This window comes from Oncorhynchus clarkii, chromosome 24, assembly GCF_045791955.1.
Source record: "Oncorhynchus clarkii lewisi isolate Uvic-CL-2024 chromosome 24, UVic_Ocla_1.0, whole genome shotgun sequence".
Lineage (NCBI taxonomy): Eukaryota > Metazoa > Chordata > Actinopteri > Salmoniformes > Salmonidae > Oncorhynchus > Oncorhynchus clarkii.
In genome coordinates, this window is record NC_092170.1 from 33,913,766 (window position 1) to 34,057,944 (window position 144,179).

Genomic DNA, 144,179 nt, shown 5'->3' on the forward strand with positions numbered 1-144,179 from the left:
TATCAGAGGGTCACATCTCTGTTCCCATTCCAGCCCAATGCCTTCTCTCTGTTCGACGTTCTGATATCCATCCCTGATAAAGGAAAACTAGAGATGCTCCTGCTTGAGCAGAGCGTGTCGGCAAGGGAGAGGCCCATGAAGACATTCTCATATTCCCAGAGTGCATCAGAGAGAGGAACGCTACTGTGGGAACACTACGGAATCATGCACCGCATCATAGATAGAGGAGGGGATGGGAGCAGAGGGGATGGGAGGAGAGGGGAGAGTAGGGAGGGGAGGGAAGGGGATGGGAGGGGGAGAAGGGGAAAGGAAAGTATGGGAAAGGAGAGGAGAGGAGGGAAAAGGAGAGGAAAGGAGGGGAAAGGAGAGGAGGGTAGAATAGGGGCAAGGAGAGGGGAGGAGGGGAAAGAAGAGGAGAGGAGGGAGGGGAGGAAAATGAGAGGAGGGGAGGGAGGGGAGGAAAATGAGAGGAGAGGAGGGGGAAGGAGAGGAGGGGAAAGGAGAGGAGGTAAGGAAAGGAGAGGAGAGGAGAGGAGAGGAGAGGAGAGGAGAGGAGAGGAGAGGAGAGGAGAGGAGAGGAGAGGAGAGGAGAGGAGAGGAGAGGTGAGCAGAGGAGAGGAGAGGAAAGGGGAGGATGGGAAAGGAGAGGAGGTAAGGAAAGGAGAGGAGGGGAAAGGAGAGGAGAGGAGAGGAGAGGAGAGGAAAGGAGAAGAGGGGAAAGGAGAGGAAATGAGAGGCGAGCAGAGGGGAGGAGAGGAGAAGGAGAGGAAGGAGAGGAGAGGAGAGGAGAGGAGAGGAGAGGAGAGGAATGGAGAGGAGAGGAATGGAAAGGAGAGGAGGGGAGAGGAAAGGAGAAGAGGGGAAAGGAGAGGAATTGAAAGGAGAGGAAAGGAGAGGAGAGGAGAGGAAAGGAGAGGAGAGGAAAGGAAAGGAGAGGAGAGGAAAGGAGAGGAGGGGAAATGAGAGGAGATGAGACGAAGGGAGAGGAGGGGAAAGGAGAGGAGAGGAAGGGAGAGGAGGGGAAAGGAGAGGAGAGGAGATGAAGGGAGAGGAGGGGAAAGGAGAGGAATTGAGAGGAGAGGAGGGGAAAGGAGAGGAGAGGAAAGGAAAGGAGGGTCAGAGCAGAGGGGTGGAGGGGAAAGGAGATGAGGTAAAAAGGAGAGGAGAGGAGGAGAATGAGAAGAGAGGGGAGCAGATGGAAGGAGGAGAAAGGAGAGGAGGGGAGTGGAAAGGAGAGGAGGGGAAAGGAGGGGAAAGGAGAGGAGAGGAGATTAAATGAGAGGGGGGAAATGAGAGGAGAGGAAAGGAGAGGAGAGGGGAGCAGATGGGAGGAGGAGAAAGAAGAGGAGGGGAGTGGAAAGGAGAGGAGGGGAAGGAGAGGAGAGGGGAAAGGAGAAGAGAGTAGGGGAAAGGAGAGGAGAGGAGGGGAAATGAGGGGAGAGGAAGGGAAAGGAGAGGCGAGACCAGATGAATATGGAGCGAAAGAGGGAGTAGGTGTAGAGGATAGGGAGGAGACAGATCAACATTGAGAGAATAATGTCCTTGCTTCAGACAGATAATGATGAACAAGCTATGCAATGCTGTCCTTAGAATAACAACCTTCTCCATAGATTCCCATGGTGGAGGGAATGGGAGAGGGCTTAGAGAGAGAGGGGGCACATAGTACGATCATGACAGCTAATAAAAGGGAGAGAGGTAAGAAAAGGGCAGTGAGAAAAGACAAAGGGAAGAATGAAAAAGACCAGAAGAATGAAAAAGACAAGCATGAAACATCAAAAAGAGAATAAACAAGCTGGTACTTGTTCAGCATCCAAGGTCGCTTTTGTCAACTTCTGTTAAAGGAATAGTTATATCCAAACCTCCCATTAACAGCTTAATAATCCTTCAAATCAAACCAGCATTTATTTATACAGCACAAGCATGGAACGCTTCTCTCTTTCTTCTCTATTCATCCTCCCCTCTCTCTCCTCTTTTCTCTCCTAGTTTCTCTATCCCTCTCTCTCTCCTCTTTTCTCTCCTAGTTTCTCTATCCCTCTCTCTCTCCCCTCTCCTAGTTTCTCTATCCCTCTCTCTCTCCTCTCTCCTCTCCTAGTTTCTCTATCCCTCTCTCTCTCCTCTTTTCTCTCCTAGTTTCTCTATCCCTCTCTCTCTCCTCTTTTCTCTCCTAGTTTCTCTATCCCTCTCTCTCTCCTCTTTTCTCTCCTAGTTTCTCTATCCCTCTCTCTCTCCTCTCTCCTCTCCTAGTTTCTCTATCCCTCTCTCTCTCCTCTCTCCTCTCCTAGTTTCTCTATCCCTCTCTCTCTCCTCTCCTAGTTTCTCTATCCCTCTCTCTCTCCTCTCTCCTCTCCTAGTTTCTCTGTCCCTCTCTCTCTCCTCTCTCCTCTCCTAGTTTCTCTATCCCTCTCTCTCTCCTCTCTCCTCTCCTAGTTTCTCTATCCCTCTCTCTCTCCTCTCCTAGTTTCTCTATCCCTCTCTCTCTCCTCTCTCGTCTCCTAGTTTCTCTATCCCTCTCTCTCTCCTCTTTTCTCTCCTAGTTTCTCTATCCCTCTCTCTCTCCTCTTTTCTCTCCTAGTTTCTCTCTCCCTCTCTCTCTCCTCTCTCCTCTCCTAGTTTCTCTATCCCTCTCTCTCTCCTCTTTTCTCTCCTAGTTTCTCTATCCCTCTCTCTCTCCTCTCTCCTCTCCTAGTTTCTCTATCCCTCTCGGTCTCCTCTTTTCTCTCCTAGTTTCTCTATCCCTCTCTCTCTCCTCTCTCCTCTCCTAGTTTCTCTATCCCTCTCTCTCTCCTCTCTCCTCTCCTAGTTTCTCTATCCCTCTCTCTCTCCTCTCTCCTCTCCTAGTTTCTCTACCCTCTCTCTCTCCTCTCCTAGTTTATCTATCCCTCTCTCTCTCCTCTCTCCTCTCCTAGTTTCTCTATCCCTCTCTCTCTCTCCTCTTTTCTCTCCTAGTTTCTCTATCCCTCTCTCTCTCCTCTCTCCTCTCCTAGTTTCTCTATCCCTCTCTCTCTCCTCTCTCCTCTCCTAGTTTCTCTATCCCTCTCTCTCTCCTCTCTCCTCTCCTAGTTTCTCTATCCCTCTCTCTCTCCTCTCTCCTCTCCTAGTTTCTCTATCCCTCTCTCTCTCCTCTCTCCTCTCCTAGTTTCTCTATCCCTCTCTATCTCCTCTTTTCTCTCCTAGTTTCTCTATCCCTCTCTCTCTCCTCTTTTCTCTCCTAGTTTCTCTATCCCTCTCTCTCTCCTCTCTCCTCTCCTAGTTTCTCTATCCCTCTCTCTCTCCTCTTTTCTCTCCTAGTTTCTCTATCCCTCTCTCTCTCCTCTCTCCTCTCCTAGTTTCTCTATCCCTCTCTCTCTCCTCTCTCCTCTCCTAGTTTCTCTATCCCTCTCTCTCTCTCCTCTCTCCTCTCCTAGTTTCTCTATCCCTCTCTCTCTCCTCTCCTAGTTTCTCTATCCCTCTCGGTCTCATCCGTCTTTACCCTACTCACTTTCTTTATCTCTCTCTATCTGGTTATCCCTCCCTCTGCCCTCCCTCCCTCTGCCCTCCCTCCCTCCCTCTGCCCTCCCTCCCTCCCTCCCTCCCTCCCTCCCTCCCTCCCTCCCTCCCTCCCTCCCTCCCTCCCTCCCTCCCTCCCTCTCCCTCCCTCTGCCCTCCCTCCCTCCCTCCCTCCCTCCCTCTCTCTGCCCTCCCTCCCTCCCTCCCTCTGCCCTCCCTCCCTCCCTCTGCCCTCCCTCCCTCCCTCTGCCCTCCCTCCCTCCCTCCCTCCCTCTCTCTGCCCTCCCTCCCTCCCTCCCTCCCTCCCTCCCTGCATAGAGGCAGTGTAGTCTTTTATAAGAAGTGTAATATTAAATAAACACTTAGTGTGGTTCTCCTGCTGACCTTGCTCCACTGACTCCATTAGAACATTGACCTTCAGAGGAGTAACTCACCTGAACTGGCCCGGGACTGAACATGCTCACACTTTATTTGGAAAGTCTGAATTTTCATGCTCTAAAGATGGTCAGACTATCAACAGACTATCTGTTGATAAGCAACTGCTTACAAAGGTTACGGTTAGGTTTAGAATAAGGGTTAGGGTTAAAGTTAAGGCTAGGGTAAGTGTTACGTTTGGGGTTAGGATAAGGGTTAGGGTAAGTGTTACGTTTGGGGTTAGGATAAGGGTTAGGGTAAGTGTTACGTTTGGGGTTAGGATAAGGGTTAGGGTAAGTGTTACGTTTGGGTTTAGGATAAGGGTTAGGGTAAGTGTTACGTTTGGGGTTAGGATAAGGGTTAGGGTAAGTGTTACGTTTGGGGTTAGGATAAGGGTTAGGGTAAGTGTTACGTTTGGGTTTAGGATAAGGGTTAGGGTAAGTGTTACGTTTGGGGTTAGGATAAGGGTTAGGGTAAGTGTTACGTTTGGGTTTAGGATAAGGGTTAGGGTAAGTGTTACGTTTGGGGTTAGGATAAGGGTTAGGGTAAGTGTTACGTTTGGGGTTAGGATAAGGGTTAGGGTAAGTGTTAAGGTTAGGGTTAGGGTTAGAACTAGAGCTAGAGTTAGTAGATAGTTAGTTGAAATGTTACTGATAGTCTGTAGAGCATCTACAGATTGACTGTCTAAAATAAAGTGTTACCCTCTCACATCCACACAAACCCTCATGCACACAGTCCAATCAGGTCACGTCTCTCTTTTGCCTCAAGCCCTCCCCTACCACCACAGCTAATCTTCTTTCATCTGACAGTAAGCCCAGGGATGAGGGGATGAGAGGATGAGGGGATGGGGTGACGGGAATAGGGGATGAGGGGATGGGAGGTGACGGGATGAGGGGATGAGGGGATGGGGAGGTGGGGGGATGAGGGGATGAGGGGATGAGGAGGTGACGGGATGAGGGGATAGGAGGTGACGGGATGAGGGGATGAGGGGATGGTGGGGGGATGAGGGGATGGGGGGGTGGGGGGATGAGGGGATGGGAAAGGGGACGATAAGGGAGAAGAGAAGAAAGACAGAAAGGATCTGTGCTCTTTGACCTCTGACCCACGGTCTCACAGCTCTCCGTGGAGAATGGTTGTCTGAAAGCCACAATGCCCGTCTGTGTTGCTAGACAATCCACAAAGACTCACATGCACACACATGTATTTACACAGACAGACAGACACACACACACCCCTACTCTACAGTACTATACTCGGAGCTCCATAAGAGATGTGAGGAACCCCCAAAATCCCCTCTCCGTGTCTGAGAATACTTTAATTCACCCCAATACCAGGCGAACACTACACGACTTTCAAAATGCTAACATCTCTGAGCCTCTCACATTATAAAACAGTCTTTCCTGTAGTTAGTTGTCTTGGCAACGTAGTGATGCTCACACTAAACCATGTGGCACAGACGGGAGGTCACACAATGCAACATTCTTCACGTGGTCGTGAGGATTCTCCATACCACACTAAAACAATGACACGATTAGATTATTAATGTAGCTAGAACGAGCTGTGGCTCAAAGCAGCCTTATAAACATTTCCAGTCAGACACTCACACTTTGTCATACAGTGTTGAAATATCTAGCCAACAGTTTGAATTGAATAATATTGCCTGCGAACTTCAGAGCTCTAACAATTTCCCTTTGGCTTCGGTTTTGTGTAAAACCATGAGGTGGGACAGGCTGCCCGGCCAAACTGAGCAATTAGGGGAGAAGGGCCTTGGTCAGGGAGGTGACCAAGAACCCGATGGTCACTCTGACAGAGCTCCAGAGTTCCTCTGTGGGGATGGGAGAACCCATACATACCATACATACCTCTACAAAGTCATGTCGCATATTCTTGACTCTGTCAGAGTTTCTCTCAAATGGCACCTTGTAAAGTTGTTTCATCGTCACTCGGTGCCGTTGGAGGATGCGTTGTATGGTCGACAGGCTTACAGCATTGATGTTGTTCCAGTTTTTTCCAACTGCTTACACACAAAATCTTTTCATGTCACACGATTTTTGAAACCTCTCACTCAAAGTGCAAAACTACACACCAAATATCCAAAACCATAAGCTATTTCTCAGCCTTTGACTCAGTTGTCAATTGCATAAAACACTTTTTTCAAAACACTACACACAATTCTCTACCTAAAACACAAAAATCTAACAGGAAGTGACTTGCTTTCCTTTTCCAAACACAACCAATCAAAATGCTACACTTATTCACCAGGTCACACACACTCCTCACATGTGCAAACACTAATGGCTTAACTGATCAATAACCAATCACTGCTTTACTGTAGTATAGGCCTATAAATAGGTCAAAGGTCAGATTACCTGTTTTGAACAATGGATGCCAACAAGGGACAGAGAGCAAGAGGAGTAGGAGGGAGAGGAAGAGGAAGAAGAGGGCAAAGAAGAGAAGGAAGGCAAGCCATCTCTAATGAGATTAGGGCAACACTTGTTGATCATGTGATCAACCACGGTTTGACCATGAGAGAGGCTGGACTGAGAGTCCAGACCAACTTGAGTCGATTTACAGTGGCGTCCATAATTCGAACCTTCAGAAATGAGAACAGGTATGCAACTATCGAATGACTATTTTAGCATTACAGTAATGTACTGTAAAATACGTATGACTGCATAGTATTGCATAAACATTTGTAACTCTAAGCCATCCATTTACTGCACTGCATTGAATGAATGAGGTTGGTTATCATGCTGTGCTACATTGTTTTGTACATTGTTTACAGTTCCTATGCTGAACACATACTGTGTTTGAATTCTGTACAGAGTGGAAAGGCAAAGACATCATGGAGGACGAGGACGCTTGTTTACAGATGTACAAGAGACTGCAATTATAAATATGGTTTTGGCCAACAATGCAATTAGGATTCGAGAGATAAGAGAGCATATCTTGAAGAATGACACCATATTTAACAACATCAATGCTGTCAGCCTGTCGACCATACAACGCATCCTCCAACGGCACCGAGTGACGATGAAACAACTTTACAAGGTGCCATTTGAGAGAAACTCTGACAGAGTCAAGAATATGCGACATGACTTTGTAGAGGTATGTATGCAACACCACTTCCAGTACTTCAGACCATATTTACTCATCTGTATATCCTTTTGTCTGTTACAGAGAGTATTGGAGCTGGATGCCCATGTAATTTGCCATGAATTTATTTATGTGGATGAGGTTGGCTTCAACCAACCTCACCAAAACCAGGCGCCGCGGAAGAAATGTAATAGGACAGAGGGCAATTACCAATGTCCCTGGACAGCGTGGGGGTAATATAACTATGTGTGCTGCCATCACTCAAAACGGGGTCCTCCATCACAATGCCACACTGGGTCCGTACCACACCGGCCATATGCTCACTTTTCTGGATGCAATTTACACAATGCTTGTCCCTGATCCAGATCAGGAGCCTGCTAGATTTGTGGTTTTATGGGACAATGTTAGTTTTCACCAGGTTGTTCTGGTCCAAAACTGGTTTGCCACCCATCCACAATTTGTAGTTTTGTACCTACCCCCATATTCACCTTTTCTAAATCCCAAAGAGGAATTCTTCTCAGCCTGGCGCTGGAATGTGTATGATCGCAAACCCTATACCCGCATGCCGCTTCTCCAGGCAATGGAGGACGCATGTGGAGACATAGAGGCTGCCTCTGTCCAAGGTTGGATACGCCATGCTAGGAGATACTTCCCTCGATGTTTGGCAAGAGAAAACGTATCTTGTGATGTGGACGAAGTATTGTGGTCAGACCCAGGCCGGAGAAGAGATGAAGCGTAGCTTAGCACTGGTGACTGCCCCCCCCCACCACCAATTCCTGGACTGCCCCCCCAACAGTGTTTTTATGGTATTTCCAAAAATGTACTATTATGAAAGCAGTGTTTGCCATTTGATGCAAATGCTTCATTCTGACATGTGTTTATGGCATTTTGAATGCAGTGTTACATTTTGAATGCGGTGTTACATTTTGAATGCAGTGTTACATTTTGAATGCAGTGTTACATTTTGAATGCAGTGTTACATTTTGAATGCAGTGTTACATTTTGAATGCAGTGTTACATTTTGAAGGCATTTTGAATGCAGTGTTACATTTTGAATGCAGTGTTACATTTTGAATGCAGTGTTACATTTTGAATGCAGTGTTACATTTTGAAGGAATTTTGAATGCAGTGTTACATTTTGAATGCAGTGTTACATTTTGAATGCAGTGTTACATTTTGAATGCAGTGTTACATTTTGAATGCAGTGTTACATTTTGAAGGCATTTTGAATGCAGTGTTACATTTTGAATGCAGTGTTACATTTTGAATGCAGTGTTACATTTTGAATGCAGTGTTACATTTTGAAGGCATTTTGAATGCAGTGTTACATTTTGAATGCAGTGTTACATTTTGAATGCAGTGTTACATTTTGAAGGCATTTTGAATGCAGTGTTACATTTTGAATGTAGTGTTACATTTTGAATGCAGTGTTACATTTTGAAGGCATTTTGAATGCAGTGTTACATTTTGAATGCAGTGTTACATTTTGAAGGCATTTTGAATGCAGTGTTACATTTTGAATGCAGTGTTACATTTTGAATGCAGTGTTACATTTTGAATGCAGTGTTACATTTTGAAGGCATTTTGAATGCAGTGTTACATTTTGAATGCAGTGTTACATTTTGAATGCGGTGTTACATTTTGAATGCAGTGTTACATTTTGAATGCAGTGTTACATTTTGAATGCAGTGTTACATTTTGAATGCAGTGTTACATTTTGAATGCAGTGTTACATTTTGAATGCAGTGTTACATTTTGAATGCAGTGTTACATTTTGAATGCAGTGTTACATTTTGAATGCAGTGTTACATTTTGAAGGCATTTTGAATGCAGTGTTACATTTTTAATGCAGTGTTACATTTTGAATGCAGTGTTACATTTTGAATGCGGTGTTACATTTTGAATGCGGTGTTACATTTTGAATGCAGTGTTACATTTTGAATGCAGTGTTACATTTCGAATGCAGTGTTACATTTTGAATGCAGTGTTACATTTTGAATGCAGTGTTACATTTTGAAGGCATTTTGAATGCAGTGTTACATTTTGAATGCAGTGTTACATTTTGAATGCAGTGTTACATTTTGAAGGCATTTTGCATTTTGTGTGTGCAGTTTGGGGAATTGTGTGTAGAGTTTTGAAAAAAGGAGACAGTTTTGAAAATGTGTGTAAGCAGTTGGAAAAAACTGTAAATATGGTGTCATTCTTCAAGATATGCTCTCTTATCTCTCGAATCCTAATTGCATTGTTGGCCAAAACCATATTTATAATTGCAGTCTCTTGTACATCTGTAAACAAGCGTCCTCGTCCTCCATGATGTCTTTGCCTTTCCACTCTGTACAGAATTCAAACACAGTATGTGTTCAGCATAGGAACTGTAAACAATGTACAAAACAATGTAGCACAGCATGATAACCAACCTCATTCATTCAATGCAGTGCAGTAAATGGATGGCTTAGAGTTACAAATGTTTATGCAATACTATGCAGTCATACGTATTTTACAGTACATTACTGTAATGCTAAAATAGTCATTCGATAGTTGCATACCTGTTCTCATTTCTGAAGGTTCGAATTATGGACGCCACTGTAAATCGACTCAAGTTGGGCTGGACTCTCAGTCCAGCCTCTCTCATGGTCAAACCGTGGTTGATCACATGATCAACAAGTGTTGCCCTAATCTCATCAGATGGCTCTCCTTCCTTCTCTTCTTTGCCCTCTTCTTCCTCTTCCTCTCCCTCCTACTCCTCTTGCTCTCTGTCCATTGTTGGCATCCATTGTTCAAAACAGGTCATCTGACCTTTGACCTATTTATAGGCCTATACTACAGTAAAGCAGTGATTGGTTAGTGATCAGTTAAGCTATTAGTGTTTGCACATGTGAGGAGTGTGTGTGTGACCTGGTGAATAAGTGTAGCATTTTGATTGGCTGTGTTTGGAAAAGGAAAGCAAGTCACTTCCTGTTAGATTTTTGTGTTTTAGGTAGAGAATTGTGTGTAGTGTTTTGAAAAAAGTGTTTTATGCAATTGACAACTGAGTCAAAGGCTGAGAAATAGCTTATGGTTTTGGATATTTGGTGTGTAGTTTTGCACTTTGAGTGAGAGGTTTCAAAAATCGTGTGACATGAAAAGATTTTGTGTGTAAGCAGTTGGAAAAAAACGGTAATACCACACTCCTCAGATCTCACCTCAACATGACTCTGGGAGTATCTCCACATATCTCACTGACACATTCACACACAAAATAATAATTAGAATAATATATGTCATTTAGCAGATGCTTTTATCCATGCATGCATACATGTTATGTATGGATTGTCCCAGGAATCAAACCCACTACCCTGGTGTTACAAGCGCCATGCTCTACCAACTGGGCTACAAAGGACAAAACACATCCACAAGCTCACATGCAGATATGTACACTCTGGTGTGTGTTTATCTAGTTTTATTAATCATTGTATAGTTTGTACCTTAATGTTTATGATGTGTGTGTGTGTGTGTGTGTGTGTGTGTGTGTGTGTGTGTGTGTGTGTGTGTGTGTGTGTGTGTGTGTGTGCGTGTGTGTGTGTGTGTGTGTGTGTGTGTGTGTGTGTGTGTGTGTGTTTATAGATTTATACTTTTAGATAATATCTGAGTGTTTGTTTTTAAAGATACTATATTACTTATGGGAATGTTGGGAAATGAAATAGTTAATGCTTTCTCAGCATTGTGGCAAGTTCACCCCATGAAGATAAAGTATCTGTGAATGGTGTTGGCACTGTAAGAACAAACCTGGGGGGAGAGAGAGAGAGAGAGAGAGAGAGAGAGAGAGAGAGAGAGAGAGAGAGAGAGAGAGAGAGAGAGAGAGAGAAAGAAAGAAAGAAAGAAAGAAAGAAAGAAAGAGTGAGAGAAGAGAGTGAGAGAGAGAGAAGGGGGAGAGAGAGAGAAGGAAAAGGAACATAAAATTCAACATACCAATTAGGATCTGGCTAAAAATACTTGAATCAGTCATAGAACCCATTGCCCTTTATGGTTGTGAGGTCTGGGGTCCGCTCACCAACCAAGATGTCACAAAATGGGAAAAACACCAAATTGAGACTCTGTATGCAGAATTCTGCAAAAGATATCCTCTGTGTACAAGGTAGAACACCAAATAATGCATGCAGAGCAGAATTAGGCCGATACCCACTAATTATCCAAATCCAGAAAAGAGACGTTAAATTCCACAACCACCTAAAAGGAAGCTATTCCCAAACCTAAATAACATAACCTACAGAGAGATGAACCTGGAGAAGAGTCCCCTAAGCAAGCTGGTCCTGGGCCTCGGTTCACAAACACAAACACACCCCACAGAGCCCCAGGACAGCAACACAATTTGACCCAAAAACAAAAAGATAATTACTTGACACATTGGAAAGAATTTACAAAAAAACAGAGCAAACAAGAATGCAATTTTGCCCTAAACAGAGAGTACACAGTGGCAGAATACCTGACCACTGTGACTGACCAAAACTTAAAGGAAAGCTTTGACTATGTACAGACTCCGTGAGCGTAGCCTTGCTATTGAGAAAGGCCGCCATAGGCAGACATGGCTCTCAAGAGAAGACAGGCTATATGCACACTGCCCACAAAATGAGGTGGAAACTGAGCTGCACTTCCTAACCTCCTGCCCAATGTATGACCACATTAGAGACACATATTTCCCTCAGATTACACAGATCCACACAGAATTTGAAAGCAATTTTGATAAACTCCCATATCTACTGTATTTCTTTTCCCTTGTGTACTTTAACCATTTGTACATTGTTACAACACTGTAAATATACATAACATATTTATTGTTTTGAAACTTCTGTATGTGTAATGTTTACTGTTAATTTTTATAGTTTATTTCACTTTGTATATTATCTACCTCACTTGCTTTGGCAATGTTAACACGTTTCCCATGCCAATAACGCTCCTTGAATCGAAATGAATTGAATTGAGAGACACACAGAGAGAGAGAGAGAGAGAGAGAGAGAGAGAGAGAGAGAGAGAGAGAGAGAGAGAGAGACAGGGAGAGAGAGAGATGGAGAGAGACAGAAAGAGAGAGTAAGAGAGAAAGAAAGGCTGCCGTAGGCTATGTGCTCACTGCCCACAAAATGAGGTGGAAACTGAGCTGCACTTCCTAACCTCCTGCCAAATGTATGACCACATTAGAGACACATATTTCCCACAGATTACACAGATCCACAAAGAATTAAAAAACAAATCCAATGTTGCTTTAGACACTATAAACTCCCATATGTATTAAGTGAAATACCAGGGTGAAACACTAGGGTGAAATACTACGGTGAAATACTACGGTGAAATACCAGTGTGAAACACTAGGGTGAAGTACCAGTGTGAAACACTAGGGTGAAGTACCAGTGTGAAGTACCAGTGTGAAGTTCCAGTGTGAAATACCAGGGTGAAATACCAGGGTGAAATACCAGGGTGAAATACCAGTGTGAAACACTAGGGTGAAGTACCAGTGTGAAATACCAGTGTGAAGTTCCAGTGTGAAATACCAGGGTGAAATACCAGGGTGAAATACCAGGGTGAAATACCAGGGTGAAACACTAGGGTGAAGTACCAGTGTGAAGTACCAGTGTGAAGTTCCAGTGTGAAATACCAGGGTGAAATACCAGTGTGAAATACCAGGGTGAAATACCAGGGTGAAATACCAGTGTGAAATACCAGGGTGAAATACAAGCGGCAAGATTTGTGACCTGTTGCCACAAGAATAATATGCCATTTTCTGGAACTTTTGTGAGTGAAATGTTTACTGTAATTTTACTGTAATTTTTAAGAATATATACATAAAGTAAGCAGAGAGAATAATACAGGAATGCACAATTTATAGTCCAATATTTACACATGTATTGGGGAAGGGGGCAAGTGTTTAAATTGTGGAATTATAATAAGAGTCTGGTAGCAGCAATTGTGGTGTGTGTGTGTGTGTGTGCGTGTGCGTGTGCGTGTGCGTGTGTGTGTGTGTGTGTGTGTGTGTGTGTGTGTGCGTGTGTGTGTGTGTGTGTGAGTGAGTGCATGTGTGCTAAGGTGTGGAGAATCAGAGCAGGTGGTCAGTCCAGTTCAAGTGTTCAGCAGTCTGATGCTTTGTATACAGAAACTGTTTATGAGCCTGTTGGTGTCAGACTTCATGCTCCAATACCGTCTGCCCAACAGTAAGGGCTGGGCTGTGTGAGGTCCTTGATGATGCTGGAGGCCTGCCTCAGGCACCATTTAGATGATGTGTCCTGGGTGGGTGGGAACACGGTCCCAGTGATGTACTGGGCCGTCTTCAAACACCTGCTGGAGGGCCTTGGGGCGGCGTGCCGAATTTCTTCAATCGCCTTAGGAAGTAGAGACGCTGTTGCACCCTCTTGTTGGTCCATGTCAAGTCTTCAGCTTACATCTGTATACTTCTGACTCTTCTTTGGACACTGTGTTAACTAACCTCCAGACGAGCTTCAATGCCATACAACTCTCCTTCCGTGGCCTCCAACTGCTCTTAAATGCAAGTAAAACTAAATGCATGCTCTTCAACCGATTGCTGCCCACACCCACCTTCCTGTCAAGCATCACTACTCTGGATGGTTCTGACTTAGAATATGTGGACAACTACAAATACCTAAGTGTCTGGTTAGACTGTAAACTCTCCTTCCAGACTCACATTAAGCATCTTCAATCCAAAATTAAATCTAGAATTGCCTTCCTATTTTGCAACAAAGCATTCTTCACTCATGCTGCCAAACATGCCCTCGTAAAACTGACCATCCTACCGATCCTCGACTTCTACGATGTAATTTACAAAATAGCCTCTAACACTCTACTCAGCAAATTGGATGCAGTCTATCACAGTGCCATCCGTATTGTCACTAAAGCCCCATATACTACCCACCACTGCGACCTGTATGCTCTCGTTGGTTGGCCCTCGCTTCATATTCGTTGCCAAACCCACTGGCTCCAGGTCATCTATAAGTCTTTGCTAGGTAAAGCCCCAGCCTTATCTCAGCTCACTGGTCACCATAGCAGCACCCACCCGTAGCACGCGCTCCAGCAGGTATATTTCACTGGTCACCCCCAAAGCCAATTCCTCCTTTGGCCGCCTTTCCTTCCAGTTCTCTGCTGCCAATGACTGGAACGAATTGCAAAAATCACTGAAGCTGGAGACTCATATCTCCCTGATGAACTTTAAGCACCAGCTGTCAGAGCAGCTCACAGATCACTGCACCTGTACATAGCCCATCTGTAAATAGCCCATCCAACTACCTCATCTCCATACTGTTATTTATTTTCTTCTCCTTTTCACCCCAGTATCTCTACTTGCACATTCCTCTTCTGCACATCTATCACTCCAGTGTTTAATTGCTAAATTGTAATTACTTTGCCACTATGGCCTATGTATTGCCTTACCTCCGTTATCTTACCTCATTAGCTCACACTGTATATAGATTTTTTTCTATTGTGTTATTGACTGTACGTTTGTTTTATTCCATGTGTAACTGTGTTGTTGATTGTGTCGGACTGCTTTGCTTTATCTTGGCCAGGCCGCAGTTGTAAATGAGAACTTGTTCTCAACTAGCCTACCTGGTTAAATAAAGGATAAATAAATAAATAAAATAAAGTGGATGTAGAGGAACTTAAAACTGCTGACTCTCTCCATTGCAGTCTCATTGATGTGGATCGGGGCATGTTCTGTCCTCTGCTTCCTGAAGTCAACAATCATCTCCTTTGTTTTGCTGACATTGAGGGAGAGACTGTTGTCTTGTCACAATACAAAGTCTCCTGTAGTATCTACAAAACAAGAAAATAACAAGGCCTCAATATAATATAGGCATTACGGAAATATCTGCAGATGTCAGCACAGCCTTCAGTAGCCTGAATAGGCTACACTTTGCAAAATAATATTATATGAATTTCATGCTATCACAGGTAAATGAGTGAAAAGTTTAGATGTAATAATGCTGTATAATAGCCTGGAACTCTTTTAGACGTGCTTGCATTTGCTCAGTGAAATTATGAAATGAAGAACATTGTCAGACATGGTTTCCACTTATTCGACAGGCGCTTCAACAAGTGAATTCATGTCAGAGTTCTTCCCGGGACAAGTTTTGCCCAGAGGGCATACTTTATTAGTGTCAGTGTGCAATGCTGTCAGTGACTCTTCTCCTCCTGTTCATTTCGTCTCCAGTCAAGTTTCTTTCTCGCTGAAAATTCCCTTCCTGGCTCCTTCTCACTCTCTCTGTGTGTGTGTATGTGTGTCTGACTGTGATCTCCCACGTTCTTTTTTTCCGCTAAAATGTTCCTTCTGGTCTATTTCCTCGTCCCGGATCACGGAAGAGGGACAACCCTCCTCTACTGAAGTCTGCCCCTCTGAAGATTCACACACAAGTGTGTGTGTAGAGAGCTACGGCGAGAGACACACAATCTTAGCCTCGAAGTTCAGTTGTTGGAACGCATTTCCAGCTCGCTCTGATATCAGAGAAGCTAAAGGAATGTGGACTATTTCTCGTGGAATTACCCGTGAGGATTAACTCGCGATAAGAAATCGGCGCCCGTGCTTGTGTTTGACCGTGGACGGGAGTATATGTCTGAGGTATATGAACCTGCTCGGTGTTCTGTAGCCGCAGAGCTCATGCATGGTGAGTTTGAGACAGGCAGTTTGCTCCAGTCCAACTTCACAGTGAAAAGCAAATCGGGAGAAATGATGCGAACAGCACGAAAGTTTTAAGCAAACTTTTACTTGAGTCTCTAGAGAAAACACGAGTAGGTAATTGGTCTCTTTTCAGAACAGTAAATTGTCCTTCCACGTTTGGGAATTCAAACGCCACGGACAGAATGAACATCTCTGGGCGCGTGGTACTTGCGCTGTTGCTCGCCCTGCTGGTGGGCTTTACCGGGGGCACACAAGCCCAAGTAGTGTCCGCCAAGGTGATGCGGTCGTCAAACGTGAGGCGAGATGGTGAGTCTCAGTTTTTGATTTGTGTAAGTCAATTTTGTGTGAATGTACAGTAACAAGTGTTTCAACAACAAAGCAACTGGTGTTTTGGACAAACTGTCTGTAGCCTATAATGGGGTGGTAATATAATTACTCTCAGTAATGATTTGAGTTCTGATCACAGTGGATTTATAGTTGCAGTTGTTTGTTTACAGATGGCATTGAAAGAGGTCCTAATGAACAATGTTGGTTAATTAGGCCTAGACACATCAGACTTCTACAATGTATTCTAAAATATCCACATTAACAATACTCAATTGAATTATAAAACAATTAAAGGTGAATATAGAACTATAGAAGTTTAATGTAATCTTGATTAGACAGTCCATGTCATAAGTGGCCTGTCAGGAGAAGCCTAGATGTTGTTTCATCTAGTGGTGTGTATGTCTTAATCCGTGGTGACAAATGACCTGGCTACTCATGGGAAGTCAGCTTTTTGTGTTGACCTGTTCAAATGACCTAGACACACTATTGTTACTTTGTCTGAGAGAGAGACAGAGGGGAGAGCGGAGGTGATCGAGAGTGGAGGTGATCGAGAGCAGAGGAACGAAGGCAGATGAGAGGGAATGAAAGTGACAGCTGCATGGGGCTATGGAAAGAATAGGGGGAAAGACAAACCGAAAGGGCGAGAGACCCCATTTAAGATATAGGGCACAGGCAGCAGGAGGAGAAGAGAGAGTACCAGTTGAGTTTTGTAGAACAAGGTTGTAGAACCACAGTAACATTGTCCTCAGTGTTCTAGAACCACAGTAACACAGTAACATTGTCCTCAGTGTTGTAAAACCACAGTAACGCAGTAACATTGTCCTCAGTGTTGTAGAACCACAGTAACATTGTCCTCAGTGTTCTAGAACCACAGTAACACAGTAACATTGTTCTCAATGTTGTAAAACCACAGTAACGCAGTAACATTGTCCTCAGTGTTGTAGAACCACAGTAACATTGTCCTCAGTGTTGTAAAACCACAGTAACGCAGTAACATTGTCCTCAGTGTTGTAAAACCACAGTAACATTGTCCTCAGTGTTGTAAAACCACAGTAACATTGTTCTCAATGTTGTAAAACCACAGTAACGCAGTAACACAGTAACATTGTCCTCAGTGTTGTAAAACCACAGTAACATTGTCCTCAGTGTTGTAAAACCACAGTAACGCAGTAACATTGTCCTCAGTGTTCTGTTCTTTTCTCACCTGTGGTCATAGCAACCTTGTTGACCTGGTCGTCCTCAGTGTTGTAGAACCACAGTAACATTGTCCTCAGTGTTGTAAAACCACAGTAACATTGTCCTCAGTGTTGTAAAACCACAGTAACATTGTCCTCAGTGTTGTAAAACCACAGTAACATTGTTCTCAATGTTGTAAAACCACAGTAACGCAGTAACATTGTCCTCAGTGTTCTGTTCTTTTCTCACCTGTGGTCATAGCAACCTTGTTGACCTGGTCGTCCTCAGTGTTGTAAAACCACAGTAACATTGTCCTCAGTGTTGTAAAACCACAGTAACATTGTTCTCAGTGTTGTAAAACCACAGTAACACAGTAACATTGTCCTCAGTGTTGTAAAACCACAGTAACACAGTAACATTGTCCTCAGTGTTCTGTTCTTTTCTCACCTGTGGTCATAGCAACCTTGTTGACCTGGTCGTCCTCAGTGTTGTAGAACCACAGTAACATTGTCCTCAGTGTTGTAAAACCACAGTAACACAGTAACATTGTCCTCAGTGTTGTAAAACCACAGTAACATTGTCCTCAGTGTTGTAGAACCACAGTAACATTGTCCTCAGTGTTGTAGAACAACAGTAACATTGTTCTCAGTGTTGTAAAACCACAGTAACATTGTACTCAGTGTTCTACAACCACAGTAACATTGTTCTCAGTGTTGTAGAACCACAGTAACATTGTACTCAGTGTTCTACAACCACAGTAACATTGTACTCAGTGTTCTACAACCACAGTAACATTGTACTCAGTGTTGTAGAACCACAGTAACATTGTCCTCAGTGTTGTAGAACCACAGTAACATTGTCCTCAGTGTTGTAGAACCACAGTAACACAGTAACATTGTCCTCAGTGTTGTAGAACAACAGTAACATTGTCCTCAGTGTTGTAGAACCACAGTAACATTGTCCTCAGTGTTCTACAACTACAGTAACATTGTTCTCAGTGTTGTAGAACAACAGTAACATTGTTCTCAGTGTTGTAGAACCACAGTAACATTGTCCCCAGTGTTGTAGAACCACAGTAACATTGTTCTCAGTGTAGTAGAACCACAGTAACATTGTCCTCAGTGTTCTACAACCACAGTAACATTGTTCTCAGTGTTGTAGAACAACAGTAACATTGTTCTCAGTGTTGTAGAACCACAGTAACATTGTCCTCAGTGTTGTAGAACCACAGTAACATTGTCCTCAGTGTTGTAGAACCACAGCAACACTAACAACCCACAGGTGTCATTTAGTTTAGCCTGGAGACTACAGCCACATCCACAGCAGAATGCCTACATTATAACAGTCTGTCTCTCTAATTCACACACAGCTGCCTGCTATCAGCCTCTTTCTGGGCAGAGAAAGAGGAAAATACCACAGTAACACTTACACCTCTGTGCCATGCTCTAGGCCCTGTTCGTCTCGCACTCCTCCTGTGTGTGTGTGTGTGTGTGTGTGTGTGTGTACGCTCCGTATGCCGTATCAACTAAGAGTCTCAGCGGGAGAGGCCCATCCTAATGGATTGGGTAATTTGGGTCTGTATGCAGATTGTTGATCTGATCTCCAGTGTTTGGATCCTTTCAATACTCCAACCTCCCTTTACTTCTTACAGGTGTGTGTGTGGACACATTAGCAACATTCATCAAAATTGTTAAAAGGTGATGAAAACAATTGTAACAAATGCAACAGTTGGACAATGAAGATCCTCCAAACTGTTTGATAAAAAATAAAATAATAATAATAATAATAATAATATATATGTGTGTGTATATATGTGTGTGTGTACACGTACGTACATATACATACAGTTGAAGTTGGAAGTTCACATACACCTTAGCCAAATACATTTAAACTACATTTTTCACAATTCCTGACATTTAATCCTAGTAAAAATTCCCTGTCTTAGGTCAGATAGGATCACCACTTTATTTTAAGAATGTGTTATATTAGGATAATAGTAGAGAGAATTATTTCATCACATTCCCAGTGGGTCAGAAGTTTACATACACTCAATTTGTATTTAGTAGCATTACCTTTAAATTGTTTAACTTGGGTCAAATATTTTGGGTAGCCTTTCACGAGCTTCCCACAATAAGTTGTGTGAATATAGGCCCAGAACCTCCTGACAAAGCTGGTGTAACTGAGTCAGGTTTGTAGGCCTGCTTGCTTGCACACGCTTTTTCAGTGCTGCCCACAAACCTTCTATAGGATTGAAGTCAGGGCTTTGTGATGGCCACTCCAATACCTTGACTTTGTTGTCCTTAAGCCATTTTGCCACAACTTTGGAAGTATGCTTGGGGTCATTGTCCATTTGGAGGACCCATTTGCGATCAATCTTTAAACTTCCTGACTGATGTCTTGAGATGTTGCTTCAATATATCCACACAATTTTCAAGCCTCATGATGCCATCTATTTTGTGAAGTGCACCAGTCCCTCCTGCAGCAAAGCACCACCACAACATGATGCTGCCACCCCCATGCTTCATGGTTGGAATGGTGTTCTTCGGTTTGCAAGCATCCCCCCTTTTTCCTTCCAACATAATGATGGTCATTATGGCCAAACAGTATTATTTTTGTTTCATCAGACTAGAGGACATTTCTCCAAAAAGTACGATCTTTGTCCCCATGTGCAGTTCCAAACCGTAGTCTGGCTTTTTTATGGCAGTTTTGGGGCAGTGGCTTCTTCCTTGCTGAGCGACCTTTCAGGTTATGTCGATATAGCACTCGTTTTACTTTGGATATAGATACTTTTGTACCTGTTTCCTCCAGCATCTTCACATGGGCCTTTGCTGTTGTTCTGGGATTGATTTGCACTTTTCACACCAAAGTATGTTCATCTCTAGGAGACAGAACGCGTCTCCTTCCTGAGCATTATGGCGGCTGCGTGGTCCCATGGTGTTTATACTTGCATACTATTGTTTGTACAGATGAACGTGGTACCTTCAGGCATTTGGAAATTGCTCCCAAGGATGAACTAGACTTGTGGAGGTCTACAATTTTTTTTTCTGAGTTTTGGCTGATTTCTTTTGATTTTTCCATAATGTCAAGCAAAGAGGCACTGAGTTTGAAGGTAGGCCTTGAAATACATCCACAGGTACACCTCCAATTGACTCAAACTATGTCAATTAGCCTATCAGAAGCTTCTAAAGTCATGACATAATTTTCTGGAATTTTCCAAGCTGTTTAAAGGCACAGTCAACTTATAGTATGTAAACTTCTGACCCACTGGAATTGTGATACTGTGAATTGTAAGTTAAATAATCTGTCTGTAAACAATTGTTGGAAAAATGACTTGTGTCATGCACAAGTAGTTTTGCATAGTTCCACAAGTATGTCAGTAGCAGGATACTCTCAGATTGAAAATCAACAGGCTTGGCTGTAAATAACACCTATCTATACATACATACACACACACACACCTGTCTACATACTTTACATTGTTTGCAAGATCAGACATAATACCACTGTATCCCAGTGTTCATTTTTGGAAGTTGCTTTAATTTCATCTATATTAAATGTCTGTCAGGCTCGTTGATATGATTGGTCCAAGGCACAGCGTGTATAGGGTTCCACATGTTTTAATTCATCGAAACTCACCAACAAAACAATAAACAACAAACGAGACGTAACGACTGGAGTGCTCACAGGCACTACACAAAAACAAGATCCCACACACTAAGGTGGGAAAAAAGGCTGCCAAAGTATGATCCCCAATCAGAGACAACGATAGACAGCTAGCTGCCTCTGATTGGGAACCATACCCGGTCAACAAATAAATAGAAAAACTAGAATGCCCACCCAAATCACACCCCGACCTAACCAAATAGAGAAATAAAAAGGCTCTTTAAGGTCAGGGCGTGACAGTACCCCCCCCCCCCCCCCCAAAGTTGCGGACTCCGGCCGCAAAACCTGACTCCATGGGGGAGGGTCTGGGTGGGCATCTAGCCTCTGTGGTGGCTCCGGTTCGGGACGTAGACCCCGCTCCGCTCGCTGATCCCTCCGCTTCCGTGGAACCGGACCGTGGATCTTCGCCGGAGGTTCCGGACCGTGGATTGTCGTCTGGGACTCCGGACCGTAGATTGTCGTCGGGGACTCCGGACCGTAAGATTGTCGTCGGGGACTCCGGACCGTAAGATTGTCGTCGGGGACTCCGGACCGTAAGATTGTCGTCGGGGACTCCGGACCGTAAGATTGTCATCGGGGACTCCGGACCGTAAGATTGTCGTCGGGGACTCCGGACCGTAAGATTGTCGTCGGGGACTCCGGACCGTAAGATTGTCGTCGGGGACTCCGGACCGTAAGATTGTCGTCGGGGACTCCGGACCGTAAGATTGTCGTCGGGGACTCCGGACCGTAAGATTGTCGTCGGGGACTCCGGACCGTAAGATTGTCGTCGGGGACTCCGGACCGTAAGATCGACGTCGGGGACTCCGGACCGTAAGATCGACGTCGGGGACTCCGGACCGTAAGATTGTCGTCGGGGACTCCGGACCGTAAGATCGTCGTCGGGGACTCCTGAACCTTCACAGGAGGCTCTAAGCTGGGAACCCCCACTGGAGGCTCTAGGCTGCAGACCATCACTGGAGGCTCTGGACCGCCGACCGTCGCTAGAGGCTCTGGACCGTCGCTGGAGGTTCTGGACCGGCGCTGGAGGCTCTGGACCGTCACTGGAGGCTCTGGACCGTCACTGGAGGCTCTGGACCGTCACTGGAGGCTCTGGACCGCCGACCGTCACTGGAGGCTCTGGACCGCCGACCGTCACTGGAGGCTCTGGACCGCCGACCGTCACTGGAGGCTCTGAACCGCCGACCGTCGCTGGAGGCTCTGGACCGTCACTGGAGGCTCTGGACCGTCGCTGGAGGCTCTGGACCGTCGCTGGAGGCTCTGGACCGTCGCTGGAGGCTCTGGACCGTCGCTGGAGGCTCTGGACCGCCGACCGTCACTGGAGGCTCTGAAATGCCGACCGTCGCTGGAGGCTCTGGACCGTCGCTGGAGGCTCTGGACCGTCGCTGGAGGCTCTGGACCGTCGCTGGAGGCTCTGAACCGCCGACCGTCACTGGAGGCTCTGGACCGCCGACCGTCACTGGAGGCTCTGGACCGTCACTGAAGGCTCTGGACCGTCACTGGAGGTTCTGGACCGTCACTGGAGGCTCTGAACCGCCGACCGTCACTGGAGGCTCTGGACCGCCAACCGTCACTGGATGCTCTGGACCGCCGACCGTCACTGGAGGCTCTGGACCGTCGCTGGAGGCTCTGGACTATCGCTGGAGGCTCTGGACCGTCACTGGAGGCTGTGGACCGTCGCTGGAGGCTCTGGACCGTCGCTGGAGGCTCTGGACCGCCGACCGTTGCTGGAGGCTCCAGCGAACCATACCCGGCCAACAAAGAAATATAAAAACTAGAATGCCCACCCAAATCACACCCCGACCTAACCAAATAGAGAAATAAAAACGCTCTCTAAGGTCAGGGCGTGACAATGTCTACTACTTTTTAAATTCCACAAGAACTTACCACCAGTCAAAATAAAGTAGTCTGTCTTGTGGTGTCGAGACGATGTGTTAAATGTCTGACGCAGCTTTAGCGTTCTTATCGATGCAACGGAAATATAATGTATTCCATTGAGCCCAATTCAGCCATTCCCGGGGTGTGTCTGACAGGGTTCTGCAGGAATAACGTTACCTGGCATAACTTTACCTGGCAAAACGTTACCTGGCATAGCGTTACCTGGCAAAACGTTACCTGGCATAGCGTTACCTGGAACAACGTTACCTGGGATAGCGTTACCTGGCATAACGTTACCTTGCATAACGTTACCTGGCATAGCGTTACCTGGCATAGCGTTACCTGGCATAGCGTTACCTGGCATAACGTTACCTGGCATAACGTTACCTGGCATAGCGTTACCTGGCATAACGTTACCTGGCATAACGTTACCTGAAAAAAGTATGAAAGAGTCGCAAGAGTAAAATGAAACCGATCAATCTTTTGAGATTTAAGTGTCAAGCGAATTTTTCAAACACAGTTAATAGATGTCTGAAAAACACAGATCCTTAGGTGGGTACAGTGCTGTCTTGGGACTTCAGGTTGACACAGACCCCTCATCATTGAACTAACACATCATTTGGTATAGTGTGTGTGTGTGTGTGATTTTGGTTGGCAAGCTCTGTCACACGGCGCATTCAGGAATTCCCACCAAGGTTTCTCCTGTGTTTGTTTAGCGTTGTATTCACACTCCCCTCCTCACCATAAGTGTGTGTGCTTGGCAAACAATATTTGGCCTTTGTGTTCAAAACAACCCATCACCTTCACTGAGGAGACAGCAGAAAACACACAGAGAGAGAGAGACACACACACACACACAGAGACATACACACAGAGATAGAGAGACATATATACTCACACACACAGAGAGACATACACAGAGAGAGAGAGAGAGAGAGAGACATATATACACACACAGAGAGAGACATCACACAGAGAGACATACACACAGAGAGAGAGAGAGAGATACACACAGAGAGAGAGACATGTACACACACACACACACAGAGAGAGACATGTACACACACACACACACACAGACATGTACACACACACACACACACACACACACACACACACACACACACAGAGAGACCTGTACACACACACACACAGAGAGAGACATATACACACACACAGAGAGAGAGAGACATATATACACACACACAGAGAGAGAGAGACATATATACACACACAGAGAGAGAGAGACATATATATATACACACACACACAGAGAGACATACACACACAGAGAGAGAGAGAGACATACACAGAGAGAGAGAGACATACACACACACACACACACAAAGACATGCACAGAGAGAGAGAGAGAGAGAGAGAGAGAGAGAGAGAGAGAGAGGCGCGCACACACAGAGGGACACACATGCAGACAGAGAGAGGCGCACACCCACACAAAACCACACACATACACTCACTGACAAACTCCCAACCTCCTCATGAAAACAAAGTGTTTTTAATTTATTAAAGACACCATATAGGAAAGAGGCCCACCTCTCTTATCTCACTCTCTGGTCTACACCATTGCATATCGCTCTGTACGTCCCCACCTTTAATATGTCTGATTCCTTCCTCAATCTCTCCATCTTTCTTTCTCTTCTTTAATCAAAGGCTGCTTCCGCTGCGGGTCTCAGAGCAAATCTAATATGGCAAAGAGTGTTTGCAAGTAACACACACACACACTGACAACAGTCTGTTTAGACATCAGTCTGCTGAAGAATGAAAGGCTTTTCCTGAATGTAAGGGAGGGTGGATGGAATGGAACTCAGTTAGGCCGTGTCCTCTGGCCATTGGTGATCTCAGTGGATTTCTCTAGGGCCCTGTAAAATCATATCTAGGGCCCTGTAAAATCATATCTAGGGCCCTGTTAAACCATATCTAGGGCCCTGTTAAATCATATCTAGGGCCCTGTAAAATCATATCTAGGGCCCTGTAAAATCATATCTAGGGCCCTGTAAAATCATATCTAGGACCCTGTAAAATCATATCTAGGGCCCTGTAAAATCATATCTAGGGCCCTGTTAAACCTTATCTAGGGCCCTGTAAAATCATATATAGGGCCCTGTTAAATCATATCTAGGGCCCTGTAAAATCATATCTAGGGCCCCTCTTTTTTTTCAGCACTGAGCATATTTCTGGTCTGCTGAGCCCAAACTTGAACGTTGTGAAAATTCTGTGCAACTTCCAACACACACTGTGAACATTATGTTATTCTTCAACTGCGCTGTTGGTTAAGGGTTTATCAGTTAGCATTTCACGGTAAAGTCTACACTTGTTGTATTCGGCGCATGTGACAAACAGTTTGAGTTGAACATAGGCTGTTACAGTTTTAACAGTGGCTAAGTAGGCTGCTGTAGTAGGCTGCTGTGGCTATTTGATCATAATCTAGATCATAGCCTACCAGAGTGGCCTACCATCAAAAACAGTGCAGAAAATGCATCCAATAATGGAAATAGCTGTTCTATCATTCATTCTACAGTAGCAGCCAATGTGTGGTTTTCAATGAAGCCTTCATGCAGGGCTTTATCCTGCTCATCCGTTTGTCCTTCAGACAAGGAGGCGACTGAACATGTTGTTTGATGCAAGAAACCACTTTACAAAATAAAATGCATTATTATTCCCATAGCATTATTACAGAGAATCAGACAAATTATGCTACCCACTTAGATTATTCAAGCCTGTCTCAAAATACAACACTGCCCCTTTAAGACCAAAACAGGCTCTTCCTGACTCCTCTTTTTTCAAGGATGTCTAGAAATGTACAGGTTTTGTGCTCAATCACTCCCCTGCTGCTGACTACAAATGATCTGGAACCTAATAACTCACTAACTAGCAAATAATATGAACAAAATGTGCACATGTGACTACATGTCTCTCTCGCTTTGATCTCAACAAGCTCACCTACTCACCACCACTCATGCTGTACATGCTGTAAACACAGTCCAGTTCAATGTAAATGGCACAGAACCATATATGGCAATGGTCTATTTGCATATCGACCTACTGCAGCTCTGATTGGTTATGCCACACTGGTCTGTGTAGAGTACAGGCTGAGTAGTGCGTGTCAATGCAATAGAATCCTACACCGATGTGTTCTGCCAACAACATCTCTTTCATAATTTGCTTTGTTTCGGTATGCTTCATTGCAAGTGGCTAATATTGCCTTGATTCAATCACAATTGCCACAGTAAAGGAAAACGTTGACAGTGTTAACAGAGAAAACTCTGGAACAGTGGTCACCAACCTTATCGGAGTCAAAATGCTGAGATCTACCACTCTGATTTTTTATTAGCATGACTTAAACAACGTAATCCTATGCAACATTAACCAATCAAAAACAGTTCTGTAGCAATGAGGTTTGTGCTGTAAGCTATAGGCCCAATACATTATCACCACATATTGGCTTTGCTTGAATTTACCTGCCAATGCATTGTTGTTCAGGCCATTTCGAAATTTGAGCTAGGCTATATGATCACACCAGTAATAGATCTGTTGTTGTATTACTTGTGAGGCACAGCTGAGTGAGCATACATTTAAATAATTAGCTTTTTATTTTACTGGGCTGATGGTGCCTCCATATGATGGTCAGTCTCAGCGGAGGGAGAGAGCAGCAGATTGAGGGTCCGTCTCTCAACATCCTTCCTCTCTCCCTTTCCTCCACTGACACTGACCAAAAAGGGACACCGTCATCCAGCTGATGGCAAAACTAGAGTCGCACCGCATTATTTCTGCCTCATGCACAAATTCATGTTGTTACTCATATCGACTAGGAATGCCTTGGAGATCGACCAGTCGATTGCGATCGACCGATTTGGTGAGCACTGCTCTAGAAAGTTGAGTGAATTTCAATCTCTGCTTCTCTGGGGGCTGATACTTCAGTCTCGGGTGGACTACTGCATGCACGCACACGCACAGCTTCGAGGGAACATTGTCTAAGGTCCTATAAAATGATATATAGGGCAGCAGAGGCTCCTCAGAGGAAGAGGAGGACCATCCTCAGTGAATTCCATAGAGGTCTCAATCCTTTTCAGATAAAACTATAAACTATACCAACTATATTCACACGTCACCAAATAATGGATCAAAACACACTGTTTTGCAGTGAAGGTCTATAGTAGCCTCAGCAGCACCGTAGGGTAGGGTAGCACCGTAGAGTAGGGTAGCACCGTAGGGTAGATAGGACCGTAGGGTGGCACGGTGGTGTAGGGTAGCGTAGCACCATAGGGTAGACTGTAGAGTAGGGTAGCAGGGTAGGGTAGCATCGTAGGGTTGCAGCACTCTGTAGGGTAGCACTGTGGTGTAGTGTAGCAGCACTTTGTAGGGTAGCAACGTGTGGTAGCAGCACTCTGTAGGGTAGCACTGTGGTGTAGGGTAGCAGCACACTGTAGGGTAGCACCGTAGGGTAGCCCGTGGTGTAAGGTAGCACCATGGTGTAGGGTAGCAGCACTCTGTAGGGTAGCACCGTAGGGTAGCACCGTTGTGTATGGTAGCATTGTGGGGTAGCACCGTGGTGTAGGGTAGCAGCACTCTGTAGGGTAGAACCATAGGGTAGCACCGTGGTGTAGGGTAGCAGCACTCTGTAGGGTAGAATCATAGGGTAGCACCGTGGTGTAGGGTAGCACTGTGGTGTAGGGTAGCAGCACTCTGTAGGGTAGCACCGTAGGGTAGCACCGTGGTGTAGGGTAGCACCGTGGTGTAGGGTAGCACTGTGGTGTAGGGTAGCAGCACTCTGTAGGGTTGCACCGTAGGGTAGCAGGGTAGGGTTGCACCGTGGTGTAGTGTAGCAGCACTCTGTAGGGTAGCACTGTGGTGTAGGGTAGCACCGTGGTGTAGGGTAGCAGCACTCTGTAGGGTAGCACCGTGGTGTAGTGTAGCAGCACTCTGTAGGGTAGAACCGTAGGGTAGGGTGGCACCGGGGTGTAGGGTAGCCCCGGGGTGTAGGTTAGCACCGTGGTGTAGGGTAGCAGCACTCTGTAGGGTAGCATTGTCGGGTAGGATAGCACCATGGTGTAGGGTAGCAGCACTCTGTAGGGTAGAGGCGCTCTGTAGGGTAGATCCGTAGGGTAGAACCGTGGTGTAGGGTAGCATCGTGGGGTAGCACCGTGGAGTAGGGTAGCAGCACTCTGTAGGGTAGCAACGTAGGGTAGGGTGGCACCGGGGTGTAGGGTAGCCCCGGGGTGTAGGGTAGCACCGTAGGGTAGAGCACTCAGTAGGGTAGCACTGTGGTGTAGGGTAGCAGCACTCTGTAGGGTAGAACCGTAGGGTAGCAGCACTGTGTAGGGTAGAACCGTAGGGTAGAAGCACTGTGTAGGGTAGAACCGTAGGGTAGAAGCACTCTGTAGGGTAGAACCGTAGGGTAGAACCGTAAGTTAGGGTAGCAGCTCTCTGTAGGGTAGCACCGTGGTGTAGGGTAGCAGCACTCTGTAGGGTAGCACCGTAGGGTAGCAGCACTCTGTAGGGAAGCAGAACTCTGTAGAGTAGAACCATAGGGTAGAAGCACTCTGTAGGGTAGCACCCTGGTGTAGGGTAGAATTGTGGTGTAGGGTAGCAGCACTCTGTAGGGTAGCACCGTGGTGTAGGGTAGCACCGTGGTGTAGTGTAGCAGCACTCTGTAGGGTAGAACCGTAGGGTAGGGTGGCACCGAGGTGTAGGGTAGCCCCGGGGTGTAGGTTAGCACGGTAGGGTAGCACCGTGGTGTAGGGTAGCAACACTCTGTAGGGTAGCAAGTAGGGTAGGGTGGCACCGAGGTGTAGGGTAGCCCCGGGGTGTAGGGTAGCACCGTAGGGTAGAGCACTCTGTAGGGTAGAACTGTGGTGTAGGGTAGCAGCACTCTGTAGGGTAGCACCGTCGGGTAGGGTAGTACCATGGTGTAGGGTAGCAGCACTCTGTAGGGTAGCACTGTAGGGTAGCAGCACTCTGTAGGGTAGCACCGTAGAGTAGAAGCACGCTGTAGGGTAGCACCACTCTGTAGGGTAGCACCGTAGGGTAGCAGCACTCTGTAGGGTAGCACCGTAGGGTAGCAGCACTCTGTAGGGTAGCACCGTAAGTTAGGGTAGCAGCACTCTGTAGGGTAGCACCGTAAGGTAGGGTAGCAGCACTTTGTAGGGTAGCACCGTAGGGTAGAAAAATTATGTAGGGTAGCACCGTAGGATAGCAGCACTCTGTAGGGTAGAACCGTAGGGTAGCAGCACTGTGTAGGGTAGAACCGTAGGGTAGCAGCACTGTGTAGGGTAGAACCGTAGGGTAGCAGCACTCTGTAGGGTAGAACCGTAGGGTAGCAGCACTCTGTAGGGTAGAACTGTAGGGTAGCAGCACTCTGTAGGGTAGCACCATGGTGTAGCAGGAGCAGTGGCAACCTGTTATTCAGGGCAGGTGCTCCACATTTTTAGCTAAAATAAATAAAACAATTTCAAAAATTTAAATGCATATTAGTTTGCAAACAATGTTAAAAAAAATTCAATGATTTAATAAAGCCACATACAAACATGGTCTCTTTTTGTTTTCTTGAGTAAGGCAACTCCAAAATGCAGGTGTTTCAGTCTAGCTCAGGGCTTTCTGTGGTGGTGGGGCAGCCAGAGGAAAATACGGAGCGTAGGGGTTGATAATGTTCTCTAGTTGCGCCATGATTAACTCAGTGTTCTGTCACTCGTGGGGACAGCACGTCACCACCAAGTCTAAGGGTAGACCTTGGGTGCTGCCATAGAGTTACATTAGAAGTGCCCATTCAAGAAGGCTCAAAGTCATTGGCCACACATAAAATGACATCAAATCATGTTAGATCTACAGCAGCTTGGATTGGACTGATCATGTCAATTTCATACTTTCAAAATCTTAGCTAGCAGTCATCATCATGAATTAAGTCCACAATCTACTGGCAAATCCTTTTAATCCTTGTCATATGAAGAGAAATTATAGATAAAACGTATCGGTGCTCATCGGCCATTGGACATAAACATTACACAACAAGTTGGAAATTGCAAATTCAACAATGAGTGGTTTGGAAGGAATCCGTGACGGTGGTCAACTGCAAGCATTGTAAAGCAATCACCAGCCTGATATTCAGTGGAGTGGATGTGTGGCCCCAAATTTGGAATTAAATGGCTCTTTTCCAAGTTTAAAATGATAAACATTCAACTTTGGCCATGCTGTCAATGAAGCATAATTTGTGCCTCGCTCAAAACAACTGTTAACTCAGAACTGGACTTCCGTGAGTTCAAGACAACTGGGAATTCTGGAAAAAAACTAGCTCTGACTGGGAAATCCGTTTTGAACGGTCATCCAACCTGAAGATCGATGACTTCATCATGATTCGACCTTGTTTTTTTTCTGAGTTCCCAGTTGTCTTGAAAGCACCATAAATCCAGAGAATGCCAGTTTTTGCTTTGTCATTATGGGGTATCGTGTGTAGATTGATTAGGGGGGGAAATGATTTAATCCATTTTAGAATAAGGCTGTAACGTAACAAAATGTTGACGAAAGGTCAAGGGGTCTGAATACTTTCCGAATGCACGGTACTTTTTCCCTGACACGCAAAAGTACATTTTACATTTCAAATGCTCAGGCAGGACAGCAACAGTCCAATTCACACACCTACTGCCTCTGATCTGGCGGACTCACTAAACACACACAGTGCATTTGTAAATGATGTCTGAATGTGGGAATGTGCTCCTGTCTGTCTCTAAATAAATGCAAGTGTTGCGTCTAGTTTGCTGACTACAAGGAATTTGATGTATATCTTTTACTTTTACTGAAGTTTGACCATTTTCCACCACTGGGTCATGGTTAGGGTTAGAACTAGAGCTAGGGTTAGTACAGTTGTAGGGTAATGGTTAGGGTTAGAACTAGAGCTAGGGTTAGTACAGTTGTAGGGTAATGGTTAGGGTTAGAACTAGAGCTAGGGTTAGTACAGTTGTAGGGTCATGGTTAGGGTTAGAACTAGAGCTAGGGTTAGTACAGTTGTAGGGTAATGGTTAGGGTTAGAACTAGAGCTAGGGTTAGTACAGTTGTAGGGTAATGGTTAGGGTTAGAACTAGAGCTAGGGTTAGTACAGTTGTAGGGTAATGGTTAGGGTTAGAACTAGAGCTAGGGTTAGTACAGTTGTAGGGTAATGGTTAGGGTTAGAACTAGAGCTAGGGTTAGTACAGTTGTAGGGTAATGGTTAGGGTTAGAACTAGAGCTAGGGTTAGTACAGTTGTAGGGTAATGGTTAGGGTTAGAACTAGAGCTAGGGTTAGTACAGTTGTAGGGTAATGGTTAGGGTTAGAACTAGAGCTAGGGTTAGTACAGTTGTAGGGTAATGGTTAGGGTTAGAACTAGAGCTAGGGTTAGTACAGTTGTAGGGTAATGGTTAGGGTTAGAACTAGAGCTAGGGTTAGTACAGTTGTAGGGTAATGGTTAGGGTTAGAACTAGAGCTAGGGTTAGTACAGTTGTAGGGTAATGGTTAGGGTTAGAACTAGAGCTAGGGTTAGTACAGTTGTAGGGTAATGGTTAGGGTTAGAACTAGAGCTAGGGTTAGTACAGTTGTAGGGTAATGGTTAGGGTTAGAACTAGAGCTAGGGTTAGTACAGTTGTAGGGTAATGGTTAGGGTTAGAACTAGAGCTAGGGTTAGTACAGTTGTAGGGTAATGGTTAGGGTTAGAACTAGAGCTAGGGTTAGTACAGTTGTAGGGTAATGGTTAGGGTTAGAACTAGAGCTAGGGTTAGTACAGTTGTAGGGTAATGGTTAGGGTTAGAACTAGAGCTAGGGTTAGTACAGTTGTAGGGTAATGGTTAGGGTTAGAACTAGAGCTAGGGTTAGTACAGTTGTAGGGTAATGGTTAGGGTTAGAACTAGAGCTAGGGTTAGTACAGTTGTAGGGTAATGGTTAGGGTTAGAACTAGAGCTAGGGTTAGTACAGTTGTAGGGTAATGGTTAGGGTTAGAACTAGAGCTAGGGTTAGTACAGTTGTAGGGTAATGGTTAGGGTTAGAACTAGAGCTAGGGTTAGTACAGTTGTAGGGTAATGGTTAGGGTTAGAACTAGAGCTAGGGTTAGTACAGTTGTAGGGTAATGGTTAGGGTTAGAACTAGAGCTAGGGTTAGTACAGTTGTAGGGTAATGGTTAGGGTTAGAACTAGAGCTAGGGTTAGTACAGTTGTAGGGTAATGGTTAGGGTTAGAACTAGAGCTAGGGTTAGTACAGTTGTAGGGTAATGGTTAGGGTTAGAACTAGAGCTAGGGTTAGTACAGTTGTAGGGTAATGGTTAGGGTTAGAACTAGAGCTAGGGTTAGTACAGTTGTAGGGTAATGGTTAGGGTTAGAACTAGAGCTAGGGTTAGTACAGTTGTAGGGTAATGGTTAGGGTTAGAACTAGAGCTAGGGTTAGTACAGTTGTAGGGTAATGGTTAGGGTTAGAACTAGAGCTAGGGTTAGTACAGTTGTAGGGTAAGGGTTAGGGTTAGAACTAGAGCTAGGGTTAGTACAGTTGTAGGGTAAGGGTTAGGGTTAGAACTAGAGCTAGGGTTAGTACAGTTGTAGGGTAAGGGTTAGGGTTAGAACTAGAGCTAGGGTTAGTACAGTTGTAGGGTAAGGGTTAGGGTTAGAACTAGAGCTAGGGTTAGTACAGTTGTAGGGTAAGGGTTAGGGTTAGAACTAGAGCTAGGGTTAGTACAGTTGTAGGGTAATGGTTAGGGTTAGAACTAGAGCTAGGGTTAGTACAGTTGTAGGGTAATGGTTAGGGTTAGAACTAGAGCTAGGGTTAGTACAGTTGTAGGGTAATGGTTAGGGTTAGAACTAGAGCTAGGGTTAGTACAGTTGTAGGGTAATGGTTAGGGTTAGAACTAGAGCTAGGGTTAGTACAGTTGTAGGGTAATGGTTAGGGTTAGAACTAGAGCTAGGGTTAGTAGATAGTTAGTTGAATTGTTACTGATTGATTGAACTTATTATAAACGAATTTGCCCAAGATAATCATAAGACAAAATGCATCAGTGATTAGATGTATTCCTGTAACTATTTGAAACGGCACAGGAATTCCCCTGTCTGTGTGTCTACTTTGTGTAGCCGTTAGCGATGATGCTAATGATAACTATCTTCTGGTAGAGATGGAAAGGCTTTCCTATAAACCTTCTCAATTAAATGTTAACTGCAAAGTAGCCTACCTGGCAGAATGAGATCAGGATTATTTTCCTCAATCCAGTGGCCATTTGTTTTGCCAGCTCTGCAATCACATGAGTGATACCGGAACGTTGCTAACCAAACAACGGTCTCTTGCTTGTGCTTCGATGATAAATTAACAGGCACGGCTTTGATTATATGCAACGCAGGATAAACTAGTTAACCTAGTGATGATATCACCAACCATGTCTAGTTAACTAGTGATTATGTGAAGATTGATTGTTTTTTGTATGATAAGTCTAATGCTAGCTAGCAACTTACCTTGGCTGCGTGCCACGCAGTCTCCTCGTGAATCCAATGTAATCGGCGTCCAAAAATGCCAATTACCGATTGTTTTTTATGACAACTTGAAATGGGCCCTGATTAATCGGTCGACTTATAACCTGTACCCCCGCACACCGACTCGGTACCGGTACCCGCTGTATATAACCTCCACATTGACTCTGTACTGGTACCCCCTGTATATAACCTCCAACCTCCACACTGACTCGGTACCGGTACCCCCTGTATATAACCTCCACACTGACTCGGTACCGGTACCCCCTGTATATAAACTCCACACTGACTCGGTACCGGTACCCCCTGTATATAACCTCCACATTGACTCTGTACCGGTTCCCCCTGTATATAACCTCTACATTGACTCTGTACCGGTTCCCCCTGTATATAACCTCTACATTGACTCTGTACTGGTTCCCCCTGTATATAACCTCCACATTGACTCTGTACCGGAACCCCCTGTATATAACCTCTACATTGACTCTGTACTGGTTCCCCCTGTATATAACCTCCACATTGACTCTGTACCGGTTCCCCCTGTATATAACCTCCACATTGACTCTGTACCGGTACCCCCTGTATATAACCTCTACATTGACTCTGTACTGGTTCCCCCTGTATATAACCTCCACATTGACTCTGTACCGGTTCCCCCTGTATATAACCTCCACATTGACTCTGTACCGGTACCCCCTGTATATAACCTCCACACTGACTCTGTACTGGTACCCCCTGTATATAACCTCCACATTGACTCTGTACCGGTACCCCCTGTATATAACCTCCACACTGACTCTGTACTGGTACCCCCTGTATATAACCTCCACACTGACTCTGTACTGGTTCCCCCTGTATATAACCTCCACACTGACTCTGTACTGGTACCCCCTGTATATAACCTCCACATTGACTCTGTACCGGTTCCCCCTGTATATAACCTCCACATTGACTCTGTACCGGTACCCCCTGTATATAACCTCCACATTGACTCTGTACTGGTTCCCCCTGTATATAACCTCCACACTGACTCTGTACTGGTACCCCCTGTATATAACCTCCACATTGACTCTGTACCGGTACCCCCTGTATATAACCTCCACACTGACTCTGTACTGGTTCCCCCTGTATATAACCTCCACATTGACTCTGTACCGGTACCCCCTGTATATAACCTCCACACTGACTCTGTACTGGTACCCCCTGTATATAACCTCCACACTGACTCTGTACTGGTACCCCCTGTATATAACCTCCACACTGACTCTGTACTGGTACCCCCTGTATATAACCTCCACATTGACTCTGTACCGGTACCCCCTGTATATAACCTCCACATTGACTCTGTACCGGTACCCCCTGTATATAACCTCGTTATTGTGTTACTTTTTATTTGTTTTAATTTAGTATATTTGGTCAATATTTTCTTCTTCAACTACACTGTTGGTTAAGATCTAGTAAGTAAACATTTCACGGCAAAGCCTACACTTGTTGTTTTCGGCGCAAGTGACATATAAAGTTTGATTTGATTTGACACTTGGGCGTGTGTGTCTCCTTTGTGGAGGGAAGGGAGGGGGTCTGTAAAGTCGTCTGAACTCCAGAAACTCATGAGTCATTAGTTAGAGTGAGCTAAACTGGGACAACCCTCTACACACACACTCACACACACATACGACTTTACAGGAACACTCCTCCCAGGGATTCCCCGGTTAACACACACACCGTGCCAAAGTGTAACAGCCAAAGATCCCCCACCCCTAGACTTTGGAAACATTGTTTTCCTCTCCTCTATGTAGACAATAGGGTGGCGTGGAGAGGCTGAAGACGCCTGTCTACACAGAGTAATGGAACTGACGATAGAAGAGGGACAGAGGGGGTGGGGGGTGGGGGGGGGGGTGCTTTATTGGATCCTCTATCCTTGTAAGGACCTAAAATCCCCCAATGTCCCCACAAGGATAGTAAAACAAGGAACATTATCCCTCGTGGGGACATTTCCCACATCCCCTTGAGGACAAAGGCTATTCTAAGCTTAGGAGTTAGGTTTAGGATTCAGGTTACAATTAGGGAAAGGTTAAGGAGTTAGTGGTTAGGAGTTAGGTTTAGGATTCAGGTTACAATTAGGGAAAGGTTAAGGAGTTAGTGGTTAGGAGTTAGGTTTAGGATTCAGGTTACAATTAGGGAAAGGTTAAGGAGTTAGTGGTTAGGAGTTAGGTTTAGGATTCAGGTTACAATTAGGGAAAGGTTAAGGAGTTAGTGGTTAGGAGTTAGGTTTAGGATTCAGGTTACAATTAGGGAAAGGTTAAGGAGTTAGTGGTTAGGAGTTAGGTTTAGGATTCAGGTTACAATTAGGGAAAGGTTAAGGAGTTAGTGGTTAGGAGTTAGGTTTAGGATTCAGGTTACAATTAGGGAAAGGTTAAGGAGTTAGTGGTTAGGAGTTAGGTTTAGGATTCAGGTTACAATTAGGGAAAGGTTAAGGAGTTAGTGGTTAGGAGTTAGGTTTAGGATTCAGGTTACAATTAGGGAAAGGTTAAGGAGTTAGTGGTTAGGAGTTAGGTTTAGGATTCAGGTTACAATTAGGGAAAGGTTAAGGAGTTAGTGGTTAGGAGTTAGGTTTAGGATTCAGGTTACAATTAGGGAAAGGTTAAGGAGTTAGTGGTTAGGAGTTAGGTTTAGGATTCAGGTTACAATTAGGGAAAGGTTAAGGAGTTAGTGGTTAGGAGTTAGGTTTAGGATTCAGGTTACAATTAGGGAAAGGTTAAGGAGTTAGTGGTTAGGAGTTAGGTTTAGGATTCAGGTTACAATTAGGGAAAGGTTAAGGAGTTAGTGGTTAGGAGTTAGGTTTAGGATTCAGGTTACAATTAGGGAAAGGTTAAGGAGTTAGTGGTTAGGAGTTAGGTTTAGGGTTAGGGAAAATAGGATTTTGAATGGAAATCAATTTTAGGTCCCCTAACGAGGATAGAAGAACAAAATGTGTGTGTTTCTGTGCTTAGCATCTGGGATATTAGCATGCCAGTTTGAACTTTCTTTAGTTTTGAATCTGTGAGGGTAAGCGAAAGGTGTCACAGCATCTTAGTAGTGCCTTATCAGCTTTGGGCCAGAGCCCTCTGACGACACTATAGCGACAAAACTGATGAGGGAGGATGGAGGGATTCGAGAGAGAGGGTTAAATAAGGTAGACGAATAATAGACGGGCATAGAAAGAAGGTGAGAGAGACTGTCCCTCAAGTTATACATACAGCTTACGAGGACATATAATGAGGAGGGAGGGAGGGGAAGAAAAAAGAGTGAGTTTTATGCCATGTTATAATCCTTGACCAGTGGTCCTGACAGAGGGAGGGCGCGCGCTAACTCGGTTTGACAGAAATAAAGCTGATGAGTCAGTAGGAGGAAGGGATGAGAGGGGCAAGAGCGAGATAGAGACAACTCGGTTTGACAGAAATAAAGCTGACATGACATCAATTTCTAACTGCCTGATGAGAAGGAGAAAGTGCTGATCACACGTTCCTGTATGCGTTTCCCTACTTCAGCATGGATGCATTAATTTAGTGACTTTCTCTCTTCCTCTCTCTCTCCCTTCCTCTCTCTCTCTCCCTCTCTCCCTTCCTCTATTTCTCCCTCTTTCTCTCTCTCCCTTTCCCCCATACTGAGCGTTAGCTGCTGTGTCGTGGAATTCTGAATGATAAAACACGACAGAAATGGAGAGAACGCCATAAATTACAGAAATGACGGGAAGTGTTGATCTGAAGACAGGAAGCCCATCACAACTGTGTGCGAGAGATTACTGTTTGTGTGTGTGCCTGTCTCTGTATAGTAGCTGACTCCATTAGAGTGTAAGACTGATACTTCTGTCACTCTGACGATAATAGCTTTACCTCAGTTGAAAGAGACCTTCTATCCAGTCACACACACGCACAAACAAACAAACGCCACCTGGTTGGTCCTGTCTGTCCAACAGTGTTCTAGTCACATGCTGTGTATACACGCTTTAGGAAGGAATCCCTAACATAGAGAAACTCTCATTGGAAAGCTGGCGGAAGTCTGTCTGTGATCCATCTCCCTTTTTATCCAGCATAGCCCAGTCCCTGCAGAGGTAAAGAGAGAATAGAGAGAGGCTCTGATTGGTTTAATTCCATTAGCTGCACTTGTACATAGGGCACACTCCACACTAAAACTGTACTTGACACTAAAGCACTCATCTCCCCTTAGCTGGAAAAATGAATCCCATTGGTGGAGAGAGGTTAGACTGTCTCACAGCCAGTCATGAACACTACTTAATCCCACCACACACACATTTTACATTTACATTTTACATTCACACGCAAACACATATACACACACACAGTTTTAACACACACACACACAGTTTTAACACAGGCACACACTGTTTTAAAGGCCACCTAAGTAGCTTGATGACATCGTAAAATAAGAATTCTCAGAAGACAATGATTTCAGCAGTATCCTCTCGCTCACACACACACACACACACACACACACACACACTAGGGCACAGAGGATAAAAGTACATTACACACGTCCTCATAACCCCCCACAAAGGAGCAATTTTAGGCTAATCCAAAACACCACAAGATGTGTGGCATGCTCCATTCGCCGCACTTAGGGGGTGAGAAAGTGTGACCGTGCGCATGAATGCGTGTGCGCACGTGTGTGTTTCTTTTAAACATAACAAATGAATGTCCATTGACACGGACAGTGAGAGGATTACACAAACACAGTGGCAAGCTAGAAACCTGTTTACTGAACTAATTCATTATTTTCATGTACTCTGATACCCAGAAGAGGAGGGGAGAGAGACGAGGGAGGGTGGAAGATAGGGGGGAAGGATGGAGGGAGGGTGGAAGATAGGGGGGAAGGATGGAGGGAGGAAGATGGGAAGGGGGGAAGGATGGAGGGAGGGAGGAGGTGGGCGAGGGAAGAGGGAGGCAGAAAGAGATAGCTAGCACTAGTCAAGGGGAAAACCAACAATCTATTCATAAAGTCCCAATATAACAGAGCAAAACTGAACACATCAAACTCTCTATAGTCCAAACAGCATCTAATATTTACTCTCATAAATAAACAAGGACCTTAATTGCTGTGTAAGTGTGCATGTGTCTGTGCATGAGTGCCTCCCTTGATGTGAGCTCAAGTACATTGATTCATTATTATCTATTCTATATCGTCACACTCAAAGGAAAAGACGCAGTCTGTCTTTGGTTCAGTAGCTCTCTACCGTCTTGGATTAGCGGTAGCCTCTCCTGTCTCTCTGCCTCTCAGGCCTGTCTGACTCACCACCTGTTGATTGTTACAAACTTACCTCGTCTAATGTAGTCCGGTTCTACTCTATGGGGGTGTCTTGTAGCCTGGCAACAGGAATCTACCTCGTCCAATTGTCTTTAGCCCTGACCTGCACTAGTCCCTTTAGCATGCTAGGCTAGCTCATCTCACATCGTATATAGACTTGTTTATACTGTATTATTGACTGTATGTTTGTTTTACTCCATGTGTAACTCTGTGTCGTTGTATGTGTCGAACTGCTTTGCTTTATCTTGGCCAGGTCGCAATTGTAAATTAGAACTAGTTCTCAACTTGCCTACCTGGTTAAATAAAGATGAAATAAATAAAATACATTTCCTTATCTTTATCTCTTTGGCATGCTAGGCCATCTCATCTCCTTATATTTATCCCTTTAGCATGTTAGGCTAGCTCATCTCCTTATCTTTATCACTTTAGCATGCTAGGCTAGCTCATCTCCTTATCTGTATCCCTTTAGCATGCTAGGCTAGCTCATCTCATTATCTGTATCACTTTAGCTTGCTAGGGACCTATACTTTTTGGGGGGAGAATGACTGTGAGAATGTCATTTCAAGTAACTTTTTAAAAGGACATCTTACTCCAAAATGAAAAAAAAATGTAATTATGCTGACATCTAAAATATAAGCTCCCCCTCCAGCAATGAGCCAATAACATATTGTTCCATATTATCAGGCAGGTGTGTTATTTAGCATTAAGCATTATCTATGGGATGCAGTATAGTAGCTATAAAATAGCTAGATCACACTCTAGTTAGCAACATATTGAATACCATAATGTCCCCCAAAAAATGTCCGCTGGCACTAAGCCAATCAAGGATCCTGTACTGTGAATATAACGTAGGCCCCAAACACTCAACTGGCGGACGGCTTTCCAGATCCGGAGCCAGAACGAGTCAATACAGATCAAATCAAATCAAATGTTATTTGTCACGGAGCAGTTGCCGTACCAGGCGTTGATACAGCCCGACAGGATGCTCTCGATTGTGCATCTGTAGAAGTTTGTGAGTGCTTTTGGTGACACATTTCTTCAGCCTCCTGAGGTTGAAGAGGCGCTGCTGCGCCTTCTTCACAACGCTGTCTGTGTGGGTGGACCAATTCAGTTTGTCCGTGATGTGTACGCCAAGGAACTTAACTTACTACCCTCTCCACTACTGTCCCGTCGATGTGGATAGGGGGGTGCTCCCTCTGCTGTTTCCTGAAGTCCTCTCCTTTGTTTTGTTGACGTTGAGTGTGAGGTTATCCTGACACCACGCTCCGAGGGCCCTCACCTTGTCCCTGTAGGCTGTCTCGTCGTTGTTGGTAATCAAGCCTACCACTGTAGTGTCGCCCGCAAACATGATGATTGAGTTGGAGGCGTGCAAGGCCACGCAGTTGTGGGTGAACAGGGAGTACAGGATAAGGCTCAGAACGCACCCTTGTGGGGCCCCAGTGTTGAGGATCAGCGGGGTGGAGATGTTGTTACCTACCCTCACCACCTGGGGGCGGCCTGTCAGGAAGTCCAGTACCCAGTTGCACAGGGTGGGGTCGAGACCCAGGGTCTCGAGCTTGATGACGAGTTTGGAGTGTTAAATGCTGAGCTGTAGTCGATGAACAGCATTCTCACATACAGTGGGGCAAAAAAGTATTTAGTCAGCCACCAATTGTGCAAGTTCTCCCTCTTAAAAAGATGAGAGAGGCCTGTAATTTTCATCATAGGTACACTTCAACTATGACAGACAAAATGAGAAGAAAAAAAATCACATTGTAGGATTTTTAATGACTTTAATGAATTTATGTTTCCCTTAACCTCTTGGCGCACCGATCCCTTTAGCGGGATCATTTTCGTCAACATCCGGTGAATTGCAGAGCGCCAAATTCAAATTAAATGACTAAAAATATTACATTTTCATGAAATCACAAGCGCAATATACTAAAACACAGTTTAGCTGGTTGTTAATCCACCTGGCGTGTCAGATTTCAAAAAAGTTTTACGGTGAAAGCAAACCATGCGACTATGTTGAGGACAACATTCAGCAGACAAAACATTACAAACAGCTAGCAGCAAAGTAGATTTGTCACGAAAGTCAGAAAAGCAATTAAGTTAATCGCTTACCTTTGATCTTCGTATGTTTGCACTCACGAGACAAGTTACACAATAAATGTTTATTTTGTTCCATAAAGATTATTTTTATATCCCGAAAACTCCATTTGGTTGGCGCATTTTGTTTAGTAATCCACAGGCTCGTGCAGGTCACGACGGGCAGACGAAAATTCCAAATAGTATCCGTAAAGTTCGTAGAAACATGTCAAATGTTTTTTATAATTAATCCTCAGGTTGTTTTTACAATAAATAATCAATAATATTTCAACCTGACGGTAGCCTTTTCAATAGGAGAGAGAGAGAAAAGGTCTCGCTCCAGGCGCTCGCGCATGCACAAATCTGGGGACACCTAGCTATCCACTAACGTGATGTGATCATTCTAGCTAATTTTTCAGAATAAAAGCCTGAAACTATGTCTAAAGACTGTTAACACCCTGTGGAAGCCATAGGGAAAGGAATCTAGTTGATATCCCTTTAAATGGAAGATAGGCTTGCAATGAAACAGAGTAGTTTCAGAAAATCAGCACTTCCTGGTTGGATTTTCCTCAGGTTTTCGCCTGCAATATCAGTTCTGTTACACTCACAGACAATATTTTGACTTTAGAGTGTTTTCTATCCTAATCTGCCAATTATATGCATATTCTAGCTTCTGGCCCTGAGAAATAGGCAGTTTACTTTGGGAATGTTTTTTATCCAAACATCAAAATACTGCCCCATTGTTTCAAGAGGTTTTTAAGCCCTGACCTGTAAGAAAGGAGGTCACGCTAAGAAAGCAGTGAGTACTGTATCATGCTAGGCTAGTATATACCCTTAGCCTTGACCTGCACTAGTCCCTTTATCATGCTAGGCTTGTATGTACCCTTAGCCTTGACCTGCACTAGTTCCTTTATCATGCTAGGCTAGTATGTACCCTTATCCCTGACCTGCACTGGTCCAGTTAGCACCCTAGCCTCTCCAGTGAGGCATCTCTTTAGCACCTTGACTACACCTGCTGAATAATGCAGACCGCACCTTCGCTGAGTCAGTGCTTTGGCCAGGCCATCAGGGACACAGGCTGACTGTCTTTGGCAGGCTATCACACACACACACACACACACGCACATGCGCGCGCACACCATTACAAGCACAAGTCATGTGGTCTGTTTGGTGGCTGCCTCGTAACTTGACATGACATTTTGGTAGCTCTACCCTATCAGTTTGAAGATGCAAGAATGTTCTACAAGCCATATGTAAAGGACCTCTGCTCTATACAGTCCTGATCTATGCTATTTCTAGGGGGATTAGGGTTAGAATTAGTGTTACGGTTAGAGTTAGGTGAAGGGTTAGGAGCTAGGGTTTGTTTTAGGGTTAGGGTTAGGAGCAAGGATTTGGGTTAGGGGTAGGTTTTTGGGTTAAGGTTAGGGTAAGAGTACAGGTTAGGGAAAATAGGATTTTGAATGGGACTGAATTGTGTGTCCCCACGAGGTTAGCTGTACAAGACTGTGTGTGTTTGTGTTAATGTTGAATCTAGGTAGTCTCACTCACTCACTCTCTCTCACAAAAACACACACACACAAGCAAGTCGCAGGGGCGGAAGGATGAGGAGTCACAGTAGATCCATCTCGCTAAATAAACTGTGTGTGTGTGTGTGTGTGTGTGTGTGTGTGTGTGTGTGTGTGTGTGTGTGTGTGTGTGTGTGTGTGTGTGTGTGTGTGTGTGTGTGTGTGTGAGAGAGTTGATCCATCTCCATAAGTGAATAAACAGAATGAATAAGAAATTCCCTGGAAGAACGCAAAGTAAACAGAGAAAGTGAGAGTGGACGAGGAGTGGGTGTGGGACCGAGGGAATGAGAGAAATAAAGATGAGATGTGTGGCTCAGTTGGTAGAGCATGGTGCTTGCAACACCAGGGTTGTGGGTTTCCCACGGGGTACCTGTAACAAAACATTTTTAAAAATGTATTCACTCAATATTATATGTGGCTCTGGATAAGTGTCTGCTATATGACTGAGATGTAACGAGATGGAACACAGCTATCTGTCTGTATCTGTCTAACCTTCCAGCACTGAGAGTGTTTACCAATAATTAATCAACAGCATTGTGTGTGTGTGTTCGCAGGTTATGTGTGTGTCTATAGTCTTATCCCTTGAGTCTGTATCTGAAGTGTACAGAGCCCAGCTCAATATCATTGATTTTGCGATACCAACACTCCTGAATTAGGATTAACCAAAACTAATGATTAACAATGACACACACACACACACACACACACACACACACACACACACCGGTGTACTGACAGCAAGCTACTGCAGCACAAAAAGCTATTTACCCTACACCAAACACACACACTGTCATGACGTTGGCCTGGGGGGTAGGTTTATGACAGTCATAAATACAGTGGGGCAAAAAAGTATTTAGTCAGCCACCAATTGTGCAAGTTCTCCCACTTAAAAAGATGAGAGGCCTGTCATTTTCATCATAGGTACACTTCAACTATGACAGACAAAATTAGAAAAAAAATCAGAAAATCACATTGTAGGATTTTTAATTAATTTATTTGCAAATTATGGTGGAAAATAAGTATTGGTGGCTGACTAAATACTTTTTTGTCCCACTGTATATTCTGGTAATCCGAACAATTGAACATATGTGGTGGTACTTAATGAATGTGATGTCAGTTTGGTTGTCATCTGAGACATTCTCATCAATGATAAGATGACATAAACTCTACAGTGGAAAGTCTACACATCAGAGTTATCGGATTCACATGGAATGAAAAGCCTTGACAACAATATAACTTCCTGTTCCGAGTAGGACGACCGTTCAGATAATAACTACAGAACGAAGCCAACATCAGCGTGAGCTTTGGTTGCGAATGTTATGAACTTTGAACTCTTATTCACTACAGAAGTGATACTTCCTAGCCATTGAGTTAGCAACAGCAGATGCAACAAGGGTTAGGAAGGAACAGACAGAGTATCCCGTCTATCACCCAACGACGTTACTACAACGTATCCAATTGACAACGAGATAAATTCTTCAAAGGACTCAGTTTGGTAACACGGCCTTCCATCTACCATCAACCTACCGAAGCGCAGCTCAGAGTAAATATTTATTGCATTTTCCTTTTCCAAATGGGCGGTAATTTAGATTGCATCAGATACTGTATTTACGATAGCACAGATTCTCCCTGTGTCGCTCAGTCTTCTCGCTCTTTCACTCAAACCCAGCCCTTTTCCTTTGTGTAACAAGCTGTCATATCTGTTCCGCCAGCTAGGGACGTTTTCCTTTATGACGTAATTTGTAAATAATTTATGATTTAATTATGTGTATGTGTAATTCTGTGTGATTAGTTAGGTATTTAGTAAATAAATAATTAAACCCAATTTTGTATTGCTGATTCAACTTGTTAGCCAGGGTTCGTGAAGATAACCAAGAATTTACAACTTTAAGATGAGACTGAATTAAGATGAGGATTAATATTGACTGTTATTGATGTAAAATATTACTAGGTCTTTTAGAGTTTATTCAGAAGATAACAGCTCTACAAATATTATTTTGTGGTGCCCGACTCTCTAGTTAATTACATTTACATGATTAGCTCAATCAGGTGATATTAATTACGGAGAAATTATTTTATAGAATAGCATGTCATATCACTTAATCCGGCATAGCCAAAGACACGACAACACACACACATACACTCAGCAAAAAAATGAATTGTCCTCTTACTGTCAACTGCGTTTATTTTCAGTAAACGTAACGTGTAAATATTTGAGTGAACATAATATTCAATAACTGAGACATAAACTGAACAAGTTCCACAGACATGTGACTAACAGAAATGTAATAATGTGTCCCTGAACAAGGGGGGGGGGGGGGTCCAAATCAAAAGTAACTGTCAGTATCTGGTGTGGCCACCAGCTCTATTAAGTACTGCAGTGCATCTCCTCATGGACTGCACCAGATTTGCCAGTTGTTGCTGTGAGATGTTTCCCCACTCTTCCACCAAGGCACCTGCAAGTTCCCGGACATTTCTGGGGGGAATATCCCTAGCCCTCACCCTCCGATCCAACAGGTCCCAGACATTTCTGGGGGGACTGGCCCTAGCCCTCACCCTCCGATCCAACAGGTCCCAGACATTTCTGGGGGGAATGGCCCTAGCCCTCACCCTCCGATCCAACAGGTCCCATACATTTCTGTGGGGAATGGCCCTAGCCCTCACCCTCCGATCCAACAGGTCCCAGACATTTCTGGGGGGAATGGCCCTAGCCCTCACCCTCCGATCCAACAGGTCCCAGACATTTCTGGGGGGAATGGCCCTAGCCCTCACCCTCTGATCCAACAGGTCCCAGACATTTCTGGGGGGAATGGCCCTAGCCCTCACCCTCCGATCCAACAGGTCCCAGACATTTCTGGGGGGAATGGCCCTAGCCCTCACCCTCTGATCCAACAGGTCCCAGACATGCTCAATGGGATTGAGATTCGGGCTCTTCGCTGGCCATGGCAGAACACTGACATTCCTGTCTTGCAGGACATCACGCACAGAACGAGCAGTATGGCTGGTGGCATTGTCATGCTGGATGGTCATGTCAGGATGAGCCTGCAGGAGGATGTCTTCCCTGTAACGCACAGGGTTGAGATTGCCTGCAATGACAACAAGCTCAGTCCGATGATGCTGTGATATTCCACCCCAGACCTTAACGGACCCTTCACTTCCAAATCAATCCCGTTCCAGAGTACAGGCCTCGGTGTAACGCTCATTCCTTCGACAATAAATTAGAGTCCGACCATCACCCCTGGTGAGACAAAACCGCGACTCGTCAGTGAAGAGCACTTTTTGCCAGTCCTGTCCAGCGACGGTGGGTTTGTGCCCATAGGCGACGTTGTTGCAGGTGATGTCTGGTGAGGACCTGCCTTACAACAGGCCTACAAGCCCTCAGTCCAGCTACTCTCAGCCTATTGCGGACAGTCTGAGCACTGATGGAGGGATTGTGCGTTCCTGGTGTAACTTGGGCAGTTGTTGTTGCCATCCTGTACCTGTCCCACAAGTGTGATGTTTGGATGTACCGATCCTGTGCAGGTGTTGTTACACGTGGTCTGCCACTGCGAGGATGATCAGCTGTCCGTCCTGTCTCCCTCTAGCACTGTCTTAGGTGTCTCACAGTACGGACATTGCAATTTATTGCCCTGGCCACATCTGCAGTCCTCAAGCCTCCTTGCAGCATGCCTAAGGCATGTTCATGCAGATGAACAGGGACCATGGGCATATTTCTTTTGGTGTTTTTCGGAGTCGGTAGAAAGGCCTCTTTAGTGCCCTAAGTTTTCATAACTGTGACCTTAATTGCCTACCGTCTGTAAGCTGTTAGTGTTTTAATGACCATTTCACGGGTGCATGTTCATTAATTGTTTATGGTTCATTGAACAAGCGTGAGTTTACGTACACACACACTCTGAGAGAGTCAGACTCAGAGCCACCTACAGCATGCATACACCTTCACTGAGTGACAGACACGTACAAACACTGTTGGTAAATCTGCTTGTCTACCTGGCTGGGTTCTAGCAGGAGTAGAGTTTATTGAATATCAGACCTAACCCCTCTGAGCTTTACCAATGTTGAGCAGAAAGTGTGTGTGTGTGTGTGCGCACACTCCCTCTGAGTTGTACTGATATCTGACAGTGATATTTTGACAGCTATCCTGCTCCTGAAATCTGCACCCTGTCTGTCTGGCTTACATCAGCTGTGTATGACGCACAGGCCCTGCAGTGTGTGTGTCAGTGAGCTGCATACATGTGTGAGTACAGAGATAGATGTATGTCACACTGTGACTTGGCCTGTCCTCAGAGGGTTACGATGAGAATGGGACGTAATGTACTGTCACTGTGGGGACGATGTCATCGATGCACTTATTGATGAAGCCAGTGACTGATGTGGTGTATTCCTCAATGCCATCAGAGGAATCCCCGACCATATTCCAGTCTGTGCTGCAAAACAGTCCTGTAGCTTTTCATATGCTTCATCTGACCACTTTTTTATTGATCTAGTCACTGGTGCTTCCTGCTTTATTTTTGGTTTGTAAGCAGGAATCAGGAGGATAGAATTATGGTCAGCTTTGCCAAATGGAGGGCGAGGGAGAGCTTTGTATGCTTCTCTGTGTGTGGAGTCAAGGTGGTCCAGAGTTATTTTTATTTATTTTTTCTCTGGTTGCACATTTAACATGCTGATAGAAATGTGGGAAAACGGATTTATGTTTCCCTGCATTAAAGTCCTAGGAGCGCCTCTTCTGGACGAGCGTTTTTGTTTTTGTGCTTATGGCGGAATACAGCTCATTCAAGGATGTCTTAGTGCCAGCATCAGTCTGTGGTGGCATGTAAAAATACAGATAAACTCTAGGTAGATAGTGTGGTCTACAGCTTATCATGAGATACTCTACCTCAGGTGAGCAATAGCTCGAGACTTCCTTAGATATCGTGCACCAGCTGTTATTTACAAAAATATATAGTCCGCCGCCCGTTGTCTTACCAGGCGCCGCTGTTCTATCCTGCCGGTACAGCGTATAGCCAGCCAGCTGTATGTTGATAGTGTCGTTGTTCACCCACATCTCATGAGATGTTAGTTTTGAATGTCCAGTTGGTAGTTTAATCTTCCGCGTATGTCATCGATTTTATTCTCCAAAGATTGCATGTTTGCTAGCAGAATGGAAGGAAGTGGGGGTTTATTCGATCGCCTACGAATTCTCAGAAGGCAGCACGCCCTGTGGCCCCCTTTTCACCTCCTCTTCACGCAAATGACAGGAATCTGGGCATGTTCCCGAGAAAGCAGTATATCATTCGCATCAGACTCGTTAAAGGGAAAAAAGGATTCTGCCAGTCCGTGGTGAGTAATCGCAGTACTCATGTACAGAAGTTATTTTCAGTCATAAGAAATGGTAGAGGCAACATTTTGTACAAGATAAGTAAAAAAATAAGTTACAAACAACACAAATAAATTAACAAAAATAGACAATCTGTTGGGGAGGCGTAAAACGTCAGCCTTGTTCTCTGGCGCCATTTTATTATCTACTGATGATATGTGTTTTATATCTACCATCTACTGATGATATGTGTTTATATCTACCATCTACTGATATGTGTTTTATACCTACCATCTACTGATGATATGTGTTTTATACCTACCATCTACTGATGATATGTGTTTTATACCTACCATCTACTGATGATATGTGTTTTATACCTACCATCTACTGATATGTGTTTTATACCTACCATCTACTGATGATATGTGTTTTATACCTACCATCTACTGATGATATGTGTTTTATACCTACCATCTACTGATGATATGTGTTTTATATCTACCATCTACTGATGATATGTGTTTATATCTACCATCTACTGATATGTGTTTTATACCTACCATCTACTGATGATATGTGTTTTATACCTACCATCTACTGATGATATGTGTTTTATACCTACCATCTACTGATGATATGTGTTTTATACCTACCATCTACTGATATGTGTTTTATACCTACCATCTACTGATGATATGTGTTTTATACCTACCATCTACTGATGATATGTGTTTTATACCTACCATCTACTGATGATATGTGTTTTATATCTACCATCTACTGATGATATGTGTTTATACCTACCATCTACTGATATGTGTTTTATACCTACCATCTACTGATGATATGTGTTTTATACCTACCATCTACTGATATGTGTTTTATACCTACCATCTACTGATGATATGTGTTTTATACCTACCATCTACTGATATGTGTTTTATACCTACCATCTACTGATGATATGTGTTTTATACCTACCATCTACTGATATGTGTTTTATACCTACCATCTACTGATGATATGTGTTTATACCTACCATCTACTGATATGTGTTTTATACCTACCATCTACTGATGATATGTGTTTATATCTACCATCTACTGATATGTGTTTTATACCTACCATCTACTGATGATATGTGTTTTATACCTACCATCTACTGATATGTGTTTTATACCTACCATCTACTGATGATATGTGTTTTATACCTACCATCTACTGATATGTGTTTTATACCTACCATCTACTGATGATATGTGTTTTATACCTACCATCTACTGATGATATGTGTTTTATACCTACCATCTACTGATATGTGTTTTATACCTACCATTTACTGATGATATGTGTTTATATCTACCATCTACTGATGATATAAAACACATATCTACCATCTACTGATGATATAAAACACATATCTACCATCTACTGATATGTGTTTTATACCTACCATCTACTGATGTTGGGACTCGGAATAGACGAAGGAGAGAAGAAGTTGAATTGCTCTGTGATTATGGTTTGGGTCACAATTTCTTCTGGGTCCGTATGTATCAAGTGTATCAGAGTGGGAGTGCTGGTCTGGGAGCGCGGGTCTGAGAGTGCTGATCAACTGTACATCATAATGAATAAGATTACACAGGAGAATCTGATCCTAGATCAGCACTCCTACTCTGAGACATACAGCCCCAGGACTGCTTTCTTTAACAACTGCCAAGAAAAGCTCGGAACCCCAGCCTTGTATAACATATATAGCAAGAGAGAGAAGGGAGGGGAATGCATTGCATAGTGCTGTCACACAGTAGTGGAACCCACCAATTGTGAGAGAAGAGATGGAGGGGGTAGAGGGAGTGAAGAAGAGCATAGGAGGTGAAGATTGGAGGGAGAGGGGGGGTGGGATGAGAGGTGACGGCGGGGGGGTGAGAAGTGACGCTGACCAAAGCTGACACCCCTCGGCATGCAGCGTTACCCCAGGGGAGGAAGAGTAGCAGTGTGTGTGTGTGTGTGTGTGTGTGTGTGTGTGTGTGTGTGTATGCGTGACTAAATCAGAGGAAACGGGGGAGGGATGCAATATTACAAGCTGAGGTGTCAGGAGGGATGGCAACGTGGCAAACACACACACATGCTAAAAAGCTGAGCAAACACGGGCCTTGACTATAGCCTGCAGCCTCAGGGGAGGGAAAGGATTTAATTGGCCCACAGTGGAGATGTTCAGTCAACTAGACTTCCAACCACATCAAGGCCAACACACACAGACACAGACACAGACACACACACAGACACAGACACAGACACAGACACAGACACAGACACAGACACACAGACACAGACACACACACAGTGGCAGGTTGTTAAGCAGCGGTACTTTTCTAATGGGGAAATAATTGACATAATGTAAATGACATGTGAGCGTCAAACACACACACCCAGATGTTTATCCATATCTGTCCATGGCCCAGCACAGGGCTGTGGCTGGACTATGCAATGTGACGGTGTTAGAGAGTATTCCAGGTCCACTGCTGTAGAGAATGACTGTGTCCTCTCTGTCTTATGTGAGCAGTCACCCAGAACACTGACAGATTACTGGGGGCTGCAGGACACAAATTAATGGAAGGACGCAGGGGTGTATACATGCATAAGCAACACGTACACACACTCCGCTGACACTCACACCACGTGCATCCGCACACACACACACCATTAATAACGAGGTCTATCAATGCGTTTTTGTAAAAGAGCATGTGTACACAATCACCTACCTGGACAAATAATGGCGGGACAAACTGGCCATTCATTTTCCAGGATCAACGTTTATTGATACTCTCGTTTTAGTAGTGTCTGTTCTACGTGTATCTTGAGTAGTTGAGGCATAAAAAGGATATTGTTAGAAAAATGAAGTCCTTTATCACAGCATAATAATGTCTGTGTGTTGGTGTCCATATGACTGATTTCCGTTGGACCAAACCTCAAATACAAATAGCGAGTTGAAACCGCTTGTCAGGGAATAAAAATGTGATCTTTCAACTTTATGGGTGTGACAGGCAGAGAGGCAGGGGCTTGGTGTGTGTAAACCGTAGAGCTTTTTGGGTGTGACAGGCAGAGAGGCAGGGGCTTGGTGTGTGTAAACCGTAGAGCTTTTTGGGTGTGACAGGCAGAGAGGCAGGGGCTTGGTGTGTGTAAACCGTAGAGCTTTTTGGGTGTGACAGGCAGAGAGGCAGGGGCTTGGTGTGTGTAAACCGTAGAGCTTTTTGGGTGTGACAGGCAGAGAGGCAGGGGCTTGGTGTGTGTAAACCGTAGAGCTTTTTGGGTGTGACAGGCAGAGAGGCAGGGGCTTGGTGTGTGTAAACCGTAGAGCTTTTTGGGTGTGACAGGCAGAGAGGCAGGGGCTTGGTGTGTGTAAACCGTAGAGCTTTTTGGGTGTGACAGGCAGAGAGGCAGGGGCTTGGTGTGTGTAAACCGTAGAGCTTTTTGGGTGTGACAGGCAGAGAGGCAGGGGCTTGGTGTGTGTAAACCGTAGAGCTTTTTGGGTGTGACAGGCAGAGAGGCAGGGGCTTGGTGTGTGTAAACCGTAGAGCTTTTTGGGTGTGACAGGCAGAGAGGCAGGGGCTTGGTGTGTGTAAACCATAGAGCTTTATGGGTGTGACAGGCAGAGAGGCAGGGGCTTGGTGTGTGTAAACCGTAGAGCTTTTTGGGTGTGACAGGCAGAGAGGCAGGGGCTTGGTGTGTGTAAACCGTAGAGCTTTTTGGGTGTGACAGGCAGAGAGGCAGGGGCTTGGTGTGTGTAAACCGTAGAGTGAGAGGTTTCAGTCTCGCTAAAATCTGTCAGAAATAAGGCCAGTGTGTTTATTATTTTAAATTTAACTAGGCACGTCAGTTCAGAACAAATTCTTATTTACAATGACAGCCTACACCGGCCAAACCTGGGCGCTTATGGGACCTCCCAATGACAGCTGGTTGTGATACAACCTGGATTCGAACCAGGGTGTCTGTAGTGACGCCTCTAGCACTGAGATGCAGTGCCTTAGAACACTGCGCCACTCGGGAGCCCGATTCTATGGGCTTATTTTGTCCCTAAGTTTCGTCGCCTGCCTTCTCGCCTTTGGGACAACGACTCCCATTGTTATGGCGATGACTGATCTTTATATACAGATCTCTGGTGAAAATGGGAGGTGCACACAGTGGAGCGAAGGAGACCAAAAATATCACATGAGAACAAGCGGACATAAACTCATTAAAAAAATAACAAAACTTTGATTCTTGGGATAAAGGCACTTGGAATATAAAAACATTTTAATTAATAAAATTAATTTGATATATCGCTCAGCCCGATCTGTTCTTGGAAAGGATACAAAATTAATATGAGTTTAAAGTGTTTAAAGTTTAAAGCATCTTCCAGCAGCAGGATGTAATGTTCTATCAGCTCCCTGGAATCTATTTCTGCTGCGAGTGACGATCACACCAACACAACACCGTCAGCAGGACAATTAGACTACATTAACACAGTGACATAGACAGTTTGTGTTGGTGTGTGTGCGTGTGTGCATTACAAACTCAGCAAAAAAAGAAACGTCCTCTCACTGTCAACTGCATTTATTTTCAGCAAACTTAACATGTGTAAATATTTGTATGATTCAAAAACTGAGACATAAACTGAACAAGTTCCACAGACATGTGATTAACAGAATTGAATAATGTGTCCCTGAACAAGGGGGGGTTGGGTTCAAAATCAAAAGTAACAGTCGGTATCTGGTGTGGCCAACAGCTGCATTAAGTACTGCAGTGCATCTCCTCCTCATGGACTGCACCTGATTTGCCAGGTCTTGATGTGAGATGTTACCCCAATCTTCCACCAGGGCACCTGCAAGTTCCCAGACATTTCTGGGGGGAATGGCCCTAGCCCTCACCCTCCGATCCAACAGGTCCCAGACCTGCTCAATGGGATTAAGATCCGGGCTCTTCACTTGCCATGGCAGAACACTGACATTCCTGTCTTGCAGGAAATCACGCACAGAACGAGCAGTATGACTGGTGGCATTGTCATGCTGGAGGGTCATGTCAGGATGAGCCTGCAGGAAGGATAACTCAAGAGGGAGGAGGATGTCTTCCCAGTAACGCACAGCGTTGAGATTGCCTGCAATGACAGTCCGATGATGCTGTGGCACACCACCCCAGACCTTAACGGACCCTTCACCTCCAAATCAATCCCGTTCCAGAGTACAGGCCTCGGTGTAACGCTCATTCCTTCGACAATAAACTTGAGTCCGACCAGCACCCCTGGTGAGACAAGACTCGTCAGTGAAGAGCACTTTTTGCCAGTCCTGTCAGGTCCAGCGACGGTGGGTTTGTACCCATAGGCGCTGTTGTTGCCGGTGATGTCTGGTGAGGGCCTGCCTTTACAACAGGCCTACAAGCCTGCAGTCCAGCCTTCATAACTATGACCTTAATTGCCTACTGTCTGTAAGATGTTAGTGTCTTAACGACCGTTCCACAGGTGCATGTTCATTGAACAGGGAAACCGTGTTTAAACCCTTTACCCTTTTCAGCTTTTATTTATTTCATCACATTCCCAGTGGGTCAGAAGATCACATACACTCAATTACTATTTGGTAGCATTGCCTTTAAATTGTTTAACTTGGGTCAAATGTTTCAGGTAGCCTTCCACAAGCTTCCCACAATGAGTTGGGTGAATTTTGGCCAAATACTCTTAACAGAGCTGGTTCAGGTTTGTAGGCCTCCTTGCTCGCACATGCTTTTTCAATTCTGCCCACACATTTTCTATAGGATTGAAGTCAGGGCTTTGTGATGACCACTCCAGTACTTTGACTTTGTTGTCCTTAAGCCATTTTGCCACAACTTTGGAAGTATGCTTGGGGTCTTTGTCCATTTGCGACCAAGTTTTAACTTCCTGACTTGAGATGTTGCTTCAATATATCCACATAATTGTCCTACCTCATGATGCCATCTATTTTGTGAAGTGCACCAGTCCATACTGCAGCAAAGCACCACCAAAACATGATGCTGCCACCCCCATGCTTCACTGTCAGAATGGTGTTCTTCGGCTTGCAAGCATCCCCCTTTTTCCTCCAAACATAACGATGTTCATTATGGCCAAACAGTTCTATTTTTGTTTCATCAGACCAGTGGGAATTTCTCCAAAAAGTACCATCTTTGTCCCCATGTGAAGTTACAAACCGTAGTCTGGCTTTTTTATGGCAGTGGCTTCTTCCTTGCTGAGCGGCCTTTTAGGTTATGTCGATATAGGACTTGTTTTACTTTTGTACCCGTTTCCTCCAGCCTCTTCACAAGGGCTTTGCTGTTGTTCTGGGATTGATTTGCACTTTTCGCACCAAAGTACATTCATCTCTAGAAGACAGAACCCGTCTTCTTCCTGAGTGGTATGACAGCTGTGTGGTCCGATGGTGTTTATACTTGCATGCTATTGTTTGTACAGATGAATGTGGTACCTTCAGGTATTTGGAAAATGCTCCTAAGGATGAACCAGACTTGTGGAGGTCTACATTTTTTTTCTGAGGTCTTGGCTAATTTATTTTGATTTTCCCATGATGTCAAGGAAAGAGACACTGAGTTTGAAGGTAGGCCTTGAAATACATCCACAGGTACACCTCCAATTGACTCAAATGATGTCAATGATGCCTATCAGAAGCTTCTAAAGCCATTACATAATTTTCTGGAATTTTCCAAGCTGTTTAAAGGCTCAGTCAACTTAGTGTATGTAAACTTCTGATCCACTGGAATTGTGATACAGTGAAATAATCTGTCTGCAAACAATTGTTGGAAAAATACGTGTGATGTACGAAGTAGATGTCCTAACCAACTTGCCAAAACTATAGTTTGTTAACAATACATTTGTTGAGTGGTTGAAAAACGAATTTTAATGACTCCAATATGTAAACTTCCGACTTCAACTGTAACTTGCAAATCCGGGTTAGCTTTCAATATCTTTGTATGAGATTAAATGAATTGGATAGCAGGGATCTTCTTAGCTAGCCAGTTTGAGTTGAAACATTATCGATAGCAAGCTGGCTAATGTTGCATCCTATCATCAAACATTATCGTCAGGTATAGTCTGTAGGTTGACCGGTCATTTTTTAGTCGAGCAGTTGTAAAAAAAAAAAAAAAAATGGTTTCATTGCGCGTCTTGGCTTGATTGACGCTTGTCTCAGTGGAGTGGACTCTGGGGGTCCAGAATATTTTACAATGTTGCAGGTTGTTAGCGCTTCTGGCTGGACCAATTTGATGGTTGATACAATGTTTCAAGTTCCTTGCAGACAGGCCATTTGTACCTGCAGGCTCAAATGTTTTTATTTGTTGGCTTTATGTAGGCTTTTTGTACATAGTTGACAATGGCAATATAAGTTACTTTTAGATTTGTACAATTTTCATTTACATATAACTTTTATTTATCACATGACAATGATTTTGAAATAAGCCGACTTTATTATGAAATAAATAAAACTGTTCCACGAAAATGTGCATGTGAAAATCCTAACTGGCACGCAGATCGGTAGAAATGGTAAGATAAATTGGCACTCCAAATGGAAAATGTTGCCTACCACAGGTGTAGCCTATTAGCCTAGTAATCTGCAAACCATCATGCTTGTAAGTTTGTTGTATTTAATTCATTCCTTGCCATCTTGCGCAATATTGTTGAAAGCATTAGAAGTTTGCACCAACTTTTTGGAAGGCCATTTCCCCTCCTAGGCCGGGCATGCATTGCAGACTTGACAACATGTCCGCAACACATAGCAGCTGGGGGCGGACCACACCTTGTTGTCGCTGGGCAATTGGACATCGTTGGCAAAGGTGGGCATGTAAGTAATCCGTCCCCAACCCATCCATACCCGCCGTGATGCAATTGACGGGTATGATTTCTCACTCATCAGTTTTCACCATTCATTCACCAAACTACAAATCTTGATTTGGACGAGACTGACTTTTTTGACCAAAATGACACTTTGTTGTCAATTTTGACACTAGAATGAAGACCCACATAGGTTGTTTATAAGCAGATAAGTTGGTAGTTCTCTTCAAAGTAGTCAAAAGTTTAGTATTTGGTCCCATATTCCAGGCACGCAATGATTACATCAAGCTTGAGACTCAACAAGTCACTTATTTATTTATCTGTTATTTTACCAGGTAAGTTGACTGAGAACACGTTCTCATTTACAGCAACGACCTGGGGAATAGTTACAGGGGAGAGGAGGGGGATGAATGAGCCAATTGTAAACTGGGTATTATTAGGTGACCGTGATGGTTTGAGGGCAAGATTGGGAATTTAGCCAGGACACCAGGGTTAACACCCCTACTCTTACGGTAAGTGCCATGGGATCTTTAATTACCTCAGAGAGTCAGGACACCCGTTTAACGTCCCATCCGAAAATCAAAAGAAATCAGCCAAGACCTCAGAAAAAAAATTCTAGACCTCCACAAGTCTGGTTCATCCTTGGGAGAAATTTCCAAACGCCTGAACGATAGTATGCAACTATAAACACCATGGGACCACACAGCTGTCATACCGTTCAGGAAGGAGACACGTTCTGTCTCCTATTGATGAACGTACTTTGGTGCGAAAAGTGCAAATCAATCCCAGAACAACAGCAAAGGCCCTTGTGAAGATGCTGGAGGAAACGGGTACAAAGTATTTATATCCAAGTATACCGAGTCCTATATCGATATAACCTAAAAGGCCGCTCAGCAAGGAAGAAGCCACTGCTCCAAAACCGCCATAATAAAGCCAGACTAAGGTTTGCAACTGCACATGGGGACAAAGATCGTACTTTTTGGAGAAATGTCCTCTGGTCTGTTGAAACAAAAATAGAACTGTCTGGCCATAAGGACCATCGTTATGTTTGGAGGGAAAAGGAGGAGGCTTGCAAGCCAAAGAACACCATCCCAACCGTGAAGCACAGGGGTGGCAGCATCATGTTGTGGGGGTGGTTTGCTGTAGGAGGGAGTGGTGCATTTCACAAAATAGATGGAGGAGGAATAGAGGATAGAGGAAGAAACATTATGTGGATATATTGAAGCAGAATCTCAAAACATAAGTCAGGAAGTTAAAGCTTGGTCGCAAATGGGTTTGCAAATGGACAATGACCCCAAGCATACTTCCAAAGTTGTGGCAAAATGGCTTAAGGACAAAAAAGTCAAGGTATTGGAGTGGCCATCACAAAGCCCTGACCTCAATCCTGTAGACAATTTGTGGGAAGAACTGAAAAAGCGTGTGCGAGCAAGGAGTCCTACAAACATGACTCAGTTACACCAGGTCTGTCAGGAGGAATGGGCCAACATTCACCCAACTTATTGTGGGAAGCTTGTGGAAGGCTACCTGAAACATTTGACCCAGGTTAAAGGCAATGCTACCAAATACTAATTGAGTGTATGTAAACTTCTGACCCACTGGGAATGTGATGAAAGAAATAAAAGCTGAAAGAAATAATTATCTCTAGTATTATTCTGACATTTTCACATTCTTAACATAAAGTGGTGATCCTAACTGACCTAAAACAGGGAATTTCAACTAGGATTAAATGTCAGGAATTGTGAAAAACTGAGTTTAAATGTATTTGGCGTATGTAAACTGTAACTGAGGTTTGGCTTATGTATTTGGCTTATGACTTCAACTGTAACTCTCTCTCACTTCTCAATTTTTGAAGAAATGTATTTGTTTGAAACTGTTCAACTATTGTCTTTCTCTCTCTATGAGTCAACTACTCACCACACTTTATGCACTGCAGTGCTAGCTAGCTGTAGCTTATGCTTTCAGTACTAAGTTCATTCTCTGATCCTTTGATTGGGTGGACAAATATGTCAGTTCATGCTGCAAGACCTCTGATAGGTTGGAGGACATCCTCCTGAAGTTGTCATAATTACTGTGTAAGTCTATGAAAGGGGGTGAGAACCATGATTCTCCTGGGTTTTGTATTGAAGTTAATGTACCCAGAGGAGGACAGAAACATGCTGTCCTCTGGCTACACCATGGTATTTGGTATTTTTGGTATTTGGCATTTTATTAGGATCCCCATTGGTGCTACCTTACAGAGTGCTGTTGAGGCTACTCTAGACCTTCATTGCAAATCAATTATTTGGTGATGTGAATATGTTTAGTATAGTTTATTTTTATAACTTTTTTTAATGTTTCACTTTTTATTTTTATGAAATTCACTGAGGAGGATGGTCCTCTTCTGAGTAGCCTCCACTGCTGTCCTAAATTCTTTTGGACTTTTGGACACTGTATGTCATGCACACACGCACACGAACACAAACTGTCTATGTCACTATTTTAATGTAGTCTAATTGTCCTGACGGTGTTGTGTTGGTGTGATCGTCACTCGCAGCAGAAATAGATTCCTGTGAGCTGATAGAACATTACACCCTGCTGCTGGTAGGTGTGACGATCAGGTTAAGCACAGTGAGGCAACACTACACACACACACACACACACATAAGCATGCACGCACACACAAGCACACACAATCCTACATAATGTGAGGGTTGTGTAAGTGTCAGAAGTCAGATCTGTTTAATGAAGTGTGATGTGTATCTAATTGGAGCATTGTGACTCAGCCTGCTCTCCACGTGATTATATCAGATCTATTGAGATCATGCCTTTTTAGACAGTTTGTACAACCTTAATATTGACTAAATCTCTATGGCTCTGAAGACAACGCTGTTTTGTTATTCATAGTGTATTAAATATTTTGTGAACGAGCGCAGATACACACGCAAACACACACACACACACACACACACACACACACACACACACACACACACACACACACACACACACACACACACACCAGGGTTTCCGTTAGGGAAATGTGGTGCTGGACATTTGACCAGCAGCATTTTAATTTACCGGACCCATATGCATTGGGTGCACAACCTGATTAGTGTGTCCACCCACAGTGCTCAGAAACACACAAATCACATGTACATGATGGTCATTCATATTAACACAACCTGATTAGTGTGTCCACCCACAGTGCTCAGAAACACACAAATCACAGTTACATTATGGTCATTCATATTAACACAACCTGATTAGTGTGTCCACCCACAGTGCTCAGAAACACACAAATCACAGTTACATTATGGTCATTCATATTAACACAACCTGATTAGTGTGTCCACCCACAGTGCTCAGAAACACACAAATCACATGTACATGATGGTCATTCATATTAACACAACCTGATTAGTGTGTCCACCCACAGTGCTCAGAAACACACAAATCACATGTACATGATGGTCATTCATATTAACACAACCTGATTAGTGTGTCCACCCACAGTGCTCAGAAACACACAAATCACAGTTACATTATGGTCATTCATATTAACACAACCTGATTAGTGTGTCCACCCACAGTGCTCAGAAACACACAAATCACAGTTACATTATGGTCATTCATATTAACACAACCTGATTAGTGTGTCCACCCACAGTGCTCAGAAACACACAAATCACATGTACATGATGGTCATTCATATTAACACAACCTGATTAGTGTGTCCACCCACAGTGCTCAGAAACACACAAATCACATGTACATGATGGTCATTCATATTAACACAACCTGATTAGTGTGTCCACCCACAGTGCTCAGAAACACACAAATCACAGTTACATTATGGTCATTCATATTAACACAACCTGATTAGTGTGTCCACCCACAGTGCTCAGAAACACACAAATCACAGTTACATTATGGTCATTCTTATTAACACAACCTGATTAGTGTGTCCACCCACAGTGCTCAGAAACACACAAATCACATGTACATTATGGTCATTCATATTAACACAACCTGATTAGTGTGTCCACCCACAGTGCTCAGAAACACACAAATCACATGTACATGATGGTCATTCTTATTAACACAACCTGATTAGTGTGTCCACCCACAGTGCTCAGAAACACACAAATCACATTTACATTATGGTCATTCATATTAACACAACATGCAAGTCGAGGATGCAACAATGTGCCAAAAAGACGAGTAACGAACAGTTAAATTATTAGCCTGTCAATCTACTATCCCCCATAGTAGAAAAGTGTACCTATTTTATTGGTCAGCTTGTCGAGAAAGAAATAGCATATTCCAAACAGACTCTGGGACAGCTGTGGGATGATACAGGAGATCCCAAATTCATACAACCAGTCGGCCAAGGCTACATCCCCAAAAATGAAAAGCCTTGAGGCTATTGCATCAGATCAGCACGTTTAGCTTAGAATGTTGTTTAACTGTTATTTATTCACGTTATAAACGCAACAATGCTCACAAGGCAGTAGTAGCCTAGGCTGCGTGGGAATGTTCGTTCAGTTAGTGGGAAAACAGTGTTGTCAAAAGCGCACCTCATGCCATTGATTTCATGTGACAGAGATTAAAATATCCGTTCGAAATTTAGAATGAGGGGAGATGTAATATGAAACAACTAGCATGGGTTGCTAATATGACTAGGATTGTGCCTTTGGCTACTAGACAATGAAAGAAAGTTGATATAGTATAAAATAATTGCCTCCACAGTCTGATTTTGGCTAGGCAATTAAGTATATGTTTTGAAAATGTAAACTGCCTCCAGCTCATTGCAAAGTGGTGTGTGACGCGCTGATGGAGCCTGCCTTCAGTTGACTTTGCATTTGCTGTTTGATATGCTGACAGGTTTTCCGCTCAAAGGCTCTGTATCTGTAGGCTGTACGCGCGTGATAAATAAAATCCACAACGACTATACTGTACACGAGCGCCAATTTAATTCCACCAAATTATGCTAATTAACCTATAACCAATTTAATTCCACTAAATGATGTAATTAACCTATAAACCGATAAACTGGACCAGTCGAATGTATTTCCATCAACTGGTATCTCCTTTTAATGCATAGGCTAAAAAACATTATTTTGCAACGAGATTTTTTTTTCTTCATCTCCTGAACAAAACAAAAAAGCCAGCGATTAGGCCTACCGGCAAACGCGCGCAGACACACACACACACACACACACACACGCACACACATGCACACACAGGGACTGCGTGACCTGCTGGGCTGACTGAGCTGTATTTTCTGAGGTGTATGTGGTTTTAGCGGAGAGTTGCAGCATGCATAATGAGGTTTGGGCCTACACCCCTGGGTTATGAGTTTAGCAAACACAGCTGAGACCGGATGAGATGTCTAGCTCTCCTCTCTCGTTTTATTCTCTTTCCTGCCCTCCTCCCCCATCCCTTCCTCCCTCCTGTCTTTTCCTCTTGTCATGCATGTCATTTAGAAGTAACATTTGTTGTGAAAGCAGTGAGATCTCCCGTTTTTACCAATTCGATTTCAGATCCTGACGTTCTCCAAACATCAAATTCCAAAGTGTTTTTGACACCATGGGTAGCTCTTCCTGCTCTGCATAATTCCGAATGGTTAAGGTTTTGGGAAAAAATATATAAAAATGAGTGTGTACCACTGGGATTGACCACGTGATCTTCAGATCCTGAGTCATGGGATTACTCCCATCCGTCACCCCCGTCCACAACGCCAAGCCTACTTGATGGTAATATCAAAAACAGTACAGTATGAAGATAGGCAGGAACTGCTTATCCAATAGAAATCACCAATCACGCTTGTAGGCGATGTCATGGCGACATTGGATAGCCAGTCACATGCTCAGAAACACGACCATTAGACCCAATGACTTCTCTCGCATAACTGCACATGTGCAGGCCTTCAAATCAAAGGCACTCCTCCTATAACGTTTTAAAAAATATTTTTTTTACAAAAATAAAACATTTGTCCGTTTGTCACTTTCACAAGATTGGAGTTAGAATAATAACATTTTCAACAATTTAAGACATTGGCTCGAATCTATGTTGTTTCTTTAGATTTCAAGAAAATTAACAACTAAGGGAAGAATTCTTCACTTCTCTCACTGACTTCTCAAACCCCAAAACCCCGGCCTGGTCTACTTGGTCTGTTTCGTAAGCATTCCTGGAAGACTCGCAATGTTGCACATCTGGATTTAAAAACTCTGGTAATAGCACTCATTGTTGCCCCTAGTGGACGGTTAAGGCATCTCCTGACGTCCTATTTCGAAGTCAATCTTGAGTGATCTGGCTGGTGAGAGTGGGAGAGTGTCTAATGGCATTGTTCCACTCTGTTAATCAGAGGTCTGGCTGTGATGTCCATTCAGTCGTGAAAGTGCTTACGCGTCAGGAACCATCAGCCAATGAGGTCACAGGGGATTGGTCCTGAGGGGCCAGAGCAGTAGGCCATGTTATGTGTGTATCAGCGCCTTGGATTCACTCTAGAAATCTAGGATTATTCTAAAAGTTAACAATCCCAATTTTGTTTAAATGTCCACACCCCTATTTAGAATCATATTCCTGCTGTTCACATTGTCCTCTCTCTGCTGGCTCTTTGTCCTCTCTCTGCTGGCTCTTTGTCCTCTCTGCTCTTTGTCCTTTCTCTGCTAGCTCTTTGGCCTCTCTCTGCTAGCTCTTTGTCCTCTCTCTGCTGGCTCTTTGTCCTCTCTCTGCTGGCTCTTTGTCCTCTCTCTCTGCTGTCTCTTTGTCCTCTCTCTCTGCTGGCTCTTTGTCCTCTCTCTCTGCTGGCTCTTTGTCCTCTCTCTCTGCTGGCTCTTTGTCCTTTCTCTGCTGGCTCTTGGTCCTCTCTCTGCTGGCTCTGTGGGAACCCCAAGACTCATTCTGCCACCTCTCATATTCACTTATTCTCTCTCCGCTCTCTCCCTCGCTCCACTCCTCCCCTGCACAATCACTCGCTTCTCTGCTGCCACAGCAGCACGCCTTACAGAGCAGAGAAGTCATTTCTTTCTTTCTTTCTCTTTCTCCTCTCTCTCTCCAGCTCTAACCCACTGTGTATTAAAACTGTCAGAAACACAGCAAGAGGTCAGCTTCCATTAGTCTGAAAAGGTCACGAGGCTCATGTTTTTCTATTTCTAATGCTGACTATACTGGATCAGATGGTACTACTGATCATATAGTGCAGCTGCGTATGGTAGAGGATGAAAGGGTTTAGTGTACTCACTACACAGACAGACAGACACACATACTGACTGTATCCTTGGATTAATTGGGTTTAAGGCCATTGATGATGTAACTTCTACTTTATATGTAAATGGTTTAATTTTAGAGTTGGATTGGCCACTCCATGCATCACTGCTCTCCCCCTCCTCTTTCTGTGCTGTGTGCTCTTTGTACGCACATGGCGTAATTAACATCACTATGGATACAGGCGCTACAGTACACCAGTTCACTCGCTAGGGAGAGAGACATGAGGGAGGCAGAGTTGGAGGGAGAAATGGAGGGAGGGGGCGAGAAGTGTGTTTCTACAGAAACAGACATGGTTGATAGATGTTAGCGATCATGTGTGGTCGAGCAGATATTCGGTCTTTCCTCATTTGACGGCACTCACTAATCCTGTGCCCCTGTATGGGTCATAATAACTACTTCCACTGGGTGAGAGAGGTAGAGAGATGGATTCATGTCCTGGGATTCGGTCACAGAGCATTAGGACGAATATTTAGGAATATGAACTGTATTTATTGGAATAGTTTAGTTTACAGTTTTTCTTTGTTTGTCCAAGTCCTGTCTCTCTCTGTCTCTCTCTGTCTCTCTCTCTGTGTCTCTCTCTCTGTCTCTCTCTCTGTGTCTCTCTGTCTCTCTCTCTGTGTCTCTCTCTCTGTCTCTCTCTCTGTGTCTCTCTCTCTGTCTCTCCCTCTCTGTCTCTCTCTCTGTGTCTCTCTCTCTGTGTCTCTCTCTCTGTCTCTCTCTCTCTGTCTCTCTCTCTCTGTCTCTCTCTCTCTCTCTCTGTCTCTCTCTCTGTGTCTCTCTCTCTGTGTCTCTCTCTCTGTGTCTCTCTCTCTGTCTCTCTCTCTGTGTCTCTCTCTCTGTGTCTCTCTCTCTGTGTCTCTCTCTCTGTGTCTCTCTCTCTGTCTCTCTCTGTGTCTCTCTCTCTCTGTGTCTCTCTCTCTGTGTCTCTCTCTCTCTCTCTCTCTCTGTCTCTCTCTCGGTCTCTCTCGCTGTCGCTCTCGCTGTCTCTCTCTCTAACTCTCTCTCTTTATCTCTCTGTAACTCTCTCTGTGTCCCTGTGTGTGTGTTGTATCCCAGAGAGTAAATTCACTAACCTATACCAGTTGTAACTGCTAACAGACAGCAATCACCTTACAGACTTGTACCGGAAAGAAGAGGTCGTCACGGTAACTGCAGCTGGGGGAGCCATCCAGAGCCCCCGCTTCCCGAACGCCTACCCCCGGAACCTGCAGTTGTCATGGAAACTACTGTCGCCCCACAACACCCGCATCGTCCTGGAGTTTGACTCCCACTTTGCGCTGGAGGAACCAGAAAACGAAGTCTGCAGGTGATTGAGGGAGGAGAGGATAGAGAGGTAGAGAGAGATTGAAGCGCCAAGGAGAGAGAAAGTTGGCTGAGTTTGTAACGGATGAAAGGGGAGAGGGAGAAGGCTGGCATCCCTCTGATGGGGGGTATCGACATCTACAGAGTCTAAAGAAAGGAGGAATGGATGAAAGGGGGATGGAGGGATGGATGAATCTTACCTTCTTTGCAGTAATGAAGAATATGTCCTTGAGGGTGAGAGGAGTGAATTGACTTTTAATCCCCAAACCAAAGGCAGCTGTCTTCGTAAGCATTTTAGACGAGAGAGAAACAGAGAGCGGGAGAGATGAGGAAAGAAAAAGAGAAACATAGGGAGGTGTCTCTTCAACAATGAACCATTTTCTACTGAACAGTGATGATTAATTGATTGATTAATTCATTAAATCCATTGATTGACAGGTTAGTGACCCTCTTCTCTCCCCCTTCCCTCCCAGGTATGACTTTGTGGAGGTGGAGGACATCTCAGAGACCAGTACTATTGTCTGGGGGAGATGGTGTGGTCAGAGAGTCCCCCCACGCCTCACCTCCAAAACCAACACCCTCAAAGTCACCTTCAAGTCAGACGACTACTTCGTGGCCAAGCCTGGCTTCAAACTCAACTACTCTCTACTGGTGAGTGAACACCGGGATGTGACTGCATCTCATTCCACAGAGATGGTGCTGAAACGCAAATACCTAAGGCTGGTGTTATAACTGCCAATGAATCTCTTATGCGATCCTTATGACAGTCTAATGTAGTCTGTGTGACAGAGGGTTCAAGTACGGTGCTACCAAAATCCTTCCTGAGGTAACTAGCTGTGGGAATTAAGAGATGACTAAACCCATTAACGTCTGTTTCCTTTGTAAGATCTCTAACTTGATTAAAGAGGAGGGAGAGGGAGGGGTGGAGGGAGGCTGAGTATGTGCTCTTTAAAAAGCCCAGTCTGGATAAGAAGATTAGATTTGTCACAACATCAGTAGTTAAATAGTGGAGGGAGATTTAGATCAAATCAAATCAAATCAAATCAAATTTTATTTGTCACATACACATGGTTAGCAGATGTTAATGCGAGTGTAGCGAAATGCTTGTGCTTCTAGTTCCGACAATGCAGTAATAACAAGTAATCTAACTAACAATTCCAAAACTACTGTCTTGTACACAGTGTAAGGGGATAAAGAATATGTACATAAGGATATATGAATGAGTGATGGTACAGAGCAGCATAGGCAAGATACAGTAGATGGTATCGGGTACAGTATGTACAAATGAGATGAGTATGTAAACAAAGTGGCATAGTATAGTATAAAGTGGCTAGTGATACATGTATTACATAAGGATACCGTCGATGATATAGAGTACAGTATATACGTATGCATATGAGATGAATAATGTAGGGTAAGTAACATTTATATAAGGTAGCATTGTTTAAAGTGGCTAGTGATATATTTACATCATTTCCCATCAATTCCCATTATTAAAGTGGCTGGAGTTGAGTCAGTGTCAGTGTGTTGGCAGCAGCCACTCAGTGTTAGTGGTGGCTGTTTAACAGTCTGATGGCCTTGAGATAGAAGCTGTTTTTCAGTCTCTCGGTCCCAGCTTTGATGCACCTGTACTGACCTCGCCTTCTGGATGATAGCGGGGTGAACAGGCAGTGGCTCGGGTGGTTGATGTCCTTGATGATCTTTATGGCCTTCCTGTGACATCGGGTGGTGTAGGTGTCCTGGAGGGCAGGTAGTTTGCCCCCGGTGATGCGTTGTGCAGACCTCACTACCCTCTGGAGAGCCTTACGGTTGAGGGCGGTGCAGTTGCCATACCAGGCGGTGATACAGCCCGCCAGGATGCTCTCGATTGTGCATCTGTAGAAGTTTGTGAGTGCTTTTGGTGACAAGCCGAATTTCTTCAGCCTCCTGAGGTTGAAGAGGCGCTGCTGCGCCTTCTTCACGATGCTGTCTGTGTGAGTGGACCAATTCAGTTTGTCTGTGATGTGTATGCCGAGGAACTTAAAACTTGCTACCCTCTCCACTACTGTTCCATCGATGTGGATAGGGGGGTGTTCCCTCTGCTGTTTCCTGAAGTCCACAATCATCTCCTTAGTTTTGTTGACGTTGAGTGTGAGGTTGTTTTCCTGACACCACACTCCGAGGGCCCTCACCTCCTCCCTGTAGGCCGTAGATGTGTCGATGTTCCCTTGGCTTTCAGACACATTATGATCACTAGAGAGACAGAGGTTTTTATTCCACCCTCTAAAGCATTTGACTATAAACACACACTCCTCTCCATTCTGAAAGATTCTGGAAGTGTCTCTCTCTGTCTCCCTCCACCCCTCTCGCCTGGAGAGGTAGGCATATACAGTACATGCCAGTTGTTATCCCTTCTCCACAGTGCATCGTCGTCTTCGTCCATGTTCTTTTTCATCCCTCTGCCCTTGTGTGTAACTGACTACTGTGTGTGTCCTGGATTCAGTCCTATGTAGCAAAATCTGAAATGGCATTTTTTGTTTTTACATTGGATAAAGGTAGAGACTCCGAGCTAGAAAATGAAATATTGTACACTAAGGTTAACATTAGGCTATAACTAGCAATACAAATGGCTTTCTGAGATACAAATAATATTACTACACAGATCATACATCTAACGTTAGCTAGCGAACCAGCCAGCTAACATTAGCTAGCGAACCAGCCAGCTAACATTAGCTAGCGAACCAGCCAGCTAACATTAGCTAGCGAACCAGCCAGCTAACATTAGCTAACGAACCAGCCAGCTAACATTAGCTAGCTAGCTAAACAGACCGCTTTAAATTACAATGAAAACAACTTTCTGACAAAATTAGAAATATATAATATCTGAAAATGTAGGTAGCTTGAGTCTCTTACCTGTATACATGGATGAACGCTTCTCCTTCTCTGTCACGGATGCCATGGTTACCATTAGTTTGAAGATGTAATCCAGAGACAGGTGTTTTATACAACAGCCTCCTCTGTGTTCTCTCTTTGACCCCCTCTGCATATTTGCAATCAAATGCCAGAATGTTCTCCATCTCCTATCATACTCTGCTTCCACCGGGCATTCCACTGATTTCAAAACTCGGTCAACTGTTGATCGCTGTTTCAGAAGACTCTACAATGTCTGGTTCAATTACAATGTTTTTACCTACATTAGGGATTTCCTTGTCGTCTGATTCGTCAGATAGAGATAACAAGGCCCAATCGTTCTCCAGAAAGTGGAGAACATTAGCAACACTTTTTTGCAGTTCTTTGGAATATATTTTTAAGAAGTTGATTTAGAAAGGATGACCTACACATACTGAGCAGCTCATGTTATACAGAAGCATGCTACATGACAGACCAACCCAAACCCATCTCTCTGCATGTCAAGCCCATCCATTATCTCAGCCAATCATGGCTAGCGGGGAAGGTCTTTTTCTGTGGCTAAATCAACTAGGCTGGTAATATATATATTTTTTAAATCTTGGTATTTACAGATGGCATACGCGTTTGTAAAGACACTTGAAGGTTTACATGTTCCAGAGGGCATTTCTGCCTCAAAAAATGTTTACTTTCAAACGGCCTCTCCTGTGAAGTAGTGACGTGCGAAATACGCCTAGTTTCCTGAAACGAGTCACCAGTTACACCCCGTGTGTACGTGTTTGGTTGTGATTGTGTGAAACCAACACATTTCCCAGACAGGGAAGCTGCCGTTAGATTGGCCTCCCAGTACACATACACTTACCCAGACAGGGAAGCTGCCGTTAGATTGGCCTCCCCGTACACATACACTTACCCAGACAGGGAAGCTGCCGTTAGATTGGCCTCCCAGTACCCTCACACTTACCCAGACAGGGAAGCTGCCGTTAGATTGGCCTCCCAGTACACACTTTCCCAGACAGGGAAGCTGCCGTTAGATTGGCCTCCCAGTACACACACACTTACCCAGACAGGGAAGCCACTGTTAGATTGGCCTCCCAGTACCCTCACACTTACCCAGACAGGGAAGCTGCCGTTAGATTGGCCTCCCAGTACACACACTTACCCAGACAGGGAAGCTGCCGTTAGATTGGCCTCCCAGTACACACACACTTACCCAGACAGGGAAGCCACTGTTAGATTGGCCTCCCAGTACCCTCACACTTACCCAGACAGGGAAGCTGCCATTAGATTGGCCTCCCAGTACACACACTTACCCAGACAGGGAAGCTGCCGTTAGATTGGCCTCCCAGTACACACACACTTACCCAGACAGGGAAGCTGCCATTAGATTGGCCTCCCAGTACACACAATTACCCAGACAGGGAAGCTGCTGTTAGATTGGCCTCCCAGTACACACACACTTACCCAGACAGGGAAGCTGCCGTTAGATTGGCCTCCCAGTACACACACACTTACCCCTCTACCACCTCTAGGGCTGTGAGAGGCTTCATTTAACATCTCTAATTTGTTGTGCCCTGTTGTATAGATAAGATGGAGGGAGGAGGAGAGGAAGAGAGAGAAAGAGAGGGAAGGGAGAGAAAGGTAGAACAGGTGTCTCAGATCCTATCATGCTGACAGCCGATAACTCCTTCACAACAAAGAGAGGGGTGAGGAGAGCGAGCGTTATGAGAGAGTGTGAGTGGAGATTAAAACAATTACAGAGATGGAGAGAAACACAATGTAGAGTGTGAGAACAAGCAGGAACTAGACTATCAGTCATTCGTCATCACAACCACAATACAATCATTACATAACCATTACACAACCACAATACAACCATTACACAACCACAATACAACCATTACACAACCAAAAAAAACAACTATAACACAACCACAATATGATAAGATAACATATAGTTAATTAGTCCATATGTGATGGAAATGGGTCTTGAGCTTTAACCCGACCCCCCCCCGATACACACACAAGCACAACAACACGATGTAACATGACCATGGCTCTGACTGAATGCTGTAGTGCTGTTCTTAATTTCCTTAACAAGAGGAATCCTCTAGAGCATGTATTCCCAAACTGGGGTATGCGAACCCCCAGGGGTGCACCAAATAAAAATGTGATTATTATTCTTATTTTTTATTTATTTATTTCTCTTTTTTTTCATATTTTCAAACAGTACATTTATATTTTCCAACGGGGCTATATACATTTGGGTGAAGTTTTTTTTTCTTGCCTGAGTAGCCTCGTTTCACTGACCAAAAATCGAATTAAACCATCTAGTGTTCAGTGAAATAACAGCACAATGTCAAATACAAGCAGCCTAGTCAAATAATTAACATCCAATCACATTATCCGTTACTCTCTCGCAGGAATTCCACTAACGGTCCGTATGTAGCCAAATGTAGCTGCTGCTCATGTTGGTATCTGTACTGATGGCGCAAAAGCCATGATATATGGAGACATAGTGGAGTGGTAATGTGCGTGCAAGCAGTTGCTCCCGACACCACTTGGGTACACTGCAGCATCCACCGAGAGGCTCTTGCTGCCAAGGGAATGCCTGACAGCGTGAAAGATGTTTTGGACACTACAGTGAAAATGGTTAACTTTGTTAAAGCAAGGCCCCTGAACTCTCATATATTTTCTGCGCTATGTAACGATATGGGCAGCAACCATCTAACGCTTTTACAACATACAGAAGTGCGTTGGTTATTAAGGGGCAAAGTATTGACACGTTTTTTTAATTGAGAGACCTGCTTAAAGTTTGCTTTACTGACCATAATTTTCACTTGTCTGACTGCTTGCATGATGAGTTTCTCACACGACTGGCCTATCTGGGTGATGTTTTTTCTCGCCTGAACAACTATATTCATTGTGCTGGACAAAATTGAGACTCTGATTAAGAAATTGGAGCTCTTCTCTGTCTGCATTTTTGTTGTGTGCAAATGAACTCAAGTTTACAGACAATGTCAAATGTGATATAGTGAGTGAGTTGGGTGCACAATTACGCAGGTACGTTCCCGAAATGGATGACACAAACAACTGGATTCGTTATCCCTTTCATGCCCTGCCTCCAGTCCACTTATCGATATCTGAACAAGAGAGCCTCATCGAAATTACAACAAGTGGTTCTGTGAAAATTGAATTTAATCAGAAGCCATTGCTAGAAACCATCAAAGTAGACTGTGCCGGCCTCCCGGGTGGCACCGCTAACACTGCATCGCAGTGCTAGCGGTGCCACCAGAAACTCTGGGTTTGCGCCCAGGCTCTGTTGCAGCCGGCCACGACCGGGAGGTCCGTGGGGCGACGCACAATTGGCCTAGCATCGTCCGGGTTAGGGAGGGTTTGGCCGGTAGGGATATCCTTATCTCATCGCGCACTAGCGATCCTGTGGCAGGCCAGGCACAGTGCACACTAACCAGGTCGCCAGGTGCACTGTGTTTCCTTCGACACATTGGTGCGGCTGGCTTCCGGTTGGATGCGCGCTGTGTTAAGAAGCAGTGCGGCTTGGTTGGGTTGTGTTTCGGAGGACGCATGGCTTTCGACCTTCGTCTCTCCCGAGCCCGTACGGGAGTTGTAGCGATGAGACCAGATAGTAACTACTAACAATTGGATACCACGAAATTGGGGAGAAAAGGGGGTAAAATTCAACAAAAAAAAACACAAAAAAAAAGTAGACTGTGCCTTGACAAATTGCGCTGTTAAGACACTGATGCCCTTTGCAACCGTGTACCTATGTGAGAGTGGATTCTCGGCCCTCACTAGCATGAAAACTAAATACAGGCACAGACTGTGTAAGGAAAATGATTTAAAATGGAGACTCTCTCCAATACAACCCAACAGAGTTATGCAGAGTTATGTGCATCCTCTCAAGCACACCATTCTCATTAACCTGCGATGAGTTATTCACAATTTTCGATGAACAAATAAGGTTTTATATGTAAGATGGCTAAATAAAGAGCAAAATTATTGATTATTATTATTTGTGCCCTGGTCCTATAAGAGCTCTTTGTCACTTCCCACGAGCCGGGTTGTGACAAAAAACTCAAACTCATTCTTATGTTTAATAAATGTATCGTAGAGCATCTGTGTGGCAGACTTATAATGATAGCAAAAACCAATATTTGAGAGTGCGAATGGTATGAACTTTGAACTCTTATTCACTACAGAAGTGGTACCTCCTAGCCTTTGAGTTAGCAACAGCGGCTGCAAACTTGGGCTAGGAAAGAACAGACAGAGTGTCCCGTCTACCACACAACGATGTTACTACAACGTATTCAATTGACCACCAGAGACATTCTTCAAAGAACTCGGTTTGGCAACACGGCCTTCCATCTACCATCAACCTACCAAAGCACAACTCAGAGTAAATATTTATTGCATTTTCCTTTTCCAAATGGGCGGTAATTAAGAATGCATAAGATACTGTATTTACGATAGCACAGCTTCTCCCTTTGTCCCTCAGTCTTCCCTCAGTCTTCCCGCTCCTTCACTCAAACCCAGCCCCTTTTCTTTTGTGTAACAAGCTGTCATATCTGTTCCGCCAGCTAGGGACGTTTTCCTTTATGACGTAATTTCTAATCAAGTTATGATTTAATTATGTGTATGTGGAAATCTGTGTGATTAGTTAGGTATTTAGTAAATAAATAATTAAACCCAATTTTGTATTGCTGATTCAACTTGTTAGCCAGGGTTCGTGAAGATAACCAAGAATTTACAACTTTCAGATGAGACTGAATTAAGGTGACGATTAATATTGACTGTTATTGATGTCAAATATTACTAGGTCTTTTAGAGTTTATTCGGAGGGTAACAGCTCTATAAATATTATGTTGTTGTGCCCTGACTCTCTAGTTAATTACATTTACAGGATTAGCTCAATCAGGTAATATTAATTACGGAGAAAGGATTTTATAGAATAGCATGTCATATCACTTAATCCGGTATAGCCAAAGACACGACAATGGCAATATACCTTATTATGGCAATATCTGTTATTTTATAGTTTGTTTCATCCCGAAAGCACCGCTTCCCAAACCCTTCTAACCCTTTGACCATCTGAAACCTTTTCTACCCAGAAGGACCTAGTCTTGTCTGCCACGACTCTCCAGCTACCATTTAGGAAGACGTGGCTTCACGTCCCTGTTGGTTTACTCTCTAATGGCACTGTAAACTGTTATTCCTATTAAAAGTCCCAGGTGTGTGCAAGTGCATGTGGCCTTAACCCAGCTGTTCTCCTCTGAAGCACAGAACTGTGGGACAGTTTACTGAATCTGACTGCCTAATAAGGTCAGATGCTCACTCTGATACACATTTGGGGCTGCTGCAGTGGCCAAACACACACACACACACAATACTAATGTAAAAGACTCACAAAGAGGGAAGTCCACACACTCACTACCCCAGCTGTGTATGAGGTCAGAGGGGTTTCTGCACAGTGTGTATCTGTGGGTTGCATGCGAGAAACACAGAAGCTATAAAACAAAAGATTAGTCACTAAGCTTGGAAGTCATCTCTGATTTACGTATAACACACACACACACACACACACACACACACACACACACAAAGGCTCAAACATAATATAGACACACACACATAGCATGCATAAATACAGTATCAGACACACACACACACATATGCAGACTCATACATAACATGAACACAGACACACAGTACACATAGTCTTTGAAGTGGGTTCAGACTGCATGCTATGTAGATGTATAGAGTCACTTTGAACTTAATTTAACAGAGTGTTTAAGGTAAACCAGTTAACAGTGTCTGTGATGACCGCTCCTAGAACTGCTGTGTGTGTTTTTAGGAGAGCCATCACACAGAGCCATCACACAGCCGCAGTTGCACATCAGCACGGGGTGTGTTCACAAGTCACCTTTCACAACCAGTTGTGGGTAGTGGCTCTCCTCTACCTATAGCACCTCATCTATCTGAAGAGAAGAGGAATGCTGTCTGTGAACTCTTTTCAGCAGCTCTGTTGCAAACTCCTATTAACACAATGTGAAACAGATGGATGCTGACCACAGACAGACGTGTTCTGACCAGCTCCTGATCCCACCACCTGGGATTCCACCAGGGATTATCCTGATGTTCTGACAGGAGTTACCAGAATAACCCAAATACCCCTCCTTCTCCTTCCTTCCAAATACCACTCCCTCATTCTCTCTCTCTCTCCTTCCTTCCAAATACCACTCCCTCATTCTCTCTCTCTCCTTCCTTCCAAATACCACTCCCTCATTCTCTCTCTCTCTCCTTCCTTCCAAATACCACTCCCTCATTCTCTCTCTCTCCTTCCTTCCAAATACCACTCCCTCATTCTCTCTCTCTCTCCTTCCTTCCAAATACCACTCCCTCATTCTCTCTCTCTCCTTCCTTCCAAATACCACTCCCTCATTCTCTCTCTCACATTCCTTTCAAATACCAGTCCTTAATGATCTCTCTCTCCTTCCAAATACCACTCCTTAATGATCTCTCTCTCATTCCTTCCAAATACCACTCCCTCATTCTCTCTCCTTCCTTCCAAATACCACTCCTTAATGATCTCTCTCCTTCCTTCCAAATACCACTCCTTAATGATCTCTCCTTCCTTCCAAATACCACTCCCTCATTCTCTCTCTCTCCTTCCTTCCAAATACCACTCCTTAATGATCTCTCTCTCCTTCCTTCCAAATACCACTCCCTCATTCTCTCTCTCTCCTTCCTTCCAAATACCACTCCTTAATGATCTCTCCCTCCTTCCTTCCAAATACCACTCCCTCATTCTCTCTCCTTCCTTCCAAATACCACTCCTTAATGATCTCTCTCTCCTTCCTTCCAAATACCACTCCCTCATTCTCTCTCCTTCCTTCCAAATACCACTCCTTAATGATCTCTCTCTCTCCTTCCTTCCAAATACCACTCCCTCGTTCTCTCTCTCTCCTTCCTTCCAAATACCACTCCTTAATGATCTCTCCCTCCTTCCTTCCAAATACCACTCCTTAATGATCTCTCTCTCCTTCCAAATACCACTCCTTAATGATCTCTCTCTCCTTCCTTCCAAATACCAGTCCCTCATTTTCTCTCTCTCCTTCCTTCCAAATACCACTCCCTCATTCTCTCTCTCTCCTTCCTTCCAAATACCACTCCCTCATTCTCTCTCTCTCTCCTTCCTTCCAAATACCACTCCCTCATTCTCTCTCTCTTCTTCCTTCCAAATACCACTCCCTCTCTCTCTCCTTCCTTCCAAATACCACTCCCTCATTCTCTCTCTCACATTCCTTTCAAATACCACTCCTTAATGATCTCTCTCTCCTTCCAAATACCACTCCTTAATGATCTCTCTCTCCTTCCAAATACCACTCCCTCATTCTCTCTCCTTCCTTCCAAATACCACTCCCTCCTTCTCTCTCTCTCCTTCCAAATACCACTCCTTAATGATCTCTCTCTCATTCCTTCCAAATACCAGTCCCTCATTCTCTCTCCTTCCTTCCAAATACCACTCCTTAATGATCTCTCTCTCCTTCCTTCCAAATACCACTCCTTAATGATCTCTCTCTCCTTCCTTCCAAATACCACTCCCTCATTCTCTCTCTCCTTCCTTCCAAATACCACTCCTTAATGATCTCTCTCTCCTTCCTTCCAAATACCACTCCCTCATTCTCTCTCTCTCCTTCCTTCCAAATACCACTCCTTAATGATCTCTCTCTCCTTCCTTCCAAATACCACTCCCTCATTCTCTCTCCTTCCTTCCAAATACCACTCCTTAATGATCTCTCTCTCTCCTTCCTTCCAAATACCACTCCCTCATTCTCTCTCTCTCCTTCCTTCCAAATACCACTCCTTAATGATCTCTCCCTCCTTCCTTCCAAATACCACTCCTTAATGATCTCTCTCTCCTTCCAAATACCACTCCTTAATGATCTCTCTCTCCTTCCTTCCAAATACCACTCCTTAATGATCTCTCTCTCCTTCCTTCCAAATACCAGTCCCTCATTCTCTCTCTCTCCGTCCTTCCAAATACCACTCCCTCATTCTCTCTCTCTCTCCTTCCTTCCAAATACCACTCCTTCATTCTCTCTCTCCTTCCTTCCTCCAGGATAATTATCTTCCTACAGCATCCAGGACGAACTGGGAAGCTGTCACCCAGATGGTGAGTTAGACACACACACACACACACACACACACACACACACACACACACACTTACATGCTCAGGGTAAGAGAGGGACTGACCGGAGGTGAGTCTCATTAAGGCCCCTGGAGCCTCAGACCCCTGAGTCAGACCCTCTAACCCTCCTGATCAGCAGCGGGATAAACTTTTTGTCCCAGCATGGAGATCGAGAGCTCTAGTGCCCAAGCATTAGGCTGATTTAAAGGTCACGGTCACAGTTCAGGGCAGGTCAGATTCTGGTGCTGAGCAGTCCATAGACACGCACACATTTATGTCACGTTTACACACAGACACACACACAGACACACTAAAACTCTCAAAAAGACTAAAGAGGACCTTAAGTACCCCGCTCCAAACTTCTGGCCTCCCTCCCTCCTCCAGGATGATGCTCCGTCACTGTTGGCCCCAGTGGTGACTGATGTTCCTCTGACAGCAGCAGCATTGGACCAGACCATAGCAGCCTTCAACACAGTGGAGCAGCTCCTCCGCCACCTCAACCCTGACAGCTGGAGACAGGACCTGGACAGCTTGTACAGAGAGACAGCCATGTACAGACCCCGGGCCTACCAGCACAACAGACAGAACAAGAGTAATAACATACACAGGCGCACACACACACACACACACGCACACACAGGCACAGGCACACACACACACACACACACACAAAGAAAAGTAATTTCAAAGGAGAACATATTGTGGTCTGTTCTTCAGTGAAGGGAGACCTTGATAGCAAAGACTTCAGCCTTCCTCCTTCCCTCACACCAAGACTGTGTGTGAGTTTGTTAGTCAGCCAGTAGAAAACTTTCAAGGTGACCCTGGGGGAAATGAGAGAAGTTCAATATTCTCCCAGCTCTTATTGAGAGACTGGGGCTTGACGCCCAGCGTGTGTGAGGTTGGGGGTGGTGTGAGTGTGTGGTGGAGGGGAAGGTGTGAGTGTGGTGGAGGGGAAGGTGTGAGTGTGGTGGAGGGGAAGGAGTGAGTGTGTGGTGGAGGGGAAGGTGTGAGAGGATGGGAGTGGGGTGAATGTGTGGTGGAGGGGAAGGTGTGAGTGTGGTGGAGGGGAAGGTGTGAGTGTGGTGGATGGGAAGGTGTGTGAGGTTGGTTGTGGGTGAGTGTGTGGTGCAGGGGAAGGTGTGTGAGGTTGGGAGTGGGGTGAGTGTATGGTGGAGGGGAAGGTGTGCGTGTGTGGTGGAGGGGAAGGTGTGAGTGTGTGGGAGTTGGGTGAGTGTATGGTGGAGGGGAAGGTGTGAGTGTGTGGTGGAGGGGAAGGTGTGAGTGTGTGGTGGAGGGGAAGGTGTGAGTGTGGTGCAGGGGAAGGTGTGAGTGTGTGGTGGAGGGGAAGGTGTGTGAGGTTGGTTGTGGGTGAGTGTGTGGTGGAGGGGAAGGTGTGTGAGGTTGGGAGTGGGTGAGTGTGTGGTGGAGAGGAAGGTGTGAGTGTGTGGTGGAGGGGAAGGTGTCAGTGTGGTGGAGGGGAACGTGTGAGTGTGGTGGAGGGGAAGGTGTGAGTGTGTGGTGGAGGGGAAGGTGTGAGTGTGTGGTGGAGGGGAAGGTGTGAGTGTGGTGGAGGGGAAGGTGTGAGTGTGGTGGAGGGGAAGGTGTGAGTGTGTGGTGGAGGGGAAGGTGTGAGTGTGGTGGAGGGGAAGGTGTGAGTGTGGTGGAGGGGAAGGTGTGAGTGTGTGGTGGAGAGGAAGGTGTGAGTGTGTGGTGGAGAGGAAGGTGTGAGTGTGTGGTGGAGGGGATGGTGTGTGAGGTTGGGAGTGGGTGAGTGTGTGATGGAGGGGAAGGTGGGTGAGGTTGGGAGTGGGTGAGTGTGTGGTGGAGGGGAAGGTGTGTGAGTCTCAGTGTTGTGATGTTTCTGGTCCAGTCTGTTTAACACAGTCTCAGTGTTGTGATGTGTCTGGTCCAGTCTGTGTGTGCGTGTGTTGGGTTGATGTGTGGCATGTGTTGGGTTGATGTGTGTGTGTGTTGGGTTGATGTGTGTGCATGTGTTGGGTTGGGTTGACGGTGTGCGTGTGTTGGGTTGATGTGTGTGTGTGTTGGGTTGATGTGTGTGTGTGTGTGTTGGGTTGATGGTGTGTGTGTGTTGGGTTGGGTTGATGGTGTGCGTGTGTTGGGTTAATGGTGTGCGTGTGTTGGGTTGATGTGTGTTGGGTTGATGGTGTGCGTGTGTTGGGTTGGGTTGACGTGTGTGTTGGGTTGACGTGTGTGTTGGTCAGTGTGTGTGTGTTGATGTGTGTGTGTGTATTGGGTTGATGTGTGTTGGTTGATGGTGTTGGGTTGATGTGTGTTGGGTTGATGTGTGTTGGGTTGATGTGTGTTGGGTTGATGTGTGCGTGTGTTGGGTTGATGTGTGTTGGGTTGATGTGTGCGTGTGTTGGGTTGATGTGTGTTGGGTTGATGTGTGTTGGGTTGATGTGTGCGTGTGTTGGGTTGGGTTGACGTGTGTGTTGGGTTGATGTGTGCGTGTGTTGGGTTGGGTTGACGTGTGTGTTGGATTGATGTGTGTTGGGTTGATGTGTGCGTGTGTTTGGTTGATGGTGTGTGTTGGTTTGGGTTGACGTGTGTGTTGGGTTGACATGTATGTTGGGTTGACGTGTGTTGGGTTGACGTGTGTGTTGGTCAGTGTGTGTGTGTTGATGTGTGTGTGTGTGTTGGGTTGATGTGTGTTGGGTTGATGGTGTTGGGTTGATGTGTGTTGGGTTGATGTGTGCGTGTGTTGGGTTGATGTGTGTTGGGTTGATGTGTGCGTGTGTTGGGTTGATGTGTGTTGGGTTGATGTGTGCGTGTGTTGGGTTGGGTTGACGTGTGTGTTGGGTTGATGTGTGCGTGTGTTGGGTTGGGTTGACGTGTGTGTTGGATTGATGTGTGTTGGGTTGATGTGTGTGTTGGGTTGATGTGTGCGTGTGTTTGGTTGATGGTGTGTGTTGGGTTGGGTTGACGTGTGTGTTGGGTTGACATGTATGTTGGGTTGACGTGTGTTGGGTTGAAGTGTGTGTTGGTCAATGTGTGTGTGTTGGGTTGATGTGTGCGTGTGTTGGGTTGATGGTGTGCGTGTGTGTTGGGTTGATGGTGTGCGTGTGTGTTGGTTTGATGCTGTGCGCGTGTGTTGGGTTGGGTTGATGTGTGTTGGGTTGATGTGTGTTGGGTTGATGTGTGCGTGTGTTGGGTTGATGTGTGTTGGGTTGATGTGTGCGTGTGTTGGGTTGATGTGTGTTGGGTTGATGTGTGTTGGGTTGATGTGTGCGTGTGTTGGGTTGGGTTGACGTGTGTGTTGGGTTGATGTGTGCGTGTGTTGGGTTGGGTTGACGTGTGTGTTGGGTTGATGTGTGTGTTGGGTTGATGTGTGCGTGTGTTTGGTTGATGGTGTGTGTGTGTTGGGTTGATGTGTGTTGGGTTGATGGTGTGCGTGTGTTGGGTTGGGTTGATGTGTGTGTTGGGTTGACGTGTGTGTTGGGTTGACGTGTGTGTTGGGTTGACATGTGTGTTGGGTTGACGTGTGTGTTGGGTTGACGTGTGTGTTGGTCAATGTGTGTGTGTTGGTCAATGTGTGTGTGTTGGTCAATGTGTGTGTGTTGGTCAATGTGTGTGTGTTGGTCAATGTGTGTGTGTTGGGTTGATGTGTGCGTGTGTTGGGTTGATGTGTGTGTTGGGTTTGTGTGTGTTGGGTTGACGTGTGTGTGTTGGGTTGACGTGTGTGTGTTGGGTGTATTTGTGCGTGTGTTGGGTTGATGTGTGTTTGGTTGGGTTGATGTGTGCGTGTGTGTTGGGTTGATGTGTGTTGGGTTGATGTGTGTGTGTTGGGTTGATGGTGTGCGTGTGTTGGGTTGGGTTGATGGTGTGCGTGTGTTGGGTTGATGGTGTGCGTGGGTTGGGTTGATGGTGTGCGTGTGTTGGGTTGATGTGTGTTGGGTTGATGGTGTGCGTGTGTTGGGTGTGGTTGACGTGTGTGTTGGGTTGACGTGTGTGTTGGGTTGAAGTGTGTGTTGGTCAGTGTGTGTGTGTGGATGTGTGTGTGTGTTGGGTTGATGTGTGTTTGGTTGATGGTGTGCGTGTGTTGGGTTGATGGTGTGCGTGATGGGTTGGGTTGACATGTGTGTTGGGTTGACGTGTGTGTTGGGTTGACGTGTGTGTTGGGTTGACGTGTGTGGTGGGGTGAAGTGTGTGTTGGTGAATGTGTGTGTGTGTTGGGTTGATGTGTGCGTGTGTTGGGTTGATGGTGTGCGTGTGTGTTGGGTTGAGTTGATGTGTGTGTTGGGTTGATGTGTGTGTTGGGTTGACCTGTGTGTGTGTTGGGTTGACGTGTGTGTGTGTGTGTGTGTTGGGTTGATGTGTCTCCATACAGCTTGTGTGTGTGTGGACATCTGTGTTTGTGTAAAAGCTTATGTGTGTGTCTAGGGTTTGTAGTGGTAGGTTTTTGTTGTGTGTGTGTGTTGTAGCACTAGCAGGGTTTCTGCAGGTCTTTGATAGACCATACCACATCAGACTCTAATTGGAAATTCAACCTGTGCAGCCGAGCTGAAATGTTCCCGAGTCAGCACCTAGCTTTGTTTTCATTAACGCACACACACAGAAACACACACACAGAAACACACACACAGAAACACACACACAGAAACACACACACAGAAACACACACACAGAAACACACACACAGAAACACACACACAGAAACACACACACAGAAACACACACACAGAAACACACACACAGAAACACACACACAGAAACACACACACACAGAAACACACACACAGAAACACACACACAGAAACACACACACAGAAACACACACACAGAAACACACACACACAGAAACACACACACAGAAACACACACACAGAAACACACACACAGAAACACACACACACAGAAACACACACACACAGAAACACACACACAGAAACACACACACAGAAACACACACACACAGAAACACACACACAGAAACACACACACACAGAAACACACACACAGAAACACACACACAGACACACACACACAGAAACACACACACACAGAAACACACACACACAGAAACACACACACACAGAAACACACACACAGAAACACACACACAGAAACACACACACAGAAATACACACACACACAGAAACACACACACAGAAACACACACACACAGAAACACACACACAGAAACACACACACAGAAACACACACACAGAAACACACACACACAGAAACACACACACAGAAACACACACACAGAAACACACACACAGAAACACACACACAGAAACACACACACACAGAAACACACACACACAGAAACACACACACAGAAACACACACACAGAAACACACACACAGAAACACACACACAGAAACACACACACACAGAAACACACACACAGAAACACACACACAGAAACACACACACAGAAACACACACACAGAAACACACACACAGAAACACACACACAGAAACACACACACACAGAAACACACACACAGAAACACACACACAGAAACACACACACAGAAACACACACAGAAACACACACAGAAACACACACACAGAAACACACACACAGAAACACACACACAGAAACACACACACAGAAACACACACACAGAAACACACACACAGAAACACACACACACAGAAACACACACACACAGAAACACACACACAGACACACACACACAGAAACACACACACAGAAACACACACACACAGAAACACACACACACAGAAACACACACACAGAAACACACACACAGAAACACACACACAGAAACACACACACACAGAAACACACACACACAGAAACACACACACAGAAACACACACACAGAAACACACACAGAAACACACACAGAAACACACACAGAAACACACACACAGAAACACACACACAGAAACACACACACAGAAACACACACACAGAAACACACACACACAGAAACACACACACAGAAACACACACACAGAAACACACACACACAGAAACACACACACAGAAACACACACACAGAAACACACACACAGAAACACACACAGAAACACACACAGAAACACACACAGAAACACACACACAGAAACACACACACACAGAAACACACACAGAAACACACACAGAAACACACACAGAAACACACACACAGAAACACACACACAGAAACACACACAGAAACACACACAGAAACACACACAGAAACACACACACAGAAACACACACACAGAAACACACACACAGAAACACACACACAGAAACACACACACAGAAACACACACACAGAAACACACACACACAGAAACACACACACAGAAACACACACACAGAAACACACACACAGAAACACACACAGAAACACACACAGAAACACACACACAGAAACACACACACAGAAACACACACACACAGAAACACACACACACAGAAACACACACACAGAAACACACACACAGAAACACACACACAGAAACACACACAGAAACACACACAGAAACACACACAGAAACACACACACAGAAACACACACAGAAACACACACAGAAACACACACACAGAAACACACACACACAGAAACACACACACAGAAACACACACAGAAACACACACACAGAAACACACACAGAAACACACACAGAAACACACACAGAAACACACACAGAAACACACACAGAAACACACACACAGAAACACACACACAGAAACACACACACACAGAAACACACACACAGAAACACACACACAGAAACACACACAGAAACACACACAGAAACACACACACAGAAACACACACACAGAAACACACACAGAAACACACACACAGAAACACACACTCCCGTCTCTCACCTTTGTTTTCAATAAGAAGGTGTTGGGGGACAAACAATCTTTATTCCTCTCCTCAAGCCATGTAATCAAGGAACGCAAAGCTCAATCTCTCCCTGGTGTACAGAACCCAGTAACCCTGCTTACACACACTCACATTCAGACACACACACACACACACACATACAGACAATCTCTCTCACACACACACACACACACACACACACACACACACACACATTCAGACACATGCACATTCAGACACATGCACACACACACATTCAGACACACACAAACACACACACACACACACACACATTCAGACACATACACACATACAGTTGAAGTTGGAAGTTTACATACACCTTCGCCAAATACGTTTAAACTCAGTTTTTCACAATTCCTGACATTTAATCCTAGTAAAAATTCCCTGTCTCAGTTAGGATCAACACTTTATTTTAAGAATGTGAAATGTCAGAATAATAGTAGAGAGAATGATTTATTTCAGATTTTATTTATTTCATCACATTCCCAGAAGTTTACATAAACTCAAATTACTTTTTGGTAGCATTGCCTTTAATATTTTTTTTACTTGGGTCAAACGTTTCGGGTATTCCACAACCTTCCCACAATAAATTGGGTATTTCTGGTCCATTCCTCCTGACAGAGCTGGTGTTTCTGAGTCAGGTTTGTTGGCCTCCTTGCTCTTGCACACTTTTTCAGTTCTGCCAACAAATGTTCTATAGGATTGAGATCAGGGCTTTGTGATGGCAACTCCAATACCTTGACTTTGTTGTCCTTAATTTTGCCACAACTTAGGAATTTTGGAAGACCCGTTCAATATATCCACATAATTTATCTTCCTCATAATGCCATCTATTTTGTGAAGTGCACCAGTCCCTCCTGCACCAAAGCACCCCCACACAATATGATACTGCCACCACTGTGCTTTACAGTTGGGATGGTGTCCTTCGGCTTGCAAGCCTCCCCCTTTTTCCTCCAAACATAACGATGGTCATTATGGCCAAACTGTTCTATTCTTGTTTCATCATTGCAGAGGACATTTTTCCAAAAAGTACGAGATACTTTTGTACCTGTTCCCTCCAGCATCTGCACAAGGTCCTTTGCTGTTGTTCTGGGATTGATTTGCACTTTTCTCACCAAAGTACATTAATCTCTAGGAGACAGAACGCGTCTCCTTCCTGAGCGGTATGACGGCTGCGTGGTCCCATGGTGTTTATACTTACTTACTATTGTATTGCTCCCAAGGATGAACCAGACTTGTGGAGGTCTACAATTTTTCTTCTGAGGTCTTGGCTGATTTCCCATGATGTCAAGCAAAGAGGCACTGAGTTTGAAGGTAGGCCTTGAAATACATCCACAGGTACACCTCCAATTGACCAATTGACCAATTGACTCAAATGATGTCAATTAGCCAGAAGTCAATTAATCAGAAGCTTCTAAAGCCATGACATCATTTTCTGGAATTTTCGAAGCTGTTTAAAGGCACAGTCAACTTAGTGTATGTAAACTTCTGACCCACTGGAATTGTGATACAGTGAATTATAAATTAAATAATCTGTCTCTAAACAATTACATGTGTCATGCACGAAGTATATGTCCCAACCGACTTATAGCTTGTTTCCAAGAAATGTGTAAAGTGATTGAACATTGCGTTTTAACGACTCCAACCTAAGTGTATGTAAACTTCAACTGTAAATACATACATACATACACAGACACAAACTCACACACACATACAGACACAGACACACACACACACACACACACACACACACACACACACACACACACACACACACACACACACACACACACACACACACACAGAGACACATATATATACACATTGACACTCACACAGACACACTCAGACACACATACAGACACACACACACACACACACACACACACACAGAGACACACATACACACACACATTCAGACACAGACACACATTCAGACACAGACACACACATACAAACAAGCACACACACACACACACGTGTTCACAAACACGCATCTATACACACACACTATTCATTTTCTCTGGAGTGTTGGAGTGGCATACAAATTCTGTTTGGAGCGCTCTCTCAGAGCCAGTATCACAGCAGAGTTCCACACCACTGCCTTTCATAGATTACACCGCTTCTCCTAGAACACTGACACCCCTACACACACACCCCTACACACACACACAAACTCACGTCCCCTGCCCTGTTATGCAGCATTAGGACAGTATAGGGTCTGTCAGCTCGTTAAGAACATCAATCTGTGGAGCATAGAGCTGACGTCTCAACCGCCACGTCCGTCCAGGTACGCAGGACGCCAGGAGATGTCTTCAAAACTCTCCACTAGGGGCAGCGGTGGGCGCTATTACCATCAAGTAGGCTTGCGGCTTGCTAGGGTGTTGAGGACGGGGATAGCTGTTGGAAGCCGCAAGGTCCAGCTCTGAGGGTCCTGTGTTCAATCCCACACACACACACACACACACACACACCCCTCTCTCTCTTCTCTGTTCTTCCCATATTCCTTATTATTTGTATGTATTCCTGGTCTGGTCCGGCAGCTGAAAATGCCTCAGTGCTAGAAAATATATACTTTATATACAGTTAAAGCACCAAACCTGCTAATCAATTGAACCACTTAAATGAAACTATAATCAAGATTAATTTATATTGAACAATTAGTGTCTTGATTATCCATGTCATTGAGATTCCCACCCACCTTCCATCCTCCCCGCTCTATTCTCCCCATCCCCTTCACTTTCAGTTAAATTCATTTACATTCACTTAGTTGAAATAAAACATTGTTGTCAAGACTGTTAATTCAAAGGTATTAACTGTGAATACAAATTGCAATCAGCAATCAATGATGTTCTTCCCCCCTTTCTCTCCCTCTCTCCCCCCTTCTCTCTCTCCCCCCCTCCCTCCCTTCTCTCCCCCTCTCTCTCCCTTCCTTCCCTCCCTCTCTCTCTCTCTCTCTCTCTCTCTCTCTCTCTCTGCCTCCCCTCTCTCCCCCTCTCTCTCTCCCCCCTCTCTCCCCCTCTCTCTCTCCCCCCTCCCCTCTCTCTCTCTCTCCCGCCGTCCTTCTCTCCCTCTCCCCCCTCCCCCCTCTCTCTCTCCCTCCCTCCTTCTCTCCCTCCGTCTCTCCCTCCCTCACCCCTTCTCTCTCCCCCTCCTTCCCTTCTCTCCCCCCTCTCTCCCCCCTCCCCCTCTCTCTCTCCTTCCTTCCCTCTCTCTCTCTCTCCCTCCCCCTTCTCTCCCTCCCCTCTCTCCCCCTCTCTCTCCCTCCCACCCCCCTCTCTCTCTCCCTCCCACCCCCCTCTCTCTCTCTCTCTGTCCCTCTCTCTCTCTCCCCCCCCCCCCCTCTTCATAGTTGACCTGGACCGTCTGTATGATGACGTGAAGCACTACAGCTGTACACCTCGGAACTACTCTGTCAACCTGAGGGAGGAGCTGAGGGCCACCAACGCCGTGTTCTTCCCACGATGCCTACTGGTGCAGCGCTGTGGGGGGAACTGTGCCTGTGGTACAGACAACTGGAACGGCTGTACCTGCAGCCCGGCCAAGACCAGTGACAAACTACACGAGGTACACACACCATGCCCTGTTATGTAGCATTAGGAATGGCTGTGGTACGGCTGGACCTGTACCTGCAGTTGTACCCGTAGCCGTACCTGCAGCTGTGCCTGCACCTGTACCCGTAGCCGTACCTGCAGCTGTGCCTGCACCTGTACCCGTAGCCGTACCTGCAGCTGTGCCTGCGCCTGTACCCGTAGCCGTACCTGCAGCTGTGCCTGCACCTGTACCCATAGCCGTACCTGCAGCTGTGCCTGCACCTGTACCCGTAGCCGTACCTGCAGCTGTGCCTGCACCTGTACCCGTAGCCGTACCTGCAGCTGTGCCTGCACCTATACCCATAGCCGTACCTGGAGCCCGGCCAAGACCAGTGACAAACTACACACACCATGCCCTGTTATGTAGCATTAGGAATGGCTGTGGTACGGCTGTACCTGTACCTGCAGCCGTACCTGTAGCCGTACCTGTAGCCGTACCTGTAGCTGTACCTGTACCTGTAGCCGTACCTGTAGCCGTACCTGTAGCCGTACCTGTAGCCGTACCTGTAGCCGTACCTGTAGCCGTACCTGTACCTGCAGCTGTACCTGTACCTGTAGCCGTACCTGCAGCTGTGCCCATACCTGTAGCCGTACCCATACCTGTAGCCGTACCTGCAGCTGTACCTGTACCTGCATCTATACCTGTACCTGCAGCTGTGCCTGCAGCTGTACCTGTACCTGCAGCTATACTTGTACCTGCAGCTGTGCCTGCACCTGTACCTGTACCTGCAGCTGTGCCTGCACCTGTACCTGCAGCTGTACCTGTATTTGTACATGCAGCTGTACCTGTACCTGCAGCTGTACCTGTACTTGTACCTGCACCAGCACCTGTACCTGCAGCTGTGCCTGCATCTGTACCTGCAGTTATACCTGTACCTGCAGCTGTGCCTGTACCTGTACCTGCAGCTGTGCCTGCACCTGTACCTGCAGATATACCTGTACCTGCAGCTGTGCCTGCATCTGTACCTGCAGCTGTGCCTGTACCTGTACCTGCAGCTGTGCCTCTACCTGTACCTGCAGCTGTGCCTGCACCTGTACCTGCAGCTATACCTGTACCAGCAGCTGTGCCTGTACCTGCAGCTGTACCTGTACCCACAGCTGTGCCTGTACCTGTACCTGCAGCTGTGCCTCTACCTGTACCTGCAGCTGTGCCTGCACCTGTACCTGCAGCTGTGCCTGTACCTGTACCTGCAGCTGTGCCTGCATCTGTACCTGCAGCTGTGCCTGCACCTGTACCTGCAGATATACCTGTAACTGTAGCTGTGCCTGCACCTGTACCTGCAGCTATACCTGTACCTGCAGCTGTGCCTGCACCTGTACTTGCAGCTGTACCTGCACCTGTACCTGCAGCTGTACCTGTACTTGTACGTGCAGCTGTACCTGTACCTGTACTTGTACCTAAAGCTGTACCTGTACTTGTACCTGCAGCTGTACCTGCACCTGTACCTGCAGCTGTACCTGCACCTGTACCTGCAGCTATACCTGTACCTGCAGCTGTGCCTGTACCTGCAGCTATACCTGTACCTGCAGCTGTGCCTGCAGCTGTACCTGCAGCTATACCTGTACCTGCAGCTGTGCCTGCACCTGTACCTGTACCTGCAGCTGTGCCTGCACCTGTACCTGCAGCTGTACCTGTATTTGTACATGCCGCTGTACCTGCACCAGCACCTGTACCTGCAGCTGTGCCTGCACCTGTACCAGCAGCTATACCTGTACCTGCAGCTGTGCCTGTATCTGTACCTGCAGCTGTGCCTCTACCTGTACCTGCAGCTGTGCCTGCACCTGTACCTGCAGCTGTGCCTGTACCTGCAGCTGTGCCTGTACCTGTACCTGCAGCTGTGCCTGCATCTGTACCTGCAGCTGTGCCTGCACCTGTACCTGCAGATATACCTGTAACTGTAGCTGTGCCTGCACCTGTACCTGCAGCTATACCTGTACCTGCAGCTGTACCTGCAGCTGTACCTGCACCTGTACCTGCAGCTGTACCTGTACTTGTACGTGCAGCTGTGCCTGTACTTGTACCTAAAGCTGTACCTGTACTTGTACCTGCAGCTGTACCTGCACCTGTACCTGCAGCTGTACCTGCACCTGTACCTGCAGCTATACCTGTACCTGCAGCTGTGCCTGTACCTACAGCTATACCTGTAACTGCAGCTGTGCCTGTACCTGCAGCTGTGCCTGTACCTGTACCTGCATCTATACCTGTACCTGCAGCTGTGCCTGCAGCTGTACCTGTACCTGCAGCTATACCTGTACCTGCAGCTGTGCCTGCACCTGTACCTGTACCTGCAGCTGTGCCTGCACCTGTACCTGCAGCTGTACCTGTATTTGTACATGCAGCTGTACCTGCACCAGCACCTGTACCTGCAGCTGTGCCTGCACCTGTACCTGCAGCTATACCTCTACCTGCAGCTGTGCCTGTACCTGTACCTGCAGCTGTGCCTGCACCTGTACCTGCAGATATACCTGTACCTGCAGCTGTGCCTGCATCTGTACCTGCAGCTGTGCCTGTACCTGTACCTGCAGCTGTGCCTCTACCTGTACCTGCAGCTGTGCCTGCACCTGTGCCTGCAGCTATACCTGTACCTGCAGCTGTGCCTGTACCTGTACCTGCAGCTGTGCCTGTACCTGCAGATATACCTGTAACTGCAGCTGTGCCTGCACCTGTACCTGCAGTTGTGCCTGCACCTGTACCTGCAGCTGTGCCTGCAACTGTACCTGCAGCTGTGCCTGCAGCTGTACCTGCAGCTGTACCTGCACCTGTACCTGCAGCTGTACCTGTACCTGCAGCTATTCCTGCCTCTGTACCTGCAGCTGTACCTGCACCTGTACCTGCACCTGCACCTTCACCTGTACCTGCAGCTGTACCTGCACCTGTCCCTGCAGCTGTACCTGCACCTGCTCCTGTACCTGCACCTGCAGCTGTACCTGTACCTGCAGCTGTACCTGTAGCCGTAACTGTAGCCGTACCTGTACCTGCAGCCGTACCTGCAGCTGTACCTGTACCTGCAGCTGTACCTGTAGCCGTACCTGCAGCTGTGCCTGCACCTGTACCTGCAGCTGTACCTGTACCTGCAGCTGTACCCGTACCTGTAGCCGTACCTGCAGCTGTACCTGCAGCTGTGCCCGTACCTGCAGCTGTACCTGTACCTGCAGCTGTACCCGTACCTGTAGCCGTACCTGCAGTTGTGACTGCACCTGTACCTGCAGCTATACCTGCCTCTGTACCTGCAGCTGTACCTGCAGCTGTACTTGCACCTTCACCTGTACCTGCAGCTGTACCTGCAGCTGTGCCTGCAGCTGTACCTGCAGCTGTACCTGCAGCTGTGCCTCTAATTGTACCTGCAGCTGTGCCTGCACCTGTACCTGCAGCTGTGCCTGTACCTGCAGCTGTGCCTGTACCTGCAGCTGTGCCTGCATCTGTACCTGCAGCTGTGCCTGCATCTGTACCTGCAGCTGTGCCTGCAGCTGTGCCTGCACCTGTACCTGCAGCTGTACCTGTACCTGCAGCTGTACCCGTACCTGTAGCCGTACCTGCAGCTGTACCTGTACCTGCAGCTGTGCCCGTACCTGCAGCCGTACCTGTACCTGCAGCTGTACCCGTACCTGTAGCCGTACCTGCAGTTGTGACTGCACCTGTACCTGCAGCTGTACCTGCAGCTGTACCTGCAGCTGTACCTGTACCTGCAGCTATACCTGCAGCTATACCTGCCTCTGTACCTGCAGCTGTACCTGCAGCTGTACCCGTACCTGTAGCCGTACCTGCAGTTGTGACTGCACCTGTACCTGCAGCTGTACCTGCAGCTGTGCCTGCAGCTGTACCTGCAGCTGTGCCTGCAGCTGTACCTGTACCTGCAGCTATACCTGTACCTGCAGCTGTGCCTGCACCTGTACCTGTACCTGCTGCTGTGCCTGCACCTGTACCTGCAGCTGTACCTGTATTTGTACATGCAGCTGTACCTGCAGCTGTACCTGTACCTGCAGCTGTACCTGTACTTGTACCTGCACCAGCACCTGTACCTACAGCTGTGCCTGCACCTGTACCTGCAGCTATACCTATACCTGCAGCTGTGCCTGTACCTGTACCTGCAGCTGTGCCTGCATCTGTACCTGCAGCTGTGCCTGCACCTGTACCTGCAGATATAGCTGTACCTGCAGCTGTGCCTGCATCGGTACCTGCAGCTGTGCCTGTACCTGTACCTGCAGCTGTGCCTCTACCTGTACCTGCAGCTGTGCCTGCAGCTGTACCTGTACCTGCAGCTATACATGTACCTGCAGCTGTGCCTGCACCTGTACCTGTACCTGCAGCTGTGCCTGCACCTGTACCTGCAGCTGTACCTGTATTTGTACATGCAGCTGTACCTGCAGCTGTACCTGTACCTGCAGCTGTACCTGTACTTGTACCTGCACCAGCACCTGTACCTGCAGCTGTGCCTGCACCTGTACCTGCAGCTATACCTGTACCTGCAGCTGTGCCTGTACCTGTACCTGCAGCTGTGCCTGCATCTGTACCTGCAGCTGTGCCTGCACCTGTACCTGCAGATATACCTGTACCTGCAGCTGTGCCTGCATCTGTACCTGCAGCTGTGCCTGTACCTGTACCTGCAGCTGTGCCTCTACCTGTACCTGCAGCTGTGCCTGCACATGTACCTGCAGCTATACCTGTACCTGCAGCTGTACCTGTACCTGCAGTTGTGCCTGCATCTGTACCTGCAGCTGTGCCTGTACCTGTACCTGCAGTTGTGCCTGCATCTGTACCTGCAGCTGTGCCTGCACCTGTAACTGCAGATATACCTGTAACTGCAGCTGTGCCTGCACCTGTACCTGCAGCTATACCTGTACCTGCAGCTCTGCCTGCACCTGTACCTGCAGCTGTGCCTGCAGCTGTACCTGTACCTGCAGCTGTACCTGCACCTGCAGCTGTACCTGCAGCTATACCTGCAGCTATACCTGCACCTGTACCTGCACCCGCATCTGTACCTGCAGCTGTAACTACACCTGCACCTGTCCCTGCAGCTGTACCTGCACCTGTACCTGTACCTGCACCTGCAGCTGTACCTGTACCTGCAGCTGTACCTGTAGCCGTACCTGTACCTGTAGCCGTACCTGCAGCCGTACCTGTACCTGCAACTGTACCTGTACCTGTAGCCGTACCTGCAGCTGTGCCTGCAGCTGTACCTACAGCTGTAGCCGTACCTGCAGCTGTGCCTGCAGCTGTACCTACAGCTGTACCCGTACCTGTAGCCGTACCTGCAGTTGTGACTGCACCTGTACCTGCAGCTGTAGCCGTACCTGTAGCCGTACCTGTAGCCGTACCTGCAGCTGTACCCGTACCTGCAGCCGTACCTGCAGCTGTACCTGCAGCTGTACCCGTACCTGTAGCCGTACCTGCAGTTGTGACTGCAGCTGTACCTGCAGCTGTACCTGCAGCTGTACCTGCAGCCGTACCTGTACCTGCAGCTGTGCCTGTACCTGTACCTGCAGCTGTGCCTGCATCTGTACCTGCAGCTGTGCCTGCATCTGTACCTGCAGCTGTGCCTGCACCTGTACCTGCAGATATACCTGTAACTGTAGCTGTGCCTGCACCTGTACCTGCAGCTATACCTGTACCTGCAGCTGTGCCTGCACCTGTACTTGCAGCTGTGCCTGCACCTGCAGCTGTGCCTGTACCTGTACCTGCAGCTGTACCTGCACCTGCAGCTGTACCTGTACTTGTACGTGCAGCTGTACCTGTACCTGTACTTGTACCTAAAGCTGTACCTGTACTTGTACCTGCAGCTGTACCTGTACCTGCAGCTGTACCTGCACCTGTACCTGTACCTGCAGCTATACCTGTACCTGCAGCTGTGCCTGTACCTGCAGCTATACCTGTACCTGCAGCTGTGCCTGTACCTGCAGCTGTGCCTGTACCTGTATCTATACCTGTACCTGCAGCTGTGCCTGCAGCTGTACCTGTACCTGCAGCTATACCTGTACCTGCAGCTGTGCCTGCACCTGTACCTGTACCTGCAGCTGTGCCTGCACCTGTACCTGCAGCTGTACCTGTATTTGTACATGCAGCTGTACCTGCAGCTGTACCTGCAGCTGTACCTGTACTTGTACCTGCACCTGTACCTGCAGCTGTGCCTGCACCTGTACCTTCAGCTGTACCTGTACTTGTACCTGCAGCTGTACCTGTACTTGTACCTGCAACTGTACCTGTACCTGCAGTTGTGCCTGTACCTGCAGCTGTACCTGCAGCTGTGCCTGTACCTGCAGCTGTGCCTGTACCTGCAGCTGTGCCTGTACCTGCAGCTGTGCCTGCACCTGTACCTGCAGCTGTACCTGTATTTGTACATGCAGCTGTACCTGCAGCTGTACCTGTACCTGCAGCTGTACCTGTACTTGTACCTGCACCTGTACCTGCAGCTGTGCCTGCACCTGTACCTTCAGCTGTACCTGTACTTGTACCTGCAGCTGTACCTGTACTTGTACCTGCAACTGTACCTGTACCTGCAGTTGTGCCTGTACCTGCAGCTGTACCTGCAGCTGTGCCTGTACCTGCAGCTGTGCCTGTACCTGCAGCTGTGCCTGCACCTGTACCTGCAGCTGTGCTTGTACTTGTACCTGCAACTGTGCCTGCACCTGTACCTGCAGCTGTACCTGCAACTGTGCCTGTACCTGCAGCTGTACCTGCAGCTGTACCTGAACCTGCAGCTGTACTTGTACCTGCAGCTGTGCCTGTACCTGCACCTGTGCCTGCACCTGTACCTGCACCTGTGCCTGCACCTGTACCTGCAGCTGTGCCTGCCTCTGCACCTGTACCTGTACTTGTACTTGTACCTGCAGCTGTACCTGTACCTGCAGCTGTACCTGTACTTGTACCTGCAGCTGTGCCTGCAGCTGCACCTGTACCTGCAGCTGTACCTGTGCCTGCAGCTGTGCCTGAACCTGTACCTGCAGCTATGCCTATACCTGTGCCTGCAGCTGTACCTGCAGCTGTGCCTGTACCTGTACCTGCAGCTGTGCCTGTACCTGCACCTATACCTGCAGCTGTGCCTGCACCTGTACCTGCAGCTGCACCTATACCTGCAGCTATACCTGTACCTGCAGCTGTGCCTGCACCTGTACCTGCAGCTGTGCCTGTACACACTATACAGACACTCTACACACTGTACAGGCACAATCTACACACTGTACAGACACACTCTACACACTGTACAGACACACTCTACACACTGTACAGACACACTCTACACAATATACACACTATACAGACACTCTACACACTGCACAGACACTCTACACACTGTACAGACACTCTACACACTGTACAGACATACTCTACACAATGTACAGACACACTCTACGCAATGTACACAATGTACAGACACACTCTACACACTGTACAGACACACTACACACTGTACAGACACACTACACACTGTACAGACACAAGGGTACACACTGTACACACTGTACAGACACACTCACTGTACAGACACTCTACACACTGTACAGACACACTGTACACACTGTACAGACACACTGTACAGCCATACTCACTATACAGACACACTGTACAGACACACTGTACAGACACACTACACACTGTACAGATACACTGTACACACTGTACACACTATACAGACACACTCTACACGCTGTACAGATACACTCTACACACTGTACAGACACACTGTACACACACACTGTACAGACACACTCTACACACTGTACAGATACGCTCTACACACTGTACAGACACACTGTACAAACTATACAGACACTCTACACACTGTACAGATACACTGTACACACTGTACACACTATACAGACACACTCTACACACTGTACAGACACACTGTACACACTATACAGACACTCTACACACTGTACAGATACACTGTACACACTGTACACACTGTACACACTATACAGACACACTCTACACACTGTACAGACACACTGTACACACTATACAGACACTCTACACACTGTACAGATACACTGTACACACTATACAGACACTCTACACACTGTACAGATACACTGTACACACTGTACACACTATACAGACACACTCTACACACCGTACAGACACACTGTACACACTATACAGACACACTCTACACACTGTACAGACACACTGTACACACTATACAGACACACTCTACACACTGTACAGACACACTGTACACACTATACAGACACTCTACACACTGTACAGATACACTGTACACACTATACAGACACTCTACACACTGTACAGATACACTGTACACACTGTACACACTGTACACACTATACAGATACACTCTACACACTGTACAGACACACTGTACACACTGTACAGACACACTACACACTGTACAGATACACTGTACACACTATTCAGACACTCTACACACTGTACAGATACACTGTACACACTATACAGACACACTCTACACACTGTACAGATACACTCTACACACTGTACAGACACACTGTACACACTGTACAGATACACTCTACACACTGTACAGACACACTGTACACACTGTACAGACACACTCTACACACTGTACAGATACACTGTACACACTATACAGACACTCTACACACTGTACAGATACACTGTACACACTGTACACACTGTACACACTATACAGACACACTCTACACACTGTACAGATACACTGTACACACTGTACAGACACACTGTACACACTGTACAGACACACTCTACACACTGTACAGATACACTACACACTGTACACACTGTACACACTATACAGACACACTCTACACACTGTACAGATACACTGTACACACTGTACACACTGTACAGACACACTCTACACACTGTACAGACACACTCTACACACTGTACAGACACACTGTACACACTGCACAGACACTCTACACACTGTACAGACACACTGTATACACTGTACAGACACTCTACAGACACACTGTACAGACACACTGTACACACTATACAGACACACTCTACACACTGTACAGACACACTGTACACACTATACAGACACACTCTACACACTGTACAGACACACTGTACACACATGTATCAGGCCCACTGACACTGAACACTTCATGTTTCTTGTTATAAACCAGAGGGAAAATCCCTCAGCCTCCCGGCTACAGTATAATCCCAGAGAGAGGGAGAGCGACTGTGGGCCTAGCACTGCATCAACAATCAGACAGCACTGCAGCACCAGTCTTTCTCTACCTCCTTTACACCTCTTCTGTCTTCTCTCTCCATTCTGTCATGGACACGTTGTCTGGAAGCATCTGCCTCTTTATGCTGCTTCTCTGGTTATGCTGCAGGAATCCAGTTTGGGGTGTGACGGTGTGTGTCTGTGTGCCGGTGTGTGTCTGTGTGCCGGTGTGTGTCTGTGTGCCGGTGTGTGTCTGTGTGCCGGTGTGTGTCTGTGTGCCGGTGTGTGTCTGTGTGCCGGGGTGTGTCTGTGTGCCGGGGTGTGTCTGTGTGCCGGGGTGTGTCTGTGTGCCTGTGTGTGTCTGTGTGCGGGTGTGTGTCTGTGTGCCGTGGTGTGTCTGTGTGCCGGGGTGTGTCTGTGTGCCGTGGTGTGTCTGTGTGCCGTGGTGTGTGTCTGTGTGCCGTGGTGTGTCTGCGTGCCGGGGTGTGTCTGTATGACTGTGTGTGTGTGTGTGTGTGCGCCGGGGTGTGTCTGTATGACTGTGTGTGTGCCGGGGTGTGTCTGTATTACTGTGTATGTGTGTGTGTGTGTGTGTGCCGGGGTGTGTCTGTATGACTGTGTGTGTGTGTGTGTGTGTGTGCCGGGGTGTGTCTGTATGACTGTGTGTGTGTGTATGCGCCGGGGTGTGTCTGTATGACTGTGTGTGTGTGTGTGTGTGTGTGTGTGTGTGTGTGCCGGGGTGTGTCTGTATGACTGTGTGTGTGCCGGGGTGTGTCTGTATGACTGTGTGTGTGTGTGTGTGTGTGTGTGTGCCGGGGTGTGTCTGTATGACTGTGTGTGTGTGTGTGTGCCGGGGTGTGTGTGTATGACTGTGTGTGTGTGTGTGTGTGTGTGCCGGGGTGTGTCTGTATGACTGTGTGTGTGTGCCGGGGTGTGTCTGTATGACTGTGTGTGTGTGTGTCTGTATGACTGTGTGCGTGTGTGTCTGTATGACTGTGTGTGTGTCTGTGTGCCGGGTTGTGTGTGCGTGACTGTGTGTTGGTGTCTGTATGACTGTGTGTTGGTGTCTGTGTGACTGTGTGTTGGTGTCTGTATGACTGTGTGTTGGTGTCTGTATGACTGTGTGTTGGTGTCTGTATGACTGTGTGTTGGTGTCTGTATGACTGTGTGTTGGTGTCTGTATGACTGTGTGTTGGTGTCTGTATGACTGTGTGTTGGTGTCTGTATGACTGTGTGTTGGTGTCTGTATGACTGTGTGTTGGTGTCTGAATGACTGTGTGTTGGTGTCTGTATGACTGTGTGTTGGTGTCTGTATGACTGTGTGTTGGTGTCTGTATGACTGTGTGTTGGTGTCTGTATGACTGTGTGTTGGTGTCTGTATGACTGTGTGTTGGTGTCTGTATGACTGTGTGTTGGTGTCTGTATGACTGTGTGTTGGTGTCTGTATGACTGTGTGTTGGTGTCTTTATGACTGTGTGTTGGTGTCTGTATGACTGTGTGTTGGTGTCTTTATGACTGTGTGTTGGTGTCTGTATGACTGTGTGTTGGTGTCTGTATGACTGTGTGTTGGTGTCTTTATGACTGTGTGTTGGTGTCTGTATGACTGTGTGTTGGTGTCTGTATGACTGTGTGTTGGTGTCTGTATGACTGTGTGTTGGTGTCTGTATGACTGTGTGTTGGTGTCTGTATGACTGTGTGTTGGTGTCTGTATGACTGTGTGTTGGTGTCTGTATGACTGTGTGTTGGTGTCTGTATGACTGTGTGTTGGTGTCTGTATGACTGTGTGTTGGTGTCTGTATGACTGTGTGTTGGTGTCTGTATGACTGTGTGTTGGTGTCTGTATGACTGTGTGTTGGTGTCTGTATGACTGTGTGTTGGTGTCTTTATGACTGTGTGTTGGTGTCTGTATGACTGTGTGTTGGTGTCTGTATGACTGTGTGTTGGTGTCTGTATGACTGTGTGTTGGTGTCTGTATGACTGTGTGTTGGTGTCTGTAGCTTCCCTTTAACACATTGCCAGAATAAGATCACTGTACACAAGGTCTGCTTTACCTCAAATCAAATGTCACCTACACATGGTTAGCAGATGTTAATGCGAGTGTATCGAAATGTTTGTGCTTCTAGTTCCGACCGTGCAGTAATATCTAACAATTTCACAACAACTACCTTATACACATAAATGTAAGGAATGAATAAGAATATGTTAATATAAATATATGGATGAGCGATGACCCTGCAGCATAGGCAAGATGCAGTAGATGGTATAGAATACAGTATATACATATGAGATGTCTAATGTAAGATATGTAAACATTATTAAAGTGGTGTTATTTAAGGTGACTATTGATACCTCTATTAAGTCCATTTATTGAAGTAACTAGAGATTTGAGTCTGTATGTTGGCAGCAGCCTCTCTATGTTTGCGATGGCTGTTTAACAGTCTGATGGCCTTGAGATAGAAGCTGTTTTTCAGTCTCTCGGTCCCAGCTTTGAAGCACCTGTACTGACCTCACCTTCTGGATGATAGCGGGGTGAACAGGCAACCCCTTTGAAAGACAAACATGCATATAGAGGTTGGGACAGGGGGCTGCCACACTGGGCCTGTGGAGCAGATGTTATGGGGGTTTAGTGCCTTGCTCAAGGGCACACGACCAGCAATAGATTTGAGACCAGCAACCCTCCGTTTGCCAGCTCACTAACTGCCAGATTTTTTCTGTCAGATCCCCAGAGTCGAACTGGAAATAGTCGGTTGCTGGCTCGCCTCTAACCGCTAGGATTAAGTGCCCTCCTCCTGTGTATGTGTGTGTGAGAGAACAGACTGTGAATATAGCTGTTATGAGGTTTGATACAGGAGGGAGGACAGGGGTTAACTATTGGTCAAGATGGCAGCAAGCCAACAAGCATCTCATTGTTTTCCATCCAAGTCATTTTCTCTGTCCTCTCCCTTTCTCCTGTCCTGTCCTTGCCTTCTCCCGACCTCTCTCTCTCTCTCCTTCTCTCTCTTTCCCTCTTCCTCACTCACTATTCCTCCCCCCGACCTCTCTCTCTCCTTCTCCTTCCTTCTCCCCGACCTCTCTCTCTCCTTCTCTCTCTTTCCCTCTTCCTCACTCACTATTCCTCCCCCTCTCCTCTCTAGGTGTTGAAGTATGCTCCTGAGGTGGGAGGTTTTTCGCGGCGTCGGACAGCTCGTGTCCGCTGGGTCCTAGAGGAGGTCCATCTCATGCACCACGAGCGCTGTGACTGTGTTTGTCCCTCCAGACCACCCCGTTGAGAGACAATGGGACAGGGGGACCCAGCTCTGGGATTAACTGCTGTTTATATCTCCATATCTCTCTTTGTAGCGCTCCCCTGCCATCCATCCCCATAGCAACCTGTGACAAACCTAGTCACCAACATCCATCCACATACCGACCTGATACAAACCTAGTCACCAACATCCATCCACATACCGACCTGATACAAACCTAGTCACCAACATCCATCCACATACCAACCTGTTACAAACCTAGTCACCAACATCCATCCACATACCAACCTGATACAAACCTAGTCACCAACATCCATCCACATACCAACCTGATACAAACCTAGTCACCAACATCCATCCGTCCACATACCAACCTGATACAAACCTAGTCACCAACATCCATCCGTCCACATACCAACCTGATACAAACCTAGTCACCAACATCCATCCACATACCAACCTGATACAAACCTAGTCACCAACATCCATCCGTCCACATACCAACCTGATACAAACCTAGTCACCAACATCCATCCGTCCACATACCAACCTGATACAAACCTAGCCACCAACATCCATGCACCCCCCCCCCCCCCCCCCCCCCCAAACCCTGGTCCTGCTAACCCCAACAGTGCCCTGCTGCCACCCAGCAAAAACCCAAATTTACCCCACCCTCTCCACTATCAGCTCATGACCACCCCGTCATCGTCCAAGCCCCCAACATTCCTTGTCCACTGGGGTATTGATGAGGGGCTGTTAAGGACATGACACCTTTAAGTGTGTGTTCATACAGTATCCAAGCCTGTGTTATTTTCTATATTCATGTTAGAATGTCCATTTTTTTTAAGCTCTTCCTGCAACTGTTTTTCTCTGTACAATCATTGTGAAATGAGTTTCAGGGAAGGAAGAGAGAGAGAGGGAGAGACAGAACCACACAAACAATCTTAGAATGACCACAAACCACACACACATATCCCCCCCGAGCAGACCCAAGGTCTCCACTCCTCCCTAAAGACAACATTCTTATTTATTTGAAATTCTTTGCTGTTTCTTTTCCTTTTTGCGTGAAGTTCTGCTTCGTTGTGTGTTGTTCTATTTCTCCTCCTTCATTCATCAGATGTCGGGATACAGAGACAGTTAAAAACATTGTTTTTATACCTTTCCACAAATATTACCCCCCTCTCCTTCCCTAAATCACTCCGGCAGATCAGCGGAATGACTTTGGAACGTTCCTCCCGACGTTCCAATCATACCAACAGCCAACCCCAGAAATGTTGCTAACCAGAATTGTACACCCCATACAAAATAGGGAGAGGGTTGAGGATGTGGTAGGAATTTGTGTAATGTTTTATATCTGCAATATTTGCAGACGTGGTGCCCTGTGCCTGTACTGTACTATCCTGTGGTTAGATCTATTTCTGTCTGGACCTGGTTCTTCAAACAATTCATCCCCAAACATAATCCACAGTCATCACTATATAATCGTCTGCATTATAGGTGTGTATGTGTGTTTATTTGAGGGAAAGAATGTGTATCTGTTGCACTGTCTGTGATCGTGTGTGTGTGTGTGTGTGTGTGTGTGCGCGCACAAGACGGTGCATCAAAGATCTTAAAACATTCTCAGATCGGTCACTGCCTCCACGTGATAAAGAAACAACAAAGATCTTCCTGCAACCCCTCTAGGCTTCATAATGGTCATTCCACTGGGGGAGCTGGCCTCATTACCAACCATCAACTCCTCTGTCCATACAGACCGAAGCTCTATTAACAACAATTAAAACACAAAGCAAGGCACTGAGAGATGGAGGGGCAGAATTAGTTTTATTAAGGCTGTGATTTAAACATTAGGGCGAGCAGAATTAAACCGTTAGCTGTTGAGAGGTGTGTGTGAGTCACAGGTATCGGCTGGCTGAAGAGTGATCTGAAACGCAGAGCCTCTTAGTGGAGGAACATGCCCTGGGGAAGGACGATGTGCGTGTGACAGTATGGCTCCAAGAGATTAGAGACAGATGACTGTATTTTTACACTGTCTAAGTCTCTCTCTTTCCTTTTACTTCCAGAGTTCTTTGTTTTGTTTGATGTCCTTTCCGATGTTCATGTTCTGATTCCTTCTGTGACTGTTGTCAGTGTCCCTGGAGACTGAGCACAATACATACATAGCATAGTCTCTCCTTCACCTAATGCTGCAAATGTATTTATTCAGTTAGGGGTGTGTGCGTGTGTGTACACTTCCTCTGGCAGTGCCAGTTTTATCAGCACATTCCTTGACCTCGGCTTCTAAGTGACATTCCATTCTGTTTTTTTTTGTTCAAATAACCAGTTTGTTCATTCCGTTGTTTTGAATGTTTATAATGCAACCTTCAAGAAGAACTGCAGAAAGGTTATCTAAACAAATCTGTCGGCACCTGACTGCCTTTGTTTGATCCCTGACACAGCAGTTTAGCTTTAGTGATTAATTTATTGTGTTTCTGTTTTTTTTTATTAAAGATATCCACTGGTTGTGTTTTGAGGAAGTTTTTTTGCACATAAATGTTTCTGAATGTAGACCCTTTCTCTGTAAAATGCAGCGAGGGGGGGGGGTTATTCACGACACAAACCATCCTCATAACACTTCATGTTGATCTGAAAGAATCAGGCTGCTGATTAGCATCAGAATATCTACAGCTTTACCTCTGACAGGTGCAGTTTCTGACACATTGTTTACAACCTCCTTATGTGTGTTCAACTCCACTTCAGGAGATAAATTCAAATGATTTTCTATGTGGACTTTTCCATTCATGACTGGTTGATAACGGACCTGAACCCAACACGGACCTTGGAGTAGAAGCGTTGTGTGTGTAAACACCCCTGAGATTCTTTCACTTCTCCACCTTTATTTCCTCTCACAATACCACACACAAACATTGTGCTATACAGTCTGTTGCCATGGAAACCAAATCCCCATGTGTAGAACTCAGATGATGGCCAGTTGAGGTTGATTGTGATGAAAAAGGTAATGGAATGTTTTGTCATTAAATTATAGTGAAGGCAGTTTATTTAAAAATCACCTTGGATAGATCATACAGACCTTCTCTTTCTCAAGCTGTTTTATTGGCATGAAAAACAAAGTGCCAAAGTAACAATGTATACAATATACATCAAATAAAAAACGAATTAATCTGTCTCTCTCATCAGCCCCTCATTGGCAGGCATAGTCATTTTCAGAGATTAATGACACAACTCACAGATACTTTCCGAATGCACTATATGTGTGTTTTTCCACATTTTGCAAGGTTACAGCCTTACTCGAAAATAGATTAAATTGTTTTTCTTCCCTCATCAATCTACACTCTATACCCCATAATGACATCACAGTACCCCATAATGACAAAGCAAAGACAGGTTTAACACTAAAATAACACATCCTAGATCTGAATGAATGAAATATTCTCGCCAATCTTGGTGTTCTCTGGCAAATGCCAACCCCCACCTCTGGACGTCGGGCCCTCATACCACCTCCATGGAGTCTGTTTCTGATCGTTTGAGTAGACACATATTTGTGGCCTGCTGGAGGTCATTTTGCAGGGCTCTGTCAGTGCTCCTCCTTGCACAAAGGCGGATGTAGGGTTCCTGCTGCTGGGTTGTTGCCCTCCTACGACCTCCTCAACGTCTCCTGATGTACTGGCCTGTCTCCTGGTAGCGCCTTCATGCTCTGGACACTACACTGACAGACACAGCAAACCTTCTTGCCACAGCTCGCATTGATGTGCCATCCTGGATGAGCTGCACTACCTGAGCCACTTGTGTGGGTTGTAGACTCCGTCTCATGCTACCACTAGAGTGAAAGCACCGCCAGCATTCAAAAGTGACCAAAACATCAGCCAGGAAGCATAGGAACTGAGAAGTGGTCTGTGGTCACCACCTGCAGAACCACTCCTTTATTGGGGGTGTCTTGCTAATTGCCTATAATTTCCACCTGTTGTCTATTCCATTTGCACAACAGCATGTGACATTTATTGTCAATCAGTGTTGCTTCCTAAGTGGACAGTTTGATTTCACAGAAGTGTGATTGACTTGGAGTAACATTGTGTTTAAGTGTTCCCTTTATTTTTTTGAGCAGTGTATATGTATATATCACATTTAAATAAGTTTTCAGACCCTTAGACACTTAGTTGAAGTCTTCTTCAGTATAATGATACAAGCTTGGCACACCTGTATTTGGGGAGTTTCTCCCATTCTTTTCTGCAGATTCTCTCTGGTCTTTCCAGAGATGTTTGATCGGGTTCAAGTCTGGGATCTGTCTGACATTCGGAAACTTCTCTCAAAGCAACTCCTGCGTTGTCTTGGCTGTGTGCTTAGGGTCGTTGTCCTGTTGGAAGGTGAACCTTCACCCCAGTTTGAGGTCCTGAGCAGGCTTTCATCAAGGATCTCTCTGCACTTTGCTCCGTCCATCTTTCCCTCAATCCTGACTTGTCTCCCAGTCCCTGCCGCTGAAAAACATCCCCACAGAATGATGCTGCCACCACTATGCTTCACCGTAGGGATGAAACCAGGTTTTCCCAAGACATGACGCTTGGCATTCAGGCAAAAGAGTTCAATCTTCGTTTCATCAGACCAGAGAATCCTTTTAGGTGCCTTTTTGGCAAATTCCAAGTGGTCTGCCATATACCTTTTACTGAGGAGTGGCTTCTATCTGGCCACTAGCATAAAAGCCTGATTGTTGGAGTGCTGCCGAGATGTTTGTCCTTCTGGAAGGTTCTCCCATCTCCACAGAGGAACTCTGGAGCACTGTCAGAATGACCATCGAGATCTTGGTCACCTCCCTGACCAAGGCCCATCTCCCACTTAAGAATGACGGAGGCCAATGTGTTCTTGGGGACCTTCAATGCTTCAGAAATGTTTTGGTACCCTTCCCCAGATCTGTGCCTCGACACAATCCTGTCTCGGATCTCTATGGACAATTCCTTCGACCTCATGGCTTGATATTTGCTCTGACATGCACTGCCAACTATGGGACCAACTAGGCCAACTAGGTGTGTGCCTTTCTAAATCATGTCCAATCAAATGAATTTACCACAGGTGGACCCCAATCAAGTTGTAGAAACATCAATGGGAACAGGATGCACCTGAGCTCAATTTAGAGTCTCATAGCACCAGGATCTGAAAACAAATGTAACTAATATTATTTGCAAAGATTTCTAAAAACCTTTTTTCTCTTTGTCATTATGTGGTATTGTGTGTAGAGTGATGAGGAAAGATTCAGATTAAGATTAAGGCTGTAACATAAAATGTTGGAAAAAGGGGAAGTGGTGTGAATACTTTCTGAATGCACTGTGGTGTTCACTATGACAGATACACACTGATTTTTTTCAGCAGCGGTGGCAAGGGTAGATTGCATTGCTACTAGCATTAGCGCAATGACATGCTAGCTGTTCCCATAGACTTCCAGTCATTGAGCCAACAACTATCCATTTAAAGTGTGTCTCAGCACATATATATATAAACAAATATATCGATAAATATATATAGTTGAAGTCGGAAGTTTACATACACTTAGGTGGGAGTCATTAAAACTAGTTTTTCAACCACTCCACAAATTTCTTGTTAACAAACTATAGTTTTGGCAAGTTGGTTAGGACATCTACTTTGTGCATGACACAAATAATTTTTCCAACAATTGTTTACAGACAGATTATTTCACTTATAATTCACTGTATCACAATTCCAGTGGGTCAGAAGTTTACATACGTTAAGTTGACTGTGCCTTTAAACAGCTTGGAAAATTCCAGAAAATGATGCCATGGCTTTAGAAGCCTCTGATAGGCTAATTGACATAATTTGAGTCAATTGGAGGTGTACCTGTGGATGTACTTCAAGGCCTACCTTCAAACTCAGTGCCTCTTTGCTTGACATCATGGGAAAATCAAAAGAAATCAGCCAAGACCTCAGAAAAAATTGGTAGACCTCCACAAGTCTGGTTCATCCTTGGGAGCAATTTCCAAATACCTGAAGGTTTCACACGTTCATCTGTACAAACAATAGTACGCAAGTATAAACACCATGGGACCACACAGCCGTCATACTGCTCAGGAAGGAGACGTGTTCTGTCTCCTAGAGATGAACGTACTTTGGTGTGAAAAGTGCAAATCAATCCCAGAACAACAGCAAAGGACCTTGTGAAGATGCTGCAGGAAACAGGTACACAAGTATCTATATCCACAGTAAAACGAGTCCTATATCGACATAACCTGAAAAGCCGCTCAGCAAGGAAGAAGCCATTGCTCCAAAACCGCCATAAAAAAGCCAGACTACGGTTTGCAACTGCACATGGGGAAAAAGATCATACTTTTTGGATTAATGTCCTCTGGTCTGATGAAACAGAAATATAACTGTTCGGCCATAATGACCATTGTTATGTTTGGAGGACAAAGGGGGAGGCTTGCAAGCCAAAGAAAACCATCCCACCAGAGAAGCACGGGGGTGGCAGCACCATGTTGTGGGGGTGCTTTGCTGCAGGAGGGACTGGTGCTCTTCACAAAATAGATGACATCATGAGGTAGAAAATTATGTGAATATATTGAAGCAACATCTCAAGACATCAGTCAGGAAGTTAAAGCTTGGTCGCAAATGGGTCTTCCAAATGGACAATGACCCCAAGCATACTTCCACATTTGTGGCAAAATGGCTTAAGTACAACAATGTCAAGGTATTGGAGTGGTCATCACAAAGCCCTGACCTCATTCCTATAGAAAATTTGTGGGCAGAACTGAAAAAGCGTGTGCAGGCAAGGAGGCCTACAAACCTGACTCAGTTACACCAGCTCTGTCAAGAGGAATGAGCCAAAATTCATCCAACTTATTGTGGGATGCTTGTGGAAGACTACCTGAAACATTTGACCCAAGTTAAACATTTTAAAGGCAATGCTACCAAATACTAATTGAGTGTATGTAAACTTCTGACCCACTGGGAATGTGATGAAATAAATAAAAGCTGAAATAAATAATTATCTCTGTTATTCTGACATTTCACATTCTTAAAATAAATTGATGATACTAACTGACCTAAGACAGGGAATTTTAAATAGGATTAAATCTCAGGAATTATGAAAAACTGAGTTTAAATGTATTTGGCTAAGGTGTATGTAAACTTCAGACTTCAACTGTATATATTTTGCATCAGTGGCAACAATTTAGCAGTATGTATAGGCCACCGCCTATAAAATAATATAAGGGGGAACTCTAATGGTACTCACACACAGTGATCGACACACTTACACACAGTGATTGACACACTCACACACAGTGGTAGATACACACACACACACAGTGATCGACACACTCACACACAGTGATCGACACACCCACACACAGTGATCGACACACTCACACACAGTGGTAGACACACTCACACACAGTGATAGACACACTCACACACAGTGATCGACACACTCACACACAGTGGTAGACACACTCACACACAGTGGTAGACACACTCACACACAGTGGTAGACACACTCACACACAGTGGTAGACACACTCACACACAGTGGTAGACACACTCACACACAGTGATCGACACACTCACACACAGTGATCGACACACTCACACACAGTGGTAGACACTCACACACAGTGGTAGACACACACACACAGTGGTAGACACACACACACAGTGGTAGACACACTCACACACAGTGGTAGACACACACACACAGTGGTAGACACACACACACAGTGGTAGACACACACACACAGTGGTAGACACAGAAGCACACACTACTTGTAGGCCATCAGACTGTTGACTACCTGCCTGGTACTGTGCCCTGCACCCTGAGACTAATGCCCCATGTACCCTAGAAAGTCATTAAACAGTACATGAGGTGACCAGTGTTCATTTACACAGAAGGACAGCATCCCGGAGACGCCTCTTCACTGTTGACCTTGAGACTGGTGTTTTGCGGTTACTTTTTAATGAAGCTGCCAGTTGAGGACTTGTGAGGCGTCTGTTTCTCAAACTAGAAACTCTAATGTACTTGTCCTCTTGCTCAGTTGTGCAGCGGGGCCTCCCACTCCTCTTTCTATTCTGGTTAGAGACAGTTTGCGCTGTTCTGTGAAGGGAGTAGTACACAGTGTTGTATGAGATTTTCAGTTTCTCTACAATTTCTTGCATGGAATAGCCTTCATTTCTCAGAACAAGAATAGACTGACAAGTTATTTGTTTCTGGCCATTTTGATCCTGTAATCGAACCCACAAATGCTGATGCTCCAGATACTCAACTAGTCTAAAGAAGGCCTGTTTTATTGCTTCTTTAATCAGAACAGTTTTCAGCTGTGCTAACATAATTGCAAAATGTTTTTCTAATGATCAATTAGCCTTTAAAATGACAAACTTGGATTAGCTAACACAACGTGCCATTGGAACACAGGAGTGATGGTTGCTGATAAAGGGCCTCTGCACGCCTATGTAGATATTCCATAAGAAAATCAGCCGTTTCCAGCTACAATAGTCATTTACAACATTAACAATGTCTACACTGTATTTCTGATCAATTTTATGTTATATTAATGGACAAAAAATGTACTTTTCTTTTTAAAAAACAAGGACATTTCTAAGTGACCTAAAACATTTGAATGATAGCGTATATATTAAATCTATATAGAAGAGATATAAAAAAACATTGACGTCCATTAAAGTGCTCTCTGATTTAGTCAAGTTTTGGTGAACGACAATGTAGCACTGTTTAGTATTTGTATGTGATCAAGCAACATGAGTTGCACAAAAACAGGTATCCGTGGCATGCTGAGGCAGTAGAGGCTTGAAACATGGGTCATGTTCATTAGGGCTACACAACAGAAACTGTTTTGCAACGGATATGAATATATAATATAATATATGACTCTCATGTTCTGCTCCCTCTCCAACACCTGAGTCGTACAGCAGCATGTTCTGCTCCCTCTCTAACACCTGAGTCGTACAGGAGCATGTCCTGCTCCCTCTCTAACACCTGAGTCGTACAGGAGCATGTCCTGCTCCCTCTCTATTGGTCTCTAACACCTGAGTCGTACAGGAGCATGTCCTGCTCCCTCTCTATTGGTCTCCAACACCTGAGTCGTACAGGAGCATGTCCTGCTCCCTCTCTATTGGTCTCCAACACCTGAGTTGTACAGGAGCATGTCCTGCTCCCTCTCTATTGGTCTCCAACACCTGAGTTGTACAGGAGCATGTCCTGCTCCCTCTCTATTGGTCTCCAACACCTGAGTCGTACAGGAGCATGTCCTGCTCCCTCTCTATTGGTCTCCAACACCTGAGTTGTACAGGAGCATGTCCTGCTCCCTCTCTATTGGTCTCTAAACACCTGAGTTGTACGGGAGCATGTCCTGCTCCCTCTCTATTGGTCTCTAACACCTGAGTCGTACAGGAGCATGTCCTGCTCCCTCTCTATTGGTCCCCAACACCTGAGTTGTACAGGAGCATGTCCTGCTCCCTCTCTATTGGTCTCCAACACCTGAGTTGTACAGGAGCATGTCCTGCTCCCTCTCTATTGGTCTCCAACACCTGAGTTGTACAGGAGCATGTCCTGCTCCCTCTCTATTGGTCTCTAACACCTGAGTTGTACAGGAGCATGTCCTGCTCCCTCTCTATTGGTCTCCATCACCTGAGTTGTACAGGAGCATGTCCTGCTCCCTCTCTATTGGTCTCTAACACCTGAGTTGTACAGGAGCATGTCCTGCTCCCTCTCTATTGGTCTCTAACACCTGAGTTGTACAGGAGCATGTCCTGCTCCCTCTCTATTGGTCTCCATCACCTGAGTTGTACAGGAGCATGTCCTGCTCCCTCTCTATTGGTCTCTAACACCTGAGTTGTACAGGAGCATGTCCTGCTCCCTCTCTATTGGTCTCTAACACCTGAGCTGTACAGGAGCATGTCCTGCTCCCTCTCTATTGGTCTCTAAACACCTGAGTTGTACAGGAGTATGTTTTGAAATATAATTAATAATAGAATATAGGAAAGGCTCCTCTTCAACTCAGTTTTAGGAAGGTGTTCCTAATGTTTTGTACAAATCAAATGTTATTTGTCACATACAAATCAAATAAAATAAAATAAAATCAAATCAAATTTTATTTGTCACATACACATGGTTAGCAGATGTTAATGCGAGTGTAGCGAAATGCTTGTGCTTCTAGTTCCGACAATGCAGTAATAACCAACAAGTAATCTAACTAACAATTCCAAAACTACTGTCTTGTACACAGTGTGAGGGGATAAAGAATATGTACATAAGGATATATGAATGAGTGATGGTACAGAGCAGCATAGGCAGATACAGTAGATTGTATCGAGTACAGTATATACATATGAGATGAGTATGTAAACAAAGTGGCATAGTTAAAGTGGCTAGTGATACATGTATTACATAAGGATACAGTCGATGATATAGAGTACAGTATATACGTATGCCTATGAGATGAATAATGTAGGGTAAGTAACATTATATAAGGTAGCATTGTTTAAAGTGGCTAGTGATATATTTACATCATTTCCCATCAATTCCCATTATTAAAGTGGCTGGAGTTGAGTCAGTGTCAGTGTGTTGGCAGCAGCCACTCAATGTTAGTGGTGGCTGTTTAACAGTCTGATAGCCTTGAGATAGAAGCTGTTTTTCAGTCTCTCGGTCCCAGCTTTGATGCACCTGTACTGACCTCGCCTTCTGGATGATAGCGGGGTGAACAGGCAGTGGCTTGGGTGGTTGATGTCCTTGATGATCTTTATGGCCTTCCTGTGACATCGGGTGGTGTAGGTGTCCTGGAGGGCAGGTAGTTTGCCCCCGGTGATGCGTTGTGCAGACCTCACTACCCTCTGGAGGGCCTTACGGTTGAGGGCGGAGCAGTTGCCGTACCAGGCGGTGATACAGCCCGCCAGGATGCTCTCGATTGTGCATCTGTAGAAGTTTGTGAGTGCTTTTGGTGACAAGCCGAATTTCTTCAGCCTCCTGAGGTTGAAGAGGCGCTGCTGCGCCTTCTTCACAATGCTGTCTGTGTGAGTGGACCAATTCAGTTTGTCTGTGATGTGTATGCCGAGGAACTTAAAACTTGCTACCCTCTCCACTACTGTTCCATCGATGTGGATAGGGGGGTGTTCCCTCTGCTGTTTCCTGAAGTCCACAATCATCTCCTTAGTTTTGTTGACGTTGAGTGTGAGGTTATTTTCCTGACACCACACTCCGAGGGCCCTCACCTCCTCCCTGTAGGCCGTCTCGTCGTTGTTGGTAATCAAGCCTACCACTGTTGTGTCGTCCGCAAACTTGATGATTGAGTTGGAGGCGTGCGTGGCCACGCAGTCGTGGGTGAACAGGGAGTACAGGAGAGGGCTCAGAACGCACCCTTGTGGGGCCCCAGTGTTGAGGATCAGCGGGGAGGAGATGTTGTTGCCTACCCTCACCACCTGGGGGCGGCCCGTCAGGAAGTCCAGTACCCAGTTGCACAGGGCGGGGTCGAGACCCAGGGTCTCGAGCTTGATGACGAGCTTGGAGGGTACTATGGTGTTGAATGCCGAGCTGTAGTCAATGAACAGCATTCTCACATAGGTATTCCTCTTGTCCAGATGGGTTAGGGCAGTGTGCAGTGTGGTTGAGATTGCATCGTCTGTGGACCTATTTGGGCGGTAAGCAAATTGGAGTGGGTCTAGGGTGTCAGGTAGGGTGGAGGTGATATGGTCCTTGACTAGTCTCTCAAAGCACTTCATGATGACTGAAGTGAGTGCTACGGGGCGGTAGTCGTTTAGCTCAGTTACCTTAGCTTTCTTGGGAACAGGAACAATGGTGGCCCTCTTGAAGCATGTGGGAACAGCAGACTGGTATAGGGATTGATTGAATATGTCCGTAAACACACCGGCCAGCTGGTCTGCGCATGCTCTGAGGGCGCGGCTGGGGATGCCGTCTGGGCCTGCAGCCTTGCGAGGGTTAACACGTTTAAATGTCTTACTCACCTCGGCTGCAGTGAAGGAGAGACCGCAAGTTTTCGTTGCAGGCCGTGTCAGTGGCACTGTATTGTCCTCAAAGCGGGCAAAAAAGTTATTTAGTCTGCCTGGGAGCAGGACATCCTGGTCCGTGACTGGGCTGGATTTCTTCCTGTAGTCCGTGATTGACTGTAGACCCTGCCACATGCCTCTTGTGTCTGAGCCGTTGAATTGAGATTCTACTTTGTCTCTGTACTGACGCTTAGCTTGTTTGATAGCCTTGCGGAGGGAATAGCTGCACTGTTTGTATTCGGTCATGTTACCAGACACCTTGCCCTGATTAAAAGCAGTGGTTCGCGCTTTCAGTTTCACACGAATGCTGCCATCAATCCACGGTTTCTGGTTAGGGAATGTTTTAATCGTTGCTATGGGAACGACATCTTCAACGCACGTTCTAATGAACTCGCACACCGAATCAGCGTATTCGTCAATGTTGTTGTCTGACGCAATACGAAACATGTCCCAGTCCACGTGATGGAAGCAGTCTTGGAGTGTGGAGTCAGCTTGGTCGGACCAGCGTTGGACAGACCTCAGCGTGGGAGCCTCTTGTTTTAGTTTCTGTCTGTAGGCAGGGATCAACAAAATGGAGTCGTGGTCAGCTTTTCCGAAAGGGGGGCGGGGCAGGGCCTTATATGCGTCGCGGAAGTTAGAGTAACAATGATCCAAGGTCTTTCCACCCCTGGTTGCGCAATCGATATGCTGATAAAATTTGGGGAGTCTTGTTTTCAGATTAGCCTTGTTAAAATCCCCAGCTACAATGAATGCAGCCTCCGGATAAATGGTTTCCAGTTTGCAAAGAGTCAAATAAAGTTCATTCAGAGCCAACGATGTGTCTGCTTGGGGGGGGATATATACGGCTGTGATTATAATCGAAGAGAATTCTCTTGGTAGATAATGCGGTCTACATTTGATTGTGAGGAATTCTAAATCAGGTGAACAGAAGGATTTGAGTTCCTGTATGTTTCTTTCATCACACCATGTCACGTTAGTCATAAGGCATACGCCCCCGCCCCTCTTTTTACCAGAAAGATGTTTTTTCCTGTCTGCGCGATGCGTGGAGAAACCTGTTGGCTGCACCGCTTCGGATAGCGTCTCTCCAGTAAGCCACGTTTCCGTGAAGCAAAGAACGTTACAGTCTCTAATGTCCCTCTGGAATGCTACCCTTGCTCGGATTTCATCAACCTTGTTGTCAAGAGACTGGACATTGGCAAGAAGAATGCTAGGGAATGGTGCACGATGTGCCCGTCTCCGGAGTCTGACCAGAAGACCGCCTCGTTTCCCTCTTTTTCGGAGTCGTTTTTTTGGGTCGCTGCATGGGATCCACTCCGTTGTCCTGTTTGTAAGGCAGAGCACAGGATCCGCGTCGCGAAAAGCGTATTCTTGGTCGTACTGATGGTGAGTTGACGCTGATCTTATATTCAGTAGTTCTTCTCGACTGTATGTGATGAAACCTAAGATGACCTGGGGTACTAATGTAAGAAATAACACGTAAAAAAACAAAAAACTGCATAGTTTCCTAGGAACGCGAAGCGAGGCGGCCATCTCTGTCGGCGCCGGAAGTTACCGTAACGGCTGAACGGCTGTCGGCGCCGGAAGTTACCGTAACGGCTGAAACACATGTTTAGCAGATGTTATTGCTGTTTCCTGAAGTCCACAATCAGCTCCTTTTGTTTTGTTGACGTTGAGTGAGAGGTTATTTTCCTGCACCACAATCACAGGGCCCTCACCTCCTCCCTGTAGGCCGTCTCATCGTTGTTGGTAATCAAGTCTACCACTGTAGTGTCGTCCGCAAACTTGATGATTGAGTTGGAGGCGTGCCTGGCCATGCAGTCATGGGTGAACACGGAGTACAGGAGGGGGCTGAGCACGCACCCTCGTGGGGCCCCAATGTTGACAATCAGCGAAGTAGAGGTGTTGTTTCCTACCGTCACCACCTGGGCGCGGCCCGTCAGGAAGTCCAGAACCCGGTTGCATAAGGCGGCGTTCAGTCCCAGGGCCGCAAGCTTAATGATGAGCTTGGAGGATACTATGGTGTTGAATGCTGTGCTATAGTCAATGCACAGCATTCTTACATAGGTATTCCTCTTGTCCAGATGGGATAGGGCAGTGTGCCTATACCGTGAGTCTCCCATCCTCGTCATTTGTTCAAGTCACCAGCCTCCACAGGTGTATATACTGTATTCTCGACATAGTAAATCCTAATATACCGACTACTGTACATACCTGTCAATACACACCACGTGTTTATAATTGATCGTTCAGATATTCCTCGATTTCTTGTTTAGACATTTATGATTATTTTACATTTGTATTGTATTTGCTAGACATTCCACTGAAAACCAGCATGTTTTTCTGCACCTGCTTTAACAGATCAGTGTAAGTGACCAAGACACTTTAATTTGATTAACAACATGCACAAGTCACAAATGCTTTGCGGCAAACCACTCATACTACAGCTCTATAGCTCATTCCTCCTTATTCGTTATGTATGCTATTTGTCACGTGTTCTATTTGGTTGTGTATCCCTCCATTACACACACACACACACACACACACACACACACACACACACGCACACATACATTCTATTCTGAGCCAGTAACTCATCAGTCAGTTCACCAATAGCAGCTCTCTCTTCCTGTGTGGTCCAGAGATTAAACTCATGGAGACTTTCTGTCTCTGTGGTTACCACGGCAGCCAGTCCCTGTGTTTTTATCGTTAGACGACACCCTCTCTCCCTGCAGCTAGCCCCGCGTTTACCGGTTATTCTGGGAAAGAAAAACTCACACTTAGTTACACACAGTCATCCCAGCCCTCGTTTCAGCTTCTCTTTATGTCTGTGTGCCTTCTGGGGACGAGAGAGAGAGAGCAATAGAGAGAGAGAGCAATAGAGAGAGAGAGAGAGAGAGAGAGAAATAGAGAGAAAGGGAGAGATTGAGAGATCGAGAGAGAGCTTGAAAGAGAGGGAATGAGAGTGTGTAAGAAAGAGTAAGGGGGAGAGGGAAGAAGACGGAGGACATCCTTTTTGTTTGCAGTCATTCCTAGAATGCTGTTTCTGTCATCAGCCTCATTTCTTTTCCAGAGGAGATGTAGTAACAACACACACAGCACAGTGTTGCTGACTCTCATTGATTACATTTTAGTCAGCAGTGTGAGTTAGAGTTTACTAAAACACACTGCACACCTCTGCCTTGAGGGAGCCCTCGGTGTGCAGCGTGTGTTTTTGTGTACTTAACTCTGTGAAACAGAGACCTTAGCAACTCTCTTCTCAGAACTTGGCTTAGGCACCATTCATTTCTTGGAACAGATGAATACACTCACTCACTCACACACACACACACACACACACACACACACACACACACACACACACACACACACACACACACGCCTACCTCTGTATTGGTAGATAAGTAGTGTGGCCACTGCAGAAACTTCTCTCAAGCCATTCTCAGACCTCCCTCTGTCCCATGTTTCTCATCCCTTGATGGGGCAGTTCACCTCCTGATGTTACCATGGAAACACAGAAAGATAAAAATGGGGGGAAACATCTGACTCTCTCCAACCTCATTTTCTCTCCCTCTTCCCTCATTTCAGAACCTCTTCCCTCTTTATTTATCTCCATCTATCTTCTCTCTGATGTTGTCCCTCCTGTCCCCCAAGTCTCTGCTGCCTTGGCTTCACCTTGGATACGTTGAGTGGAGTGTTTCTAGCTGTGATGGTGTTGTGTTCAGTAAGGTTCATTATATTTCTGCACTAGCGAGTTCGCTACAAAACACACTCATATCTCATAGTATAAGTGCCATTTTGTTCTTGTTGTGTTGCAGTGTTAGCTGGCTACTGTATGTGTATCTGTGGTCAAGGGGTTGGCCAGACTCCAGAGTAATTGTTGCACTTTAAAAACAGACACTGCAGAAATTCACAGTTTAATAACAAGTATTAAAAGCCCAGGGACAGAGGAAGCTAAGGAAGCTGAGGACGCTGGTAATAGATAACTGTAGTGGACAGCATTTAAGGAGAGAGAGAGAGGGAGGCATCGTTGGGAAAGAGCTTGTCAGTAAGCATTTGACTGTAAGGTCTACTACATCTGTTGTATTCGTCGCATGTGACTAATAAAATGTAATTTGAAATAAAGAGAGATGGAAGGGAGAGGAAGGAAAACAAAGGGATGGGAGGGAGGAAGACAAAGGGATGGGAGGGAGGAAGACAAAGGGAGGGAGAGGGAGGAAGACAAAGGGAGGGAGAGGGAGGAAGACAAAGGGATGGGAGGGAGAGGGAGGGAGACAAAGGGATGGGAGGGAGGAAGACAAAGGGAGGGAGAGGGAGGAAGACAAAGGGAGGGAGAGAGGGAGGAAGACAAAGGGATGGGAGGGAGAGGGAGGAAGACAAATGGAGGGAGAGGGAGGAAGACAAAGGGATGGGAGGGAGAGGGAGGAAGAGACAAAGGGATGGGAGGGAGAGGGAGTAAAACAAAGGGATGAGAGGGAGAGGGAGGAAAACAAAGGGATGGGAGGGAGGAAAACAAAGGGATGGGAGGGAGAGGGAGGGAGGAAAAACAAAGGGATGGGAGGGAGGAAAACAAAGGGAGGGAGGAAAACAAAGGGATGGGAGGGAGAGGGAGGGAGGAAAACAAAGGGAGGGAGAGGGAGGGAGGAAGACAAAGGGATGGGAGGGAGGAAAACAAAGGGATGGGAGGGAGGAAAACAAAGGGATGAGAGGGAGAGGGAGGAAAACAAAGGGATGGGAGAGGGAGAGGGAGGAAAACAAAGGGATGGGAGGGAGAGGGGAGGAAAGGGAGGAAAACAAAGGGATGGGAGGGAGAGGGAGGAAAACAAAGGGATGAGGAGGGAGAGGGAGGAAAACAAAGGGATGGGAGGGAGGAGGGAGGAAGGAACAAAGGGATGGGAGGGAGGAAAACAAAGGGATGGGAGGGAGAGGGAGGAAAACAAAGGGATGGGAGGGGGAGGAAAACAAAGGGATGGGAGGGAGGAAAACAAAGGGATGGGAGGGAGAGGGAGGAAAACAAAGGGATGAGAGGGAGAGGGAGGAAAACAAAGGGATGGGAGGGAGGGAGGGAAAACAAAGGGATGGGAGGGAGGAAAACAAAGGGATGGGAGGGAGGGAGAGGGAGGAAAACAAAGGGATGGGAGGGAGGGAGGAAAACAAAGGGATGGGAGGGAGGAAAACAAAGGGATGGGAGGGAGAGGGAGGAAAACAAAGGGATGGGAGGGAGGAAAACAAAGGGATGAGAGGGAGAGGGAGGAAAACAAAGGGATGGGAGGGAGGAAAACAAAGGGATGGGAGGGAGAGGGAGGAAAACAAAGGGATGGGAGGGAGGAAAACAAAGGGATGGGAGGGAGAGGGAGGAAAACAAAGGGATGGGAGGGAGGAAAACGAAGGGATGAGAGGGAGAGGGAGGAAAACAAAGGGATGGGAGGGAGGAAAACAAAGGGATGAGAGGGAGAGGGAGGAAAACAAAGGGATGGGAGGGAGGAAAACAAAGGGATGAGAGGGAGAGGGAGGAAAACAAAGGGATGGGAGGGAGGAAAACAAAGGGATGGGAGGGAGAGGGAGGAAAACAAAGGGATGGGAGGGAGGGGAGGAAAACAAAGGGATGGGAGGGAGGAAAACAAAGGGATGGGAGGGAGAGGGAGGAAAACAAAGGGATGGGAGGGAGGGGGAGGGAGGGGAGGAAAACAAAGGGATGGGGGAGGGAGGAAAACAAAGGGATGAGAGGGAGAGGGAGGAAAACAAAGGGATGAGAGGGAGAGGGAGGAAAACAAAGGGATGGGAGGGAGGAAAACAAAGGGATGGGAGGGAGAGGGAGGAAAACAAAGGGATGGGAGGGAGGGAGGAAAACAAAGGGATGGGAGGGAGGAAAACAAAGGGATGGGAGGGAGAGGGAGGAAAACAAAGGGATGGGAGGGAGGAAGACAATGGGATGGGAGGGAGGAAGACAATGGGATGGGAGGGAGGAAAACAAAGGGATGGGAAGGAGAGGGAGGAAAACAAAGGGATGGGAGGGAGGAAAACAAAGGGATGGGAAGGAGAGGGAGGAAAACAAAGGGATGGGAGGGAGGAAAACAAAGGGATGGGAGGGAGAGGGAGGAAAACAAAGGGATGGGAGGGAGGAAAACAAAGGGATGGGAGGGAGGAAAACAAAGGGATGGGAGGGAGGAAAACAAAGGGATGGGAGGGAGGGAGGAAAACAAAGGGATGGGAAGGAGAGGGAGGAAAACAAAGGGATGGGAGGGAGGAAAACAAAGGGATAGGAGGGAGGAAGACAAAGGGATGAGAGGGAGGGAGGAAGACAAAGGGATGGGAGGGAGGAAGACAAAGGGGTGGGAGGGAGGAAGACAATGGGGTGGGAGGGAGGAAGGATAGTAAAGGGACTGGATTTCAGTAAACCACAGAAACAAATTATAATATATTCACTCTTTAGTTCATCTATTGCCCCTATTTTTTGTCTCTCTCTCTCTCTCTCTCTCTCACTGAATTTCAATTCAATTCAAGGGCTTTATTGGCATGGGAAACATATGTTAACATTGCCAAAGCAAGTGAAGTAGATAATAAACAAAAGTGAAATAAACAATAAAAATGAAGAGTAAACATTACACTCACAGAAGTTCCAAAAGAATAAAGACATTTCAAATGTCATACTATGTGCAAAGAGTTAAAGTACAAAAGTGAAAATAAATAAACATAAATATGGGTTTATTTACAATGGTTTTTGTTCTTCACTGGTTGCCCTTTTCTTGTGGCAACAGGTCACACATCTTGCTGATGTGATTGTACACTGTGGTATTTCACCCAGTAGATATGGGAGTTTATCAAAATTGGGTTTGTTTTCGAATTCTTTGTGGGTCTGTGTAATCTGAGGGAAATATGTGTATCTAATATGGTCATACATTTGGCAGGAGGTTAGGAAGTGCAGCTCAGTTTCCACCTCATTTTGTGGGCAGTGAGCACATAGCCTGTCTTCTCTTGAGAGCCATGTCTGCCTACGGTGGCCTTTTTCAATAGCAAGGCTATGCTCATTGAGTCTGTACATAGTCAAAGCTTTCCTTAATTTTGGGTCTGTCTCTCTCCCTCATCCTTTGTCTCTCTATCATCCTCTCTCTCTCTCTCCCTCCTTGTTCTCTATCTCTCCCTCATTCTCTCTCCCCTCTCTCTCTACATTATAAAACAGCTTTCATCTGGGTATGCAAATTATTATTATTTTTTTATATAACTAAGTCAGTTAAGAACAAATTCTTATTTACAAGCCTACACCTGCCAAACTCGGACGACGTTGGGCCAATTGTGCACCGCACTATGGGACTCCCAATCATGGCCGGTTGTGATGAAGTCTGGATTCGAACTAGGTTGTCTTTAGTGACGCCTGTCTTACACTACTGCGCCACTTGGAAGTCCATATTAAATTAGCACTATTTAAGACAATAGGCGTATGTATGAATCTAAAGACACTCTTCATTTCTACAGCTGGGTTTCTAAGAGGCACATATGGAGTTAAGGAGAACAGAACTGTGAGGCAAGAAAGAGGCTGGAGCGCTGGTCATGTAGTTGGTTTAATTTGATGAAGTGAGTCAGCTCTGTGTGTGTGTGCGTGCGTGCGTGCGTGCGTGCGTGCGTGCGTGCGTAAGCTGTCCTGGTGGCGTAGCGACCTCACAGCTTATTTGAGGCTCAGGGACAATTCAATTACCTGACGCTTTGCCTTCAAAAAATTACACAGACACAAACTAAAAAGCTGAACACTGCACATACACACACTTGTGTTGAGTTTAAGGAGATGCAAAACTGTGCTTTATGTGTGACCATCTTTAATCTAATTGGTTTTTCTGGAGACTCTCTTAACACCTGCAAACAAAATCACACACACACACACACACACACACAGGCCTCAAACCACACAGCTCACTGTTGACGTTGAAACCACACAGCTCACTGTTGACGTGGAAACCACACAGCTCACTGTTGACGTGGAAACCACACAGCTCACTGTTGACATGGAAACCACACAGCTCACTGTTGACGTGGAAACCACACAGCTCACTGCTGACGTGGAAACCACACAGATCACTGTTGACGTGGAAACCACACAGCTCACTGTTGACGTGGAAACCACACAGCTCACTGTCGACGTGGAAACCACACAGCTCACTGTCGACGTGGAAACCACACAGCTCACTGTCGACGTGGAAACCACACAGTTCACTGTCGACGTGGAAACCACACAGCTCACTGTTGACGTGGAAACCACACAGTTCACTGTTGACGTGGAAACCACACAGCTCACTGTTGACGTGGAAACCACACAGCTCACTGTTGACGTGGAAACCACACAGCTCACTGTTGACGTGGAAACCACACAGCTCACTGTTGACGTGGAAACCACACAGCTCACTGTTGACGTGGAAACCACACAGCTCACTGTTGATGTGGAAACCACACAGCTCACTGTTAACGTGGAAACCACACATCTCTTGCTTCAGTGATGGTTAGGAGGGGGGTTGTATGGGTTTACTGTCAAATAAGGACTCGCAAAAATATTAATTTGAATAGCATGCAGAAAAACAAGATGCATACTCCAAAAAATTATATTTTGTCTTTGGACTTGTGGCCTGATTTCCCTCAAACGCTGTCCCCTCCAACCATAACCCTCCCTCCCCCAACCCCTCTATAGCTGACCGCTCTGGACAAAGAGAAGAAACAGTACAGTACAGAGACTGAAAAACAACACTGGGGAAATAACAGCTACTGAAAAACAACACTGGGGAAATAACAACTACTGAAAAACAACACTGGGGAAATAACAACTACTGAAAAACAACACTGGGGAAATAACAACTACTGAAAAACAACACTGAGGAAATAACAACTACTGAAAAACAACACTGAGGAAATAACAACTACTGAAAAACAACACTGAGGAAATAACAACTACTGAAAAACAACACTGAGGAAATAACAACTACTGAAAAACAACACTGAGGAAATAACAACTACTGAAAAACAACACTGAGGAAATAACAACTACTGAAAAACAACACTGGGGAAATAACAACTACTGAAAAACAACACTGAGGAAATAACAACTACTGAAAAACAACACTGAGGAAATAACAACTACTGAAAAACAACACTGAGGAAATAACAACTACTGAAAAACAACACTGGGGAAATAACAACTACTGAAAAACAACACTGAGGAAATAACAACTACTGAAAAACAACACTGAGGAAATAACAACTACTGAAAAACAACACTGGGGAAATAACAACTACTGAAAAACAACACTGAGGAAATAACAACTACTGAAAAACAACACAGAGGAAATAACAACTACTGAAAAACAACACTGAGGAAATAACAACTACTGAAAAACAACACTGAGGAAATAACAACTACTGAAAAACAACACTGAGGAAATAACAACTACTGAAAAACAACACTGAGGAAATAACAACTACTGAAAAACAACACTGAGGAAATAACAACTACTGAAAAACAACACTGAGGAAATAACAACTACTGAAAAACAACACTGGGGAAATAACAACTACTGAAAAACAACACTGAGGAAATAACAACTACTGAAAAACAACACTGAGGAAATAACAACTACTGAAAAACAACACTGAGGAAATAACAACTACTGAAAAACAACACTGAGGAAATAACAACTACTGAAAAACAACACTGAGGAAATAACAACATGCACGGACATATTTCATCTACAGCTCGGAGAAAGAAGGTGGTGGTGGTGTGTGCGCGTGCAAGCGTGAGCTAGGGCTGTCGTGTGACCTCTCGTCTGGGAACTCAGACAGAGAAGGTGCAAAAACAGGAAACATATGGCAGCGGCAGCTCTAAGGCTCATCTCACACACACACACACACACACACACACACACACACACAAAGCAGATCTGCTCTTGCACTCACACCTCACAGAACCGAACACCAGGACACACACACACCTTCACCCTGAATTCCCCTCCAGTGCTCTACAAAACCACAGCTTTCCAGTAGTTCTCCCCACCCATCCCCTAAATACATCCTTAACCACTTTGCCAGAAAAGCTTTTAAGGTTGTGGGAATTTTCACCACTAAAAACAAGAAGGTTTACTAATAGATAAACACACACTGTAGTGAGAGTGTAATGGGTGTGTGTGTGTGTGTGTATGGGGGGGGGGGGGGGGGGGGGTATGTAGGTGGGTGGCTAGCTGGCCAAAGGAGTGGAGACCAGACAGGGTGAGTCAGTGACAGAGAAAGATTATATTGATTTAAAGTACGGGAAGACTGATCTCTGCCATCTCTATCTGCCATCACCAATTTAGCCCAAACAACTACCTCTTCCCCTACTGTATTTTTTATTTAGCTCCTTTGCACCCCATTATTTATATTTCTACTTTGCACATTCTTCCACTGAAAATCTACCATTCCAGTGTTTTACTTGCTATATTGTATTTACTTCGCCACCATGGTCTTTTTTTGCCTTTACCTCCCTTATCTCACCTCATTTAATCACATTGTATATAGACTTACTTTTATACTGTATTATTGACTGTATGTTTGTTTTACTCCATGTAACTCTGTGTCGTTGTATGTGTCGAACTGCTTTGCTTTATCTTGGCCAGGTTGCAATTGGAAATGAGAACTTGTTCTAAACTAGACTACCTGGTTAAATAAAGGTGTTCTCAACTTGCCTACCTGGTTAAATAAAGGTGAAATAAAAATAAATACAAATCTATCTGCCATCTCTATCTTCCATCTATCTGACATCTCTATCTGCCATCTACAGTGGGGCAAAAAAGTATTTAGTCAACCACTAATTGTGCAAGTTCTCCCACTTAAAAAGATGAGAGAGGCCTGTAATTTTCATCATAGGTACACTTCAACTATGACAGACAAAATTAGAAAAGAAAATCCAGAAAATCACATTGTAGGATTTTTTATGAATTTATTTGCAACATATGGTGGAAAATAAGTATTTGGTCAATAACAAAAGTTTATCTCAATACTTTGTTATTTACCCTTTGTTGGCAATGACAGAGGTCAAACGTTTTCTGTAAGTCTTCACAAGGTTTCCACACACTGTTGCTGGTATTTTGGCCCATGCAGATCTCCTCTAGAGCAGTGATGTTTGGGGGCTGTTGCTGGGCAACACAGACTTTCAACTCCCTCCAAAGATTTTCTATGGGGTTGAGATCTGGAGACTGGCTAGGCCACTCCAGGACCTTGAAATGCTTCTTACGAAGTCACTCCTTCGTTGCCCGGGCGGTGTGTTTGGGATCATTGTCATGCTGAAAGACCCAGCCACGTTTCATCTTCAATGCCCTTGCTGATGGAAGGAGGTTTTCACTCAAAATCTCTCGATACATGGCCCCATTCATTCTTTCCTTTATACGGATCAGTCGTCCTGGTCCCTTTTCAGAAAAACAGCCCCAAAGCATGATGTTTCCACCCCCATGCTTCACAGTAGGTATGGTGTTCTTTGGATGCAACTCAGCATTCTTTGTCCTCCAAACACGACGAGTTGAGTTTTTACCAAAAAGTTATATTTTGGTTTCATCTGACCATATCGCATTATCCCAATCTTCTTCTGGATCATCCAAATGCTCTCTAGCAAACTTCAGAAGGGCCTGGACATGTACTGGCTTAAGCAGGGGGACACGTCTGGCACTGCAAGATTTGAGTCCCTGGCGGTGTAGTGTGTTACTGATGGTAGGCTTTGTTACTTTGGTCCCAGCTCTCTGCAGGTCATTCACTAGGTCCCCCCGTGTGGTTCTGGGATTTTTGCTCACCATTTTTGTGATCATTTTGACCCCACGGAGTGAGATCTTGCGTGGAGCCCCAGATCGAGGGAGATTATCAGTGGTCTTGTATGTCTTCCATTTCCTAAAAATTGCTCCCGCAGTTGATTTCTTCAAACCAAGCTGCTTACCTATTGCAGATTCAGTCTACAATTTTGTTTCTGGTGTCCTTTGACAGCTCTTTGGTCTTGGCCATAGTGGAGTTTGGAGTTTGGAGTGTGGCTGTTTGAGGTTGTGGACAGGTGTCTTTAATACTGATAACAAGTTCAAACAGGTGCCATTAATAAAGGTAACGAGTAGACAGAGGAGCCTCTTAAAGAATAAGTTACAGAGACAGAAATCTTGCATGTTTGTAGGTGACCAAATACTTATTTTCCACCATAATTTGCAAATCAATTCATAAAAATTCCTGCAATGTGATTTTCAGGATTTTTTTACAGGCCTCTCTCATCTTTTTGAGTGGGAGAACTTGCACAATTGGTGGCTGACTAAATACTTTTTTGCCCCACTGTATCTTCCATCTCTATCTGCCATCTATCTGCCTGACCTCAGTGTTATAATTCACTCTTTACTTACACTATTCCCCACCTTCTCTGTCTTTACAGTGCCTTCAACCTCAACCCTAACCCTAGTCTCAACCCTAACCTCAACCCTAACCCTAGTCTCAACCCTAACCCTAACCCTAGTCTCAACCCTAACACTAGTCTCAACCCCAACCCTAGTCTCAACCCCAACCCTAGTCTCAACCCCAACCCTAGTCTCAACCCTAACCATAGTCTCAACCTTAACCCTAGTCTCAACCCTAACCCTAGTCTCAACCCTAACCCTCATCTCAGTCCTAACCCTAGTCTCAACCCTAACCCTAGTCTCAACCCTAACCCTAGTCTCAACCCTAACTCTAGTCTCAACCCTAACTCTAGTCTCAACCCCAACCCTAGTCTCAACCCCAACCCTAGTCTCAATCCCAACCCTAGTCTCAATCCCAACCCTAGTCTCAACCCTAACCCTAGTCTCAACCCCAACCCTAGTCTCAACCCTAACCCTAGTCTCAACCCTAATCCTAGTCTCAACCCCAACCCTAGTCTCAACCCTAACCCTAGTCTCAACCCTAACCCTCGTCTCAACCCTAACCCTCGTCTCAACCCTTAACCCTAGTCTCAACCCTAACCCTTGTCTCAGTCCTAACCCTAGTATATCAACCCTAACCTCAACCCTAACCCTAGTCTCAACCCTAACCTCAAACCTAACCTCAAGCCTAACCCTAGACTGGTTATGCATTGCACTTAGCAGTAACACCCCTATGGGCTGAAAGGAGCTTCCACCATTGCTGACACCATTCCAGTTCCTTCACTTCTCATGGAGGATGAGGTCTTTGGCTGTGAGTCATGTTTCCTGAACTAGGAGATAAAAGGGTTGTCTGAATTAGAGAGAAATGTGTGTGGTGTGTGTGTGGGGGGGGGGGGGGGGGCTCCTAAGGATGGACAGCAGTAAAAGGTCACGTCATTGTTTAGCCGTGTGTTTAATCACAGAATAACCTTTACCTTTCCTTACCTATCTCATGGCTCCATACCTCTGTGTGTGTCTGCGTTTTAAAGAAAAGGAGAGAAAGACAGACAGAGAGAGAGAGAAAAAGATTCAAAGACGCCGACAGAAAGGTACGGGGGGGAGGGCAATCAACAAACACCCCTCCTGGACCCGACCACAGGAAGTTGGAAAAGGACAGGCAAAACAGGAAGCTGAAGTCATGTTATGGAGGACTGCAATCCTAAGAGTGCGGGTGTCTGTGTGTGTGTGTGTGTGTGTGTGTCTCTCTCTCTCTGTATGTGTCTCTCTCTCTGTATGTGTCTCTCTCTGTGTGTGTGTGTGTGTGTGTGTGTGTGTGTCTCTGTGTGTGTGTATATGTCTCTCTCTCTGTGTGTGTGTGTGTGTGTCTCTCTCTCTCTCTCTGTGTGTCTGTGTCTCTCTCTGTGTGTCTGTGTCTCTCTCTCTCTGTGTCTGTCTGTCTGTCTGTCTCTGTGTGTGTGCGTCTGTCTGTGTGTGTTGGTGTGTGTGAGGCCAGGAGAGACGAGCTAATGGAGAGAGCGATGAAGATGAGTCATCCTCACCCTCCTCCCTAGAGTGATGTCATCATCCCTCGCCCTGAAGTACACCACCCTCTTCCAACAAGGCCTGAGCATGACCTCTAACCCCGGCCATTATTTTCTTCCACATCTCTCTCTCTCTCTCCAACTCTCTCTGTCTCCTCTTTCTCTCTCCTGCTCTCTCTAACTCTTTCTCTCTCCTGCTCTCTCTCCTCTCTCCCCAGCTGGTTAGTTTAGCTCAGTCAGTGTATCAGCTTTAATTTCTCTTAATGAAGCCAGTTAGTGTCAGAGAGAGAACTCTCATGGTCACACACAGTATGTCAAGGTAAATCAATGTAGAAAAGGGCACCAAGAAGTACTCATAACCCCTTCCGCAGTGTGGAAACACAAAGACACGCTGCCAGGACACCTCTTACACACACACACACACACACATACACATTCATTCAATAAGGTGTGAGAAGAGGAGGGAGGACAGGAGACACACACAGAGACACACACACACAGAGACACACACACGCAGAGGGACACACAGAGACACACACACGCACAGGGACACACACAGAGAGACATACACACGCACAGGGACACACACACACACACACAAACACACGCACAGAGACACACACATGCACAGGGACACACACACACGCACAGAGACACACACACGCACACACAGAGACACACACACACGCACACACATGCACAAAGACACACACACAGAGAGAGAGACACACACATACAGACACACACGCGCACAGAGAGAGACACACACACACACAGAGAGAGACACACACCGAGAGAGAGAGAGAGACACACACACCGAGAGAGAGACACACACACCGAGAGAGAGAGAGAGAGAGACACACACCGAGAGAAACACACACACCGAGAGAGACACACACACACACGAACAGGCTGCGCTCCTGTAAGGTTTCCCTGCTGTGCTGCCTGATGCAAGACTGATGATACAGAGGAAAGTCTTTATCATAGATTCCCATCTGACACACACACACCTCTTTAAAAGACACACACAACACACACAAACTCACGGAAGAGACTAAGAGAGTACGTTTCACTGGCTTGGCTCTGACTCTGAGCTACTCTTATACTGGTGGACACCAAGGTTCTCCAACCTTGTTCCTGGAGAGATACCATTCTCTATGTTTCTCTCTCCAACCCTGTTCCTGGAGAGATGCCCTTCTCTATGTTTCTCTCTCCAACCTTGTTCCTGGAGAGATACCCTTCTCTATGTTTCTCTCTCCAACCCTGTTCCTGGAGAGATACCCTTCTTTAGGTTTATCTCTCCAACCCCAGTGGTAACTAATCTAACCCAGGTGTTCTAAGTTAGGGTTCGAGCGACCGGACGGTATCATAACAGGAACAAGGTTGGAGAGCACTGGTGGAGACTGACTCGGACTAATAGATTGGTGGAGACTGACTCTGACTAATAGATTGGTAGAGACTGACTAACTAATAGATTGGTGGAGACTGACTCTGACTAATAGATTGGTAGAGACTGACTAACTAATAGATTGGTGGAGACTGACTCTGACTAATAGATTGGTAGAGACTGACTAACTAATAGATTGGTGGAGACTGACTCTGACTAATAGATTGGTAGAGACTGACTAACTAATAGATTGGTGGAGACTGACTCTGACTAATAGATTGGTAGAGACTGACTAACTAATAGATTGGTGGAGACTGACTCTGACTAATAGATTGGTAGAGACTGACTAACTAATAGATTGGTAGAGACTGACTCTGACTAATAGATTGGTAGAGACTGACTCTGACCAATAGATTGGTAGAGACTGACTCTGACTAATAGATTGGTAGAGACTGACTCTGACTAATAGATTGGTAGAGACTGACTCTGACTAATAGATTGGTAGAGACTGACTCTGACTAATAGATTGGTGGAGACTGACTCGGACTAATAGATTGGTAGAGACTGACTAGAACTAATAGATTGGTAGAGACTGACTCTGACTAATAGATTGGAGACTGACTCTCGTGCGTTTGCCAGCAGCTCTTCTCTGTGCTTCAAGCATTGCGCTGTTTATGACTTCAAGCCTAACTCCTAGCTTCTAGATTGGTAGAGACTGACAGACTACTAGATTGGTGGAGACTGACTCTGACTACTAGATTGGTGGAGACTGACTCTAAATACAGGTATCTGTGATTTGATATAAGATCTAATCATTTAATAATATAGAAAAACACTAGACAGATACATCATATTTGCAATATATAATATTTATACAAACATAAAAACACAAAATACATTCAACACAAGGATCTTAAGTGGAAAACAATGAGTAAAGAATGGTGCTGGTGATTCTAGGGGTGCTGTCAGTACGACAGAATGGGGTTCAACATTTAATTCAAATGGAAACGCTACTGTACTGAACAACCCGCCGAAAAACGGTGTGATTATTGAGGCCCAGAGGGAGATTGTATGGTGTGATGTTTAGTGATTTCAAATAGTCACACCCTTATTGAACAGGCCATAGTTCAGGGTCTGTTCTCCAGTTGTTGTTGTTGTTCTGGCCGGGTTCTGCTGGATGAATTCTGGCCGAGTCTGACGTGTCCCCTGACACTCCAGAGGACCACAACCCCCAGCAGCACAGACAGCAGAGCCACAGATGTCTGCAGGACCAGTAGAGTCTTTGTGGGCTGCAGGATGTAGGCAGCCTCTGTCCTGGTGTAGAGTTGACCTTTGACCTCCTCCAGACTCTGGCAGGTGTACCGACCAGCGTCTGAAGCTAGGGCACTCACTATCAACAAGTCCTGGCTCAACATCTGGTACCTGTCTCTCAGCTGGAGGGGCTGCTTAGCAAAGTGCCAGCTCACCTGTGCCAGGTTGGATGCTGGTTGGCACGGCAGGTGGATGGAGCTCCCAACATTAAATGGTAATGTAAGTGGCTTAACAGGGACTGAAAATAACACAATGGGGGTTCACTGAATGTCTTTAACTTGGCATGTAGCCTACTTCATGTTGATACATCACAGTATTTCACTAGTTGAGAGATAAACCTACCTGATCGGGGGCACATCGAGGCATCCGCATGTTTAAGGCTTTGGTACATGTTCCTGAAAGATAAAGAAAGAGCTACTGTTATTTGAAGGACATCTGAAATCATATTTGTTCCAATAGTACATGCAGACAGTGGTTATTCTAGAGTGAGAGTGTTGTAGAGTTGAGCAGGATCCTACCTGGAGCCAGTGGGTAAGTTGAGGACAGATGAGCAGGCTGCTAAGGTGGTGTCCCAGGCACAGTAGGGATCTCTGGCCAGGATACAGTCCAGACAGGACCCATACCGACCACAGTCCTTAACTGGAATCTGGACCACTCCAGACCCTGAGCCTGCATAGAGCTGTCCCTAGAGAAAAACACACACTGACTTGACTACTAAACCACCAGTGTTAGCTTCTCATTGGATGACCTGGTGCTATTCATCTTGAACAAGCAGGTAGCCTAGTGGTTAGAGCTTTGGACTAGTTAATTGTAAGGTTGCAAGATGGAATCCCCGAGCTGACAAGGTAAAAATATGTCGTTCTGCCCCTGAACAAGGCAGTTAACCCGCTGTTCCCCGGTAGGCCGTCATTGTAAATAACTGGCTTGTCTAGTTAAATAAAAAAATATACTCAGAACGTTTTTCACTAAATGTGTTACCGTGCCAGAGGAGAGACGCAGCACTTTGATTGGCTCCAGAGTCTGGAACACCCTGGTCTCTTGGATAATGACGGTGTCACCAGCAGCGTACTGTACAACCTTCTGCACCGTGCCCTCCTCTGTCAGGGAGCAGGACACGGCAGTTACTCTCTAGAGCCAACACTGACATTGATTGATTTTCTTTGTCAGAAAAAAATTATCATATATATACACACAGTACATGAATACATATATAGACAGTAATAGTCGCTGCCACAAGCACAGAACAGTGTGAATTTGGATGATAAAAGGCTGTGAATAGTCAGTACCTGTTCCAATAAACATAACGTGGTGGATTTCTCCATCCACGGCCATGACTCTGTCCACAACAATCACCGACAACTTGGCTCCCCTCTGCAGCACCAGTGGACCCCCGGTCAGCGGAGGCACTGCTCCGTCCAAGAGTGGCTGGTCACGGACGAACTGCAGGGTCTTGTCAGGGAGGTCCAGCGAGTGCACAATCCCGAGGTCCCGCACAGCATTGGTCATACACTTTAACAACAACACAACCAGAGAGTTGATGAGACGTTTCACATATACTGTAGGTCTATAATTATGACAGAAGCACTCTTAAAGAGATCTGTGAGAGACAGAAATCTTGCTTGTTTGTAGGTGACCAAATACTTATTTTCCACCATAATTTGCAAATAAATTCATTAAAAATCCTACAATGTGATTTTCTGGATTTTTCCCCCCCATTTTGTCTGTCATAGTTGAAGTGTACCTATGTTGAAAATTACAGGCCTCTCTCATCTTTTTAAGTGGGAGAAATTGCACAATTGGTGGCTGACTAAATACTTTTTTGCCCCACTGTATACTGTAGGTCTATAATTATGACAGAAGCACTCTTGAAACTAAGCCTGTGTTCCTAATAGCCCCCTATTCCCTATATAGTGCATTCATTTTTACCAGGGCTCATAGGGTTCTGTTCAAAAGTAGTACACTTTGTACAGAAGGGAATAGGAAACCATTTGGGACATGAGCGTTTTTGCCACATTTGATTAAGTGTTTTGGACAATAATTGTGCCCTGTAGAGGAACATAGGTACAACACTGTCACATGACACTCAATGTCTGGAAGTTAATCAATGATCATTTAATTCAGTCACCTATATAAGTCATGTTATTACTCACCGTTCCAGGTCGTGGGACAGGCTCCTCTCCGGTGTGGGTAACCCACCTTGTTTCTGACTCCATTGTCACCGGAGTCATATACCTACCCTCAGAGAAGACTTTCCCAATGTCAACCACGCTGAACGCACACACAGTGGAGAGATCCGATGTGGTTCTGTAATCATCAAAACACCATTCATTATTCCAACATCACTTCAGAATCTCTCTCATAGAAGGTTCATTTTTGAGTAGTATCCCTACAACTGATCATTATTTCACAGATTTGACAGTATGGAATTTCTGCTGGACTGTACTAATAAAGAAATGGTAGAACTCACGTCTGCGGACTGAAAACAGCGTAAAACACGCTCTTCCTCCAATCCTGGTCTTTCAGGAGGAAGATATCCTGAATGATGGCTGGCAGGCTGGGTTCCAGGGGCACGGGGCAGTCAAGACGGACCTTCAGGTAGGACGTCCACTTTTGCTGTAAGGTCCTCTGACCACCCAAATCCCCCTGCACACCAACCACAGAGAGGGAGACAGGTGTCAGTGTTGACCATAGTATTGGGAATTAGAACACTAGAACAGACATAAACGTTCTGTACCTTGCAGACCCGTGCCACACGAGATACCCTGATCTGGGCTGGCAGGTCAAACTCCATGGCCTCCTCACTAAAGAACATATAGACTTTATCGTCGTCCCCATCGAGGTTGTTAATGCTCTCTGGGACGACGTCCAACTGTACGAAGAAGGGCTCTGAAAAAAGACAGTTCGGTTTTCTCACAGAGACTGAAAACACAGACTTGGGATCCATTATTTAAGGCATATTGATTAAAGTAAGACATTTAAAATGTCTGTATCTCTCTGTGGAATGTCCACATTCAGGTGTCTGTTTAGCTACGCATCAAGAAATGCATCAACACATTGTCACAGTATTCTGTGGTTGACGGGGAGCACTACATTTAAACAGAGGGGTTGGAGCTTACTGTTAAGCCAGGACTGTCTGTGTTCGGTCCTGATAGCCGGGAAGGAATGACGCTGCAACACCTGCTCAGTACCCAGGAAGTTGATCGCTGTGGCTGAATACAGTTCTGTCCCTGATTGATGGTTAACAATGACAATCATCAGAACGGAAATAATAAAGACTGTAAAGAAGTGAATGTTAGTTAATCAGTCATGTATTTTACATCACTAACACAACTTTCAGTGTGGGTCCACTTTTTCCAACACTTTATTTACAGTTGTTTTATTTATAACAGTGGGTGCACAATATCTACTACTCAGTCCTTGTGGGGAGGTACTGTAGATATCAGAACTCACCAACCATGACCGAGGTTGACCTCTGGAAGGGGTCAAAGGGAACTTTCCCTCGCCCCTCTTCCTTCTTCCCTTCCAGGGTCAACGTTCCATTTGCGTAGGTCTGTTGGAGAACACAATGCACGTTTGGTTGCGATGTGGAGGTGTACATTAAGGCTGTGATCTGTAATCACTTTGAAAGGTAGTTGGGACTCTCACAGACAGACAGAGGTTTGGTGTGCTACATATGTCTGCAGTTAGTTCAGTGTAAACAACCAGAATATGACAACGGTCCACAGTTACATGATATGTAGTGTGAAACAACAGGTGAGATGTCCTTTCCAGGTTATACTCACCATATAGTCACATGTGGGGTTGTATGCGTTGGTCCCACACACCAACATCCTGCCATCGTGGAGAGTCTGAAGTGTCTTGATGTAGTTTTGACATTCCATCTGGAATAGGATCATGTGGTTTGTTTCTATCAGTATACTGCTTCAGAGAGTTCTCTGAGAGGAGAGATGATCCATCATGCAATCAATCCACTTACTGAATCTTTTCCCTTGCTCTTGCAGGACATGTTCTGCTCCTCTGAGACCTGCCAGTAGACCTGCAGCAACAGACAGATTCCCATTAACATTACAGCAGACTCTGAGACCTGCAGCAACAGACAGATTCCCATTAACATTACAGCAGACTGAGACCTGCAGCAACAGACAGATTCTCATTAACACACAGCAGACTCTGAGACCTGCAGCAACAGACAGATTCCCATTAACATTACAGCAGACTCCGAGACCTGCAGCAACAGACAGATTCTCATTAACATTACATCAGGCTCTGAGACCTGCAGCAACAGACAGATTCCCATTAACATTACAGCAGACTGAGACCTGCAGCAACAGACAGATTCTCATTAACATTACAGCAGACTGAGACCTGCCAGTAGACCTGCAGCAACAGACAGATTCCCATTAACATTACAGCAGACTGAGACCTGCAGCAACAGACAGATTCCCATTAACATTACAGCAGGCTCTGAGACCTGCAGCAACAGACAGATTCCCATGAACGTACAGCAGGAATACTCTAGAGACCAGACAATACTGTATGGATATATACAAGACCTTGATTAGACTGAGTTCCTTACCCCAGCCTTTTTCGAGGAGATGTCCTCAAGGTCCAGTGCGTATACAGCGTCTCTAGCACCAATGAAAAGGACACCCAGGTCCTCTCTCAATGTCATCGTTGAATAGTTTGAAATGCCATTCTCTCTGAAACTCTTAGCATCTAAACAGAAAAACAATATGATAACACTTTACTGTGGTTGACAGTTGGTTGTATGTAGCATTTATAAAACATTTGTGTTCACGACATAGAGGCATAATGCTCTATGTTTAAATACTTTTATATATTGTTTAAATACTTTTTATGGGCCTAAATGCTTTTACATAGTCTTTAGGAATGCTGTTACAAATAATATTATGTATAATACACTCTTGGAAAAGAGGTGATATCTAGAACCTGAAAGGGTTCTTTGGCTGTCTCCCCATGGGAGAAGCCTTTAGTCTTCCAGATAGAACCCTTTCCACAGCGGGTTGTACAAGGATTCTTCATAGGGTTCTCCCATGGGGACAGCCAAAGAACCCTTTTGGATGGCTTTGGATCATATTAGATGATGCTTTATATTGAGAAAAAAACATTAGACTAAGCTGCCACATAAGCCTAACTTTAGTTGAGTGGAAAAGATGCATTTCTCTACATGCAAGGATGTAAACAGGCATTGGAGAGAGATAATGGCTTACTGTCATATTGTACGGTCTTCCTAGGGATGCTGGCGAACACTTCACCCAGGGGTATAAGGACCAGGAACAGGACCAAGATATCCCTCAGGGAAGTGAGAGGAGCCATGGTGGTCCTCTTGTCAGCAGCTGTCAATGCTCAATGCAACACACAAGTCTCTTAATGTTGGTGTTGGGCTGCTGTTTATATAGGATTGACCGTGTGATGTCATAATGCGGGTAATGAGATGTTGATTATGACATCAAACTGTACACTACAGTGGATTTTGAAATGGATCCACAGTCTGGGCATATTGCTTTCCTTTTTGGCTGCTATTATAATTGTCTCAACTAGATCACCCTCACACACACACACAAAACTGTGTAATGATCTGGACAGATTGACCAAAGCTTTTGGATTCTATTTAAACTATACAAGTTTTGATCCTGAAACATGTCCCATATAGTTTAATGGTGGAATGTTGAATTACTCCAGCATTCTAAACTGTGCATTGTTTGGTCAGCTACAATAGAATTTTCAGGAGTAGAGTTGGGCTACACATTCTAAGACTGATGACACAATGTACAATCTACATGCCGAGCCAATGCCAGTGTCATCCATAGAAATATAATCTGGATTGTATTTTTATGTTGTCACCCTCCTCAAATCCTTATGACTGTACTAGTGATCTGGTTGTCCCTCAATTACCCAGCTTTTTCCACCACATACATGGAAGCTCACCTCTAAATCAGCCATGATTTCTGACACCCTTATAACATTGTGCTCTATTGAAATTAAATGTAGTTTATGTCTGTGGTGTGTATGAGTGTGCGTGTGTTTGTGCATACAAACAACTATGAGTGTACATGAGTGTGTATGTGTGAGTGTGTGCACTGTGTAAGGGTGATACATGGTTTGTCTAAGGGTGGGAGACAGGGCTACGGCCGTAAATCCACCCAGCCGTTGCCGTGGTGATTTGCTTTTTCCGGGAAACCATAAACATCCCGATGGAGCGACACGCTGCCCTCTGAACGTGGCAAATTAAGTGGCCAGTGTGTGTTTGTGTGTGTGTTGGAGTGCTCAAGGGCATCTACTTGAGAGCAAGGTATCTGATTGGCTGATGTGAGCAGACAGGTCTAAGAGATCGTTCGTCTCTGTCACTCCATTGGCTGTGTGGGCTGGTGGGAGGGGTTAAAGCTAACTGGCGATAAACCCGTCTAATCCAGAACATTGTTCAACATTAACACAGATGAACTATCAGTGGGGGCCTATGGCCACAATGAACTTCCCCTGACCTCTGAATAAGACTTCAAATAAGTATCTGTAGAATCAATATAAACCCAACCACATACTGCTACATGTACTCTGCATGTATTATAGATAGTGTTATTGATCAAGTATGTCACATGATGCTGTTGTGGTATAGTTATAGGGCATCTTCCCTCTTGGGGAGGGGTGTCAGTGACACTTTGCAGTGGCACTGGGGAGACAAATGACTTTAACAGGTAATGGAACTGTGCTGTGGTAAAGTGAGCATGATTTAGTATCGTGGGAGGCCTCTACCCCTAATTGTGTGAGAAATGGTTGTTCTTTGCCCATTTAGGTGGTTGTTCCAGATTATCTACACTTAATAAATGATTTAGGATCAGGTTTTCCTACCGTGGTGCTGACCTTCACTAAAGGAAGCTTACTGACACACCTGACCCTAGACCAGAGATGTCTATACCTACCGGGGCTGTAGATACAGGATACATTTTCCTTTTATTTTACTAGGCAAGTCAGTTAAGAACAAATTCTTATTTTCAATGACGGCCTAGGAACAGCGGGTTGTTCAGGGGCAGAACAGCAGAACAACAGATTTTTACCTTGTCAGCTCAGGGATTCCATCTAGCAACCTTTTGGTTACTAGTCCAATGCTTGTTCAAGATGAATAGCACCAGGTCATCCAATGAGAAGCTAACACTGGTGGTTTAGTAGTCAAGTCAGTGTGTGTTTTTCTCTAGGGACAGCTCTATGCAGGCTCAGGGTCTGGAGTGGTCCAGATTCCAGTTAGGGACTCTGGTCGGTATGGGTCCTGTCTGGACTGTATTCTGGCCCGAGATCCCTACTGCCGCCCCATAAATGATATGTTTCAGTGAGTCCCCTCTAGAATGAGATTCCCCTCTATCCTCTCCTCTCCAGGGAGAGACCTGATGAGCAGAAGTTGTTGTAGACCTGTCATTGGCTCAGTCTCCCCAGGCTGTCGACTGGAAGAGGAGGATAAGAACCTCCCCTGATGTGGAACACACACCTCATGCTCTATTTTATAGCCTTGTGGTGTGTGTGTGTGTGTGTGTGTGTGTGTGTGTGTGTGTAACAGTAATGGTAAGTGTGGATTGTGATCAATAGGCAGGTCGGCCTCTCAGCTTTATTTCTCAGCCTGAACATGCTTACAGCCTACAGGCCATCTCTAGAGAGGAAGAGAGGTGTGTGTGTGTGTGTCGGGGGTGAGAGTGGTGATGGAGTTAAAAGCCTATTAATCCATTAGCACCATCTCTCTCTCTCTCCCTCCCTCCTTCCCCCTCCCCATCGTCTCTCTCCCTCCCTCCTTCCCCCTCCTCATTGTCTCTCTCCCTCCTTCCTTCCCCCTCCCCATCGTCTCTCTCCCTCCTTCCTTCCCCCTCCCCCTCGTCTCTCCCTCCTTCCTTCCCCCTCCCCATCGTCTCTCTCCCTCCTTCCCCCTCCCCATCGTCTCTCTCCCTCCTTCCTTCCCCCTCCCCATCGTCTCCCTCCCTCTTTCCCCCCTCCCCATCGTCTCTCTCCCTCCTTCCCCCTCCTTCCCCCTCCCCCTCCCCATTGTCTCTCTCCCTCCCTCCTTCCCCATCTCTCTCCCTCCTTCCCCCTCCCCCTCCCCATTGTCTCTCTCCCTCCCTCCTTCCCCCTCCCCCTCGTCTCTCCCTCCTTCCTTCCCCCTCCCCATCGTCTCTCTCCCTCCTTCCCCCTCCCCATCGTCTCTCTCCCTCCTTCCTTCCCCCTCCCCATCGTCTCCCTCCCTCTTTCCCCCCTCCCCATCGTCTCTCTCCCTCCCTCCCCATCTCTCTCCCTCCTTCCCCCTCCCCCTCCCCATTGTCTCTCTCCCTCCCTCCTTCCCCCTCCCCATTGTCTCTCTCCCTCCCTCCTTCCCCCCTCCCAATTGTCTCTCTCTCTCCCTCCCTCCTTCATCACCTCTCTCCCTCCCTCCCTACTTCCCCCCTCCCCATCGTCTCTCTCTCTCTCCCTCACTCCTTCCCATCGATCTCCCTACCTCCCTCCTTACCATCGCTCTCCCTCCCTCCTTAACCCCTTCCCATCTCCCTCCCTCCCTCCTTACCCCCTTCCCATCTCCCTGCCTCCCTCCTTACCCCCTTCCCATCTCCCTGCCTCCCTCCTTACCCCCTTCCCATCTCCCTCCCTCCCTCCTTACCCCCTTCCCATCTCCCTCACTCCCTCCTTACCCCCTTCCCAGCTATCTCTCCCTCCCCATCAATCTCTCCCTCCTTCCCCCTCCCCATCTCTCTCTCCCTCCTTCCCCCCTCGTCTCTCTCCCTCCCTCCTTTCCCCCTCTCCATCTACAGTGGGGAAAAAAAGTATTGAGTCAGCCACCAATTGTGCAAGTTCTCCCACTTAAAAAGATGAGGCCTGTAATTTTCATCATAGGTACACTTCAACTATGACAGACATTGTAGGATTTTTAATGAATTTATTTGCAAATTATGGTGGAAAAAATGTATTTGGTCAATAACAAAAGTTTATCTCAATACTTTGTTATATACCCTTTGTTGGCAATGACAGAGGTCAAACGTTTTCTGTAAGTCTTCACAAGGTTTTCACACACTGTTGCTGGTATTTTGGCCCATTCCTCCATGCAGATCTCCTCTAGAGCAGTGATGTTTTGGGGCTGTTGCTGGGCAACACAGACTTTCAACTCCCTCCAAAGATTTTCTATGGGGTTGAGATCTGGAGACTGGCTAGGCCATTCCAGGACCTTGAAATGCTTCTTACGAAGCCACTCCGGTGTGTTTGGGATCATTGTCATGCTGAAAGACCCAGCCACGTTTCATCTTCAATGCCCTTGCTGATGGAAGGAGGTTTTCACTCAAAATCTCACAATACATGGCCCCATTCATTCTTTCCTTTACACGGATCAGTCGTCCTGGTCCCTTTGCAGAAAAACAGCCCCAAAGCATGATGTTTCCACCCACTTGCTTCACAGTAGGTATGGTGTTCTTTGGATGCAACTCAGCATTCTTTGTCCTCCAAACACGACAAGTTGAGTTTTTACCAAAAAGTTATATTTTGGTTTCATCTGACCATATGACATTATCCCAATCTTCTTCTGGATCATCCAAATGCTCTCTAGCAAACTTCAGACGGGCCTGGACATGTACTGGCTTAAGCAGGGGGACACGTCTAGCACTGCAGGATTTGAGTCCCTGGCGGCGTAGTGTGTTACTGATGGTAGGCTTTGTTACTTTGGTCCCAGCTCTCTGCAGGTCATTCACTAGGTCCCCCCGTGTGGTTCTGGTATTTTTGCTCACCGTTCTTGTAATCATTTTGACCCCACGGGGTGAGTGCTTGCGTGGAGCCCCAGATCGAGGGAGATTATCAGTGGTCTTGTATGTCTTCCATTTCCTAATAATTGCTCCCACAGTAATATTTCTTCAAACCAAGCTGCTTATCTATTGCACATTCAGTCTTTCCAGCCTGGTGCAGGTCTACAATTTTGTTTCTTGTGTCCTTTGACAGCTCTTTGGTCTTGGCCATAGTGGCGTTTGGAGTGTGACTGTTTGAGGTTGTGGACAGGTGTCTTTTATACTGATAACAAGTTCAAACAGATGCCATTAATACAGGTAACGAGTGGAGGACTGAGGAGCCTCTTAAAGAAGAAGTTACAGGTCTGTGAGAGCCAGAAATCTTGCTTGTTTGTAGGTGACCAAATACTTATTTTCTACCATATTTTGCAAATAAATTCATAAAAAATCCTACAATGTGATTTTCTGGATTTTTTCCCCTAATTTTGTCTGTCATAGTTGAAGTGTACCTATGATGAAAATTACAGGCCTCTCTCATCTTTTTAAGTGGGAGAACTTGCACAATTGGTGGCTGACTAAATACTTTTTTGCCCCACTGTATCTCTCCCCTCTTCCTTCCCCCCTCCCTATCTATCTCTCCCCTCCCTTCCCCCTCCCCATCGTCTCCCTCCCTCCCCCTCCCCATCGTCTCCCTGCCTCCCCCTCCCATCTATCTCTCTCCCTCCTTCCCCCTCCCCATCGTCTCCCCCCTCCTTCCTTCCCCCTCCCCATCTTCTCCCTCCCTCCTTCTCCCCTCCCTCCTTCCTTCCCCCTCCCACCCTGCTTCCCCCTCCCCATAGTCTCCCTCCCTCCTTCCTTCCCCCTTACACCCTCCTTCCCCCTCCCCATTGTCTACCTCCCTCCTTCCTCAAATATCTAGACCAGCTGAATCTATTTCTCTGTAATATCTAGACCAGCTGAATCTATTCCTCTGTGGTATTTAGACCAGCTGAATCTATTCCTCTGTAATATCTAGACCAGCTGAATCTATTCCTCTGTGGTATTTAGACCAGCTGAATCTATTCCTCTGTAATATCTAGACCAGCTGAATCTATTCCTCTGTAATATCTAGACCAGCTGAATCTATTCCTCTGTGGTATTTAGACCAGCTGAATCTATTCCTCTGTGGTATTTAGACCAGCTGAATCTATTCCTCTGTGGTATTTAGACCAGCTGAATCTATTCCTCTGTGGTATTTAGACCAGCTGAATCTATTCCTCTGTGGTATTTAGACCAGCTGAATCTATTCCTCTGTGGTATTTAGACCAGCTGAATCTATTCCTCTGTGGTATTTAGACCAGCTGAATCTATTCCTCTGTGGTATTTAGACCAGCTGAATCTATTCCTCTGTGGTATTTAGACCAGCTGAATCTATTCCTCTGTGGTATTTAGACCAGCTGAATCTATTCCTCTGTGGTATTTAGACCAGCTGAATCTATTCCTCTGTGGTATTTAGACCAGCTGAATCTATTCCTCTGTGGTATTTAGACCAGCTGAATCTATTTATCTGTAATATTTAGACCAGCTGAATCTATTCCTCTGTGGTATTTAGACCAGCTGAATCTATTTCGACCAGGTGAATCTATTCAGCTGGTCTAGATATTACAGAGGAATAGATTCAGCTGGTGTAGATATTAGAAAAGAATAAACATGCAAACAAAACAATCGTATTCTTGATGAGTAGAACATTAATTGAAATGAATTCACAAAAAAATACAGTTTTATATCTTTAGGTTTGAAGCCTGAAATGTGGCAAAAGGTCGCAAAGTTCAAGGGGGCCGAATACTTTCGCAAGGCACTGTATTCCTCTGTAATATCTAGACCAGCTGAATCTATGCCTCTGTAATATTTAGACCAGCTGAATCTATTCCTCTGTTCAGCTGATTCAACTGGTCTAGATATCACAGAGGAATAGATTCAGCTGGTCTAGATATCACAGAGGAATAGATTCAGCTGGTCTAAATATTACAGAGGAATAGATTCAGCTGGTCTAGATATCACAGAGGAATAGATTCAGCTGGTCTAGATATTACAGAGGAATCGATTCAGCTGGTCTAGATATTAGAGAGGAATAGATTCAGCTGGTCTAGATATTAGAGAGGAATAGATTCAGCTGGTCTAGATATTAGAGAGGAATAGATTCAGCTGGTCTAGATATTAGAGAGGAATAGATTCAGCTGGTCTAGATATTACAGAGAAATAGATTCAGCTGGTCTAGATATAACAGAGGAATAGATTCAGCTGGTCTAGATATCACAGAGGAATAGATTCAGCTGGTCTAAATATTACAGAGGAATAGATTCAGCTGGTCTAGATATTACAGAGGAATAGATTCAGCTGGTCTAGATATAACAGAGGAATAGATTCAGCTGGTCTAGATATTACAGAGAAATAGATTCTGCTGGTCTAGATATAACAGAGGAATAGATTCAGCTGGTCTAGATATCACAGAGGAATAGATTCAGCTGGTCTAGATATCACAGAGGAATAGATTCAGCTGGTCTAGATATCACAGAGGAATAGATTCAGCTGGTCTAGATATCACAGAGGAATAGATTCAGCTGGTCTAGATATCACAGAGGAATAGATTCAGCTGGTCTAGATATCACAGAGGAATAGATTCAGCTGGTCTAAATATTACAGAGGAATAGATTCAGCTGGTCTAGATATTACAGAGGAATAGATTCAGCTGGTCTAGATATTAGAGAGGAATAGATTCAGCTGGTCTAAATATTACAGAGGAATAGATTCAGCTGGTCTAAATATTACAGAGGAATATATTCAGCTGGTCTAAATACCACAGAGGAATAGATTCAGCTGGTCTAGATATTACAGAGGAATAGATTCAGCTGGTCTAAATATTACAGAGGAATATATTCAGCTGGTCTAAATACCACAGAGGAATAGATTCAGCTGGTCTAGATATTACAGAGGAATATATTCAGCTGGTCTAGATATTACAGAGGAATATATTCAGCTGGTCTAGATATTACAGAGGAATAGATTCAGCTGGTCTAGATATTAGAAAAGAAAAAACATGCAAACAAAACTGACCAAACCTGATTCAACCAATCGTATTCTTGATGAGTAGAACATTAATTGAATTTGAAGTTAGTGCTGGTCTGGATCAAAAGTGTGCACACCTTGTGGTTCTTCAGGGCCAAGAAAGAACACAGACTTTACAGATAAGCTCAATCAGAAACCACGGTTTGTGTTTCTAATGTCGTCTGCAACAAGAGGAAACGTGACAACAGTTCACTGTGTGGCCCCAACTCAGAGATGAACAGATAACAAGTCTGGGAAACTAAAGATAATTCAGTCGGATGTTATCAAATGAAAATATACCATTACCACTGTTTATGTCTGACGAGTAGGATAGGACTCATTCATAACGCTGGACATTTAGATACATAGCAAGACCTTGTATGAATGAAAAACAATCAAACAAACACAACCATGTTTGTTGTGGTTAATATCTGATTTCTATGGTTAATATCTATGGTTCATTTCTAAACAGAGCAGATTTGGAGACTGAGATGTGAAGGGAGAACAGAAGAATAGCAGAGCAGCCAGGGAGGCAGTTCACAGTATTTGGGGATCTTGAAAACAAAACAGGACATGCCAACAGAATGTAATCCACCTACTGCATCACTTGCCTGCCATAGACACCAGACAAATAGGCCCTCCTCCTCTGATGGTGAAAACCCTTTCCCCCATCTTTGTTCTGTCACATTCTGCATCTCCCCTTACCACCTCCCCCCTCTCTCTCATTTACTCTCACATTAACCTTGACCTCTCCATCCATCTCTCGTGTTAACCATTACTCCCCTTTATCCCTCTTTCTAACCCATCTGTCCCCTCTCCTCTTCCTCCCTTCCCCTCCCTCCCTCCTCTCTGCTCCAGGTGTCTGTTCTGTTAAAATCCAATCCCCTCTCCTTTTAAACCCATTCTTCCATTTCACTCCCCTTCTGCAATACTGCAGCACACAAACTCACTCCTCCTTCTGTGTGTGCTCTCTCCACACATACGAATGCACGCACACACACACACACACTCTCTCTCTTTCACCCCTCCTCCCATGTGCTCTCCACACACTCACCCCTCCTCCCATGTGCTCTCTCCACACACACACATGCACACCTCCCTCCCCATATACACACCTACACACAATCTCTCCCCTCCTCCCCCTATCTTTTTCCATCAGAGCCTCTCCAGGGTCATTACTGAGCTGAAATAGACACACACACAAACACCAGCAGAGCCTGAGGTTTAACTAAAACTGACCCTCCAATCACACTGGGGTTTTAACTAAAACTGACCCTCCAATCAAACTGGGGTTTAACTAAAACTGACCCTCCAATCACACTGGGGTTTAACTAAAACTGACCCTCCAATCACACTGGGGTTGTAACTAAAACTGACCCTCCAATCACACTGGGGATGTAACTAAAACTGACCCTCCAATCACACTGGGGTTTAACTAAAACTGACCCTCCAATCAAACTGGGGTTTAACTAAAACTGACCCTCCAATCACACTGGGGTTTAACTAAAACTGACCCTCCAATCAAACTGGGGTTTAACTAAAACTGACCCTCCAATCACACTGGGGTTGTAGCTAAAACTGACCCTCCAATCACACTGGGGTTGTAACTAAAACTGACCCTCCAATCACACTGGGGTTGTAACTAAAACTGACCCTCCAATCACACTGGGGTTTAACTAAAACTTACCCTCCAATCACACTGGGGTTTAACTAAAACTGACCCTCCAATCATACCGGGGTTTAACTAAAACTGACCCTCCAATCATACTGGGGTTTAACTAACACTGACCCTCCAATCACACTGGGGTTTAACTAAAACTGACCCTCCAATCACACTGGGGTTTAACTAAAACTGACCCTCCAATCACACTGGGGTTGTAACTAAAACTGACCCTCCAATCATACTGATAAATACCACTAGAATAGTATACTGGCCAGGTCAGTCTGATGTCTGTGTGTGTGTGTCATGGCTCAGAGTTGAAGTGTGTGTATAGTATTTTTTTTTTATTTTACCTTTATTTAACCAGGCAAGTCAGTTAAGAACAAATTCTTATTTTCAATGACGGCCTGGGAACAGTGGGTTAACTGCCTGTTCAGGGGCAGAACGACAGATTTGTACCTTGTCAGCTCGGGGGTTTGAACTCACAACCTTTCGGTTACTAGTCCAACGCTCTAACCACTAGGCTACCCTGCCGCCCCGCTCAATAGGTCAGACCCAGGGACAGATATCTCCTGATCCAGGGCCTGTCTTTACAACACATACAAACACTCATTATGGAAAGAAACCAGATATCTAGAGTAAATAAAGCTTTATTATCACAATAATACATTCAAACAGACTACGATGATACTAAAGAGTAAACATTAAAACATCAACATTCAAAATGCAACGTGACATCAAAACATAGTCAAGAACCAGCATGTGCCATTACACATTTCATTGCAGACTATCGTCACTTTAAAATAACAACAAACACCTGTAGTGAAGCCCGATAACCTTCCTGAGAAACATGTGTACCCTCTGTGCTCCTTCAGTCCAACCCCTACCCCAGCTCCCTGGCCCGGCTGTCTCACTGCTGTTTGAGGAAGAGGGCAGCTCCATTCTGAATCCACTGGTCAGGGTTTCCTCCACAAGGCAGCGTGACGTGAGTCACCATGCTGACCCGCTCTGAGCTGGTGTACACAGGCAGAGAGATGACCTCCTCAGGACCGTAGCTGCCACTGGAACACTGCAATATAACACACACAATGTTAGATTAACATCAAATCAAAGTTTATGGGTCGCGTACACAGATTTGCAGATGTTTTCGCAGGTGCAGTGAAATGCTTGTGTTTCTAGTTCCAACAGTGCAGTTATAATATCTAGCAAATAAATATATGCATAACACACAGGTCTGTTGGTGTGTGTGTGTGAGTGTTTGTGTGTGTGTAGTTAAGGATGCACATTTCTGTACATTTTGTTGCTGACTAACAAACCCCCATTTTATTTCACCTTTATTTAACTAGGCAAGTCAGTTAAGAACAAATTCTTATTTTCAATGACGGCCTAGGAACAGTGGGTTAACTGCCTGTTCAGGGGCAGAACGACAGATTTGTACCTTGTCAGCTCGGGGATTTGAACTTGCAACCTTTCAGTTACTCTTCCAACACTCTAACCACTAGGCTACCCTGCCGCCCCATTGCAGTAACAGTTAACCAGTTAACAACCTGTACATTTTGTTGCTGACTAACAAACTCCCATTAACCAGTTAACAACCTGTACATTTTGTTGCTGACTAACAAACCCCCATTAACCAGTTAACAACCTGTACATTTTGTTGCTGACTAACAAACTCCCATTAACCAGTTAACAACCTGTACATTTTGTTGCTGACTAACAAACCCCCATTAACCAGTTAACAACCTGTACATTTTGTTGCTGACTAACAAACTCCCATTAACCAGTTAACAACCTGTACATTTTGTTGCTGACTAACAAACCCCCATTAACCAGTTAACAACCTGTACATTTTGTTGCTGACTAACAAACTCCCATTAACCAGTTAACAACCTGTACATTTTGTTGCTGACTAACAAACTCCCATTAACCAGTTAACAACCTGTACATTTTGTTGCTGACTAACAAACTCCCATTAACCAGTTAACAACCTGTACATTTTGTTGCTGACTAACAAACCCCCATTAACCAGTTAACAACCTGTACATTTTGTTGCTGACTAACAAACCCCCATTAACCAGTTAACAACCTGTACATTTTGTTGCTGACTAACAAACTCCCATTAACCAGTTAACAACCTGTACATTTTGTTGCTGACTAACAAACCCCCATTAACCAGTTAACAACCTGTACATTTTGTTGCTGACTAACAAACTCCCATTAACCAGTCAACGTGTACATTTTGTTGCTGACTAACAAACTCCCATTAACCAGTTAACAACCTGTACATTTTGTTGCTGACTAACAAACCCCCATTAACCAGTTAACAACCTGTACATTTTGTTGCTGACTAACAAACTTCCATTAACCAGTTAACAACCTGTACATTTTGTTGCTGACTAACAAACTCCCATTAACCAGTTAACAACCTGTACATTTTGTTGCTGACTAACAAACTCCCATTAACCAGTTAACAACCTGTACATTTTGTTGCTGACTAACAAACCCCCATTAACCAGTTAACAACCTGTACATTTTGTTGCTGACTAACAAACCCCCATTAACCAGTTAACAACCTGTACATTTTGTTGCTGACTAACAAACTCCCATTAACCAGTTAACAACCTGTACATTTTGTTGCTGACTAACAAACCCCCATTAACCAGTTAACAACCTGTACATTTTGTTGCTGACTAACAAACCCCCATTAACCAGTTAACAACCTGTACATTTTGTTGTTGACTAACAAACTCCCATTAACCAGTTAACAACCTGTACATTTTGTTGCTGACTAACAAACTCCCATTAACCAGTTAACAACCTGTACATTTTGTTGCTGACTAACAAACTCCCATTAACCAGTTAACAACCTGTACATTTTGTTGCTGACTAACAAACTCCCATTAACCAGTTAACAACCTGTACATTTTGTTGCTGACTAACAAACCCCCATTAACCAGTTAACAACCTGTACATTTTGTTGCTGACTAACAAACCCCCATTAACCAGTTAACAACCTGTACATTTTGTTGCTGACTAACAAACTCCCATTAACCAGTTAACAACCTGTACATTTTGTTCCTAAGAGTAAAATGAGGTTCCCAAAAGTAAATGAAGAACACGTGACAATAGCGAGCCTGTCCTCGCAATGAACACGAAACTACTGCAATGAAGCACAGAACTGAATAGATCCATTTCAAACATTTGCCGAAATGCAATTTGCTGGAAAACTCTGTTGTAAAAAAAAACACCTGATGCGTTTCATGTGACAGAGAGAAGAGAGGGAATATGTAAATATGCAACAACTAAAATGGGTTGTAAACATGACTAGAATTGGGGCCTTTGGCTTCTGGACAACAAAAGAAAGTTGATATAGAAAAT

General features: G+C 45.4%; 2 protein-coding genes and 1 pseudogene across 2 annotated transcripts in view; 1 reads left to right on the top strand and 2 right to left on the bottom strand.

Annotated features, from left to right (window-relative positions):
- Positions 1-15,366: 15,366 nt before the first annotated feature.
- LOC139382557 (platelet-derived growth factor D-like) lies at positions 15,367-98,286 on the top strand. Its single transcript, XM_071126665.1, has 7 exons — positions 15,367-15,955; positions 63,594-63,783; positions 64,253-64,430; positions 74,806-74,859; positions 75,262-75,469; positions 85,079-85,293; positions 97,597-98,286. The coding sequence occupies exons 1-7, from the start codon at positions 15,832-15,834 to the stop codon at positions 97,729-97,731; spliced, it is 1,104 nt and encodes a 367-aa protein (XP_070982766.1). The 5' UTR covers positions 15,367-15,831; the 3' UTR covers positions 97,732-98,286.
- A 27,810-nt stretch (positions 98,287-126,096) lies between these two features.
- On the bottom strand, positions 126,097-131,765 carry LOC139382645 (semaphorin-4E-like; annotated as a pseudogene).
- Positions 131,766-141,437: 9,672 nt separating this feature from the next.
- The window catches only part of LOC139382646 (dynein cytoplasmic 2 heavy chain 1), a 263,106-nt gene continuing 260,364 nt past the window's right edge, over positions 141,438-144,179 (bottom strand). The window contains exon 80 of the mRNA XM_071126737.1: positions 141,438-141,870. Coding sequence (XP_070982838.1) covers positions 141,712-141,870 — 159 coding nt within the window. The 3' untranslated portion in view covers positions 141,438-141,711. The remainder of the gene's footprint in view (positions 141,871-144,179) is intronic.

Coding starts and splice junctions, on each gene's coding strand:
- LOC139382557 (XM_071126665.1), top strand. CDS start 15,832: ATGAACATCTCTGGGCGCGTGGTACTTGCGCTGTTGCTCGCCCTGCTG. Junction 63,784..64,252: donor CCAGAAAACGAAGTCTGCAG/GTGATTGAGGGA, acceptor CTTCCCTCCCAG/GTATGACTTTGTGGAGGTGG. Junction 64,431..74,805: donor AACTCAACTACTCTCTACTG/GTGAGTGAACAC, acceptor TCCTTCCTCCAG/GATAATTATCTTCCTACAGC.